The 144,179-nt window shown below is 44.6% G+C and overlaps 4 protein-coding genes and 2 long non-coding RNA genes across 35 annotated transcripts; 5 read left to right on the forward strand and 1 right to left on the reverse strand.

Moving 5' to 3' along the window:
- The first annotated feature begins 14,202 nt into the window (after positions 1–14,202).
- On the forward strand, positions 14,203–48,607 carry phf24 (PHD finger protein 24). Of its 2 annotated transcripts, XM_060038256.1 has the most exons (9): positions 14,203–14,840; positions 29,402–29,793; positions 32,444–32,629; positions 40,017–40,095; positions 42,120–42,322; positions 42,930–43,096; positions 46,644–46,673; positions 47,604–47,681; positions 48,327–48,607. In XM_060038256.1, exons 2-9 carry the CDS (start codon positions 29,404–29,406, stop codon positions 48,421–48,423), a joined length of 1,230 nt encoding a protein of 409 aa, XP_059894239.1. In that variant the 5' UTR covers positions 14,203–14,840; positions 29,402–29,403; the 3' UTR covers positions 48,424–48,607. The 2 variants fall into 2 exon arrangements, with proteins under 2 accessions (XP_059894239.1, XP_059894240.1); XM_060038257.1 differs by lacking the exon at positions 46,644–46,673 and having other exon boundaries at positions 14,204–14,840.
- Positions 48,608–57,155: 8,548 nt separating this feature from the next.
- Positions 57,156–68,823, forward strand: prkab1a (protein kinase, AMP-activated, beta 1 non-catalytic subunit, a). The gene is made up of 8 exons (XM_060037986.1): positions 57,156–57,305; positions 58,466–58,641; positions 59,226–59,395; positions 59,608–59,701; positions 60,557–60,671; positions 63,795–63,928; positions 64,328–64,396; positions 65,006–68,823. Exons 2-8 carry the CDS (start codon positions 58,489–58,491, stop codon positions 65,081–65,083), a joined length of 813 nt encoding a protein of 270 aa, XP_059893969.1. The 5' UTR covers positions 57,156–57,305; positions 58,466–58,488; the 3' UTR covers positions 65,084–68,823.
- A 2,017-nt stretch (positions 68,824–70,840) lies between these two features.
- Positions 70,841–76,943, forward strand: LOC132447564 (phospholipase A2-like). Of its 3 annotated transcripts, none has more exons than XM_060038401.1 (5): positions 70,841–70,976; positions 72,253–72,404; positions 73,451–73,598; positions 76,636–76,759; positions 76,854–76,943. In XM_060038401.1, exons 2-5 carry the CDS (start codon positions 72,347–72,349, stop codon positions 76,926–76,928), a joined length of 405 nt encoding a protein of 134 aa, XP_059894384.1. In that variant the 5' UTR covers positions 70,841–70,976; positions 72,253–72,346; the 3' UTR covers positions 76,929–76,943. The 3 variants fall into 3 exon arrangements, with proteins under 3 accessions (XP_059894384.1, XP_059894383.1, XP_059894382.1); XM_060038400.1 differs by lacking the exons at positions 76,636–76,759; positions 76,854–76,943 and adding exons at positions 74,593–74,720; positions 74,815–75,146 and having other exon boundaries at positions 70,852–70,976; positions 72,253–72,395; XM_060038399.1 differs by lacking the exons at positions 70,841–70,976; positions 76,636–76,759; positions 76,854–76,943 and adding exons at positions 74,593–74,720; positions 74,815–75,146 and having other exon boundaries at positions 72,264–72,404.
- Positions 76,944–80,926: 3,983 nt separating this feature from the next.
- Positions 80,927–84,282, reverse strand: ppp1r3c2a (protein phosphatase 1 regulatory subunit 3C2, duplicate a). Of its 3 annotated transcripts, XM_060038606.1 has the most exons (4): positions 83,514–84,282; positions 83,196–83,259; positions 82,358–82,838; positions 80,927–82,315 (listed from the first exon to the last, which is right to left on the reverse strand). In XM_060038606.1, exons 2-4 carry the CDS (start codon positions 83,207–83,209, stop codon positions 81,614–81,616), a joined length of 1,197 nt encoding a protein of 398 aa, XP_059894589.1. In that variant the 5' UTR covers positions 83,210–83,259; positions 83,514–84,282; the 3' UTR covers positions 80,927–81,613. The 3 variants fall into 3 exon arrangements, with proteins under 3 accessions (XP_059894589.1, XP_059894587.1, XP_059894588.1); XM_060038604.1 differs by having other exon boundaries at positions 80,927–82,838; XM_060038605.1 differs by lacking the exon at positions 83,514–84,282 and having other exon boundaries at positions 80,927–82,838; positions 83,196–83,503.
- A 3,854-nt stretch (positions 84,283–88,136) lies between these two features.
- Positions 88,137–93,100, forward strand: LOC132447565 (uncharacterized). 4 transcript variants are annotated; one of them, XR_009523117.1, is made up of 8 exons: positions 88,137–88,309; positions 88,406–88,538; positions 89,947–90,015; positions 90,110–90,198; positions 90,394–90,520; positions 90,937–91,057; positions 91,313–91,386; positions 91,530–93,100. It is a non-coding gene; the product is annotated as an uncharacterized LOC132447565 (long non-coding RNA). The 4 variants fall into 4 exon arrangements; XR_009523119.1 differs by having other exon boundaries at positions 90,947–91,057; XR_009523118.1 differs by lacking the exon at positions 91,313–91,386.
- A 3,393-nt stretch (positions 93,101–96,493) lies between these two features.
- LOC132447586 (uncharacterized) lies at positions 96,494–101,578 on the forward strand. Of its 22 annotated transcripts, none has more exons than XR_009523131.1 (14): positions 96,494–97,043; positions 97,301–97,386; positions 97,625–97,740; positions 98,074–98,384; positions 98,481–98,559; positions 98,633–98,744; positions 99,108–99,195; positions 99,407–99,608; positions 99,829–99,918; positions 100,073–100,109; positions 100,206–100,284; positions 100,358–100,469; positions 100,763–100,854; positions 101,069–101,576. It is a non-coding gene; the product is annotated as an uncharacterized LOC132447586 (long non-coding RNA). The 22 variants fall into 22 exon arrangements; XR_009523133.1 differs by lacking the exon at positions 96,494–97,043 and having other exon boundaries at positions 97,113–97,386; positions 98,074–98,193; positions 98,348–98,384; positions 101,069–101,573; XR_009523147.1 differs by lacking the exon at positions 96,494–97,043 and having other exon boundaries at positions 97,100–97,386; positions 100,391–100,469; positions 100,768–100,854; positions 101,069–101,578.
- The last annotated feature ends 42,601 nt before the right edge of the window (positions 101,579–144,179 follow it).

Here is a 144,179-nt window from a genome sequence, read left to right on the forward strand (position 1 = left end):
AAGCCATTTTTCCATTGACTGGAAGCCTGCTTTATTTATTGTAGGTTACAAAAAATAAAGAAAATGGCGGCATTGTTGTTGTTATCGATTTTGTATCAGTTCTCACCACACAACGACGTCTCATCTTTGCTGCTTAAATGTCGGTATGTAATGGTATGGAGTTATTGAAACTTACTACGTGTAAAAAAGACTAGAAATTGAATGTTTATTTTTAAGCCTCGAAAGTTGCACTGGGTGCCTTTAAGGTTTGTCTGGTGTGTCTCAAGGTTTCGTTTACATGCCTTAATAATGGCTATTTGATTGAGTTGATCTTCTTTCGTCTATTTTGCCAAGGGATTTACTAATACGGGTAATATCTCAACGAGCTATGAGCTAAAAGCTCAATAATATCTGACAATAAACCGACCCTTCCCTCACATAGTAACCCAACAATATTTGGTTCCCCATGGTATGTGATATCAAATCATCACATCCTTCCTAGGCCATCACCATAACAACAGATCCCCTGTGCACTATTAACTAATCAACCGTCGCTGAAGAGCCACCCTTGCCCTTGGAGTCTATTGGAGATATTTAGCCAATATTCACATCTTTTCTTTAATAATGCCTGTGTTTCTGGGGGCTCTGCTCTGTAATTGCCCTGAATGAGCGGAACAAGGTAATTAGATCAGAGGAACGCCGTGTTTGGCAGCAGCTGTCTCCTTTTCATCAACTTTTCAAATGAGCTGTCCTCTGTTATTCTGCTATGAACAAGACCAACTACTCGGCGCAATCTGCTGCCCGAGCGATCCGGGCCCTGGTTGGTCGAGGAGTATAGTTGGCCCTGGTTTCAAGATGATCCATCTTTGTTTGATAACGTTAGGAATGTGTTTGAACACTGTGTGTGTGACTTGGTGTGTGTGTGTGTGTGTGTGTGTGTGTGTGACTTGGTGTGTGTGTGTGTGTGTGTGTGTGTTTGTGGGTCTTGGTGTGTATGTGTGTGTGTGTGTGTGTGTGTGACTTGGTGTCTATGTTTGTTTGTCTGTGTGTGTGTGTGTGTTTCTGTGAGCGTGTGACTTGGTATGAATGTGTATGTCTGTGAGCGCACACAAGCACTTGAGTATATGTTAGATTGTGGGTGTGTGTTTATATGTGTGTGTGCACGCACATGTGAGTGATATAGTGTGTAATAGTGTGTATGTGCGGTCGCCCGATCCTGCAGATTTGCACTTTACAACATCCGCAGAATCCGGCCCTTCCTCACAAGGGAAGCAGCTCAGCTTCTAGTCCAATCACTGGTCATCTCCCGCCTCGACTACTGCAACTCACGCCTGGCTGGACTTCCTGCCTCTGCGATTAAACCTTTGCAGCGCATCCAGAATGCGGCAGCGCGCCTCGTGTTCAACCTACCAAAGTTCTCCCATGTGACCCCCCTCTTCCGGGACCTCCACTGGCTCCCTGTAGTAGCTCGCATCAGATTTAAGACGATGGTACTGGCATACAAGGCAGTCGATGGAACTGCCCCTGCCTACCTCCAAGCATTGCTAAAGCCACACACCCCTGCTCGATCCCTCCGCTCGACTACCTCAGCTGGACGACTGGAATCACCATCGCTAAGAGCTAGCAAAGGTCGATCAGCAAAGTCACAACTTTTCTCGGTTTTGGGGCCTCAGTGGTGGAACGAGCTCCCTGCCGCTCTCAGGACCGCAGAGTCGCTCACTATCTTCCGAAAAGGACTCAAGACTCACCTGTTCAGAGTTCACCTCGACTCTGCATAGCCACCTTTCCTCTTCTGACCACCATTGTCCACTGTATTGTAGTGTATTGTATTGTATTGTATTGTATTGTATTGTATTGTAGCACTTAACTGTGTAGCAACTGCAGCAGCTGCTATCATGTCTGTAATACGGGGAATTGATTAACCTAGCGATTGTGGGACTTGCACTTGGTTCTATGAACATCCTTTCTGTACCGACAGCGATATATTGATGCACTTCTTATGACAAATGTACTTATTGTAAGTCGCTTTGGATAAAAGCGTCTGCTAAATGCCCTAAATGTATGTGTGTCTGTCTGCCTGAGTTTATAATTGTGTGTGTATATTTGTTTCTAATGGATGTGTACAACTGTATTTCTGTGTATATGTGTTTTTGGGATTTGGGGGGGAGAATAAGTGTGAATGTGTGTGAGCGTATGGATTTCTGTGTGTGTGTGTGCGTCCATGAGCACACACAAGCACGTGAGTGTATGTTACAGTGTGTGTGTGTGTGTGTGTATGAATGTGTATGTATGAGACTATCTAATAGTGTGTATTTCTGTCTGTCTGTTTGTCTGAGTTTATTGAGTGAGTATGGATTTGTGTGGGTGGACGTGTCTGAATGTGTCTGAGCGTATTTGTTTGTGTGTGTGTGTGAGTGTGGGTGTACTAAGTTTCCCGATACTTGTCGCGGTGACCCTTTGGGCGCCTCCCTGCAGTTTGTGTGAAACTATGTTCCTTCTTAAGCCTCATTCACAGCAGGAGCGTTTCCATTACAGGGTGGGACGGCATCAAATATTAAACATGACGCTAAACGGCTGCTTGGGCTCCTGCCACAACTCAGAGCCTGTAAACAAGGCACGCTTCTCAACCCTGTGCCTTCCTCACAAAAACTAATGCCTTTTCAATTTATTACCGGAAAACGCCTTACCCAGGGTGCACCCTGATGCAGGTGAGTGGACGCCATCATGGAAGGTTCTGGCGTTGTCACCCTAGATTACGGTGATGGATTCCCTAAACTAAGGGTCATGTAGCTTAGGGTGCCAATTGTTCTTTTAAATACTTTAAATAACAAAAACTTTCATGCCTGTGAAAGGGGAATGATAGTATGGTGGTTTGTAAAGATTATCAGTTTTTCAATTGCCAATGTCAATAGTCTACCTGTAAGCATCCTAGATGCTATCCCCCTAACCCCAACCTGCTCCTTTATGAAACATACTTAATAATCACTAGGAGTCGGACTGTATGAAATTGTCCGACCTTCTGAAAGTCAAACCCAATCTGTTTGAATTGAGGACAGAGGATAATCAATGACTTTGGGTGATTGTACAGTCTGCCCTTCTTGCCCAGGACTCTGCCTCTCCATGCTAATATTTGAAGTAGCTCAAATACAACAGGGGCCACTTGGGTCCGGTCAGAGAAAGGAGATATTCTTTATATATATATATATATATATATATATATATATATATATATATATAGTGGTCATCCAATGAACACCCTTTCGGTGTGATGTCTCCACAGCTGTTTTTAGAGCCTTTCAATCTCTTTCATCCATTCCTGTATATGGTGCTGCTTCTATTTATGTTTGAATCATATATTGAGAAATAAAAAAAATTCCAATCCAATGTCTTTAAATATCATTGAGGCATGCCCTGTTTGACCGAAAGAGAGCAGACCACAAACGGGGATTCATATTCACTTTGAGATTCTTGAATATAAAGTGCAGTATAAATACAATTTATTATTATTATTATTATTATATTCGTGACAAATACAATTTGAATCCAATCTTTTCAAAGAGTGAAGGATAATCATTCTCGCTTCTCCACACATTTAAAAAAAAAAAAAGGTCAGAATCAGAAATGTTATTTGCCAAAGTACAAATGAGCAATGGCACACGTGTGTGTGCAACACACACACACACACACACACACACCGAATCTCCATGGATTTACCTTACCTCAATGTCTCCGCAGGTCTGTTCATTGCCTGCAGAAGAGGTGTTTGGTTGGCGGTCATATACGTGCCATCTCAAAGCTGATTTTTTTTTTTATAAGGTTTAGAAATGGCGAGTAAGGGGGCAAGTATACAACTTCAAATTGTTTATGGTTGGTGAACCAGGGCTGCTCTGTACTGTCCTGTTCAGCTGCATCATGAAGTGCATTTAGAAATGTGATATGTTGGGTATTGTAGGGACCTATTTTTGCATGATGTTTCAGTAACGCTCAATGGCTTATGGTGGCACACAATGATATATTTCTCCTGCGCTGCCCTGGGACGTGCACAATTGCCCTTTGACATTTTTATAGCTGGCTGATTGGTTTTCAGTGTTGAATCTAAGTATTTTCAATTAGCCAATGTGTTTTGTTTTTTCAATAGATATGTTTTCCCAATGGTACGCTGAGATTTCATTTTTTAACTAAGTGTCTTATGTATGAAATAGTGTGTAGTGGGCAGGGGGGAAATGTGTTGCAGAAAGGAGCAAGTGTGTTGCACAATTGCAACTAAAGTGCAAAGTAGCGCTTTTGTTTAAAGTATGGTTACATGTTTTTAAGTTATAGTAACAAAAACTTCAAGTTGTGTTACTTTGGTCTAAGCATGTGTCCGTATTCAAGCAATTGGCAAAAACTGTAACATAAAAATAATTGTAAAGAGCTTGTCTTTCAGTCTCTTTTCAGTCTGTTAGCATGCACAGTGGTATATAAACATAGAATTAAAACTTATTAGTTAGCGTTATTGGAGAAAGCTACTGGCCCTTATTACGCAGTTACTTGTGTTGTAAAAAACAAAGATCCAGTTATGGGAGATGCTAAACACTTGTTCAGAATATAATAAATGTCGTTGGCTCTCTCCAACTGCCCAGTTTCAGAGCGTTTCTAGTCTACACTACGAGAAGGGGTGAGTTGAACATGGCTGATTCACATCTCGACAGAGATAGTGTCCACAATTAACCCGGGCCTAAACGAACGGCAAAACCGCGTGATGCGGAATTCAAGTGGGAGTGTGTGTCTGATCAGTGGGAAGTGAGAATCTTGTTCATCAACTTGTATTAATAACCTCAGCTCCCCCCGACGAAACATTGAGGCGTAGTGGGTCAGAACACACCAGCCCCCCCCACACGCCAGCCGTGATTAAGCAGCGAGTCTTGGGGCTCCAACCTCTCATTGACCCCCCACTGTGAGGTCAGGTGGTCACGTTATCAAGGGGTCACCTTGGGATGAGGGGGGGGGGGGGGGGGGGGGCTAAACCCATCCATCTTCCAGTGTCCATTCTATCCCATGCTGTTCCCGTGGTTACGAGAACAGGCAGGCAGAACAGGTACGTACGCACACACACACACACAGCCTCGGAAATACACACACACACATACACACCCCCAAACACAAACACCCTTGCAAGTAAACCCACTGGCACACACATTTGCAAGCACACACATTCCTTTGTCTCCTCTGAGGGCGTCGAATGTTTAAATGCAAGGCCACACAAACACACACACTCACACTCACACACACACTCACACTCACACTAACACACACACCTGCCTTTGGAAGTGAACTTGGAAGAGGAACTTTCCCAAACTGTTAATATGACATCCGAAAGCCCTAATAATCAGTAACATTTTAAACACCTCTGGTCTCCTAGCGTCACGGATGAAGAGCTTGGCTCAGGCTCCTTCCCGCAGCCCGCGTTGGTATTTCATCAGCAGACAATCGCTAGCTTCTGTTAATCTGTTTCCTCCTAACTCCCTTCTCTCCCTGACTATTTATTCTGTTTCCTCCTAACTCCCTCAACATCCTGACTACTCATTCTATTTCCTCCTAATGTCTTCCATCACCAGACTATTCATTCTGTTCTGACGGTGATTTTATTTCATTAGCTTGATATTGCGTATGTCGACTCGGACATGCAAACTGCTGCTTCCAGCAGACATGAATTATTCAAACTTCCTGAGGTCTGGTGAGAGTTACAGACGGTTTCTATCAGGTTACGAAGCGGCAGGAAGTGACACGTTCTATCAGATCTGGGACGACCATGAGCCTCTGAGGCTCTGAGGGAGGCTGCGACCATCTGACAGAGACCTCCTTCCCATCTCTCCACACTATTCTCTCAGGCCAGCGACCCCGCGTCTCCTCCACACTAGTCTCCTCCACACTAGTCTCCTCCAGACTAGTGTCCTCCACACTAGATTCCTCCAAAGCGAGCCTCCTCCATGCTAGTCTCCTCCATGCTAGTCTCCTCCACCCTTGTCTCCTCCACACTAGTCTCCTCCACGCTTGTCTTCTCCATGCTAGTCTCCTCCACGCTTGTCTTCTCCATGCTAGTCTCCTCCACCCTTGTCTCCTCTATTCTAGACTCCTCCATCCTTGTCTTCTCCATGCTAGACTCCACGCTAACATCTCTGATTGAGAACTCGCTTCTCCTGACGCTGGTCTGTCAAAACAGAGGAGAAACGTTTACTCAAAATCGACAATCCAATAACCGACGGTGATTCGATCAAACACAACACAGTGTGCCCTGGTTATGTTTTGTGGGGATGCATGTTCATAAACATTGTGACAGGATTGGTGCTCCCTCCAGGCTAACGTTGCTGAGAACATGAGAGGGATCTTCTCTTTCACTTTTCAAATGAGACCCAAGATAAGAATATCGGCAGTTAGCAAGGAAAAATCCAGACTCTTTACAGAGTGAAAGCAGTTTTGACTATGTGCATGGTTCACTAAGTGTGTGTGCGTGTATGTGTGCATGTGTGTGGTAATAGTGTTCAGGGTGAACAGGTAAATGCAAAGTGTTTGGCAGCAGTCTATCAGCTTTCAGTGTTAGGACCAAAATCCAATTACCGCTTCATACCTCTGTGTGTGTTTTTGCGTGCGTGTGCTTGTGTGTTACTCCAGGGAGAACGAGAGGAAGTTTTAAAGGGAAGCTGTGTACTCTGTCTGAAACCACTCTGAGATAAAAACCTCAGAGCCCTCCCAACAGTCATAATAACATTGTTGTTATTGTTATGTCCTCCGGTCTGCAGAACCATGTTGCCGATCAGCCAGCAAACACTTCATACTGCTGCATCTTGATCCCCGATGTATCGGCTGCACTTCTTCCGATGGAGTTAGTCATGAGGAGGTGGAAATATGCAGATCTAATTAAGAACAGCTAGGGGGTGTTAACATGCTTTGAGATTATTTCCTTAAAATGAATCACAGGTGTGTGTTTATTTAAAAATCAATTATATAAATAGTATTCATGTTACACAGTAGTATGTAATGCATTAATTAATTATGGAATAATTTGTATCTCAGCATTTAATACAATGTATATAATTAATGCTCATTTAAGTATGTACTTGATAGTGCTCTACATTTTGATGGTTTTATCCTTTTTTTTGAAGAGTGATACAAACAGGAACATAGAGGAGAAGACTTGCAGCAAAGGACCATGGGTAGGGATCAAACCCGGGTCGCTGCGGTGACTGGGCCTTGATGGTACACGCTCTACCCTGTGAACCACCGGGGCGCCCCTAGATTTGTACTTTAATCAACTGTAATGGAGTCTGGTCCCAGGCAGACAGAATAACATTTTGGGGGAAGTAACAGACGTGTTTCGCTCTGGATCCGGTGAGAACATCAACCGTGCTTAGAACTGTAAGCAGGGCAGTGAACGTCAACTTAAGTTTAAGCAAAAACTGACGAGACTCAGAAAGAGCGTAATTCTATTTTGGATGTTGTGCCGTTTTGGTATAACAGGCAGAGTCAGGGGACTTCAAGTTAAATGAAGATCCCTCAAAGTGTAAATCCCTCTCCCTGCGTTCCTGCCACAGAGAGAGCAGCTTGAGTGATTTATTTTGGTTTGGAGATTCTTTTCTTTTTTTTTGCATTTGCCGTTATTGAGTTTTATACTCATTATACCATGCTTTCACTCACTGGACTGAATGAAGTGAACCTTGGAATGCCATTTAATTAAACAAATTGGAATGCAGCTTTCTATAGAAACTGAGGATGTTGACATTGATGTTTCGATGAATTTGAAAAACATACATTCCATGTGATGTCTTTGCAAGCCTGATAAAAAACAAAATCTCTAAATTGAAGTTAACCAAATGGATGTCTTCTTCGGTTGCCCGGCAACGTTCTTGAAGTTGCCTTCAAAGGTTTTTGATTGAGCCCACGCAGCGTGAATCTGCATGGAGAGACGGTTCCTATACTGGAACAGCACTGTGTTGAAAATGCTAAAATACGTTAAGTTATACCAAGCATCTCAGTTTACCCTCTCAGCCGCTAGCATGGTTTTATGGAGATACATTTAGACTGAGGGTTATTTACGTATGTATGCATGTTCATTGTTAACTCCTTTTGTTTATCAAGAAGAAACTGAAGTGAATGTTTCTGCTTTCTGCTGCCATTATATTATCTTGTCTTCCAAGCCCTCCTATTGGTCGCCTGGTGACGGCTCGCTCCGCTGTGTTCCTTCTCAAGGTTTCTTCCCTCTGGGTTTGGGGAGTTTCTCCTTTAGAAGGCTGCGGGTGTTGCATAAAGTGGGCTTGTGAAGCAGTCTGGAACTGTGATGACGGGATATATAAATACAATTGTTATGACATGGCAAACCATATTATGCCCCTTGAAAATAACGAAATTGTTTAAGTTACAAAGGTTTTTAATCGAAAACCGATTTTAAATCAGGCAGGGGTTAGACATTATGCTCAAGGATGCCTACAGGTCAGAGAGCTGACATTGGGGTTCGAAATATTTTGAGAAACAAACAGCCTATACTTAACATCTGTTGTATTAGTGTCAGATAAACCATACCATACTAATAAGTTATAAAATACCTATTTCATCTCTGTTCGACAGGTGAGGCTGTCCTTCAAAATAAAATTCCTCAACTAACAAGGCTTGCCAACCTCTTACATCATCAAAGCGGATTATGGATTACATTCTCTTTCTGTTTGGTGGTTTCAGGGTCTGCCACTTGAGGTATACAAATCCTATTGATGTGTTTTGCTTGTAGTTCTATAGTTCTAGTTCAATAGTTGCATGATAAACATAACACTGGTGTGTTTACCACAAATCACCGCTTGTAATTGTATACCCAATATAAAACATAAAATGTGAATCATGGTTCACCTAACCTGTTTTGACCTTTGTGACCGTTAAACAGCTATTCTGCATCATATTTTAGAACAGCCTATTCATAGATTCAACATAGATGCCTCCATCTCTTTCATGTTTATCCTCCTTTCCCATTCACAACACTTTGTGGAGAATAGACAGCTCTGGCCTTTGAAATCAGAAAGAAGCAATGATTAGCACATCCCTCTTTGAGTGTCTGCGACCTTAGAGAGCATAGCGTATGCAGACGACACCCTTCTGTGTGCAGGAGACACGGACATAAACACGTTCCTGAGCGCTTCACACAGAGGACAACAAAAGAACTCGGCGCTGGCCTCCGTCTCGCTGATGAAGGTCCCTGGGACCGCTCCGAAGTGTCAGGTGAATTTGTAAAGCGTTTCAAAGGGAAGCGAGATCTTTACAAGGACAACAGGATTGTCAAGCCCAAAGGGTTTCTGGGCCTTTGATATAACGGGCAGATCGTGGGTAGGGTAGAGAGTGAAAGCAGATGCTTTAGGTGCTGAACCACTGATTTAAGAGGAGTTCTCTGAGCACTGATTGGAGCAGCACGACCCAGCAGGAGGCTGTCAGGAAGGACTAACAGGGATGGGGAACTGGGTAGCACCTCGACTCTGACTCACTGAGGTGATAACAGGACGAGGAGAGAGGTTTTTCCAAACACTTCTCTTTTCTACAAGGACCTGTCCCCAGGAATTTCCACACCATTATCGACGAGAGGAGGGAGAGAGAGAGAAAGACAGAGTGAGACCTTGGCAAGTCACTTCCTACCCCCTGGTTCTCCCCACCAAATGGTGAAGACCTCATACTAAGTGGGGTTATTAATAACATATGAATACATTTAATTGGCTCTATGACATCTACTTCAGGTCATCTGAGGATTTGTCAACTTTCCACCATCCAATATGTCTATAGCTGTTCATAGAATGATGGATACGATTGACTAGAGACCAGAAAAGACTGACAGACAGATGGCAGAATATTGTTCCCTGAGGGGAAATTAGGCACATAATATTGACAGATTTAGCTGGCTTCAAAACTCTCTTTTTCTAAACACGGTTGCCTTGTATCAAACTTGTTTATCTGTATGCTTTATAGATATGGCCTATATGTGTTATAACGGGGAGACACAGAAGGGGGGCAGGGTAAGGTCGATCTTATAGTTCTTTTAAATTAGTTATGAACAAATTGATAATTTCACCATCATAAATTGTGTTGAATCCTAGTACCTATAAAAATCGGAATACTTATATACAAATCTTTGTTAAATCCTTCCTATAAATTGTACACCTTACTAAGTATTTGCACCAGCTATTTAATGTTTATGTTCACAAAAATAAACATGCTCAGATTAATGTCCCTTTTTGCCCAAAATGAATTGTGCTGGTAATAGTAGGCTTGGAACCAGACGAAATCTTTGAGCTCTGAGTCTTTTATTTGCTCTGGTAAATGAAACATGAACCCCCCTCCTGTCCAGACACATCTCCAGCAGACGTGGCCCGGGTCGGGCCAATCACATCTGTCTATATCAAGGGGGCGGGTTTAATACGATGACTGAACAGAGGACCGCCCTATGGGAGCGCCGCTGAAGCATTTACATAAACAACCAAGATGGCTACCAATGATGTGTCACACGTTTCGATGCTTTGGTTGGTTGTAAGTGAGAGGTTCGGACTAAAGGCCGATATATGCTCTGTTTTAGACGTAACGCGTAAGCACGTAAGATACATAACCCCCCCTTGCGCGGTAAAATATCCCCCCTTACGTGCTTAAGTGCGTCGCCCAAAATTCCTGACTATGCGACTAAAACACTACGGCCCTACGCAGCTCGCAAAGACTGTGATTGGCCAGCTAACCACATCCTTTCAGGAGTCTCACATTTCCGGTTGTTCAGAGTGTGGAAAAAGACCGCTAACCTAAACTTAGCTACTGCTACTCTCGTCGAAAATACTGGAAGTGCATAAATATAAACAAGCCAGCGATTTCCACTTCCACGCCCACAGATTCGTTCGTTGCTCCCCCTACTGTTCTGGTGGAGAATCCCCTTGCAACACGCGCAATCCTTAAGGAACCTTAAAGGAACCGTAAATCAAAACTTGTCTAAAACAAGTCCCTTGTGTAAATTACGTGCTTACGTCTCTGCGTCTAAAACGACCCTAAATCGGCCTTAAGGCGCAGTTGTTGATTAAGGTATGGCCACACTGAACGCGTTACGAGTGTAAGATTACGCGAGTAACGCACCTAACCTGACGCTTGATCATTGTGTGTCACAAAAATGGGTCAACGCGTCTAACGCACCTAGGCAGCTAGATGAGCCCGCCCAGCGGAGGTGTCTTGCTTCACCCTGAAGGGGCTTATTTTCAATAATGACCTGCGACGTTCTATACATTATCCCGCTTATTACACGGTTACTTGCCAAAATGAAAAAATAACTTCACATGGTTAGTCTTTTTACAATTTATTCGTTACCAGCATTCGTAGTGTTGATTACTAGAGAAATAGTCCGCCAAAGACGTTGACGTCGCTTAGTAACCGAAGACGCTGCAGGGTTGACAAGTTACCGGACTACTACCCATGCAAGTTCCACGGCATTGAGAAGACCGGTGTAATAAAGGCCTATAATATTTCTGTTTATGGCATAGATTTCTCCTCAGATTAGGCCGATAAAGCAATGATTAAAACGCTCGATCAAAGGCCCGGCCTGACGATAGTGGTGGGAAATATCGGCCCGACCCGGTCCGTGGGTCGGCTCGGGCTCGGGCAGAGAATCTTAACTCTAGTGCATGACATCCTCCGTAGGCACTCACAGGTGGGTGAGTTTCACCACCACCTCATCGTTTCAGCACACACTGAAACGATGACTTGGTCGTCCATGTTCTGCTTCTGTGCATCCTCCGTCTCTCTGCCAGTAACATCGGGTCAAGCTCAACGCTGATTGGCTATGGCGGCTAGGGTTAGCGTCACGCGTAGGCGCGCGCGTTATTTAGGAGCGTAAAACGCGCCTAACGCGCTGCTTTAGCGCGTGTAACGCATCTACGCGCCTTAACCAATGGTTCCCTATGCAAAAATGCCGATGTTCAACGCCTCTAACGCGCGTAACGCGTTCAGTGCGGCCGTACCTTTAGTCTGGCGATGTCAGGATAGTTAAATGATTTTCTGAGAATCACTTAGTAGATGAACATGTGACCAATGCAGAGTCCGTTTCAGGACTCATGGGCATGTAGAAGCCCACAATTTTTACCAGCCGGGAGCGGGCTTAAAATACTTGGACAGCACACATATTTACATAATAAATACCATTCATGGACATTCACATGTTTACATACTAACTATTATTCACGGGCCATACAGTCTTCACATATTAAATACTATTTATTAAGTTCAAATATTCAATGACACAATTCATGGGCAATATACATATTCCCTTTCGAAAAACTATTCATAAACCATACACATATTTACATCCTAATATACCTAAATATGGGAATATGTAGGTCTTTCTCTCATATTTATATAGTTTTTGCTTTATTTAGATTTTATATAATCTTCTTATTTTATATAATCACAACATTTACAACAATCACTTTACATTTCTTCCCATAAATTATTCAAGTATCATTGTTTACAGATAATAAACCCTGCTCTATTCTCATATTGTGAATCGATCGCTTTTTCTAATAGATTGGTCGCCTGAATCTGCGTAAATCTCTGGGTATGTTTTGGTCGCTGCAGTTTAACATAAAGCAGTGGCATAAAGGAAATAAGTGGCAAATTACTTAAGTATTTACCAGGAACAGTTCAACATTATATTGGTTCACTGACACATCTGCTTTCTTTTGAAATTAAAAAGTTGAGTCTAATCAAAGTTTAGCAGTAAAATACCACGATGGATGGTAGCCTGGGTATACCCATGCTGCCTTGCGCGCGATTTCATTTTGCGCTTCTATGCAGCCTGGATTCCATGGATCCGATTTTTGCCTGAGATAGGGAACCAATCACAGAACGGGGAGGGACGGCAAGGAACTCTATGCGACTCGCCGAAGCTTGTAGTTTAGAACGCAAGTTTATTTTGAAAAAGTAGCAACTTTCGGCGTTAAACTCTTTCATTACCAAGAAGGATGTCTTTGCCCTGCTACCAACAGGCTTTGATTGGCTATGAGCTACGTACAGACTCAAATAATAGACATTCGTGGCGCCCAATAAACGGCTCCGGGCAATCGTAAACTACGCCTCAAATACGAGAAAATGAACGTGTGGTTCCCAGACCTCATCTCAATGTAGATTGAGATGAGGTTAGCCAGGCTAGATGGTTGGGACATATGTGGATGGAATATACAGCAAGTATTTTTTTACGTGGGACAATTAATGTTTTATGTTTTGACTGATTGTTTTGTTTTCTTTAGTTATTAAAAAAAGGGTTTAGCTCAATAAATTGTCCAGTATTTATAGTGCTGCAAATATTAAAACATATTTTGTCAATGCCTTGTTGTATGTGTGTGTGTATGTGTGTGTGTGTGTGTGTGTGTGTGTGTGTGTGTGTGTGTGTGTGTGTGTGTGTGTGTGTGTGTGTGTGTGTGTGTGTGTGTGTGTGCATGTGTGTGTGCGTGTGTACTTGTGCGTGTGTGTGCATGTGTGTGTGCATGTGTGTGTGTGTGTGTGTATGTGTGCATATCTTTGCTTGTGTGTGTGTGTTCGGAGTGTGTGTGCATGCGTGTGTGTCCGTTTGTGTGTGCGTGTGTGTGCTTGTGCATGTGCGTCTGTGAGTGTGTGTGCATGTTTGTGACAGTGCTTTATGACCAGTGCTGAAAGCCCTTTGTAGCCCCTAAGTGCCTCACAGGCCTAATGTCCGCACACATGCTGATTTCTTCCTAATTATTATTATCTTCACAAGAAGATGAAAAAAACGAGCTGGGAAATATTCCCCAAATAGGAAGAAGAATGGCTTTTTGGTTTGACTTATATTTACAATTCCCCTTTTTTTTTTTGCTTATTGCCCTAAAAACGACCTCCGTTCCAGCCAATCAAGAAGCGTTTTACATATGAATTGGTCCTCATTTGTGTGTGTGTGTGTGTGTGTGTGTGTGTGTGTGTGTGTGTGTGTGTGTGTGTGTGTGTGTGTGTGTGTGTGTGTGTGCGTGTGTGTTCGTGTTTACGTGTGCCTGTGTGTATCCTCACGCGTGTGTGTGTGCGTGTATATGTGTGTCCTAATGTGTTTGTGTGTGTGTGTGTGTGTGTGTGTGTGTGTGTGTGTGTGTGTGTGTGTGTGTGTGTGTGTGTGTGTGTGTATGTGTGCGTGTGTGTGTGTGTGTGTATGTGTGTGTGTGTGTGCCCTCATGCAAATCGACCCGAGGGGCGCACGGTGACGTCACCCGGAGCGCATTGGTCGTTGATCGAGTATTTCACCCCACGTCACTCTCATGAGAAGCCGGGACGGACCAATCAAGAGGCATCCGTGTGATATGGAGGAGCCCCACAACTTCTGAAGCTCAATAATCGCGATAGACTCCCGGCGGTGGTGACACCATAATGTGAGCGACCCTGTGCTCTGCAGGAACCGCAGTACGCACCGCTGTGCAGCCGCCAGCCATCAAGCAGCTTTCAGCAGCTTCCCAGAGTGTTCTGCCTGCTTCGGCTGCAAGATCTGCTGCATCCATCCGTGCACGGAGCAGAAGGAACGGACGACGGACTGAGGAAAGATTTCAGCACTGGGAACTGTCCAAAACACCTAACTACTTACCAGCGTCTTGCTCATGCGCTGGACCAAAACCAAAACCCAGGAGATCCCTCATCGTATAAATCTTGAGATCTAAAGAGCTTTGCAGACTAAACCCCCTTCGTAGTGTGTTTGATCATCCGTGCAGTTGGACCCTGGAGTGCAAGAGGCGCACGGACTTCATTCAGGGGAAGTATTGCAATGCTGTGCACGCCGGCGTGAGAGCCGTGAAGACCCCGGGACAACTACTACTACACGACCCATCGTACAGGTGAATATACCCCGCAGCGTGTCCGTGCACACGCTGCTGCTGCACAATGTGTATTGTGCACGATGTTGCACAATGTGTGTCACAAAGCACACCGGGAACTGTGTGGAGGAGGTTTAAATATCTTAGCTTGACTTGTGTGGTGCATGCGGTGTAGTGACTAGACAGTTTTGGCACCACCCTCGATTTAACTCGGTAGATGATCGTTTGTGGATGTCAATGCATGTGTGTGTGTGTGTGTGTGTGTGTGTGTGTGTGTGTGTGTGTGTGTGTGTGTGTGTGTGTGTGTGTGTGTGTGTGTGTGTGTGTGTGTGTGTGTGTGTGTGAGAGAGAGTGTGTGCGTGTGTGCGTGCTTGTGTGCGTGCGTGTGTTAGTGTGTGTGTGTGTGTGTGTGTGTGTGTGTGTGATTGTGCGTGTGTGATGGAGGCGACGGCACTGTGATTGAGGTCAGCGCCAGATGGGCGTGGACCTGCGGCCCTTTTAGACTCAAACTACCCGCTTTAAATGACTGAGTGAATGAATTCATGTTCTGGTGAGCATCTGAAGGAGGATTTCTATGAGGGGCTTTGGCGATGAGAACAAAACACAGTGAAACATTGTTGTCCGTCATTGCATGGCTTGTTTTGTGGCAATTCTTGATTGATATAATACTTCTACAAAAAGAGATGAATTACCTTGATATGAAGGGCCATCTCGAAAACACAGTTTGCAGTGTCCTCGCTCTCATTGTCCCTGAAAAGATGAAAACAAAAAAAGGACCACCAGAGTTTAGGGGTCAAACCCGTTCTGGGCTCTGTTGCGTCACAGAACCCAACAAGTCCCTTATCAGGGCTCCATCTCAGTCAGATCTGAATGCAGGCTGTGCTATTGTCTCTGCCTCACAAGTCCAGAGTGGGAAAGCATTCTGACCCAAAATGACAAGTCAAAGGTGACCATGACTGGACTTTCAAGTTCTCTAACGAACAGCTGCGCTATATAACTGACACCCTCCCATTACGGGAGTTTTTCTACCTGCAACATCTTAAATATGCTGGTCATGTTTGTAGACTGGACGATAGCGAATTACAGGAACTGGTTATATTTGACCTGAGGACGCCAAGAAAGATCTGGGATAGAGAGGCTGCTGGACATGGGTGTTCAGCAGGATAATGATGATGAAGAGCACACAGTTCCTGCGACTGCTGGACCACAGGTTCAAGCAGGAGCGCCCCAAGGCCACTACTGCGTGTAGTGGGAAAATATGATGATGATGATGATGATGATGATGATGATGATGATGATGATGATGATGATGTCCCGCACCCAGACGTCACCTTGATCTGTCTCCTCCGCCCCCGACGGCTCCTGTACGGCTCGTCCATGGCCCCTCCGTTTCTCTCTTTCTCTCTTTCTCTCGTCCTGCCATTTGTCGGCTGGTTTTTGTCTATCTCTTCAAGTATGGCTGGCAGAGACCACTCCGAGCGTAGCTTGCATGCCAATGGGATGACCTCCACTTAGTTTTCCACCCCTTACCACTTTTCAGTGCGTGTGAAAATACACTTTAACCCTCTCTCTCTCTCTCTCTCTCTCTCTCTCTCTCTCTCTCTCTCTCTCTCTCTCTCTCTCTCTCTCTCTCTCTCTCTCTCTCTCTCTCTCTATCTCCGTCTCCTGACACTTTCTCTGTCTCTCTCTCTCTCTCTCTCTCTCTCTCTCTCTCTCTCTCTCTCTCTCTCCCCCTGTGTGGGTTACTTTAGAGTTGTTCCGGCGGCAGAGGGCAATTGTCTCTATGTTTATGGCGTCGTAGTCTGGCCCCGGTGGAATATTTCCCTCCGAAGTGATAAGGATGAGGCTGGCCAGAGGATATAACCCAATCATAGTCCTGCTGTTTGTTATGTCTGCTGATATGAGAGAGAGAGAGAGAGAGAGAGAGAGAGAGAGAGAGAGAGAGAGAGAGAGAGAGAGAGAGAGAGAGAGAGAGAGAGAGAGAGAGAGAGAGAGAGAGAGAGAGAGAGAGAGAGAGAGAGAGAGAGAGAGGTACCATGTGTGTATTTCTGTGCCTGTGTTGGATTGCATGTATGCATGCATGTGTGTGCGTGTATGCGTGTGTGTGAGATTGTGTGTATGTATGTCCTTTCGTCTGCACGTGTGTGAGTGTGTGCGTGTGTGTCTGTGTGTATGTGTGTTTGAGTGTGTTTGTGATTGTATGGTCGTGTATGTGATTGTGCAGTGTGTGTGTGTGTGTGTGTGTGTGTGTGTGTGTGTGTGTGTGTGTGTGTGTGTGTGTGTGTGTGTGAGAGTGTATGTGTGTGTGTAATTGTATGGTTGTGTGTGTGATTGTATGGTTAGATGTGTTGGTGTGAGAGTGTGTGTGTGAGTGAGTGTGAGTGTGTATTTGGCTGTTGTCCCCTAATTATGTGTTGGCCTGCTGCTGCAGAGACCTTTGTGAAGTTGTTAGTAAAATGATTTCCACTTCTCTGCCTCTTTAGTCTCTAATCTCTGTTCTATTTTCTCTGGTTCTCTAGTTTTTGGTTCTCTAGTCTCTAGTCTATGGTTCTCTCATCCCTGTTCTATAGTCTCTGGTTCTCTTGTCTCTAGTCTCTGGTTCTCTAGTCTCTAGTCTCTGGTTCTCTGATCTATAGTCTCTGGTTCTGTAGTCTCTAGTCTATAGTCTCTCTGGTTCTTTAGTCTCTAGTCTCTGGTTCTTTAGTCTCTAGTCTCTGGTCTCTCTGGTTCTTTAGTCTCTAGTCTCTGGTCTCTCTGGTTCTCTAGTCTCTGGTTCTCTAGTCTCTAGTCTCTGGTTCTCTAGTCTCTGGTTCTATAGTCTCTGGTCTCTAGTCTCTAGTCACTGGTCTCTAGTCTCTGGTTCTTTAGTCTCTAATCTCTGGTTCTGTAGTCTCTGGTTCTCTAGTCTCTAGTCTCTGGTTCTCTAGTCTCTGGTTCTCTAGTCTCTGGTTCTCTAGTCTCTAGTCTCTGGTTCTCTAGTCTCTAGTCTCTGCTTCTCTAGTCTCTGCTTCTCTAGTCTCTGGTTCTCTAGTCTCTGCTTCTCTAGTCTGTAGTCTCTGGTTCTCCGTTCTTTCTGGCCAAACTGGGACCAATTCCCATGAAGAGCCATCATATCGTGGTTCTCCCAAACCCACCTTCCCTCTCGCTCGCTCCCCTTCCTTTCTCTCAGTCCCCCCCTCCCCCCCTCTTCCCTTGAAACGAGGGACAGAAAGGGTAGGCTGGTTAAGGATTCCAAACCACACCATGTGACCTCCATCGGCCCAGGGAAGAGACGCCAACTGACACAACTACACAACAACTATACAAAAACTACACAGAAGCTACACAACATCTACACAACAACAGGGGTGGGCAGTTGCTGAGGAGGTAGAAAATAATCGTCTGGCATCCGTAAGGTTGCTTGTTCAATTCCTGGCTCCTCTTAGGGAAGTGTTGTGGGTTCCTTGAGCCAGACACCTAACCCTTACTGCTTACCAACCAGCTGGTGTAAGCCTTATACATGGTTTACATGGCCGTCTGTGTTTGAATGTGTGGATTAATGTGTGCATGATTGGGTGAATGTAAGCCACAAATGATTAAAGCCCCTACAGATCGGAAAAAGCACAGTGTAAACGCAGTTCCATTTATAACCACACAAACACACACCTACTAACAGACTGTAGAGGACAGCCTCACCTTCACCTACCTAGACAGACCCCTATGAACACACACACCCATGCACACACTGTTTGACACAGACGCACGCAAAACTGAATGTGGTAACACAAAACATGTAATGCAGACTGCAGCCTGATAATTGAAAAAATATATATGAAGAGTATATCTCTTTTGAATAATTAGCACGTAAAATAATGAGTATACATCTGAGTGTAGGCTACAAAAGCGACCAACCATTAACATGTGCACAAACGCCCAAAAAATATTTATTTTGATGACTTTGTTTTTGTAAGGAAAGGAAAGTTAAATGGAACTGCATCAGCTTCTCCCCAATGGTGGTCAACATCTCGCGGATTTCACCTGCTATTCATGTTGATATCGCTGCGTTGTCTCTGTTGTAGAGACAACGCAGCGACACCCAAGTCCCATCCTTTGAACCGGCCGCGGAGCCGTCTAATGGCATTTACATGAAAATGAAACCCCCAATATGTGTAGGGTCCGAGAGGGTAAATCGGGGTGCGAAATGAAGTTGGTATATTACCTCAGTCAGTGCAAAATGCTCAGTATGACACATGGTAGATTTACCATGCCCTCTGATATAAGATCTAGATTTCATGGGAATCCTGGAGATCCTCATTGAAACCTCTTCAAGCTTATTTCCTCCGACCGGTGTGACCTTATGGGGGGGGGACTTATCTCCACAGAGGAGGCCTGTCCCCCCCCTGTTGGTCTCTGTCACATCCTGAGGTGACGGTGGGCCCAGGACTGAATACTAATGCACCTGAAGCTGTCCACTCACAAACCCATACTGTTGAACCTCACAGTATTACTTCTGTACGTCACTGTAGTTCTACACCTGATACTGTAGTTCTCCACACAATGCTGAAGTAATACAGTACATTGGTGTGGAACTACATCCGATACAGCATAGTAATATAGTACTTCACCCGATACAGTAATACAACACTATAGTACTACAACCGATACAGTAATACAACACCATAGTAGAATAGTACTACACCCGATACAATCAGACAACCCCATAGTACTGTAGTACTACACCTGATACTGTGGTACTGCAGTACTACGATTGAGTGCTACTTCTGATACTGTACATACTACACCATTGTACTGAAATACTACACCCAAAACTGAATTATAAACCATAATTCCGTAGGGCAACACGGTTATTTTTTACAACAAAACCTCCATACTTATTATTCACGTGTATTGAGAGTGAAGTATCACTCCTGTCTTTCCTGTCTTTATAACGTGGAGCCAGAAACATCAAAGAAGCTGCATGACATATCCATTACACTTTCCAACCCCCCGCTCTCTCTCTCTTTCTCTATGTCTCCCTCTCACTTGCGTTCACTCCCTCCCCCTCCCTTCCCTCTGCCTCTCTCCTCTTTAGGAATGCATGAAATTCATAAAATGATGAGAAAATAAATGTATTTGTTTAATTTCTTCCAACATAAATTGATTCCTTTGTGGGAACTCTTTTATTCAAAACGTAATTGAATAAGGTAGTGAAATCCTAGAAGTCAAAAACCTATGTCATGTTCGAGTTGTGTTAACATTATAAATGCTAGAATGTTTAATATGGCTCTGTTATTACATTTGTCTCATGGTTTATTATAATAGATGTATGATGTTCAATGTGTAAACATGAAGAGAACTACAGGTTTTAAAAAAGCACTCTCTATGTAATGATCGATATTTTATTAAATTCAAATACTTGGTTCATTGAGCATATAACTCAATCTCTCTGAGATGTATTATCAAACCCTTTACCATCTGAGACAAATCTATTGTTATTTCTTTGATCTTTGATTTGGTTTCTGTGTTTGCCTTTGGATCACAGCGCAAACCAATTGAAATATAGATAGAGTTGAATCCCCTTCATCTAATTGAAGAAATCATGAGCATGATTCCTATCCTGGCCTGCTCCTTAATGAGTGATATGAAATCACTGAAGCTTTGGACAAAAGCATTGGGGTGAACTTTGATTCTAACTTGATTCAAGCATCAATTCATACCAACAGCATAGCATTGCATTTCATCAGTTTTGTCAAGTTGCATTGTAGTGGGGGGAATTAAGCACATTTTCACGCAAATTCATCTGAATGCGCCAAATTTGGCACAGATGTAGCTCAGGTCATACTGAAATGATTAAGCTAGGGCGCCGGAGCCAGTGACCCTTGGGACCAAGATGGAGGCCAAATTCCAATATGGCTGCTGCCTGAAAAGGGTTCCGGCCATAACTTTTGAATCACATGAGTAACAAATACAAACTTTATATTGTTTTCAGCTTAATTGGTCATGGAAAACACATAGGAATGTTAATATTTATGACCTGGTGCATCTGGAACCCTTATTCCTCCAATTCCAATATGGCCACCGTCCAAAAAAGCAGCTTTGGCTGTGGTATGGGGCATTGCACCCCATTGTTCGTGCAAATTCATCTACATGCACCAAATTTGGCACCGACGTAGGTGAGGGCATACTGAAATGATTTAGCCAGGGCGCTCGAGCCAATGGTCCCTAAGACCAAGATGGCTTCCAAATCCAATACGGCCGCCGCCTGAAAGGGATTCGTCCATAGCTTTTGAACTAGATGAGATATAAATACAAATTTTTGGACCATAGGAAACCCATTGGAATACTTACAGTTATGATTGGGTATATCAGGACCACCCAAATATCCTAAATTCAATATGGCCGCTGTCCGAAAAAGGGTTTTGGCTACACATTTTTAACCAAATGCGCTACAAATGAGGTGTCTATTTTATGTTTATTGGCCACAGGAAGTCCAAAGGCATGTTTATATTTATGCTTGTGTAAGTCTGTTACCTGTATTCCTTCAAGACTGTGGTTGAATATCCTTTTTTACTACAACTTTGAAGGATATTCTCAGTGTTGATTCATTTCCTTATAAAAGTGAAAAGCTTCCAGGTCATACATTTTTTTTACGAGTGGTCTCTAAATCATTTACACTCGTCTCCGCTAGACTGTCTGAAAGCGGTCTGAACAGAGGAGCTTGAACATGAGATGCTTCACACTCGCACTGACAAACAGAGGCACATGCAAGCACACCTATTTGACAGAAGGCAAATTTGTGATTAAGCTTACAAATCCTTGCAGGTACCAAAAACAAAAATCCATAAAATCATAGAAAAAAAACAGCTTTAGTACAATTGACAGAGAGACAAAGGCATCTATTTATTCAGAAAACCTTCGGATATACACCGGCTATACCCGTGATGCCTATGTGAAATAGTGATACATTATTCCAAAGAGGATTCACCATCCCAAGGTTTATTTATGAAACCTGTTCAAATTACCTCTAGATTTCCATTGAGCAGAAGCTGCTCCCCCTCATGCTGATAGCGGATCTAGGCTAGCTAGGGAAATATAATCTCTCCATCCACTGATTGATAAATAGCATCTGCAGCTGTAGCACCACTAGGCCAGGCTCTATATCCTCTGGTTACGAGCTAGCAGGAGGAGATTTAGCCTTGTGAAGATAGGAAAATACACTTTCCTTCGTCCTCTGTTTGAAAGCTACCATTTGGAGCAAGGCTATACTATGGAAATACACTTGTCTTCATGCTCTGGTTTAGAGCTAACAGATATAACTACGTAGGCTAGGCTAGGGAAATGCAGTTTCCATCCCCTGGTTGATAGCTAGCTGGAGCTAGGCTATGCTACGCTAAGCTCTGTTAGAGTAGGGAAATACATTTTCCTTCATCCTCCATGGGGGAAAACACTTTCCTTCTAGCTTCTGGTTAGTTGCAATTACAATTTACTGAGTATTCCTAAGTGGCATAAATACACACTGCCAATCATACTAAGACTATAATGAATAAGTATTCTGGATTCTCTTTGGTATATTTGCACCTGGAATTGTGTGTTCTATTGGATTGGTTGGCATCTGAAATCATGTACTGTGTAGTCTCTTATTGGTTTGTTAATGTCTGGCGTCACGTAGAATGCGTTTCTGAAGTGGGTTTTGGATTCAGATTGGTTTGGTGGTGTCTGGTGGGTGGGCCAACCCAGTGCCAGGCTTCTCCACTGTGTTATTAAGTGAGGCTTCGAAACAGCGGCACTAACCCACTTGTGTCAGATTAGATTTTCCACCATGGGGCAGGATGAAAGAACCAAACATGATGCCCTTATTAAAATTCATAAGTGAACCTAAAAAAGACACGGTCATCCTTCTGCCTCAAAAAGACAAGGTTCTCCCTGCGTCTTCTTGGAACCAGACGGCGCACTGGTGCGGGCAGCTCTCTGCCTGGATCACACGCTGGCGATATAGGGGCAGACCCTAGATCATGCCCTGTCTCCACCTGTCTCCTTCCCACCTCCATCTGTCTCCTTCCTACGTCTAGTTTAATTTGGATGAAACAGAACCCCAAATCTTAACCTTAACCCAATGCTAATGTTATTTAGTTGTATATTGTATATTCATTATCAAATGTGTAGCATGGTCATACTATATAGAAACACCCTTACAAGAGAAGGGTGATCAACGTAGCGTGAAATAAAGGCTTGACGAAACAAGTGAGAGGGGGTTTGAAGCCGAAGCAGCTGCAGCCCTTCAACATAAATAACCCATGACTAAGCCATTCAGTTGGTTTCTGTTGAGGTAACCACCAGTAGTACTATTCATCACTAGTATTGGCTCCCACCTCACTATGTCTACCTTTCGATTTCCATTGTTGGCAAATCAAACTCTCAACGGTGTACACTGTTGGCGGCGAGAAGGCGCCTGCATTTACCCTAGATCCGTCCTCTCATTTATTATCATCAACGCGTCACGCTCCCAGCACCCAGCTGTGGCGACAGGATTAGACTGATGAATTACGCCAACACGTGCCAAGTCTCAGCACGCCGACTTCAAGTACTCCCTTTACGTTCCTTTCATTGATTATTTTATCCGGTGCACGTTCTTCAATAGAGGCTCGAAACCTACCCCCCCCCCCCACACACACACCCCCAACCCTGCCACTGAACCCAGAACAAGCAGAGGTCGCTACCCTGCCACTGAACCCAGAACAAGATAGGTCGCTCGGCTCCAACGGCAGGCTAATTAGGTCTGCTCTGATCATCTGTCTGTCGTCGCTCGGTTCTTTTGAAGAGCATCCTCCGCGTGAACGTTGCACCGCTGGCTGGGCGAAGGATGGACGCGCTAGACCCTGACTGTTCAGAGGAAGGCACTGATACACACGGGGCAGACGCTTACATCGACTCGTGGCTTTCAGAGGCCTCGTTTGCGAGCCGGTGAAGCGGTAATGTTTGGGTTGTGTAGCATTGAGAGTCATTTTTTTCTTTGAGTGTAACAATCGTCAATCACACCAACCAATCAACCCCAAACAAAATGATGAAACTTTTTGTTGTTGTTCAGCGATACTGAGATAGAAGAAAAAAACATTAGATAACAGAATCCATTTCTAGAGCAATAAAAGATTTCATTTCAGGACAGTTTTCTGATATAGCAATAAAATAAAATAAGAAATCCCTTCATAACATCCCATTGCCTGTAGGAAGATTTACATTGAGCAAGGCAATCAAGACACATGATTATCCTAAGTGAAGACGCTGATTCACATGAATAGTCTGTTAAGCACACCAGAGCATTAGCACATAGCAAGGCGCTCGACAAGGAGGCGTAAGTTACTGGAAGTCGTCCTATTTCCGTCCAGATATACATGATTAAATTACGTGCATACACTTATGCGGTGCATGAATGGGTGCTACTGCATCTCAGAGCAAAACACATGTCCCGTGAGTAGCGTGTAATCAACTGGAGTCCACGACGCCGCTGTCCTCAGTAATTGGATTGGCTGCCTGTCTCTCACTAGGGAGGAGAGAGCGCAAGTGCAGTCGTGACGACGTCACTGTGATGTTATTTCCATTCCCATTCTTAATCCTGAAGCACGTGGGTTTTGTTCGGGAGCGGCGTGTAAAATCGCCAAAACGTTCTTGCCAAGCGACGCAATGTTCTTTTCATTTTGTCCTTGATTATAGTCTGCTAGTCTCGAAGTTATAGAGATATTGACTCAATATTGATAGAGGCATGTATATGAGGGTAATTCATTAATTAGCAAGCTTCATATCTTTGGAACTTTTCGAATTAAACAAATATGATTTGCATTGATTATATTATACCATTCCTACATCTATCATAACTGCATTGGAATCCACAAAAATAGAAAATATAGATTCTGGTCATTCTGTTCATATTTCCTCTCTCCAAGTGCCACGGAAAGCAATTCAACCAGCTGAATGTCATTGTGGTGTTGACTCTGGCCCTTCTGAACCTTCTGGTTGTTATTTCAGAACATATAATGTTTCTGTTTCTTTTTGGGACTTGACAAAAACATATTTCAAAACCTTGCAATATGTAGACAAACCACCCTTATGGTGGCAGAATATGGACAAACACACACACACACACACACACACACACACACACACACACACACACACACACACACACACACACACACACACACACCCACGCAAACACGCATCCACACACACACACACACACACACACACACACACACACACACACACACACACACACACACCCACACACCACACACACACACACACACACACACACACACACTTGAAATTGTAGCATTCATTATTGATAGTACACACTCCTTTGGTGCCTTTGATATCCTCTCAGATTTTGCATGGCAAAGCAAAGACCGTCTGTCTCTTATTTCATTCATTCTATCTGTCCGTCCCGCCGTCATTCTGCCTTCCACTCCTTATCTCATGCCCCTCATACTACTACTACTACACTGCCATCCAGCAAAGACAGTCTGTCTCACATATTATTCATTCTATCTGTCTGTCTGTCTGTCTGTCTGTCTGTCTGTCTGTCTGTCTGTCTGTCTGTCTGTCTGTCTGTCTGTCTGTCTGTCTGTCTGTCTGTCTGTAAGTCTGTCTGTCTGTCTGTCTGTCTGTCTGTCTGTCTGTCTGTCTGTCTGTCTGTCTGTCTGTCTGTCTGTCTGTCTGTCTGTCTGTCTGTCTGTCTGTCTGTCAGTACTCTCCTTAACTCATGTCACTCATACTACTACTACTACACTTACCTCCTTAAAAAAACGACCAGAGAAAACTTTCTCAGACATGACGTAAAATGAAGCTAAACCGCCAACGTTTGCAAATGGGAGGTGCAGTGACATGTATATAAAATACAATGCTGTATAGGGGTGGTGCAGTATGTATGAGTGGCAGTATAACGGTTTTTGAAGGGTACCTGCTTAAGGTCATTATCATGCTTTGGGAACATTGTGAGTTTGAACCTGATTTGTCGTTCGTTTTTCAGTGAGATTCGCCCTTACATTTTCTGTTTCTTCCTTCATTATCACAAAGTGAGGAGGTTTGATGTGTTTAGAATTAAAATCCAATCTGAATATTTCCCTGGTGGAAAGCACTAGACGCAGGAGTTTGACGTCAAATGAGTAATTCATTTGACTCATTAAAATCACTAATTAGAAAAAATTATTGTTGTTGGTGGCGTAATTAGTAGCAATGGACAGATTGCATGACTTTTTCCCTTCTGAATTCTGCACTGCAGAAAACAAACAGGCCTTGCTTTGGCTCATACATCGAGGTACGAGGACCAGTCGGTCTGATGGATAATAATGTCTGTTAGAAAGATACTTGAAGTGAAGTCATGCAGAGAGAGGGGGGAAGATAACCTGGCTCCTCAAAGGCACTTTGAAGAGAGAGAGAGAGAGAGAGAGAGAGAGAGAGAGAGAGAGAGAGAGAGAGAGAGAGAGAGAGAGAGAGAGAGAGAGAGAGAGAGAGAGAGAGTTTCAAAGGGCTCTCTAGTCTGATAAGAAACGAGATGAACTGGTATCGTTGACAAACGGGCTTCAGAGAGAGAGCAGTAAACAGGAGAGGGGGGAGGGATGGAGATAATGACTTTTGAACGGGAAGGGAAGCAGGATGAATATTTGGTGTCATCGGTTGACCTGGATCTCCTGGCTGACTTTCAGAACCTCCTATTGATCCCCACTTCTCCCCAAGGGGGAGAGAGTTTGGAAACTGATTCAGGAGAAGGAAGAGGCTTGAGATGAATCCAGAGGAGATCTGTTTGAGTCTCGGACCTCTAGGAAGAACAGGAACCAAATGGCGGTTCATTCAATCCCTGTTCCTTACTTATTGACGATTGGTGATTGGTGATACATCATTGAGAGTTCTTACACCTTAAGCTCATTGTTTGCTCCGATTGAAATACAGATACTATACGAGAGAAAGACGTAACAATTAAATGAAGAATAAATCAGACATCAAATCTAGAGAACATATATCTCCATAGTAAAGACACAATAAGAATAGTATAAATGTATATGCAAATAGAAATGCTGACATTGTCGAAATTTGTGTTAGACATTAGTGACGTTGATATGCTACATTATTGAAACTATTCATTAAATAGAGGCGTGAAGTTTATTTTCTACCTCTTATCACGCATAGCAGATTCAGGTGTTGAATCTGGTAACAATGTATCAGTAACCATCCATCTTGTTGTCAGGGTCACATCATTAGTTCTATGATTTGCTATTCCGAGCTCGACCAAAATTAATCTATTTCATTCCAACATTGATGTTGTGCTGAAGACGTTTTCTCGTTAGCTCGTACTTAGCGTTGCCTTGGTTACACGATCCATATAAAAGATTTTTAATTATGCCTCTGTGAGTGCAAAATAATTCACCCCAGTCGAACATGTACAATGCTCTAATCAGCTAAGCTCTTAATAATCACAACACTTTTATTTCCCGCGTACAACGACCCAAAAAGGAACTCGTCTTGGTTTTCCGCGTGAAGAAATTAATCATCTGACCCATGGGAACAAATGACTTGACCACATTTTATAATCTCCATCTGCCATCAATAAAGTACATCTTATTTTAATACAAAGGTCAATGTTATCATTGTTAATGAAGAACAAGGTGTGTAGATTTTTATTTTTATACTGAAATAAAAATAAAATTAAGGCTTTGCAATAAATCAATAACCAGCAGGAAATGGTATTTACAAAAGGTAGTCTTTACAAAAGGTAAAAAAAATTAAACGACAGAGAAATCACCTTTGGACTGTCTTTTTTGACCTATTTCACAGCCTAGTGTTTTGGGTGGATCTATCTGTTTTAGTCCTTATTGCACCGTTTTTATTGCACAATACTTTAAGTACTAGAATCCCACCCCTTAAAAATAACCCATATTCCAGAAAAGACTAAAACTAACACTAAGGTTTATAAAAACTAAACTTAAATAAAGCCTTCTCCAAAAATAAAACAAGACCGCTTAAATATCTATATATTTATATATATATATATATATATATATATATATATGCATTACTCAATTTAAATAAATAAAATGAAACTAATCAAATATGCAAAACTGGTCGCCTCCGGCTTGAGCGCCAATAACCAACACTCTTCACACTGGACCACAGCTGACCTTCCCTGGGCCGTAATAATAGGCTGATGAGAGAGGTGCGGGTTGAGTAGGGTTCGGTGTACAGCCAGCGTTGTACAGCCAGCCTTTTTTCAGTTTCGCATTCACACATATGAAAACACACTCACACACAAACATACACACACACACATGCACACACAGATGCATACACAAAATCACACACACGCACACACACGCATGCACATCTGCACAATCACACACGCACATCCACACATATGCACGCACACTTGCTCACACACACACATGCACACTCAAACTTGCTCACTCACACACACGCACACACACACACACACACACACACACACACACACACACACACACACACACACACACACACACACACACACACACACACACACACACACACACACACACACACACAAAGACACAGACCCACACACACACAGGTGCTGTGCAGGTGTGACTACATATTGAGTTTTATTGTTTACACTTGAGATGCTCAAGTAGCAGACCTGGTGAAGGGAGAGTTAGAGGGAGAGAAAGGGAGGGAGAGAGAGAGGGAGGGGGGAGGATGGTAGAGAGTGAGGATGGGAGAGGGAGATCGAGAGGGACGGAGAAAAAGAGCTGGTGGGAGGTAGACAGATTGTGGTGGGGAGGTCAGTAGAGAGAGAGAGAGAGAGAGAGAGAGAGAGAGAGAGAGAGAGAGAGAGAGAGAGAGAGAGAGAGAGAGAGAGAGAGAGAGAGAGAGAGAGAGAGAGAGAGAGAGAGAGAGAGAGAGAGAGAGAGAGAGAGAGAGAGAGAGAGGAAGAGAGAGGGGCAAAGCGATAGAGAAGAAAAAAAATATTTTAAAAGTTTGTGTCCTTTAGTCCTACTATATTGTGCAGAGGCCCCTGAAGGGAATGGGGATAGATGGAGGGAGAGAGATGGTGTGTGTGGGGGGGGGGATAGATAAGATGGGAGATAAAGAAGAGGGTGAGAGAGAGAAGGAGGGAGAGAAGGAGAGGGAGATGTCTATTTCCGTGTCCTTGGAGGATAAAATGTCTTGTTGAGGTCGTAAATACGGTGTTTATGGTGGCCTGTTGAACGTGTTAAAAGAGCTGAAATTGGTGGACGATGCAGATGAGATTTATGACTGGGATCTGAGCAGAATATCAGTACTGATAATGACGACCCTGACACTGGAGAAATATACTTCGTTTATTAACAAACAATATATTAACTAACAAAGCAGGGCCTGGAAGCCAAAAACATTGGCGCATGGAAATGTACTCCTATGTATCTAACATTGAACTATATTTGTTCCATTTAATTTAATTTAATTACATTTTTATTAAGCGCTTTGAGTGTGAGAAAAGCGCTACATAAATTGAATCTATTATTATTATTATTATCCATGCATACTAACTCCCTCCCTCTCTCACTCCCTCTCTCTCCCTCCCCCTCTCACCCCCTCAGCCATGGGAGTGCTGATGTCTAAGAAGCAGCAGGTGGAGAAGGTGCAGAAGTGCAACGCCGTTGTCAATGCCTTCCAGCAGGGCGTGAAGGTGACCGCGCCTCCGGCCATTCACGATCAAGCAGATGACAATGTGGGCGGGGCTACCGACGTGCCAGCTACCCGTGGCGAGGGCGAGGAGGGGGGGGAGGAGGAGGCTGACGCGGCCCCCCCTCCCACCAGGGACGGGTGCAACGTCAACAAGGAGGCGTGGTCTCGGATGAGGGACGGGAAGGGGGTGGAGCCTGAGGACATGCAGAAGAGCCACCAGCTGACCCCGCCCGCGTTCGTCCGACCCAAGAGGGACGCCAACGACGACCAGGCCTTGGAGGTGGAGCTGGGCAAGAGAGACCAGGTAGGGTGGAGGTGGTGATGGAGCCGGACAGAGAGAGATGGGAGGGTGGAGGAGGAGCTAGAGAGGGCAGCTAGCGGGGAGTTTAACTAGAGAGAGCAGGGAGGGTGGAGGTTGAGCTAGAGAGAGCAGCCTGGGTGGAGGCGGAGCTAGAGAGGGCAGCTAGGGTGGGGGCGGAGCCATAGAAAGCAGATAGGGTGGAGGAGGAGCTAGAGAGAGCAGGTAGGGTGGAGGAGGAGCTAGAGAGAGCAGGTAGGGTGGAGGGCGAGCTAGAGAGAGCAGGTAGGGTGGAGGAGGAGCTTGAGAGATCAGCCTGGGTGGAGGAGGAGCTGGAGAGAGCAGGTAGGGTGGAGGAGGAGCTAGAGAGAGCAGGTAGGGTGGAGGAGGAGCTAGAGACAGCATGTAGGATGGAGTAGGAGCTAGAGAGAGCAGGGTGGAGTGGGAACCAGTGAGAACATTTAAGGTGGAGGAGGAACCAAAGAGAGCAGGTGGGGTTGAACCAGGGAGATAATGTGAGAGAGCAGGTTTCCTGTGATTGCAATGCAATACACTTAAAAGTCATGTTTCTATAAGGTCTTCTTCCCCTTCTCCTCTCTGTTCAACGTGCACATGTCTGCCTTTGGGGCCGTAACGCTGCATTAACCACTGGATGAACAGTTTAAGACATTTAAAAGCAGAATAAAAAAATAGGGGCCTTTAATTTTACCAACGCACACACACACACACACACACACACACACACACACTCAGAGCCTCTCCACGCTTGGGGTTAAAAAGATATCCGAGAGATGTCAGAAGAATCACCATGGCAACAGCGGTTGGAACAACGGCTCGGAGTTAGGCGTGTGCGTGACAGCGCGGCGTGTTAGCGCTAGTGCTTTCAAGAGGCTCTGAGAGGGTTTCGCTAAATGCATACCGAGGGGGGGGGAAAGGTGGAGACAGCAGCCTCTCTCGCTGAAGACGGAGCACTTCCATGCCCGCCACGAGTGGTCCGTGAGGGCTCTCTGGGTGAGCGGCGCCATCAGGCCGGGCTGTTCTCTGATACAAGGAAGTAGTGCTTCATATGCATGCTGTGAAAAAGGTTGCAGTCCGCCACCTCAATGCTGTCAACGCAATATAATTGCGGAGAAGGGCGACCGTTTACGTAATTTCCCCAAGTTGGTCACATTAGCGAATGAATAGAAGCCGGGAATGGGCACAGAATGCTTGAAATCCAGGCATCCTCAACTGTCAAACATAACAAATGATTTCAAATATAAAGGTGTAATATACTATGGACAGAGTTGGTTGGGGTTGGTATTGGAGGTTTGGAGTAAAGAGTTGTAGCTAGTAGCGGTTTGCGGTAGCTGCTGTATCCTCAACTGTCAAATATAACTTCCATGTTTCAAAGATAACGGTAAACAATGGACATAGTTGGTTGGGTTGGGTATTGGAGGTTTGGAGTCAAGAGTTGTAGCTCGTAGCCGTTAGCGGTAGCTGCTGCAGTGGGCGGTTGGCTGGCTCCGCGGGGGGCCCCTCGGTTCACAGGTAAACAGACGGAGCCATTGTTCGTGCCTCTGCCGAGCTAGACACCCTACACAGCTCTTGGCATCCATTTTTAATGACGCAATAGCACCACAACAAAGGAGGGGCTATGTGGCAATCGGTGCTAATGAGTTAGGGTTTGTGCGTTTGTTGTTTTGGATCTTATCACTGGCTGGGAGTTACATTGCACACATTGTTTTTAGTTGACAGTTACCACTAGTTCTCTCGGAACTACACATCTCAGCCACTGTAGTGCATAGTTCAGGAACATTGAGTATTATAGCTCACTGACTAACTGCTAATTTATTTGGAACCACGTCCCCAGTGAAACGCCTCGAGGCAGTTGGTCTGTAGTTCTACTACATTGAGATGTAAAGCTGACTGCTTCACTAATTTACAGCCCCTTTGAACTACAATCCCCAGGGACACTCACTCTCACGGCCGTTTGTCTTGTAGTCCTAACACACAGAGTTGGAAAAGCTATCGATGTAGGATTGTTAACCAAGAAGAAGTACCATTACACTATATTTGTCATCAAGTTAATTACTGTTGCCTCTCTGTTGTTAATATTTGATGCATTGCTGTGGCGTAAGCAACTTCTGCAGGGTCATTTAGTTTTAATTAGCAGACAAATTGTGTACAAATGAAACATGTTAACACACTTGTAACTTTTCGACATGAACCAATTAACTAAAGCAGAGCTGCCGAGGGAAGTACTTCATCTCAAAGGGTAACGACTACATTACACGTATTAATTAATATGAATCAATGGCAAAGCAGCCTTTTAATTCACCACTTCACACATCACCTGCTATCCTGCTTGTCATCCCCCTCCTACCCATCTTCCTACCCCACCATCTCCTTCTCCTCCTCTCTCCCCAGCCTTTAAACCCCCTCAATGTAACTTTGAAATATAGAGTTCCTTCTTCATTCTCCTCCTCCTCCTCCCCCTCCTCCCCGCAGCCACCATCACCACCTCAATGGGTATCTGTCAGTTCAGCACCCCGTTAATCTCTTTCTCCCTCTCTCTTTCTCTCTCTCTCTCTCTTAACCCCTCTCCCTCTATTCTCGCTCTCGCTCTGTTGGCCTCTCTCTATCTCTTTCCCCCCCCCTCTCTCTCTCTCCCCAGCCATCCAACGACGAGATGTGTGATGTGTGTGAGGTGTGGACGGCCGACGACCTGTACCCCTGCAGGATCTGCACGCGCGTCTTCCACGACGGCTGCCTGCGGGAGCTGGGCTACCTGCGGGCCGAGGCCCTGCAGGAGATGAGGGACTCTGCCCACACCATCACCGGCTGGAGCTGCTACTACTGCGTAAGAGCACCGCCCTGTTGTAGAAGTGGAGACATATTCTGATTTCGTGAAAACGAAATTGACACCTACTTTAAAGATCCCATTTCATGCTTTTTTAGGGTTAATAATTGCATTTGAATAGACACTATTAGAATAGTGTAACATGCCTGTATGTTAGAGATACCCCTTATTATTTTCAAACTGTTCATTTCTGCAAAACCAATTTCAGCGTAAATGGCCCCCCTCCCGAGTAGCCCCTGGATGTCTGCAAATTCACACACGCCGAGAAGTTGTAAACATTGTGGGTAGCCGGGAGGCGCGACTTTTGCACTTCAGCACCGCCCACTGCACAGTCTGACGTCACACTCTTACGGAAGTAAAGTTTGAGTGCACACAAGCTGTTTCACGCTAGGGACTTTTGCGGGGGGGCGCGAATACTCCCCCTGACTCAGACTTAGATTTTTCTAGCTTAGCAGATGTGAAACATGTATCCATACGTCATATAACAGTCTAAATCAAAAAGGAAAGTCGAAGAAGCATGATTTCAGTCCTTTAATGTTCTTGAGCGTTTTGCTGCTACCTTGCAGTGGCCAAAAGAGTTCTGGCCTTCACTTCTTCAACTTTAAGCCCAAAGAAATATATTCATCCCTGTCCTCGGATAGGCCTAAATATAACAGTGTTAAGAGGGCTGTTCTTAGTGCATGTGAGCAGTATGGAGAAGTATCTAGTTCCTGCAACTGTTTTTGAATACAAGATGTGTTTACATGAACGGCATCATACGCTTACAGCCTCTCCCACTGTTTGTACACGTAAGGGAGGGGGGGGGGGGGGGTGACAAGAGATCTCCGCTTGATATGCACTCGCACACGCAAGTGTCAGCTTTGTGCCTCATCTCCAAAGCAAAGCGACTGTCATGTACGAGTTGACATTGTTGTTGACAACGCCGTGTATCATGATTAATAATAGAAATGCAAGGTCTAGGCAAAGCGGTAAAGCAGGTGCAGCACCGCGATGTATCGGAGACATTTGCATTTGAAGCCTGCTTGATATCGGCTGACGAGCGGTGACGTCTGAGCTTAGCCCGCTTCCGTCAGAGGTTCAGTCAGTCTACACGCAAGACATGTCTCTCATGCATCCAGATTGAATAGCTTCGACCACCTCCTTCAGTTGTTTGGACGACTGTTTGTCCACATCTCTCGTCCGACCGTTCCTGCCTGTTTAGACTGAGGACAACATCCTCTCGGCCTCGTGACCTCACAACTACTCTCACTTGTTATTTGAAGAGAGACTAAAAGGAATCAATCCACATTTGGCACAACATTTAGGGTGGGACTTGAATGGCTGTCTGGCACCGGTCTGTGCCCAAAACTCATTTATATTTAATCTTTAATAACTTTGGAATGGATATAATTGGCAATCAGGGCCCCATAAAATACATCACATCGAATATAAACTAGCCACTGAGGGCCTAACCCTAATGAAGAAAAAATGTGTTCGCACCGTATTACAAGAAATAACATTGACTTAAAACGGTGGCTGTTAGACGAACTACATGGGAGTCCTTTCTGTCTGAGTTTCCCAAACAGACGGCCAGAGCTACTGCTGGGCCCAGCCATCTGCTGTCACACACGTCCACATTCATGCCTGCATCGCATCGCTCTAGGGTGTTGAGTCGCCCCATGCATGCGCACAGAGAAAATGCACGTTTACATTGCGGGCGTAAATTCAGTGAATGCCTTTCCCATATGGAGACATACATGCAACTTCCAGCCCCTCCGTGCTGCAAACCCACGAATGGATGCACGTTCACATGCAGAAGGAGGTGTGTGAACATGCACTCACGTGCACATTTCCCCTTTCATCCGTTCTTCACATAGTGTAGCATATGGACACACACACACACACACACACACAAATGCACTTGAAAATGGCACCTGATAATACACTCTGGTTTGCCTCTGAATGGCTTGTCTCCCCACAGGCCTCAAAGCAGTGAACAAAATCAGAGACACACGGGTATACCGACAAGTAATAGCAAACAAAGAAGGCTGTGAATATCCCGTTCCTTCATTTCATGTAAAACGGAAGAAACGGTAAGTGTATTTCATGTTTGCCACGACGCTTCCCAACAGCGTTCCTAAAGCTCTTCGGGGATTTGGACTGTGCCATCAAACCTGAGTCTCTGGTGACAGGATCCAGGCGAGCTTCTCTCACTCCTCCACAAACACCCAGGATCTCTCTCCAGCTCCATCTCTCCCTCACCCGCTCTCGCCCTCTGTTCCCAGAATGACGTGTTGAAACCCTCTGCCAACCCTGTGTGGGGAGAGACAGAGAGCCGGGAGAGAGGGAGAGAGAAACGGGCAAAGACAGAGAGGGGGAAGAGAGTGAATGATGCTGAGAGAGAGACAGCCACAGAGAGAGAGCGAGAGAGAGACACGGTTTTCTTTTTGACCATGATGCCTTAGAGGAGAAACATAGAAAGGTCCTCGCTCACTCAAGAGCAAGAGAGAGAGAGAGAGGGGAGAGGGAGGGAGAGAGAGTCAGGGAGAGACAGGGAGAGAGACGAGGAGACAGGGAGAACAGAGAAACAAGAGCAGAGAGAGAGAGAGAGAGAGAGAGAGAGAGAGAGAGAGAGAGAGAGAGAGAGAGAGAGAGAGAGAGAGAGAGAGAGAGAGAGAGAGAGAGAGAGAGAGAGAGAGAGAGAGCGCACACAATTCATCTCAAATGGCACAGTATGGCATTCACTGTGGCAGGGTGAGGGGCCAAATCTCATTGCGACCTCACACGCCAGGAACATACTCTGGTGGTATTGTAAGGTGCTGCTGATAAAAGCCCTCCCCAAAGGTCACATATTTATAGGATCCTGTGTTTTCAAAGAAAGCACCGGCCCAACGGGAGAAAGAAGGACGCCCACAAAAAAGACGAGGTCTGATCAGCGGTAACACGACTCTAACACAGTTGACTATTCTTAGCCGCGCCGAGGGGGAACACGTACTTCTCGACGCTCTTTCTCACACAACGGGCTCCTCGGTGAGCAGCACATGTTGTTGTGAGCCAGCGAGGCGGGACTCAGAGTCGGCAGTGGGTCGTGGGTCGTGGGTCGTGGGCACCCGCCCCCCCTACTGCTACAGACTTGGCCGAGGGTGAGGGCGCTGCTGGCACACAGACAAAGGATGCTCTGTGCCGGAGCGTTCAGCGGCTTGAGCACAGACACAGCCCCATATGGCTTAACCCCTTCACCGCCCGGCGGCCCGCCACCGCCTCGGGCCGGGGATGTAGTTGAGGGAGGCATGTAGTGTTTGGTGTTGGGTCAGCTATGGACTATGCAGGAATTTACTATTGGGTCATTTAGAAATCAGTTACACGTTTAGGCTTCTTTGAAGATGCGTAGGGAGTAGGGAATGCAGTGATGTGATGGTTTGGTGTTGTGTAGTTGTGTTTCGTACAAACCATGCCGAATGCTACTGAAAAGGGTCATCAAGCCATTTCAGCTTGATCGAAACAGATTCCTTTACTTTTGTTTTTTCGTTGAAGGCTCATGTTAATCAAGGTTCTTTGTGTAAGAATACCAACTCCTTCTCATTACTGAACCCTTCGGCCGGGTAATGAACTGCAGCCTATGTGAGAGTTCGCTGGGTTGAGGCAATAACTCCTAAACTAATGTTGGTTTTAATAATAGATAAATATAAGGTGTGAACATAAAATGGGAGAATATTATAAAATGTACAAATCAACAGTACATTTTGCCATTATCTGGGTTGAGAAGTCACATTCTTCTACATCTTGTTTACGGCAAAACCAGCCCCCAGTTGATTCTTTATGCATGTAAATGTCCAACAAATAGTGCCTTTAAGGAGCAGGGGTTGCATTGATATATACATCACTGGGATTAAAGGCATACTAAAGGTGCTGTGATGCAGCAAACTATAAACAATATGTATTCAGTTTATGTATATAATCTGGATGCATAATGTTTGTGGCTTCATGGACCGGAGGGAGATACAGAAAGCTGAACTGTAGTATAAAGTTAATGACGTGTAGCATAGGACCGCAGGAACTGCTCAGTGTTGAACCTGCGCCTGTCGCTATACGGCGCGTCTCCCCCACGGGGCCATGGCGTTGAGCCAGCGAGCCGGCTGATCTTCCGCCATGTTCTAAGACCTCTACAACAGATGTGAGCCCTCTCAAGGATGCTCAATGGTCTCCTAGCAACAGCAGGAAGCCATTTCGTCCTGAGTCGTTACAGTACAATGTGTGTCTAATGAGGCGTCTCCGGCGCATTCAGCCGCGTCTTGGTGAACCACGGCATGTTGAGCGGGGTATTGTGTACGGTGCAGTGTGTCTCCCCCTCGCCCTGGACAACCGATGGCATGCGTGGTGGAGCCCTGCGGTACAAGCACACACTGCTCCTTAATGTCCTCAATTTGGATTAAAGTGTTTTTAAAAGAATAAAATAGGATATGATATGAGATTGACTCCTTTCATTTTCAGACGGGAAATGAATCAAGTACATCTTAAGACATATACCCCTGTTTCAAAGTTTGGGGAAACTTAAATATGTCCTTATTTATTTTTTTAATGAATATTCTGGAAACGGCTGATTTTCAATGGAATATCCAAACAGGAATACAGAGGCCCATTTCCAGCAATGATCCTTCCTGTGTTCTACTGGTACCTTGTTTAGCTAATTGTGTTAAAAGGCTAAATGATGATTAGAAACCCTTGTGCAGTTATGTTAGCTTAGCTGAAAACTGTTGAATAAATGTGTTTTTGAATTGAAGTATATATATTTATATGTAGTGTATAGTAATACATCTATATTGTTAAATATATGGAAATGGCTGTTTTTTAATGAGATACAATTATTATTGGAACAAGTGCAAGCACAAGAGCAATAATCATCGTCAACAATGATAATAGGAAGGAAAGAAATCTCGGCCAGGGTGCATGTAATATGAATGAGCCAATCTTCATAGACCTGTGGGGGTTGTAGACATAATCAGGCCTTGGTTGTGCATCTGTGCCACAGCTGGAGGCTGGGGCATGCAGGCCTATCCACAAACACAGATGCTACGTGTTTCAATTTGATTTGAACAATTAAGGTATCTCCCTGACTGGCTTGAGGTGATCTGAAAACCAAATCACTCACCAGTCACTTTGGATAAAACACACTATAAACCTGACACTTCCTGTCTTTCAAACAAAAACACTTCACGTCCCCTGTAGCTTCTACACACCACATCATCAGTACACAGTACGTCACACCGACGCAATGTTTCCAAGCAATTCTCGCTGAGGGCAAACAATCAATAGTGGAACAGCTACAGAGATGTAAGTGCCGCGGATGCAACTTTCTAATAACAAAACAAAATGAAGTGCAGAGAAGCTGCAGCAGGAATACTAAACACGTCTGTTACCAAACCAGTGCTAGATGAGATCTAGAAAATTGTACAAAGGGTGACAAAGAGGTGGCAAGAGTTCCTGACAGGGGGGCAAATATTATACATATATTTTTTATATCTAGTATCATGAAGCCCCTATATCTAGTATAATTGGGCAAAATGCTTCTACACAGCATGGAGCGAGCGTTTCATATTTGGCTTATTAATGGACCTTTCCAATTATACACCTTTGGTTCATTTATTGTTTGTCTCAATGCTTCGAGGGGCTTGAGGACATAGTGGTGGCGGGTTATTTTTTGTGAAGCTCAGTTTGAAGCTCCATCACTTGCGCCAGCAGTGCCTAGCCTGGCTATAGTTTTAGACCAAGCTCAATCGTTAATTGCGCGTTGGTCTTGGGAAGCTGCTGTCATTTTATTCAGCGCAAGAGGTGTGATTAATGGGCCTATAGGTCAAATGACTGTACGCAATTGGCTGCTTGCCGTCGTCATTGTGTTAAACTAGCCAATAGTGCGCCAGGGGGAAAAGCCAGCATGTTGATTGGCTCATGCAAAAACGTATCGAAACTAGAATAGAAATGTATTGCTCTTCTCCAGACCCTTGTGCATGGCAAACTCAAATCGCCGGCAGAATGGGCGGGGTTACCCAGTCTAGCAGTGCCAGCAGCAGCGTGTTAAAGCGTTGGTGTGGCGTCTGGATCGATCGGGATGGCTTAGCTTCTTCAGAGTAATACAAGTAAACATGGGCTATTTACTTGTAAACAGCCCATGATCCGACCAATCACAACCTTCAGACTTCATAGCCATCACGCATGTGTGCCGATGCAGCATTTTATATGTAAATGAATGGTTAGTAGTAATTGTGGAAATGTATGATGACAAAGACTGAGCGCCTGTAGTCTTTTGTAGTGTAACTTTAAAAACAACAGCAGCACCGCAAACCACGGACCCTTGTACTCTCTGCTCCCTGAGCACCGGTGTCCTGTCAGCTCGTTAATTACAGAGAGGAAGCCTGAGTCGTCTGTCGAGTTGCCGGCAAAATCAAAGTGTTGTTTTCTGCCAGCAGTAGGCTGACTCTCAGTCAGCTTTAGTTTCAATTGAACTTATCTCCGGCGAGACTCTGATAAAGTGGTGCTGCTGTTACCAATCTATTGGGAACACTCATTCGTAAAGTAATCCTTGAAAAGAAATAAAGAGAGATCTATTAGAGGGAAAAGACAATAAATGACCACAGAGACAATTTGTCTCTGGTGCAAACAGTTCTTATTCAACTGAGTTAGTCTGATAAATTGTTTATTATTACTCAGTTCTTCAAATGTCTCTAACTGTCTTCAGACTCTCCCCTATATGAGGCCCCTTGGAACATATAAACACATGCAGGATAATCGAGCGAAACAAACACTCATCTCTCTCTCTAATATTAGAATCCAATCCACATTGTGATCCATTACAGAGCCATCAATAGCAGCTCACAGTGAGCCAGCCTAACAGCCCTGAACAGGAGACACCCAGCGGGAAAATTGGTGGAAAAGCGGAGGTGAGGGCGGCGTCTAATCCGCGATGAGTGGTTTCCTGCCGGAGATTAGAGTACGCTCAATTATTGAACGTTAAAGTGAACAAGTCGTCATCTTGCGGGCCTCTGAAGCCACTTCCTCTCGGAGAGAGAGATGTGTGCGGCCCTTTATGTCAAGGGATCACAACCTGCTTTCACTTGACGCCCGCTTAAGTGGCCCGCAGCCGACCAACAATACGGTGTTTAAAAACCATGTATCAAAACAAAGCAATACTAGGTTACTTAGGTACTATGTGTGGCTATAAATATCACAGCAATGATGGATTTGATCACAAAAATACCATTAACATTGTTTTTTAAAACAAACGATAAATTGTTTAATAATCCCTTCTTTTAGTCCACTAGGGGGCCGCGACCCATCAGTTGGGAAGCACTGCTTCACGGGGCTCCCTGTTAAACCCCCCCTCCTACCTCCATGTCCATCTGTCTTTCCCCAGGATAACGTCAACCTCCTGCTGACGGAGGAGGAGATGTACAGCCTAGTGGAGACCTTCAAGCAATGCAAGATCATCCCTGGTGAGTACCACCCACCCAACCCCCCCTTCCACCCGAAGCGGTTTACACCTGCCACATTGTGTACCGGGCTATTTGTCAATGGAGTATAGTCCAAATGCTGGAGTTAAAGATTCAGACTCCGATTTCTTTATTGATCCCGGGGAAAATTTGAATCTGTCAAGAGACCTCTTTATGTGTGTATCGTTGTGGATTAATGGTCGATTGATGTTTTGAGTCTTGTGTTTGAGTCTCTCTCCATTGATGTGTATTGTGTTGAGAATGTGTGTGGAGTGTCCAAGACCTAGGAGGCAATGGTTGCAAGAGATAAAATAAAGAGACGTTTAGCACTGAGTCTAGTGATCAGATTGATTATTCGTTGTATAAGGAGATCTGGGTGCACTGTTCAGCATACCGATGCTTTGAGACACAAAGCTGCCATGGATTGAGGCTCCTACAGCATCCATATTGGCTCACTGCCTTTAGTCTGGCACCCTCTACATGTCACATGGTTGTTCAGGCGGGATGGTGTCGTGGGTAGATTGTCTGGACCCAGCGAGAAGGTTCTGGGCTTGAATCTCTTCAGTCTACCAGTAGGTGTCCTTGATCAAACTGCCTCAAACTTGTACCTGCTGCAGTGCACTGGAAGTTGCTTTCGATGAAGGGGTGTCTGCTGAGTGGCGAATAACAACCGCATCCCGACCACCTGCGACTGTGTTTCTAACGAGGTGCCATTAATGTGCCTTCCAAAATGCTACTTAGAGACGTTCCCACCTGCGTGAGTTCCTGCTTGCCTTGTGATTGGCTCATTTAGATGACAGGTGTGAGTTAAGAGTCTGACTGCTGGAGGGGGGCACGTAATAACACTCACTTTCTGTCTGCCAGGTGCTGCCAGCAGTTTTGGCTACTGACGCTAAGTCTGCCCCCCTGCACCTGCTTACTAGCAGGAGGGAATCATACACTCCATTGCAATGGGTGACATCTTTTCTCAGCTTCAAGGATCACATGGAGTCTCGATAACCCTTTCCAGTGCCGACGATGCTTTTTCAATCAGTGTTCAGAAGTACCTTTAAGAAAACGACGCCACATTTTCCCAGTTGCCCTAGAAAGGGACTAGACTTTCTCGATCACCAATTGATAAATTCAGTTCACAGGGAAATCTTTTGCGGATCTTGCAGGGCTAATAAGGCACTACCATAATGTAGCCCTTATCTGAATCAATGAGTATTGAATGCATTTGTCCCCCAAGAGGCTCGAGCCTCGAGCCAATGTATATTACACTGCTGCCCAGATAGCAGGGCGATCAATGGTCGTTTGGTTTGCTTTTCTTGCCTTTTATAGAAAGAACAATGTGTTAAGGAGGCCCAATATTCAGGTGTGATGTTGCTCAGCCATTACAAGCTGTTACAAGGTCTACCCGTGTTTCACATCACAAGTGGGCGTGTCCACGGATGCATGATAGTGCAACCCGGTATGAAGCGACTTCGTGCTCATGCTCATGAAAATGTATCTGTTGATTCGTGTCCATGATTGTCAGATTGTGCTACACAGAACGAAATGTAAACCCATGCACTCTGAATGGGAGGGATTCTCAGACTTTTTCGTCTTTGTCTTTGTAAGAAATAAATCAAGCAATACACACCTTATTTAATCACGATGTGGGAGGTTGATTAAACATTACACCCCACTTCAGTAAATAACCGTTTGTGACATCACAAGTGGGAGTTTCCCCCGTAAATGAAACCCCTTGCTAACCCCGTCGACCGCGCCCAACTGACGGCCACGCCTACTTGTGATGGGCGACAGTAGCTCAGGAGGTAGAGTGGGTTGCCTGGTGTCCGGAAGATTGCCAGTTCAATCCCTGGCTCCTCCTAGCTGAGTGTCGAGGTGTTCCTGAGCAAAACGCCTAACCCTAACTGCTCCTGATAAGCTGTGTGAATGTGTGGATGAATGGTTGTCAGTCAGCAAAACCCCCTAAATGTAAACAACTATAGGGGCCCTGTAAACCCTAGTGCACTGACGGCGCTTTGTGTGGTCGGGGGTTGCAGAGTCGTGCCTGGTTTCTGACGAGCTGCTGCAGTACCGCCACTTCATGTCAAAGCAGCAGTATGAGAAGGACCTGACGGACGAGCAGGAGGAGGAGGTGCTGGGCCAGTTCGCCGCCATGGACCCCGAGAAGAAGGGCCACATCGAGTGGTCCGACTTCCTGTACTTCGAGTCCATGTCGGTACTCCGGAAGCTCCGCACCGAGGTATTCTGTGGGTGATGTGCATGTGGTGTGATGAGTGTATGTGTGAGTGAGGGCGGCAGTAGCTCAGGAGGTAGAGCGGGTTGGCTGGTAACCGGAAGGTTGCTAGTTCGATCCCCGGCTCCTCCTCGAGCGTCGGGCTGTCTCTGAGGAAGACACCTCATCTTCACCGCTCTTGACGAGCTTGCTGTCGCCCTGCCTGGTCCACTCTGCTGTTGCTGTGTGAATGTGTGAATTAATGGTCGTAAGTCGCTATGGATAAAAGCGTCCCTGAAATGTGTTATGGCTGATGTGTAATGGGGATGAGATGAGCATTGGAGTCATGTAGTTGATTTGATAATGTTGTCCATGGCATGTGTTGAACAAACTTGAGAATGATAAGAAAACGTGTATATACAGGTGATTGTATGAACCATATTGTGGGCCTGACAACATTACTAATTCATTAATATTGTTAGCGATAATTCCCCATTGGAAATGTTTTATAACATTAAGTGAAGTGAAGCCAAAGCCGTGTTTCAGAAGAGGTGATGGCCAGTACAACAAGTCAGGTGAAGGTGCCATGTACAAGTAGGAACACTAAAACCTTCCTGATCTCGTGGCTCCCCAGAACTCGATGGTGCGTCTGCTGAGCTCCAAGGAGAGGGACCGGGCGCGCACCCTGTTCCTGGGCCTGGACCTGGACAAGGACGGCCTGATCACGGGAGGGGAGAGCCGCCAGGCCCAGCCCTCCTGGTTCCACAAGCTCAACAAGGACAGCCAGTCCTGCAACGTCAGGTGAGCCAAGACGGCGCGGGCGGCCTGGGGAACCCTTGCTAGCATCAGACCTCGGTCAGAGGTCTGACTGAGGTCTGATCGATGGCTGCTCTCCTGTTAACCCATTCAGACCGGATCACGCATACGTGTGTATTTACCTTTAAGACCGGAACACGCATCTATGCGTAGTTACCATTGAGACCGGGAAACGCGTCTGTGTCATTTTCAGCAATGCGGTCTTTTTCAAGGCACATGACCAGTTATACTCACTGTGATTGGTTGATATATTCTTGGGGTGAGCGAACGAGATGCTTGGGATTTTTTTTAAATTAATAGCGAAGCATTCTATTGGTCGAAATACACGTGGATCATGTTTTAGTCAGTGGGACGTTTAAACTTTAAATCGCCGAAGCGATCGAATATGGCATCGAACATGGCAGATTCGAGTGAAGGTAGTGACATCGAAGACACTGAATTAGATAACTTAGATGAATATTAGATAACTTGGAAGAAAATATTTTACCATCTGATCGCGTGGTAAGAGAGCAATGGATTCAAGCGATGTTTGGGGAAGAAGAGGATTTGAGCGAGTTTGAAGGCTTCGCGAACGAGTGGAAGAGTGGCAACTTTCACTCGTGGGAAAAGATTCCATTCAATCGCCAACCTGGCATAAAGATCGAGCTGCCAATGCCAGATGTTATAACACCGGTGCAGGTATTCTCCCATATCTTCACGGAAGAAATGTGGATGCGTCTTATAATGCAAACCAACCTCTATGCTGAGCAATGCTAATAATGGATGATTTGGATAATAATATGATACATAAAAAAAAAACAATACAAATGACAATTATAGATTATTCTTACGATAATAATTCATGTCTGATGATAATGATTTGATCCTGATACTAATTACAATACGTTATGTCACAAGTCACTGATAATAATGGATGATTATGGATAATAATATGATGATAATATGATCCATCAAAATAATACAACAAAGAAAATGAACATTAATTAAAATTGAAATTATTAGGTAAAGAAGAAGTAACCCTCTGTTTTGTTTTGTTCTATATCTGTGTTTCAGTGTCTATCACTTGTCACTTTGGTACCTCAAAAGTATGACATAGAAGCAGATCTGTATTGATTTTCAAAATGTTCTTGATGTTTTTGATGTCTATTGATTTTTTAAAAATATGCAGTTGAAGTTTATGGCCAAGCAAGTCAGTCGAGTTGACAGCCAAAGAATTAATCTCTCAAATGCCTTTTACCTCATGTTTTTATCTGCTATAGAGCCTGAGAAATTAAGGTTTTATTAGGCGTTGACAAACTTTGAATATTGTTCTGAAAACCTTCAGGTTTTGAGAGGGGGTTTACAGAAAAGTTCTTAGGCATAAAAAGGCCTTTTTTAGCAGGCGTTTTAGGCCTAAATGGGTTAAAGGAAAGAAAGTAAGAAGCCTTTACTATTCTCTAATAAGATATATTACTCTGAAAATAAAGAGACTGAAAAAGAAAGAACGATGATTAGGTAAAGAAAGAATGAAAGACATAAAGAAAGAGGAAAAAGAAAGAAAGAAAGAAAGAAAGAAAGAAAGAAAGAAAGAAAGAAAGAAAGAAAGAAGGAAAGAAAGAAAGAAAGAAAGAAAGAAAGAAAGAAAGAAAGAAAGAAAGAAAGAAAGAAAGAAATTCAAGGGGTGGGGGGGGTGCAGGAAATAATTGTATACTTTGTGTGACCAGACACTGATCTATTGGGATATTTGACAGCACCTTGTTAAAGGAACGAGAATTTTTTCAGGATAGCAGTACGGATTTCCGGGATATTTAGTGTAAAAGACAGGGAACATATAATTGTATACCCTGCAAACAAAATGGGGCAAGTTTAGAATTGGACAAATTCTCCGTTTTGACCAATGGAAACTCGTTATCTCTATATCCAGGAAGTTCTGTGAAATTGACACCCCATAAACAGAAAGGTGATACCTCAAAAAAAACACAAATCACAAACCGTTTGGCACCAGAGTTGACAACAAAATGTATCTCAAACGCCCAGGGACAGCGCCACAAACCAGCTGAATCACTATGCTTATTATTCTTCAATGCAAATTAAGCCTAATTTAAATTCCATTGCCCCTCTCCTGATGTTCATCGCAATGGTATTAGAAGGTTGGACCGTGAATATTGATTCAGTGTCGGCATCTCTTGAGTATTAATATACTTGGAGTAGTACAATGGTTTGACATTCAAATGTCAGAGTTTTTATGAGATTCTGAGGAGTGCCGATCAGACTAAACAACTTATCGAGATACAAAAGTGGTGTTTCCTGATGTATCCATTAATGTTTGTGACTAAGCATCACAGAAAAGTAAAGACAATACCTGCGACTACGATCTTGCTTATGTACAATACATGGAAATGTAATTAAAGGTAGGAGAGGTGATTTGGAGAGAATAAGCTAGATTTTGAAAGTATCCAACAAATAATTCAGGGCTTCCTCCATACCCACTCCCTCATAACATATTTTCTGTCAAATGTACTTATTGTAAGTTGCTTTGAATAAAAGCGTCTGCTACATGCCCTAAATGTTAATGTAAATAACACATGCCTGGCTCCCCGGCTTTAGCAATAGGTCCGCCTAGCTATGTGGAATGCGCAATAAGTGCACAGGGAGTGTTTTCAGGAAGACAGGTAGGTAGGTAGACAGGAAAAAAAAGCCATCCAGCCATCATCCTCATCCTCCTCCTCCTCCTCCTCATCATCATCATCATCATCATCATCATCATCATCATCATCATCATCATCATCATCATCATAAATTGCCTAACCTAACATCAATTCTGTAAAAACCAGGGCAATAATGATTCCTGATCTACAAAAGGGTTCTGCTTACAGTTAAGCTTCTGTCAGAAGGGCCTGAGAATGGCCCACAGCCCAATGAGGAGCGCCAAGCACTGCTCTCATTGGACGGCTGTTCTCCTGTTAAAGGAGAGAAAGAAAGAAGTCTTCACCGTGCTCTAATGAGAGATATACCTACTTGTAAAGAAAGAAACAGAGATGTATAGGAAAGAACTCTGATTAGGTAAAGAAAGAATGAAAGACAGAAATGAAGAGGAAAAATGAAGAAAGAAAGAAATTCAAAGGGGTGATGGGTGGGACAGGAAATAAGTGTATACTGTGTGACCAGACACTGATCTAATGAGATGTTTCACAGCACCTTGTCAAAGAAGCAAGAGAAAGCTGCAGCCTGGTGTGTATTCCCAGGAGTACCATTCTGTCTCGGTGACTACTAACAAGAGATTACTAGCATTAAATTAGATTTTCTTCGCAGCTGTGATAATGAAATGATGAAAAAAAGAAAAGGAGTACCTCTTAAAGCATCATCTGCTTCTATGTGATGTGCTAGTGTGTGTCTCCATGCTTTGTGTGTTTTTCTTCATCTGTGTGTCTTTGTGTGTATTTTACATTTGATAGTTGTGAAAAATGCTTTTTCATCCCATCCCATCTGCTCCACCATCAAATATAACATCCCTCAATCTCACCTGTTCTCACATGTTCTCATTGGCCAACAGACTCATGCTGAGCTCTGCTCTGAATTGTGGGTGAGTGTGCCTCAGCTTGCCTCCTTATTCCCTCCCTCCAACATGCTAGTTCTCCCCCAGCATCCTCCCCCCTCTCCCCCCACTCCACTCCTCTCACTCCTCAATGTGTGTCTTTCTTATCTTCACAATGAACCCAAAATAATCGGGGATGTTTTTTCCTCCCGGTAGCTGAAGTGGTCTCAGTGTGTGAAGAGCAGAACCGAGTGTGTGTGTGTCAAGAAAAAATGTGGCCATCCACAAAGCGCTGCATGCATTAATGGAAGAGGGACGCCCATGTTTAAGTACGAGGGTCCTTCAACTGATTAGGTCTCGTTACGTCGTGCATGATTGCAATGTTATACGGGACCTCTTGGCGGAGAGGCCGACAGTGCTCTGTTACTGTGTGAGGACTGGACACACCCAGCAGCCTACTACAGACCCTTAAAAAAAGGACACCAACCCTCGTAAGGAAACTTAACACTTGATTTTTCCTTATCAGGAAACTAAACACTCAATTAAAAAAAGGATAGTAAATAGTCACCTACTTTATGAGGACACTGAATACTCAGCTACCTTATAAGGACAATAAATGATAAACACACCATCTACAGACTTATGATTCAAATAGTTTTTTGTATACAGCTGGCATGCGATTATTACTCAGACCTTCGCTCCAGATGGGAAATATGAAATATTCATGTCCTTACGGCCCCAACGTTCATCCCCTGAGAAAAATGGATATTGATTTTGCCGATTTTGCTCTCAGAGACAAAATCCTTTCAGTGCAAAGAGAGGAATGTACTAAACGTTGTTATATTCCAAGTGTGTTTTGTTTATGTTTACCTCTCTCTATATGTGTACCTCTGTGTGTGTGTGTGTGTGTGTGTGTGTGTGTGTGTGTGTGTGTGTGTGTGTGTGTGTGTGTGTGTGTGTGTGTGTGTGTGCGTTTAGTATCAGCCACGTGGGGGCCATGTGTGAGAGCAGCCCGGCCAGCTCAGCTAGCGAGAGGAGCAAGGCTGATGACAGCAGGTCTGTTTTCTACATGAAATCCTGTCTATGTTTTCCCATGTGTGTGTGAGCACATGCACTCATCTGTTATAAGTAGATACATTAGCATAGCCTTCATTAGCTAGTGACGTGTGTATGGTCCGTAGGCCATCATAAGTCGCAACACCAACTTTTCTGTCTAAAATTAACCTCCTGTGAGACATCTCTCAGAGTCCTTACTGTGTTAATGAATGTGTACTAATTCAGATTTAGTTCCACCACCAGGTGTGAGCCATGTCAAGGCAAGCCATTTAAAAATGGGTGGACACTCGCATAACATCCAACCATGTGGACAGAAATGCACACACACATACAAACAGACAGATCAACTGGCAGACAGACAGACCAACAGGCAGATAGACAGGCAGATTTACAGGTAGACAGACAGATCAACAGGCAGACAGACAGACAGACGGATCAACAGGTAGACAGACAGATCAACAGGCAGACAGACAGACGGATCAACAAGCAGACAGAGAGACAGACAGACAGATCAACACGGAGACAGACTGACAGACAGAACAACATAAGAACAGACAGATTGTCAGACGAGACAGGGACAGAGAGACAAACAGCCAGACAGAGCAGAGAGACGGACCCTAACCCCCCCTCCTGTGTGTCCACCAGGTCGGTGACCTGGGCAGACTTCCTGAAGGAGAGCGCCATCTACATCATCGCTGCCCGGCCCAACAGCAGCGCCATGCACATCCGCCTGCCACTATAGTCCCCTCGAGACCCCCCGGGGACCCCCGCCTGAGGGCCCCGGCTCAGAGAGAGAGAGCGAGAGAGAGAGAGCGAGAGAGAGAGAGAGAGAGAGAGAGAGAGAGAGAGAGAGAGAGAGAGAGAGAGAGAGAGAGAGAGAGAGAGAGAGAGAGAGAGAGAGAGAGAGAGAGAGAGAGGGAGATAGAACAAGGAGAGATGGAGAGATGGAGAGAGAGAGAGAGAGAGACACACACACACACACACAGCGACAGAGCGACAGAGAGGGAGAGAGAGAGATTCAAAGGGCTCTCTAGTCTGATAAGAATAGAGATGACTGGTATAAATGGTTTTGTTGACAAATTGGCAACAGAGAGAGAGCAGTCAGCAGTGGAACCGAATCTCTAGAGAGAGAGAGCGGGATAGGGAGAGTGAGAGGGAGAGAGAGAGAGAAGGAGAAAGGGAGCGAGAGGGGAGCGTCCTCTATGTCTATATGTGAAGGGAGGGAGAGAGGGACAGAGAGCGAGCGTCTTCTATGTCTATATATGAGTGAGGAGGTGGCAACCAAACATCACCTCGCCCTCCTGGACCTAAACTAAACTAAACGCTCCAGAGGAAGAAGAACAAGACATCCCATGGAGACACCTTCCTCTGCGTCACCTTGACTTCACTGACCTTCGACCCCCGACCCTTGACGACGTACCTGGCGACCTGTGGACTGCACATCCCGCCCCCTCTCGCCGCCTTCTCCCACACTTCCGACCAATCAGAGACAACAGGACCATACCAAGAGCAGGACCGCTCTACATTTCTGTTGTCAAAAATGGCATCACACACACACAAAAACAAACACACACACACACACACACACACACACACACACACACACACGTGCGTACATACATATGTAAATATACATACACACACAGAGCCATAATTGACACATCCCGAGGGTTTCCCAGGAGGCTGAAATGTCCCTTTAATCGAGGAGCAGGAGATGTCCACCTCCTCCTCCTCCTCCTCCTCCTCCTCCTCCTCCTCTTCCTCCTCCTCTTCCTCCTCCTCCACCCCCTGTGTCTCCTCCGCTAACCACGGATGATCTCAGAACGCCATCCCTCTGTTGTGACAGGCAGTTAGTCGGCAGATTCGTGTTGTCTTCTGATGAAGCGACTCTAATGAGAGTGGGTCATTCGCCTCTGAATCATTAATCCTACTAAACGGAGACGCATGCAAATTCATGACTTATTTTCCTCTTCCTTTAGAGTATTACGTTCTAGACTTATGGGAGGGGGTGGGGTAGACTAGCTAATCCTGCGACGGCCACTGCCACCGTCAGCACATATACCAAACAGGAATGGAAGCTATCTCGCATATACGGTATTATATAACACCCGGTATACAGACGCTGATACATACATACATACAGTACATACATACAAAGTTGACCTTAAATAAATTATTATGCATTACGAAAGCTGTATTTATCCCTGTATTCTCTCTCTTACACGATGTGTTTGTTTCCCTCCTTTTCTTACCTCTTCTGTGCGAAGCGTTAACTGTGAATACAAATGCGAGCTTACACAGTCCTACGATGTGTGTGGGGGAGTCGTGTGTGTGTGTGTATATATATCAAGTACGGTATACTGCCATTTAATACAGTCGTGTTCCTGTGATCTGAAGAATAACCTGGGAAATACTCTGCTACTGTTCTGGTGTTGTTATTTTGCACTTGGGTTGGGGAGGCAGTCGGTCGGAGGAGATTTACAGTACGAGTACAAGTACTATATGGGTGAAACAGTCATTGGAGGAAATGCTTAACAGTTGAAAGAAAACGCATCTGAATTGTTCCGAATCTTTCCCTCATTGCGTTAATCTGCCGTTTTGCTCCTAATTACCATGGACTGATGTGAACCAACAGGATGTGGCAGTGCTGAATAAATGCATGGCATTTACCTTGCTTCCTGCTTGTCTTGACTAACAATCTGTTGTTGTTATTATATTGTATTCCTTTTATTATCAGACCTTCGTGGAATATAACAGCACAACACAAAAGCAACATGAACATGACTGGTTACACCCTAACCCTACACTACTACTACCGGTGTTTCTACTGCTCTTAAGACAGCTCGAACTAAATAAAAAATAAGGGGGATTAACAACATCGAATCATCATACACACAGAGAATCTTATCCATTATAAAACAAGAGGGTCTGCTAAGCAAAATGATTAAAAATTACAAATGTGAAGGCAGAATGTACAACACCTAAAAGCAGAGGTGTGAATCTTGTAAACGCATGTCAATCATGTAGCTGGTGAATGATAAAATAAATCATTGGCATACTACACTACTATAGAGTTTGCTTGGGTGGCCTTGTTAGAATAAAGGGAGCGAGAGAGAGAGAGAGAGAGGGAGATTGATGAAGAACTGTGAAGAGTGATGTTTTCTTCCACACGGATAAGAATGGCTCAGCTCCGATAGCACTTCTCTGTGTTTTTGTGGCATCAGGGTTGCCACGGGAACACAGCCGTGGCAAACTCATTAAAAGGAAAGCACAGAGTGGCAGAAATGTCCTCTGACTCTCCCTCCCTTCGTATTAAACACCTATCAGCTACATAACGCTTAAATAAGGCTGCTTACAGGTCTAGAGGCTATACCAGATACCACAGTTATAGTGACAATTCGATTTGTATTCTGTGGATTTTTCTGCTCTATATAATACCAAGCCGGTGAAAGTCAATGAAATACACATGTTGAAAAAACATTGCTTTCCCATGCATCACACCCATGTGCCAGTGTGACGTAAACAAACAGGTGGCCACCAAAACACATGTTAGGAAGATGATCTATGGTTTTCACCATCTATGGTGTGTGTGTTACCAGAAAGCAAACCGCCAACCTGGTGTGTGATTCGATGACGTTCATTCTATTGGCCTAAAGGTTATCCAGACTGTGTGTGTGTGTGTGTGTGTGTGTGTCGGTGTGTCGGTGCATGTGTACATGTGTGCATATTACCACATTTGTGTGTGTGTTTGTGTGTGTGTATGTGTATTTGTGTGTGTGTGTGTGTGCATCCTTGGGTGCATGAATATGTGTTGGTCTGTGTGTGTGTGTGTGTGTGTGTGTTTGCACAGATGTGAGTGTGTGTGTGTGTGGGTTGACAGCTGCTATGTGATACACATTGCTCCATGGGGATGTGAAGGCTGAGTACAAACACCATCAACGAGGCCAGTCTGCTGGTCTGTCCACCGCGGTTCAGATGGTGCCTTCGACCTGAAACATCAGTTTCAGAATCAGAACCGTCAACCACACATCAGATATCGTCAAGACCCTCGCCTGGTTTCCCCACTGCTGCTGTTATCACAGACCCATTTTCTCCTTCACCTGTCCCCCTAGATCTTCTAAACGGTAGCCTCTTTCTGGGTACTATTACTTTAGAAAGATATACCAGTGATCAGACCTGTGTGGAATATAACAGCGCAACACAAAAGCAACATGAACATGTTATATTGTTATTGATACACTACTACTGCTACTACCGGTTGTTCTACTGCTCTTAAGACAGCTAGGAATAAACAAAATATTAGGATGATAAGGAATATAAAATCACACACACACACACACACACACACACACACACACACACACACACACACACACACACACACACACACACACACTGAGCATCTTATTCTATACAAAAAAGAAGGTTTGCGGAGCCAAGTGATAACAAACAATGGATGTTTTACAAATGTGAATGCAGATTGTACAACACTTAAAAGCAGAGGTTGTGAATCTTGCAAACGAATGTCAATCATGTGGTTGGTGAACGATAAATAAACCTGTGTCTTTGTGTCTCTGTGTGTGGTGTTTAACCTGGAGCTGGGAGTCGCTGCTCCCAGGTTGAAGGCCTTTCAGTAACAACCAAAGTAGGTTAAACACGTAACACTTGGACACACAACAGCCTGGGTGCAGAACAATGAGAATAAACAGTGAGAAACATCAATATAAAAAAGAGGTGGCTGCGGGTGTAACAAAAGGTCCATCGATAAACATATTCAACAAAAACACATTTTGTAAAGAAAGAAAGGTAGATGGATCAATGGACGGATAGCTGGAGAGGAATAGATAGATAGATTGATAGACTGATAGACTTCTACTACTACTACTCTTCGTCCCCTATGGGATATAAGGCTTCAATGAGCACTCTCCATTCCACTCGGTCCCAGGCAGCATGTTGGGCCTCTCCCTATGATAGGTTCATCTGTTTCAGCTCTTGTCTCACAGTTCTGCGCCAGGTGGTTTTTGGCCTTCCAGGTTTTCTTTTGCCTGTTGGGGACCTTTGTGATGCGGTCCTGCTCCATCCTCAACACAAGTCCTAGCCATCTCAGGCGTCTGTGTGTAATCTCCTTGGTGATGCTCCAGCTTCCCGTTTTTTTGTACAGGTCTTTGTTGGAGATCTTATTAGGCCAAAAGATTTGGCATATTCGTCGGAAGCGTCCATTATGGAGCACTTCCATTCTCCTTTGACCGCCAGCTCTCTGAACCATACAGATGACCAGACTTTACATTGCTGTTGAATGGGAGCATTTTAGTTTTAAGGCTGTATTGTTTTGATCTCCAGATGGGACGGAGTTGGGAGAAGGCACCCTGAGCCTTTCCCAGCCTAGCTTTGATGTATTTTGATGCCCTGCTGTCCTTGCTGATTAAATCTTCCACAAACTCAAGTGGTTCCTCATTAACAAGGATGAGTGCTGTGGGGATGGAGTTGACACACATCACTTGTGTTTTGGAAGTGTTGATACTAAGCCCAACTTGTCTGGCAAGTTGTTCAGCCTATCAGTTTTAGCCTGTATGTTGTACTGGTTGGTTGATAGGAGAGCATGATCATCAGCAAAGTCAAGATCGTCCAGCTCGGAGAACAGAGTCCACTGGAAGCCATTGGGTCTGTCGGCTGTGGTGTTGGATGTGATTCAGTCTATGGCGACCAGGAAGAGGATAGGGGAGATGATGCACCCCTGTCTCACTCCGGACTGCACGGAAAAACACTCAGAGAGGTCATCTCCCATGATGACACTACACTCAAAATGTTCATAGAATGTTTTCATGATTGGGATGATCTTTGATGAGGAGAGCAGTATCTTTCATAGGTTGTTTCGGTGGACACTGTCAAAAGCCTTCCTATAGTCCACGAAGTTGATGAAGAGGGGTGTGTTCCATTCTAAGCACTGTTCTATGATGTTACTGAGAGCAAAGATCTGGTCCATACATCCTCTTCCCTTCCTGATGCCTGCTTGCTCCTGTCTAATCCTGATGCCAATGGCTGTCTCCATCCGGTTAAGAAAGACTCTGCAGAACACCTTGCTTGGAACAGATAGAAGGGTCATCCACGGCAGTTGTCGCCGTTCTTAGTGTTGCCTTTCTCGGGAACTTTGACAATAATACCTTTGGACCAGTCTTCAGGGATGGTGTCACTGTTCCAAATGTTTTGGAATAGGTCCGTCAGAACTTGTGTTGATGTTGGAATGTCGGCCTTGAGCATCTCAGCATGAATAGCATCTAAGCCACATGCCTTGCCACTCTTCAGGGTTTGGATGGCAGCTGTAACCTCAGCAGAGTCAGGGGGGTTTGATGTTGATTTCCAGGGTATCCTCTGTTGTTGTGATGCTCGCTGGTTGCTCTGGCTCAGGGAGGTTGAGTACTTCCTAGAGGTTTTGAACTCATCTGGCTGCTTGTTCACTCTCCGATGTATCCCAAACATGCATAGTTTGGTTTGTACATTTGCCACAGAGTCGCTTTGTGATTTTGTACACTGTGCCCAGCTTTCCATAGGCTGCAGTTTTCTCGGCTTCACTTGCCAGGTGTTCAACAAAGACCCTTTTGTCTCTTCTAGCACTCCTCTTCACCGCTCTGTCCTTGTTTTTATAGGACATCTTGGTTTTCTCGAGGAGTCGTTGGGACTTGGTTTTCAGCATCTTTGCCTTCAGCTGCTTCCTCTCTTCAACTTTCTGCCAAGTATTAGCTGATATCCATTCTTTGGCCCCTCTCTGTTTGAAGCCCAGGACCTTTAGTGCTGTTTCAGAGTATATGGTCTTGATAGTATTCCATTTGCTGTTTATGGTGGGTTCTACTTCCATTTCAGAGGAAGCCTCTGGCGTGCTGAAGCAGTTTCTGTGTTCCAACACAAACTCTTTGCTTTTCTTTGGACACTGGAGTTTTGCAATGTCTAGTTTCTTCTGCCGGTGGCTTTTTGGGATTGACTTCTTCAACTAGAGTTTAATGGTGGCGGCGATTAGGTGATGGTCGCTATAGGCATCTGCACCCCGGTAACTCTAACATCTTGCAGTGACCTGCGCCATTTAGCATTAATGATGATGTGGTCAATTTGGTTGATTGTCCTACCATCAGGTGACTGCCATGTGAGCTTATGGATGTTCTTGTGGGGGAAGATGGTACCGCCGATGACCAGGTTGTTGTTCATGCAGAAAACAAACAACAAGGCGTTCACCATTGTAGTTCCTTTCACCACATCCAGGCCTGCCCTTTGCCTTCTCGTTGTTGGAATTGTCGGCTCCCACTTTGGCATTCATGTCACCAGTTAGGAGAAGAACGTCGCATTTGGGTACCTTTGAAACCGCCATTAGCAGTTGTTCATTCCAGTTTTCTTTGACCTCCTCCTCAGCCTTGTCGGTTGGTGCATAGCGCTGTAAGATGGTGAGTTTACAGTACTTTGAGTTGAGGTGTACTTGGATCAGCCTTTCACTTACTGGTTCCCACTCCAGCAAGGTTTTGGCCTTCTCCTTGGAGATTAAGATGGCTACACCATGTGTTGGTGTTCTCGTGGCCAGAATGGAGAATGACAGACCCATCATGCAGGACTTGATGACCGGAGCCGGTCCAGTGACTCTCACTTATCCCCAGGATGTCCAGGCGGTATCTTTTCATCTCACTAAGGACTTGTGCTGTCTTGGTGGTCCCAAACATTCGGACGTTCATTGCAGATCTTGGTTTTAGGCCCTAGTAGGCCGTCTTTCACACTCCTGACTTCCTTTCGGCTTTCATCAGATGTGGTCATACTGCCGCCCAAAGAGTTTGGGTGGCTGGGGTCTACAATGGGCCTGATATCAATAGGATTTCTCATTTTAGTTTCTGTAACAATCGTTGTTTTTTTACGGGATGGCGTTGTTAGCCCCACGCCCAACCGCCAACCTGGAGGACCAGGCGCTGCCTTTTGTCTCACTCCTCACCCAGGACCAGTCTGGTATGATTGAACCTGCCAGGAGCCGTAGGCTCCCTCCAGCATCGCTCTCAGGATCATAGAAGCACGCAAGCCTCTCCACCACGGCAAGGTCACAGCAGGTGGGGAGGATAGACAGATATAGACAGTGATATATATATATATATATATATATATATATATATATATATATATATTGTATATATATATACATATATACATAGATAGATAGACAGATAGTAAGACAGACAAATAATGGTCTGATTGTTATTTATATACAACATACATGTGTGTTTGTGTCTTTGGCAACAATCTTTGGCAACAAGATTTAACCAATCTAATCAGTTCAATAAAGAAAGAAGGCGGGAGAGGGAGGGAGTGGGAGAGGGAGAGAGAGAGAGAGAGAGAGAGAGAGAGAGAGAGAGAGAGAGAGAGAGAGAGAGAGAGAGAGAGAGAGAGAGAGAGAGAGAGAGAGAGTGAGAGAGAGAGAGAGAGAGAATAATGGTGAGGAAGACGATGGCAGATTTTTTGCTGGAAAAGCAAACCCAACACCCGGTCTTTTGTTCTCGCAAATCCATTTTGCTGTTGCCACCTCCACACACAACCCCACACACCCCACCCTTCAGCGGAGACCGTGTGCTGGCTTGAGCCCACACACAGGGTCTCTGCTGCTGAGGAGAGCCAAAGACAGCTGTCTGGTCCCCGGGGCGCCTACACACTCTCTCACACACACCGACACACCGACACACACCGACACACACACACACACACACACACACACACACACACACACACACACACACACACACACACACACACACACACACACACACACACACTCACACACACACACACACACACACACACACACACACACACACACACACACACACACACACACACACACACCCTTTTCTGAGTGCACTATTTTAGAGGCTATTTTATTAAATATTTAGAGAGCCAGTGAAAGGTTTGCAGGGTGTTATACAGACACATTCTCCTTGCACATTTCTGCAAGGGATCTTGGGTTAACCAATCCTTCGTTAAACTAGACAAATATCTCAACCCCTTATATTAAATGGATCTTACTCAACGTGGCAACTAAAATAATTAACTAGATTAAATAGCTATACGGTACTAATTATAAAATATGATAAAGGCAACACAATATTAATTTGCTACCATCAGTTCAATCAATGTCTCTGCTCTTTCTCTTTTGCTCGTACATTCTACGGCAGTTTATGAACTACACTCCCATCTAGTGGGCAAGATACAAAAATACAACTTCTCTGTAGCTCTGCATTTCATCCCAATGTTCCATTTTTCACTACAACAATTTGACCAGACTTATGCAATACACACATTGGGTCATTTCTAAGGCATAATGGTTAGAATAAAAAAATAATAAGGTAAACAAATGTTGTGCTCTGAAAACAATTAACGATCACAACTAAATTCTAGATTCATCATTTCCAATATTTGTTGCCTTTCAAATCAAATGCGCATGCGTTTACTATCACACGCATGCGCATTGCCATACAGAATGTTTTGTATTTGCTGATGGCATCTGGAATGCGCATGCGCAGTTCCCTTAACGAATGTTTTGTACTTGCGGCTGGCGTCTGAAATGATAAACTAACGCCGACACGGATCGATATTTCTTATTCTCAGGTGAGGTTGTCATTTGGTGTTTCATTTTCGAAAACAATTTGTAAGAAGACAATTTGTTGGCACAAATGCATACCGTCATATAGCGCATGCCAACATTTACAGTACAGAATATTTAATTGAGTAAATTTGAATTATTATTCTGCAGCCACCAGTCTTCCTCTATGGCTGTCTGCTGGGATCTATGGTTCTCATGGTCTTCCTGGGACCAAAGAACCATAGATCACAACATTCCTGGCCATTGGTTTTCCTCCATGTCTGTCTCCTGGGATCTATGGTGCTCTGGTCTTACTGAGTCCAGTGTCATGGATGTCATTTCCATCTATGCAACATGCTTCACATTTAACAGGATGATGACCCATCGCCTGGTGGTTTATAGTTCGGCTTTGGTCATGTCAGAGGCAATGCATTGAGTTGCATGGTTTAATTGAATAGTATGCATTTGATCAGAATGAATATAAATAATATAATAAATGAATAAATAATAATAAAATAATAATACAATTAATATCATGATCATATGATTATTAGGGTGTATTATGATTCAATGATGTTGTCACATTTATAATCAATGTGTCTTGATGTGCAAGAGAACATTTTCCATCGAGGTCATAGGTCATGTTAGATGTACGTTTTTTGTATGTATATTTTTTATATCGTTATTGCTTTAAGGATTTTTTTTGTATTGGTATTTTTTCTTATTTTATTGGGTACAACCTGGAATAAGTATTATTTATATATCTTGAGCAGAGAATAATGTGTAGGCCACTAAAGAAAGTCTCAGTTAATGAACCTCATCTCTCTGAGGGTTAACAATGGTAAAGGGTAAATAGACTGCATTTAAATAGCGCTTTTCTAACATTGCCTAACATTCACCCATTCATGCACTCATTCACACATGACGGCGGTGTCAACCATGCAAGGCGACAGGCAGTTCGTCGGGAGCAGTCAGGGTGAGGTGCCTTGCTCAGGGACACTTCGACAGGAGCCGGGGCTCAAACTAGCGACCTCCTGGTTGCTAGTTTGGTTGCTCTACCTCCTGAGCCACATCCCGCCCCCATCATGATTAATGATGAATGATTGATGATGATTTATTATGTTCTAAATGGGAAACTGATCGCATGTATCCCACGCACTAACGACAAGGGTTTTTCTCTGGGCAGTGACCTGAGCCTACAGGAGGAGGATGGGGAACACGAGCAGCGACCGAGCCGTGGGGGGTCACGGGGGGGAGAAGACCCACCGGCGGGACAGCAGGGGGGCCAAGGACGGGGACCGGCCCAAGATTCTGATGGACAGCCCGGAGGACGCGGACATATTTCACGGGGAAGACATCAAAGTAAGCGGACCGATTGAGGATCGGATACCTGAACAACACGACTTGTGTTGTGTTGCAATCCTAAGTGTTGAAGGTTTACACTTGTTCTGCATTACCTTAAGAAGTAGTCAATGTGGGTTGCGTCACGTCGGTTTTATTTGTATAGTGACCTCGATGATCTTAAAAAGGCATCACATGCCTACCTTTTACACCCCTCCTAACCCTAGTCAAATCGAACTTTATTTACAGAGCACTCTTTGTGCGAAACGGCAACACATATTGCTTAGCAAGGGGAAAAAAATAATGGATTGATTTAAAACAGAAAATAACCATATGAATCCCAGATTTTTATTTTTTTACTGCACAACCAGAAATATACTGCGTCTTCTAGAAACAAAGGAACCTCTGATATACTGTGTCGTCTAGAGACAGTAAAAAAAGGAGTACCTTATATACAGTGTTTTCATGTGTTTTCGCTACCTTTATATAGAGTGTTTTCATGTGTCTTCTCTACCTTATATACAGTGTCTTCCTGCGTCTTCTCTAGGCCCACTCGAGGCAGAGGAGTACCTTTTAGATACAGTGTCTTCCTATTTCTTCTCCAGGCCCCGCTAGAGAAGGAAGAGTACCTGGCCTGGCAGCAGGACCTGGAGGCAGACGATAAAGGTCTGACTGTGGACCGGCCCACCGTGTTTCGCTGGACGGGGGACGGGAAAGAGGTCTTCCTCTCTGGCTCCTTCAACAACTGGACCAACAAGATCCCCCTGATCAGGAGGTGAGAAGCGACAGCACAACAATAAAGATCCATTTAAAATTGCTTCATGGCATTTCTTGAGTAAAACTTGTAGTAGATACTTTTGTACTTTGAATGTGTAGGTTTTGTATATTGAGGCCTTGCAACCATATCAAAATAAGTGACTTATCGTTAACTCCTTATCCAAGTGTTTCTTATCCTCAGAACCACTTTTGTGTTGTTCTGTTTTCCAGTCAAAACAACTTTGTGGCCATCGTGGATCTGCCAGAAGGGGAACACCAGTATAAGTTCTATGTGGACGGCCAGTGGACCCATGACCCCGCTGAGGTACACAAACACCCCCGCTACGGATACACAAACAAAACTCAAACAGAAGTCGCATGCTAACTCAGCGTTCAAGTCCCAAGTGTTTCTGGACTAGGGCTGCGCCGACCATCAACCGTCCATCATTTATGGTCAACAGAGGTATCTTCAATCTCAAAATTCACAGGACAATCATATAAGAAGAATCCTGAACAATTCAACATCACAATTCACCCAATGTTCCTTCAGTTTTGATATCATTTCATTCTTAGAGACAAACGTAAAGAGAAATCGTTCTTTACTCTAATCTCTACTGATGGTACTGATACTATAGTCTAAAACGTAATGAAAAGTCTTTCTTTACTCTAGTGATGGTACTGATACTATAGTCTAAAACGTAATGAAAAGTCTTTCTTTACTATAGTCTCTAGTGATGGTACTGATACTATAGTCTAAAACGTAATGAAAAGTCTTTCTTTACTATAGTCTCTAGTGATGATACTGACACTATAGTCTAAAACGTAATGAAAAGTCTTTCTTTACTATGGTCTCGAGTGATGGTACTGATACTATATTCCAAAACGTAATGAAAAGTCTTCCTTTACTATAGTCTCGAGTGATGATACTGACACTATAGTCTAAAACGTAATGAAAAGTCTTCCTTTACTATAGTCTCTAGTGATGATACTGATACTATAGTCTAAAACGTAATGAAAAGTCTTCCTTTACTATAGTCTCGAGTGATGGTACTGACACTATAGTCTAAAACGTAATGAAAAGTCTTTCTTTACTATAGTCTCTAGTGATGGTCAGTTGGCGGTTGGTTCGCGGCTGCTGTTAATAATGTTTTGGTTTTGACGTTCTCTTGCTCCAACCCAGCCGGTGGTGACCGACCCGCTGGGGACGGTCAACAACCTGATCCAGGTGAAGAACACGGACTTCGAAGTGTTCGACGCGCTCATGGTGGACTCCCAGAAATGCTCAGACATGTCAGGTGAGGCCCTCGCTCAATGGTTAATGGTTAATGGACTGCCTTTATGATGCGCTTTACCAACCAGTGGCCACCCCAAAGCGCTTTACAATATTGCCGAATATTCAACCATTCAGACACAAATTCACACACTGACGGCGGCGTCAGCCACACAAGGCGACAGGCAGCTTGTTATTAGCAGTTAGGGTGAGGCGTCTCGCTCAGGGGACACCTCGACACTCGTACAATAATAGCGACTAAATACAAAAGCCCCAGCTTGGTGAACAGGAAATCTTAATAATAAGGGCTTATAAGTGATTACTGTTAATCACAGAACTGGCTGTGATTAATCACATATTTCAAATAGTCGAGTTGACTTGTCTTTCTCTGTGTGTATGGAGGTTACATAATTGATGCATGTATGTATGTATGTGGTGCTGTGAAGAAAAGCCTGCCGAACTGTTAATGGGAAACAAAAGAGCAGATTGGTGACTCATTTATTATAGGGCATAGTTGTTCCTAGTGGTGTGCCTTGAGGCAGGACGAGGTGTGCTCTGCAATGAGTGGGTTTTAATACATAAACCTGCACTAGGTTACTAACATAATTGCTAATATTTATGATTTGTTTTATTACAGATTAATTTAGCCAATAACTTAATAAAAGTTATTGCTTCATCTAAATACTTTCAGTATCTGTCAACCTGAATCCATGAGATACCCTTTTGGTAAGCTGTGAATTATTGCAGAACATTTTATGCATGATACCCTTAAGTTCATGTGTGATGTTTTTCATAGTCAACCCTTCAACTGTAAATCGGTGTGCTTTGAGTGTTTGGGATTGTTGTATGCTAAGCCCCAGAAAGGTTGAGTAACAGATCAATAATTAAACCACTGAAAGTGATAAAAAGTGATAAAAAATAAAACTTTGAAAGTGTCTCTTTTCATAAACTAAACATGAGATGTGTGACACGTTAACCAAGCTACTTTTCTTTTGACCACTTGATACTTTCAGTTGAAGACTTATAACAAAGTGTGTTTTGGCAGACCACTTCTTTAGCTTTGTATACGTTTTCTGCATGATGATTAACGAGCCGTCGCATTGTTTCCTCTCCAGTCTCTGCTTGAGATTACAATGCTGCTGACTGAAGTGTATGAAACGTGACTTAATTCCTTCCTTAAGGGTCGGTCACACCCCATCCAAAGTCAATGGGGCGGAGGATTTCCGTTTGCATCAGTCCAGTGGGACCCACGCTTAAAGTGCTCCTTGATTACCTCTCGTTAAGCAGTGAGCCCATCAGCAGCTTTCGGACGCGGCCTTGCCAATGTTTTCCTAGGGAGTTGAGCGTTGAAGCCCGACCTAGCGCAGATGCTGCCCCCCGGGCCTAGCTCACGGCCTGGGTTCGCCACATTATTTCATCTTTGACCCAGGTTGGAGATTAACAGAAATTGTTATCAGTTAAGAGCAATAAACTTTGGTCTTACATCTACATTTATATTTATATTTAGGGAATTTAGCCAAAGCTTTTATCCAAAGCGACTTACAGTAAGTACATTTGTCAGGAAAAGGTGAAACAATATTTTGCTGTTGGTACAGTTACGATGTTCATAGAACCAAGTGCCAGCACTTACAATTGCTAGGTTAACCCATTCCCCGTATACAACAAAGTTAGGTAGGATAAGATGCTACACAACTAAGTTCCTTAACTAAGTACGACATACAATAAGTGTGTACATTAAGTGCAAGGACGTACAACATACAATAGGTCTGATGGTTGGGTATTTCTGAGCTCCCAACCTTGCATCCAGCAATGCTAGACATGCGTTGACCATTTTATGGTTTTCAGTTAATGGTGAGCGTTAATGTTAAACGCCCTCTTTTATAATACATGATTAAGTAATGCACATTTGAATGTTCTGTGACCTACTAATACACATGCTCAATGCACAAGAAAAAGTCACACCTGCTGCAGTTTTTGCTCACAAGCATCTTGGATGATCTGAAAGGAAGCTAAACAGATCATTTAGACTCGCTAGCATTCTGGCCAGCGGCCTTGCTAGCGGTCGTGCTAGCTGCTCACAGCTAAAGTGAAAGGGTTCACACTGGGTCTTTAACCTATGGTGATCTGACTCTCAATTAGCATATTAGCACACTGGAGGACAAAATACTTATTAAACATGTTTGTATGCTCTATGGACAGCACACAAATGCAATTTCCATTTTCTAAGTTATTTCAATCAAAACTCATGCAACCTTGCTTTGTATTCAACTATGTAACCATGTCTGTGTGCTATGTGAGCAGAACGTACTACGTGAAATTTAAATGAATGATGTCAATCTCAATAATAACGTACTACGTGAAATTTAAATGAATGATGTCAATCTCAATAATAAGTGTATCTCTCTGATGGATCTCTGTAATCTGCACATGGATGCCAACTTTTTCAATGTGTCGGTTTTAAGAAATTAGGGCCTTCATGGACAGGACAGTGAAGAGGGACAGGTAAGTGGATCTGAAAAGAGAGGGAATGACAGGTAGCAAAGGACCCTCGCAAGGTGGGAATCTGACGTAGGTCGCTGCACGACGTAGGTGCGTGGTTAGCGCACTAGCAGGTCGAGCTACCTCATCTGCCAACATTTCGTGTGTAAACGTGATCACTGGCAGCATCCAGACATGAACGGGTTCGGAAAGACCTAGACCGGAGGAGCAGAAAGTTACACAACGTAACCTCCCTGAAACCAAATGTTCCCAGAGGAGTCTGGCGGCGGCCTGTTGTGACACATTAACCCTGCTGGAGTAAGGGCTCTACAGATGGTTAAGCTGACGGCTCTGCAGGTACCTCTGGAGCTCAGGAGTCGGGGTAATGAGAGAGAGGGAGGTTGAGGTGCACTTTAGCCAAACACCCTCCTCCTTCACTCCTTATTACAACACGACGAAGGTTTAACTGTGTGTGTGTGCGCGTGTGTGTGTGTGGATGCATGTGTGCATGTGTGTTTGCGCGCATGTGTTTGTGTGTGTCTATGTGCGCACACGTGCATTAGTGGACAAATAGGAAGAGCCGATTTGTTTTCAAGTGCTTCAAGCACCAGGTGTTTCTAACAGCACCATATAGACTTCATTTCCCATGGGTCTTTGCGTCTCTCTCCAGACCTCTCCAGCTCCCCCCCAGGGCCGTACCACCAGGACGCCTACACTCCCAAACAGGAGGAGAAGTTTAAATCCCCCCCGATCCTACCTCCACACCTGCTGCAGGTCATCCTGAACAAAGACACCGGCATCTCGGTGAGTGGACAGGGGAGACGACAGAACAATCCACTGACCATTTCAAAACCAGTGGGAAGGTCCACCCAGCGCTATGAGGGGACAGCCTACCAGTTGGTACAGGCAGTCCACTGGACAGGCTGGTGGATGATCTGTCCCTGAATGGACGTTAAACAAGGTGACTGAGTCTGAAACAGATTGTAAGGGCTTGTGACGGGTGACTTCCCACTCATGCTATCACAAGAGGCTTTATTAGTCCTCACAAGCTGTTTTAATGTCAATCCACTTGTAGTATCACAAGTATCATGTCTGTCATACCTCTGGGAGGACAGACCGACTTCTGATGTCACAAGTGGACCTTTTTTTGAATGGAAGGTGCCCATTAGTCATGTTTTTAACAGTTTTCTCCTGTCGCCCCAGTGTGACCCTGCATTGCTTCCAGAGCCAAACCATGTGATGCTCAACCACCTCTACGCCCTCTCCATAAAGGTAACTCCATCAGACACCATATACAATCTTAAGTTTACACAAGGACACAATGACCTCCTCCCAGCAAGGAGAAGCCCTTATCCTGAAATATTAATTTGCAGTCTAAACATACGCTAGACGCACCATCATAACAAGCACAAGTGTGGACACAAACTGACCAAAGAATTGCACACACATAATGTTGCATTTCTTTTTAATTTGTTGTTGAGTATTTTAGCTTTTAAATCTATTTGTTTCCTCTTTAACAATGGGCTTCCAGCTCATTCTGTTTGTGTTCAGGAATTGTTACTGACTACAGTTAAAATATAAAAAAAAAACTGTTAAAAGACTAGATCGCTAACCCATATGTCAAAGTGTAAAGGTCTACAGCTAGCTAACCCTATGCCAATGTCCAAGTGTTAAGGACTACAGCTCACTAACCCTATGCTCATGACCAAGTGCTAAGTACTACAGCTAGCTAACCCTAGGCTAATCCCCAAGTGTTAAGGACTACAGCTAGCTAACGCTAGGCTAATGTCCAAGTGTTAAGGACTACAGCTAGCTAACCCTATGCTAATGTCCAAGTGTTAAGGACTACAGCATCTTCCACTGTGTGTATTTCTCCATAAGGATGGTGTGATGGTTCTCAGCGCGACGCACCGCTACAAGAAGAAGTATGTCACCACGTTGCTCTACAAGCCCATCTGACTAATCGGGACTTGTATCTGGGTAACCGAAGACACACACCTGTAAACGTGTACAAACACACTGCACCACGCAGCAGACCCACAGAGATTCTGATCCGCTGAATCCTTGCCCAAGGCATCCTATTTCTATTAAGTCTATACAATGCAGAGTTTCCTTATCAATCCACTTCTTCATCTCAGAGGAGCGATGTAGAAGGAGAGGAGGTCACTGGCCAATCACAAAGCTTCAAAACCCTGAAACAAAAGAAACCATGGGAACAGTTTTGTTTATGAGATATAGTTATTTTCTAGGGCAGCGTCTAATTGACCAGCATAGTTTATTCTGAATAAAATTACAACTAATTGTATTTAGTTCTAAGTTGCAGCTTGAGTCCTATAACGTCGTATAAGACCGTGTTGCCATACAGAACAGGATCTTCACGAGAAGGCATTCTAGCTTTGGTTTCACCTCCTCACCTCCTGTTGTTCTCCTCCTGCACACGCTCCAGCCTGTGAACCCATTAATTACTCTGTATACAGCCCAGAGGGAGCGTACATGCAATCCAAATATGGGAAGGTTGGCTATGGATTCAAAGTCTATTTGTTTTGTTTGAGCACTGAAGCGGAGGTTGGTTCAAGTCCTTCCCTCTCTGATGTTGTGGCAGGTCATACTGAGGTAACCCACGCCTCGCCAAGGAAACGATTGAATTCACACAACTTTAGATTGAAGATTCAACCGTTGAATCAAGCAATATATTATTTTATTTATCGACCTCTGGACAGGAGGAAGTCATAAAAATGATCCAAGCAAGTTTTTTTTACGGGAAGGTATTCTTTTACCCTCCACTCTGTCTCTGTTAATCGTTAATTCAGGTCAGTTTATGACGTTTTCGATTGCAGATGAGCTGTACTTAGTCGCTGACACACAATCGCTGCCCCTCTTTTCTTTTTGCCTTGCTGTATATCCATTGTTCTTTAAGCTGGTAGACCCGCTGAGGTGATGAGGCCGGAGTGCGGCTGTCAGGACTGAACTGACGTATGTGCGTGTGAAATGTGGTAGGAGGACGATGTCTGGACTTGGCTGGACCTTAATGAGGATGTAATTCTCCATACAGGCTGTGAAGACAGAGAGAAGTTAATTCCTTTTAATGAAATTTCTTCTCATGGAGACTGACATTGATAAAATTTTGTATTCTCTATCCATGACGTATTTTGAGAATGTATTTTGTTGCACTGCACTGTGTTTATATGTATATCTTTTTGTTATTTTTTTTCAAAAAGGTCATACAAACATATCACGCCACAAAGTGAAGTGTTATGTATCAAACACCTTTCTCACAAACACTGTCTCAGAGGGCATCTTCGGTCCACATCGGAGGACAAACCGTAGCCTAATAAAGTGCAAGGAACCGAAAAATCCCAGGAGACAAACCTTGATGAGGTACCCAGAGGAGTGAGGAGTTCAGACAGATGAAACAATATCAAAACAACAATGTTAGGAAAGCAATGTCACAGCTGTCACCATGGGTTTCCATCTCTGCGATGGTGAATAAGACACGCGGAGCAAACCGTCGCGCTACTACAAACATCGTCGGTTTCCTCTCAACACGACGAAGGAAGTGGTCTAAGCTAGTGCGATGAGCAGTTGCACTGCTATCGACGTTATGCTGCATGCAGACTGAGTTTGCATTGACTCGAAGCAGTCCCAATTAGTGAACGCTTGAATAGCTGTCCTCGATACTTTCTGTGTTTTAATCTACCGCCTCATATCAAATGTGTTTTTCACTACTCTTGTTCCGTGTTGGCACAGACGCTAATGCAGTCCTCAGACAAGTCCTGACTGAAGGAGAAATTCCGCTCGCTTATTCTCTTGGTACGGGTTGAAGAGTGCATTTCCCTAAATCACCTGGCACTTATTCAATATGAACCCATTACACAACATATGATTATCCTTAACGACTATCTGTTGTAGCTGTAGGTGTTTGAACTAAATATTTACCCTACCTTTTTTTGGCTATCATATTTCTTGGCCTATTTATTTCCTGTGTGGTTGAGGAAGGGGCCCTTTTGGGCGGCAGTAGTCCTTGAAAGTAGTCGATAAAGGAGAGAGCTACTCTTCCTGTGTGTTTCCTGGTTGGTGTTCAGGGGCCCTTGACATCCAGGAGCCAACTGATCGTAATTCACGCATGATTATATGAAAATAGATGACACGGAGGAAGAAGGCAAATGCATCGTGTGCTGTGTTGAAACCAGTGCGCATTCACGATTTTGACAAAAATCCATAAAATATGTTGGGGTTTTTTTAGAGGGGAACTATTCTCTAGCCTTTATCCTGTTGATGAGCCATTTCACAATCTCTCCTTTTGTGAAATCACGATGTTGCTGTGTTCCAACCGTCTGGCTGGAAGGAGCTGATTGGACTGTATCAACGCCAGCCCTAGGCAGAGGTGTATATGGCAATCATACACCTGAGTGGACACTCCTACTAGTGATGTCACAAAATAAGTAACCAGGCTCCATCAGGGGCAATTCTGGGGCCCTTGGACCAGCATATCACAGTGTGTGACAGACTGGAGCTGTCACAGAGATGTTAGAGAATCGAGCTGTCATTTTACTGTCCGTTTGTTGTGTGTGTGTGTGTGTGTGTGTGTGTGTGTGTGTGTGTGCGTGTGCGTGTGCATTTCAATCAAAGTATGAACGACTGACGTTTAGAGATGAAGAAGGTTGTATTGGCCAAATTGCGCAAGGTAGTGTTTGCACTGAAGTCTCACGGACAGTCCTGACTGAAAATAATCATACAGAAAAAGTGTTTTAATGTCTCTTACTGTTTGAATTCTGCATATGTTTCACTGGAAGTCTGGATTAAATATGCATTGATCTTTAGCCGTACACAACCTTACCTTATCCAAGTTTTGGATGTAACAGTAATAACACAAGTTTTGCTTTAATGTTATGGTATTTAACATGTGTCCATCATCAACGTTATGCTGTGTTTTTGGTTTGAAACTGAATATCTGATAAGGATTGATTCATGTCTTGAATTTAACATAAAGAAATTGGTTTTGTTAAAATGTTTTATTTATTTCAATGTCGATTTCGTGATTTTCGAGGTTGGTCCCAATGTCGTCTATCTTGACTAAATAAATCTAGATTAGTGTTTAATTCAATATTTACTAAAGAACCATTTGTTTCTTTTCCTTGTTTCCAAATATTTAGATTTTTACTACACTAATAAAATATTAACAGGGAATTGAACAAAAAAATCTTTCTTTTTCTGTGTCCTAGTTTTAGAGGAGAAAACTGATCTCTCTTGACTGTGGGAAGGAGAAGTCCTTGGAGACTTTTATTATGAAAAATGCATATCAGCACAAAAGGTTTGGTCGAGAGAAGGTTGCTACAAAGTAGCAATCAATCAAAATGCTAACTGTGAAAATGTATCCCATATTAGATAGATACATCCCTAAAATTCCTCCTCGCTTATCCAAAAACACAAACACACGCGCTCTTATATTGGTACAAAGAAAACAGTAAATCACTTAAAAAGTACATTGTATCAGCTTGATCCAGATCCGTTATTTGTCACTCTTAAGTCAGCGTTAATTTAACGATGTCAATTCCTGCATTCTAGATGTTTTCCATTGATTTGCTGACTTTAGTCACAGCCTGTGTTTTTCGTCCTGTGGTAACAGGATACAGGATACGTGGGATTCTATTGTTGTTGTGTTCATTTGTGTTGGCTAAATAAACACACTGGGACCATAAGCAACATTGGTAGTTTTCTTTTCAATGTTTCGTACTTCTTCTTGCAGTAATAATTGTGTACCAATAGGGTGCTGGCACTCTTTTCTCAGCCACTGCATGTGTATTTACTGTTTACATACGTGGTGGTCCACGAAAGGTCTTCATGACAATTTACTTGCACACCTCAGGTCAAGATTGGGAACCACTGATCTAGGGGAAAAGAAAGGCCATTCTTTATCAAACCCTTCTCACTGATGCCCTCTCCTGGTCAGGAGCGGTATGAATGAAAAGCCTTGTCGTGTACCGTTTTTACTGGTGATTGAAACAGTTGAAGGTGGGACTACCTGGGAAACAATATATCGCTGTCAGTACAGTAAGGACGTTCACAGAACCAATAAGTGCCAAGGACTATCAATCACTAGGTTAACCCGTTCCCCATATACAACAACGATAGCTAGGATAAGATGAACACAACTAGTATGATAAGTGCGTAGCTGATAGAAACATCACAAAAGGCCCTGGTTTTATATTGGCTGTGCTGTTTATATTGAGTAAGCCCGAGCAATACCAGACCTTGTGTGTGTATACATGGGTACATGGGTCACACAGACATTGTGCACATGTTGATATCTGACGGCATGCAAACACACATCCATAAATCGGACCCTTAAAGGCACCCAGTGCAACTTTATGTAAACATTCAATGAAAAATAAACATTCAATTTCTAGTCTTTTTTACACGCAGTAAGTTTCAATAACTCCATACCATTACATATCGACATTCAAGGAGCAAAGATGAGACGTCGTTGTGTGGTGAGAACTGATAGAAAATCGTAAACAACAACAATCGCCGGTGGGGAGAAGCCATTTTTCCATTGACTGGAAGCCTGCTTTATTTATTGTAGGTTACAAAAAATAAAGAAAATGGCGGCATTGTTGTTGTTATCGATTTTGTATCAGTTCTCACCACACAACAACGTCTCATCTTTGCTGCTTAAATGTCGGTATGTAATGGTATGGAGTTATTGAAACTTACTACGTGTAAAAAAGACTAGAAATTGAATGTTTATTTTTAAGCCTCGAAAGTTGCACTGGGTGCCTTTAAAACTTGAAATTGAAGATCCATAAAAAAAATAGATCAGAGCTTTCACGCATTCTCATGTTTCTCTCGTACGTCACTGAACCACACCAGGGGAACCGGTGCAGACAAGTGGACCCTGCTGCTCTCAAGACCGCGAAATCCTGTAGTAAACAGCCGTGGCATGCGTGCCTCTCTGTGTTCTCCGAAGAGACTGGAAGCTAGCCAACAGAATATTTGTCGTGTTTTAGCACGTCTGTGTGAATTTGGTTCAGGTAGTCTCTCTTGTTCGGATCCCAGCGCTCATGTCGTCCGTTGAATAGTAATACAGCCGAGGAGTTAAGGACACAGGTCTGTCACATGACTCACTGTACACCTTGTTCCCCTGGAGGCCAGGCTGGGCAAACCCTGTACTATGGTTGGGGAAACCTTTTGTAACTGGGAGTGAGAATGCCTTCTAAATGTGAGCTGGGTGGGGAAATGGAAATCAGAACTAAAATTATGCATCGAGTTGTCACGGTTTCCCCAACGATTCCAGAAGGTTCCTCCGCCCAACTAACGAATATGGCCACTAGTGGAACTCACTTGGTCAGAGTTCATGTATGTCACACTTAGTTATAGTACTTAGTTGTGTAGCATCTTATCCTAGCTATCTTTGTTGTATACGGGCATGGGTTAACCTAGCGATTGTTAGTGCTTGGCACTTGCTTCTATGAATACCTTTACTGTACCGACAGCAATATGTTGTTTCTCCTTCTTCTGACAAATGTACTCATTGTAAGTGTGCTAAATGCCCTAAATGTAAATCTTAATGTAGCTGAACACAGTCTCATGTAGCTGTTGTATAATGGCTGCTTTAAGCGTGAGTGTGATCGGTCTCTGGGGCTGGGTGAGGCTGCACACCTGGTGCGCATTGAGTAATCAGTGTACACAGGTTAAACCAGCCATCTCCTGAATGTCAAAATTGAGCTCCATTGTCATGTATCATTGTCTGCAGTCTTTACAATAAACCGGATTTCAAAAGGCCCCACCCTGCGTCGTTGACCGCAGGGGACAAGCTGAAGCCACCTAGTAGCAGTGTGTCGTCTCCTTTGTGGTGCGTAACAATGTCGATTAAAGTAGCCAATTGCTCTTTGTTTGGAAACTTAAGTACAGGCCAATTATACCTCTGTGTATACACCTGAAGGCATAGGTACGCAGTGAGTCTTTCAAATCACTGCCCCACAGAGTAATGTAGGCCAAACTCAAGTATTACGCATCGTGGCGACGGGAGGCTTCATCCATCCCGCTACATTTCCATGTGCATTTTGGTTTTACTAGTTTTAGACTAGTTGAGGAGATGTGTACGTGGTTGACGTATGGCATTCAGCAGACACTTCTGTCCAACTTCCGCTGAATTCAGATGCATGTCGGTCAGAAGCAGGTCAGGGTTTGAGGGCATCTTGATCTCAGATGGACTACAGACTCTGGACACGGGCTATCAAACCCTGGATCTTTAGTCAGAGAATGAGCACACAAACCATTATCTTGAGCCCAGATAGATACTTCTTACTTTGGATAGAAATATCGGCTGAAGACTACACTTGAATATGTAGTCTAGGATAATGGGTAAGGGTAAAAAGTCAAAAGTGCTTGTCTTCGTACACAGATGCAACGTGAGTCATGTTGAGAAATTTTCTCAACATGACTCACTGGGAGTGTGGGATTTTCCTTGTGCTTGTACACATGTTGGAAACAGTTACGTGAATTCCACTGACAGACATCGGTGCATGTGTCAAGCTTTGTTTGGACTGGACGTCCTACTCCAAAACCTCACAGGGTCGCTTAAAATCAGCCAAGCTTTGTTAATTATTCACTTGCATCTCGGCAGCACTGCTTTTTCAAGTCCCTCACACGCATATCAAGTGAAATTGCGACCATATTTCTAGAATATCAACATTCCACTCGCAAGTATTGAAGCATTTGATATGAAATGTACTCCCATGTGAAAGTGCTTAATCACCCTTGTACATGGTTTGGTTTCCTCATCAATCAGTTGGCCTGGCTGTGTGCCATCTACAGCCTACATACCCAGATACCACACCATGCAGTACAATTAACTATTACGTACGTCAACCAACCCAGTGCCAATAGTTGTACATTGCGTGTAATGATGTACTGACTTTTTTAATAGGACTGACAATGACGCATTAATGGCGTGTGTGTGTGTGTGTTTGCATCTGTACAGCACGAACTGTAAGTTTGTGTGTGTACAGACTGTAGGTTTTATGTATATATTCCATTCGCCCCCCCCCCTGCTCTCCCAATCCCCCCTCCCACGTGCACATATGCTACTCTCCCAATCATCGCATGTTTACCGTGGAGATTTCAAGGTCTCTCCGCAGGCTATAAAGGCATGGGACGGGGTCCCTGGGTATCTCTCCGGCCCTCCCCTCTCTCTCCGTCGCTCTCCCTCTCTCGCCCAGCATGAAGCTCCCTCAGCTGTTGGTCCTGGTGGTGGCGGGCCTGTCCTACGGTGAGTCAGGTCCGGTGGCGTGCTTCTTCTATTATAGTAACCTGGGTTTATTTATGTGGATGGGTGAGATCAGGGCGGCAGTAGTTCAGGTAGAGGTAGAGCGGGATGATTGGTAATCACCCCCAAGTCTTTAAGTGTAAGTCAGACTAATGTCTTTGTAGTATGATAGACATCAAACTGAAATGTTACCCTTCAGCATTCCACTTCAAAGTGTTGCTGTAAAATAAACACAAAAAGTTCAAGTGGCTGTTGGTCATCGCTGACGAGGGCTGTTCCTCACTTGACTCATCAACCAGCCGTGCTTTCACCCAGAAACCTTTTGTCTCCCAGCTCTACATATGTGACTGTTCACACAAGTGAAGGCGTGTGCATACAATCGGCTTGTTTATACAACCGACAAACGCATATCAGAGGTGTGTGTTTAGCTGTTAGAGTGTGTCGCTGTGTTTGTATATATTTATATTTAGGCCTGCCTGTGTGTGTGTGTGTGTGTGTGTGTGTGTGTGTGTGTGTGTGTGTGTGTGTGTGTGTGTGTGTGTGTGTGCATGGATCTGTGTGTATAAATGTATGATTAATGTATATCTGTGTGTTTATGTGTCTATTAGTTAATGTCTATCTTTATATGATTTATATCTTTATGTGTGTATCGATCATGTATATCTTTGTGTGTGTGTGTGAGAGAGTGACAATCTATTATTAAATCTTTGTGTGTATCTATCACGTATATCTCTATGTGTGTGTGTGTATCTGTCATGTAAATCGGTATGTGTGTGTGTGTGTGTATCATGTATATCTTTATGTGTGTGTGTATCTATCATGTCAATCGTTATGTGTGTGTGTGTGTGTGTGTGTGTATCATGTATATCTTTATGTGTGTGTGGATCTATCATGTAAATCGTTATGTGTGTGTGTGTGTATCATGCATATCTTTATGTGTGTGTGTATCTATCATGTAAATCGTTATGTATGTGTGTGTGTGTGTGTGTGTGTGTGTGTGTGTGTGTGTGTGTGTGTGTGTGTGTGTATCATGTATATCTTTATGTGTGTGTCTGCAGCCCGTGGCTCTGACCTGAGATCTCTTCACCAGTTCCGGGCCATGATAATGTGTGTGATGCCTGACAGCTGGCCGATGATGGACTACACTGACTACGGCTGCTACTGCGGCCTGGGGGGTTCCGGGGCCCCAGTAGATGACTTGGACAGGTCAGACACACACACACACACACACACACACACACACACATGGACACGCCGAAGCGCAAACGCACACGCATGCACAAATGCACTGATAGACACATTAATGAACTGAAAGACACGCACACACACACGCACACACGTATGCCCACAAAATATCATCATCGATTTATTCCAACCAAACACGTTAACATTAACTTGGGATGTCCATGACATCGTACGACTCCTCGCCATAAGGAGGTCGGTGAAATCCCCATCGTCTACTTAAAAAAAAAAAAAGCCTATCCCCTACCTCTCTCCTCATGACTCATCTATCTAAATAAATCCCAGTAGATAAAATAGTCGGTTACAGATGTCGATAGGACTGTGAGGATGCTGCAGTTATGGCTATATGCTACGATGTACTCGTATGTCCTTAATGATGTGCACCTCATAACCACAGGTTCCCTTTAACCAGCCTTGTGTTGTGTGTGTGTGTTTGTGTGATGAGATGTAGTGAATAAACTGCAGACAATTCTATGCTCAGAATCTAGGTTTTACAACTCGTAAACATCAAGTGGTTGTGAAGATGCTCTGGATAAATCACTACATCAGATCAAACTTTATTTATAGATTGCTTTCCTGCAAGGCAGTAATCAAAAGAGCTTAGCGTGGGAAGGAAGTGAGAGGAAATTGGTTTAAAGAATCTGAATGAGGTCATAGAACAATCAGAGGGATATTCCAGAGTAGCATTTCCTCTAAATGAAATTGGGACTTAGTGTTACAGTTAAGTGTTACACACTAATGTGTATTTAACTTAAATGTGATGTAACATTTCCAATCAATGTCGCTAGGATTCATTGTATTACAACTACTACTGTAAATGTAACTTACATTTGCCAAAAAATTAGCATCGCCTACATTTTGTGTAACATTTCCATCAAATGTAAATGTTGCATACATTTTGTGTATAATTCCGCCTCCATGTTACGCATAAGGATACTCGTGCTGTGTTGGTGTGTAGGTGCTGCCAGGTCCATGACCAGTGCTACAGTAACTCCATGCAGCACGATGGATGCTGGCCCATCTTCGACAACCCTTACACTGAACACTACTTCTACGACTGTAAAAACCATGAGGTCACCTGCAGCGGTCAGTACACGCACACGCGCACGCATGTTATTAGTTTGTTATTATTCTTTCTCTCACTCACTCACCCTTCTCTCTTTCTTTCTGTGGTCAACAGCAAGAAACGACAGGTGTGAGAGGTTCATCTGTGAGTGTGACAGGAAGGCCGCAGAGTGTTTTGCCCGCTCCACATGGAACCCAGAGCACGAGCACCTGCCTGGGAAACATTGTAAATAAAGGCCCCTGCTTTCTGAAGGCCGGCTACACCATCAACCCTATACAGCCTGCTGCTTGGCACGCTGTGTCGAAGCTAGCTGTAAATAAAACACCATGTCGGAAAAAACTGTGAATTAATTAAATGTGTATTATGGGTTTATATTTGTGCTGTAGGATGCTACATCCAAAGTCAGTTAAGTTAAAATTTGAGTAAAGGAGTATTGTTAAATTTGATTCATACCAAAAACTATGAATGTGTGGCTGGTATTAAAGCTTTCTTTCTCTTTTCATTTTAATTTCGGTATTTGTTCATTCAAAACGTAAGTGCTGCTCACTCACAGGAGCAGGAGTACCTAATTGAATGGCATCTAGCCATGTTCCCACGGCATCAACACACCCTCCTCCAAAAGAAACTCGCTCTCACACTCTCATTCTTACTCTCTGTCTCTCTCTCAATCTCTGTTTCTGTCACTCTCTGTCTCTCACGCTGTCTCTTTCTCTTTCTCTCTCACGCTTAGTCTCTGTCTCTTTGTCTCTCTGACTGTCTGTGTTGTATTTCTGTTGAAGCGAGACACATAAATACCTTCAGAAGTTCTACCGTTTGGGTATTCTGTTGAAGGACGTAAACCACATAAAGGATCCAGTTTGCTTGTAAGAAATTGGAATCAATGAAAGGCCGTAGCGTGTTATTGACTCAAGCGATTAGTGCCGTTTCAACACATACAACTTCAAAGACACCGCGATCAAATTATATTATTAAATCGAGACTCCCAAAGAGTCTGTTTGCACAGCCAGACCCTCAAAGTGTATCGTGATGCCTCCCCTCTCTGGTACGTTAAGAGTGTGATGGCTCCCCTCTCTCCCCATCTATCTTAATCAATCACAGTAGATAAAAGTATGTTAAAGAGTTGACGCCGGTCAAATTCAGATAGGGCTCAGTGAGGAGGCTGCAGTTAGGACTGCAGCTTGCTGTGTGCTCATGTGTCCTACATGTTGTACACCTCGCACCTCATAACAGATTCCCTTTAACCAGCCTTGTGTTGTGTTATAGTATAGTGAATAAGTTGCAGACAATTCTATACTCAGAATCAGGTTTAACAACTTATAAACATGAATTGGTTGAAAAGATGCTCTGGATCAATCACTTCTTGTCTATTTCTTGTATTGTACGTTTTTAAATGGACCTTGAGTCTAATAATAAAAGGATGATGAGAATGATGAAGACTACATCAGTTCAAACTTTATTTATAGATTGCTTTTCCTGCAAAGCAGCAATTCAAAGAGCTTGCTGTGTGAAGAAAGTGAAAGGAAATTGGTTTAAAGAATCAGAATGACTGAGGGCATAGAACAATCTTAGGGAAATTCCCGTAAATGTAAATTTACTTTTAGAGTACCATTTCCTCGAAATGAAAATGTGTCCTATTTAGTTTTACAGTTTAGTATTATACAGTAAATATGAATTTAATGTAACCGTTCCACTCAATATCACTACGATTTAGTGTATTATAACTACTCCCTCATTTGAACCTACATTTAGTCAAATATTTTAACTTAATGTAAATGTAACTTACATTTACTGTAACATTAATGGAAAATTTACCAAAAAGTTGGCGTCACCTACATTTCGTGTAACGTTTCGATCCAATGTAAATGTTGCATACATTCAGCGTAACATTCCCCCTCGTTAGGATGCTGTTGGGACTCGTGCTGTGTTGGTGTGTAGGTGCTGCCAGGTCCATGACCAGTGCTACAGTAACTCCACGCAGCACGATGAATGCTGGCCCATCTTCGACAACCCACCGAACACTACTTCTACGACTGTAAAAACCATGAGGTCACCTGCAGCGGTCAGTACACGCACACGCGCACACATATTATTAGTTTGTTATTATTCTTTCTCTCACTCACTCACCCTTCTCTCTTTCTTTCTGTGGTCAACAGCAAGAAACAACAAGTGTGAGAGGTTCATCTGTGAGTGTGACAGGAAGGTCGAGTGTTTTGCCCGCTCCAAATTGATTAAAGGTTTTCTAACACTTATCTTTTGTTTCTTATCTCGTTTCTTTTTCACTTCAGTATTTGCTAATTCAAAACATATGTGCCGTTCACTCAGAGGAGCAGGAGTACATCACTGAATGGCATCTAGCCATCTCTGTTCCCAAAGCAACAACACACCCTCCTCCCACAGATTTTACTGCTCTCTGACTCTCTCTGACTCACTCTGTGTATCACTCTCTGCCCCTGTCTCAATCTGTCTCTCACTCTCATTGTTTCTCTGTCTCACTCTCTGTCTTTGTCTCTCTCCCTCACACTCTGTCTCTCTCTCTGTTGTATTTCTGTTGAGGCGATGCACATACATATCTAACAAAGTTCTACTGTTTGGATCTTTTTGTAGAAGGACGTGAGCATAGAGGATCTAATTAGCTTGTAAGACAAGGGAAGCCATGAAAGGCCTTAGCGTGTTATTGACTTAGGCGATTAGTGCCGTTTCAACACATACAACTTCACGCTGCGCACAAATGATATTTTTAAATCGAGATTCCCAAAGAGTCTGTTTGCACAGCCTGACCCTCAAAGTGGAACATGATGCCTGCCCTCACTAGCACGTTAAGAGTGTGCACGTGATGCCTCCCCTCTCTGGCACGTTACGGGTGTGCACGTGATGCCTCCCCTCTCTGGCACGTTACGGGTGTGCACATGATGCCTCCCCTCTCTGGCACGTTAAGGGTGTGCACGTGATGCCTCCCCTCTCTGGCACGTTAAGGGTGTGCACGTGATTGCTCCTCTCCCCTGGCACGTGAAGAGTGCACGTGATTGCTCCTCTCCCCTGGCACGTGAAAAGTGCACGTGATTCCTCCTCTCACCTGACACGTGAAGAGAGTGCACGTGATGCCTCCTCTCCCCTGGCACCTGAAGGATGTGCACGTGATGCCCCTGTCCACCTGACCACATGACCAGGTGAACAGACCTCCTCCCGTTGAAAGGTCAATAACGTGAACGAGAACTCTTCCACTAGTCCCCTGACGCCTCAACACGTGCTGAAGAGTGTGCGTGAGCGAGAAAAGAGGGTGTACGGCATCAGGCCGGCGAGGAGCATGCAAGTGGGGATTGCAAGTGTTAACCCACCCTGAGTGTTAAGTGTTAACCCACCCCACACCCGGAGAATGTGTCCGTGTTATGTTCATAACACGACCACACTCTTCTTCTTCTTTTTCTTGGGGCGGCCTGTTGCTCAGAGGGCAGAGCGGGTTGGTTGGCAACCGGAAAGTGGCTAGTTCGATCCATGGCTCCTCTTCCGCGTGCCGAGGTGTCCCTGAGCAAGAAACAACCCCCTAACTGCTCCCGACGAGCGGGCTGTGGTGTTGCATGGCTGACACCGCCGTCGTTGTGTGGGAATGTGTGCATGAACAGGTGAATGTAAGGCAATATTGTGAAGCGCTTTGAATGCGGCCACTGGTTAGAAAAGTGCTATATAAATACAGTCCATTTACCAATAAGGTGGGGGTCAGGGAAGGGACTGCCCCCCAAGCACAAGCCTTGGATTTCCCATGGGCTCCGGTGTTGTGTGAGAGCACTGGGGAAGCGGTAGATGGGAAGCCAGATATTCCGGCCTGGTGCCAAGCTCAGGGAATGAGAGAGAGGAACCGGTCCAAATCAAATGTCAGCTGATTCATAACACCGAGGCGTTGGGAGGCACAATAATCACCATTCACACACCTGGGCTCCTCCCCCGCTGCTGTCAATCAAACCAGAGGAGGATCTGAGGACCACACCCATGGCGTGTGTGTACACGACACACCGCGCGGCTGCTGCTGTTGCTGTTGTCGCTATGGTTACCAGCTGTGGTTCCCGTGTGGACATTACCTGGGGGGTTTTGATCCACAACAACACAGTGGGACATGGAGAAAAGCTAGGAGGGGGGGAGGTGTGGGAAGAAAAGGCTTCTCTGGAGAGAGCAGCCAGACAACAGGCCTCTCTGGAGAGAGCAGCCAGACAACAGGCCTCTCTGGAGAGAGCAGCCAGACAACAGGCCTCTCTGGAGAGAGCAGCCAGACAACAGGCCTCTCTGGAGAGAGCAGCCAGACAACAGGCCTCTCTGGAGAGAACAGCCAGACAACGCTCCTCTGGAGAGACCAGCAGGACAACAGGCCTCTCTGGAGAGACCAGCCAGACAACAGGCTCCTCTGGAGAGACCAGCAGGACAACAGGCCTCTCTGGAGAGAACAGCCAGACAACAGGCCTCTCTGGAGAGAACAGCCAAACAACAGGCCTCTCTGGAGAGAACAGCCAGACAACAGGCCTCTCTGGAGAGAACAGCCAGACAACAGGCCTCTCTGGAGAGAGCAGCCAGACAACAGGCTCCCCTGGACAGACCAGCCAGACAAAAGGCCTCTCTGGAGAGACCAGCCAGACAACAGGCCTCTCTGGAGAGAGCAGCCAGACAACAGGCCTCTCTGGAGAGACCAGCCAGACAACAGGCCTCTCTGGAGAGAACAGCCAGACAACAGGCCTCTCTGGAGAGAACAGCCAGACAACAGGCTCCCCTGGACAGACCAGCCAGACAAAAGGCCTCTCTGGAGAGACCAGCCAGACAACAGGCCTCTCTGGAGAGAGCAGCCAGACAACAGGCCTCTCTGGAGAGACCAGCCAGACAACAAGCCTCTCTGGAGAGACCAGCCAGACAACAGGCCTCTCTGGAGAGACCAGCCAGACAACAGGCTCCTCTGGAGAGACCAGCCAGACAACAAGCCTCCCAGGAAAGACCAGCCGGACAACAGGCCCCTCTGGAGAGAGTAGACCATGCGTCCTCGCGGGACCCTATCAATCAAACGGGTCATGGGGCCTCTGAGAAACAAAAAGATCCTTTAAGTCTGCAATTTTACTCTTACTGAAGTAAATATTTGATTTAGAATTCTACTCTTTACTCAATTACATTTACCATTGTGCAATCATTAAAATTAGTATTTGGATAAACTCATATCTTCGTTGACTGTCATACAAGCGTACACGTTAGCGACGCGCCCTCCCTAGGTTGCAACATCGTTGCGAATCCATAGCTGAGGAGACGAGTCGACCGTTGCGACTGAGGACTAGAAACTCCATGGATGCGGACGCGCAGGAAGATATTTTCGGCGGGAAAGGGGGGGGGGGGGGGGGGGGGGAGTACGGTCAGTACTCTACCCACCACTGGTTACGTCACATGAGGTCATTTATCGGGCCTCGCTCTTCCTTCTCTTATTGCAGGACGTTCTTGTGATGTGTTGGTGCTCTTTGTTGCAGGCTGTTTTATTTCAGTCAAACGGAATTTTTCAATTTGGCCTGAACCATCACAAATGTGTCTTCACAGGCTACCATTGTGCAAACTCTAACAGTTATAATAATAATGGAACGGGATAGTTTTGTGGAACCTTCCCCAGTTTCAAGCTTTGGGTTATGAACCCTGTTTTTCCGCAATCGGTAGGCCTCATAGAGCAAGACGCCCCCTATCCGCCACCTGCTCCTTAATGACATACATGGAGACCACTTTAGGGTCAGTAACCGCACATTACTCCCTCCCCCGTGAACGCAATCAGATCAACTCACACACATACATAGCACGTACGCACACACACGCGTCAGCTTTACGTGTGCATAAGGAACAAGGAAGCATCAGTCGAAAGAAATACTCCAAAATTGCATTCCCTCACTGGAAGATTTCTGAGTCCCCACTTCAGGACTATTCAGAGGAAGATAGATGTCTAGAGTCACAGCATCGACACATCTCGGGAGAAGATAGATCTCTAGGGTCCCCAAATCCAAACGTCTCAGGAGTAGATAGACCTATACTAATACTACTACTACTACTACTTCTGCTACTACTACAAGCATACTGCTACCACTAGTACTACCAATACTACTACTACTTCCTTCCCCAGCTAACTATTGCTACAATTTGTTTACTTAAGACTTCTGAACTATGAAATATGTACATTTTAATGAAGAAAACAAGAGAATAAACCACACTCGCACAACAGTGATTTAAAGAACAATAAATTATTTATTATAGATATATCGATATAAATACATATATAAAACATGACAACAAATGTTCACATATTGCAGGAAGTTGGTCTCTGTCTAATTAGCTACCTTATGTAGAGGTACCGTGGACTATATCATATACGTCATTGTAAACAATATATTTCTGTCTCACAAAGCCACAAACACTTGCAAACTCATCTTCCATCCAGGACTTTTTTCCCTTGTATTTCTGTTTGTCTGTTTACAATTAATATGGTAAGACATTGCATTTGAATAACATCTGCTTCATTTTTAGAGTTGCAAGCTGTTTGCAGCTTAAATGTACCAGAATTTGTTTCCAATCACAAATGAATCACACACTTTACATTTTAAGACGCTGAATTTAAATGACTACGCCTACGATGTTGTTTGTGTCACATCATAACTTTCTCCTTCCCTTCACTTTTTCCCACACCACGTTAGTGCCCACTCCGTTTTCTTGACCGTTGATGCGGTGATATGCTTCATTCAAATAACTCATCCCTACAAAGTTTGTGGCGTCGCAAATAGTTCACAACTTTTTCCGATCCGTTTTGGTTCCACCTCATTCACGTTTGCTGACACTTTATGCGTTTTGAATTTAAATGACCCAAAGCCTCCGACATGTAACCCCAAGGGGCCTTACAAAAAATAAAAACAGTTTTTTATAGCGAGTGGCAAGCAGGGCGGTCGAACGAAGTCCAATTGCCTGCAGTTCCACTCCAACTGGACCGGTGGTTGATGTAGTTCTTCATAGCAAGGGTGGGCGAGGAGGAGGACGAGGACGAGGACGAGGTGGGCAACAGCGCTGAGCCAGGCTTGGCAGTCCGCGAGTGCATCTGCTTGGAGTCCTCGCTCTCCATGCACACCACCCTGTAATTCTTCCCCGCGTTGTTGTCCCAGTAGACCTTGGCCCCGCCCTCTCCTTGGACCCGCACATAGAGGCAGAACTCCACTCCCTCACGGGGGTCGAGCAGCACCCGGGGCAGCGGCCCGTGGAAGGCGAACACGTCCGTCTGCGTGTTCCCGCAGTTCTGCAGCAGCAGGGTGCAGGGCACGTCCCGGTGGCTCCTCCACGAGTCGAAGGTCAGGCGCACGTGCACGGCCCGCTCCTCGCCGCCGCCGCCGCTGCACGCCACGCGCACCGTGCCCATCAGGCCGCGTTCGGTCACGCTGCAGCTCTCCAGCTGAACCCGGGCGTCCTTCAGGCCCGAGGAGTAGTCCGGGGCGGGCAACGCGGAGGCCAGTTTCAGCTGGTACTGCCGGCGCTTCCCCGTGGCGGCGTTGAGCGGCGGGGACCCCGGGGCGGGCGACGGCGCCGGGAGCTGAGCCTTCGCCGCCGGTACTTGTTGCTTCGCCGCCGGGACCTGAGGCTTCGCCGCCGGGACCTGAGGCTTCGCCGCCGGGACCTGAGGCTTCGCCGCCGGGACCTGAGGCTTCGCCGCCAAAGGAGAGCAGGGCAGCTGGTTGTTTTTGAACTGGTGGCGGCTCCTCGACAGAGTTCCAAAGACAGTGTTCTGGGCGGGCTCGGGCACAAAGAGTCGCACCTCGGCGAGGGCGAGTCCCCAAGCGTCGGCGAACATCACCCGCTTCCGGACGGCGCCTCCGCCGCGGCGACGCAGGCAGCTCCTCAGGGAGCTCCGCGGCTCCGAGGTCAGCGAGGAGTCGGGCGAGGAGGACGGGGTGGAGTTGGGGGAGGACGAGCGGGAGGAGAAGGGAGAGCCGGTCCGGTCGGGCCGCTGCGGGTCCTTGGAGGGCTCGCGCAGGGCTTTGAGGGGCCGGAGGGTAGACATGGTGAGCAGGTGGTAAAGGGGCTGGCTCTGGGAGAGGCAGAGCTGCATGGCCAGGTCCATGGGCTGTTGGGGGGTAGGACCAAATACGGGGAGGACTCTGGGGAGAGGGAGGGAGAGAAAGGGGTGAGTGGAGGTTCAGCTGGCCTGGGCGCTACACTTGATACGCACGCATGCCACGCTTTGCTAGAAAAACGACTTTAAGCCTTTTATCTTTTCATTAATTTGCATTATTTTCAGCTTGCATAGTGGTTGGATTACTGTGCATGCATTGGTAAATGTTTACACTGTTTTCTTCACTTATAATTTCCATCAGTATTGCTTGTTATACCTCTCTGTATACAAAGGTAAATATATGGCGTGTGTTATCATGCGGCATAATCTGTTTAAATAATCACAGCAAAAAAACTTGGAACTAACAAGCATAGCAATAATTCAAGTCGTGAAAATGTCTCACCTGCTACAGTTCATTTTGGTGCGTCTGTGTGTGCAGTTAGCAGTTGGCTGTAAAATCACGATGTCTGTTAGAAGAAAAACAGGGTTACTATGCAATCATGATCTCAGGTAATTTCCAGGCCTGTGGAATATCTGTGATATCATACAACCAATGTTCATGGGAAATAAGGAAAATAACACATTATAAATATTTGTTAAGGATACTTTTAAGGTTATTGCTAGTTATCCCCCAAAATATTTTCTTTCTATTCCACCATATCCACTCTGAAGTTGTATATTACTATGAAAAATATTAAGATGATAATAAATTTAAACTTACCAAATATTGAATCCCATTGTAGTAATAAGAAAGAAGGGTTTGTGTGTACTGTCTCTTGTGTATGCTCACTCTACCACCTGAAACTATATATGTAGGAGAGCCCAAGCCCCGCCCACGCTAGTCAAGCAAGAAGGGAAGATTAGAATGATTCATCAACAACATTGCGATCAAATGTGCAATGATGCCCTGTTTAAATTCTCCCTCACGAACACTGATTTAAAACACAATTTCTCATGTGCACGGATTCAGCACTGATTTCCTTTGGCATTGCTGTTTACTTAAAGTGCAGCAGTATTACTTTCTAGTAACAGTTGCAGTAGTAGTGGTAACATTACATCTCATTCCTAGAGCAGTTGTACTTTGTTTACTGTTTCGTCGACTGCGATCCCTTTTCATACGCTTATTTCTGTTTTTCATTTCTCTCTCTATACTTTATCTTTTCCATCATGCTCTTGCACTCTTCCTTGTTGAATAGAAGCTTCTGGATCTCCAGGACGTCTGATCAAACCCTGTCAACAGAGTGACCACAGCGGCACCAGAAACATACCTTGTCAGTCCTTTAGCGGCCGTTTTATCCCTAGCCAGTCACAGTGAATTCAGATCCAAATGCATTGCATTTTTGCACTTTAATATACTGTAAAGGTACAGGACAGCTTTATAATTTATACTGTTTTAACCATTTGTTTTGTTTGCCCTGTTTGTTCTATTTTTTGTCTTTACTTTTGCATTGCTAGCTATTTTTGTTCTCATTTGCATTTTTATTGTAACGTAACTTATCCTGTGTTTTCAACTGCTGCTGGGCTTTCGTATCAAAGGAATTGATGGATAAAGTTATATTAAGTTAGTTATCTATCTATAAGGAGCATGTAGGGGTGGGGGTATATTTCTCTAGAGAGCCTGCAGGTAAGGCTGAGGATATGGTGGGGGGGGGCACAAGAGAGAGGGCGGAGTGATGAGCGAGCGTGGATCAGGCGTCACACTTTCTCTGCGGGGGTTGATCGAGGACATGACTGCATTCCAGCTGTGGCGGCTCAGCGTGTTTAGGCTGGTCCTCCGTGTGTGCACACACTGGGCGCTGCCTCCCTGCATTCTTTAGTGCGAGTCTAGTCAAACCTAGGGGAGGGTGTGTGAATGTGGCTTTGTTATGTGCCTGTGTGTATGTGTTAATCTACGTGTGTCTGTGTATGCATTGATGAGGGTGTGTGAGTGGGACTGCGTGTACGTGTGTGTGTGTGTGTGTGTGTGTGTGTGTGTGTGTGTGTGTGTGTGTGTGTGTGTGTGTGTGTGTGTGTGTGTGTGTGTGTGTGTGTGTGTGTGTGTGTGTGTGTGTGTGTGTGTGTGCGTGCGCGCGCGTGTGTGTGTGTGTGTGTGTGTGTGTGTGAGTCTGTGTATGCGTTGATGAGAGTGTGGAAGTGGGACTGCTTGGGTGTGGAAGTGTGTGCATGGGGTGAGTGTGAGTAAAAAAAATGATTGAAATGGACAGATGTTTGGGAGTGCAGTCATGGATACATGACTGTTTGAGTGCATCATACTGATACAGTACAGACCAGGTCTCTATCATACTGATACAGTACAGACCAGGTCTCTAACATACTGATACAGTACAGACCAGGTCTCTATCATACTGATACAGTACAGACCAGGTCTCTATCATACTGATACAGTACAGACCAGGTCTCTAACATACTGATACAGTACAGACCAGGTCTCTATCATACTGATACAGTACAGACCAGGTCTCTAACATACTGATACAGTACAGACCAGGTCTCTATCATACTGATACAGTACAGACCAGGTCTCTAACATACTGATACAGTACAGACCAGGTCTCTACTGATACAGTACAGACCAGGTCTCTATCATACTGATACAGTACAGACCAGGTCTCTATCATACTGATACAGTACAGACCAGGTCTCTAACATACTGATACAGTACAGACCAGGTCTCTAACATACTGATACAGTACAGACCAGGTCTCTATCATACTGATACAGTACAGACCAGGTCTCTAACATACTGATACAGTACAGACCAGGTCTCTATCATACTGATACAGTACAGACCAGGTCTCTATCATACTGATACAGTACAGACCAGGTCTCTACTGATACAGTACAGACCAGGTCTCTATCATACTGATACAGTACAGACCAGGTCTCTATCATACTGATACAGTACAGACCAGGTCTCTATCATACTGATACAGTACAGACCAGGTCTCTACTGATACAGTACAGACCAGGTCTCTATCATACTGATACAGTACAGACCAGGTCTCTACTGATACAGTACAGACCAGGTCTCTATCATACTGATACAGTACAGACCAGGTCTCTATCATACTGATACAGTACAGACCAGGTCTCTATCATACTGATACAGTACAGACCAGGTCTCTATCATACTGATACAGTACAGACCAGGTCTCTATCATACTGATACAGTACAGACCAGGTCTCTACTGATACAGTACAGACCAGGTCGTGGGTCTATCTGCCACAGCAGAGATCCAGGTGTTCTCTATCTGTGAACTCATGGAGCCATGAGGCATGCTGATTCAGCCGTACACTCAGTCAACCATGTCTGTCTGGCTTCTCACACGTCATTGTGTGTGTGTGTGTGTGTGTGTGTGTGTGTGTGTGTGTGTGTGTGTGTGTGTGTGTGTGTGTGTGTGTGTGTGTAAGTATGTGACCGTTTGTCTCCCAGGGAAGTCATTCTTGAGTTTGTCTGTCTGTCTGCCTCTCCGTCATGTCTGTCTGAGAGATATGGGTTTGATGTGCGAAGGCCTAGTTACAACCTGCATAATCAGGAACACACCTAAGGAGACAAACTAAATATAGGGGAAAATTTTGAGAGCATTTTGATTAATGCTGCATTACTATATATAAAAAAAAAATTGCAAGATTAATGGAATAATAATCATGTAGTTGTTTTGGGGGAACACGTACCTTTCTATTTTTTAATCTCTTTTAACAGGACCCACGTCCCACAAATACGGGGGACATATTATGGAGATACACAGTGCACGCACACGTATGCTAATTAACAAATTATTCGTTCGTCGTCACCCGTCTCTGGACAGAGGGAGGTCTGTTTAGTTACACAGTGCGACGCGATGTTTGTTCTTCGGCACACGGGATAAAACCAACTCATTAAACCCGAAGTTATACTCTGACAAACATCACAGAACGACTCTTCTAATAACTATTAACTTTGATGTCGGACGTAGTTAGCGGGTGTGTGACGAGCCGTTACTCCGGTGTTGCGCCAAAAGGTGATCAGCTGCCAGAAAGTGATTTCAGCCGCGGGAGCGCGCACATCCTGTTAAAGCTAGGCCCAATCTCAATACTTCCCCTTACCCCTTATCTTCCCCCTTACCCTTGAAGTTGCGCGTTCATGTGAGAGCTAGTGGTGTCTCAATACCCAATTTGATCAAGATTAAGGGATAAGATTGAGTGCTATGTACCCCTTATTTTTAAGATGATTTGAGAGCTCACTTGCTCCTCCAAGGGCTATCCCAGAGCACATAGCGAAACCGGGAATTTTCAAAAAAACATGGCTGCTTGAAGCGAGGAATATTTTACAGCTATCTACACAACTTTTGATATGTTTATAATGACTCGGTTTGATCTGAAATGTGCTACACGAACGATGCATAGTATTGTAGGTCTTAACTGAAGCTTTCAAACGGTAGTTTTAGGATACAATTAGCGCGTATACCACCACTCCATTGGCTTATATGGTAGCTTGCCAGCTAGATGCTACAGGCCTGCAGCGGATTCGAATTGTATCCGAATCCGTTCGGTTCGTTTACCACAGTTCGGAGCATTCTGGAGATCCGCGGATTTCGGTTTCATGAAGGCATTGCCTTATGTAGCGTATTTTGCCTACTGTAGCCTACGTCCGATACAAAAGGGTGTTTAGGACCCAGCGGAATGCATTCTCTCCAGTGCTGCCCGAGCCAATTAGACTTTTCCCGCCCCTCCCTTCAGCCTGTCAGCGTTCAAAACAAACTGGGCTTTAAACTTCGTTGCGCTCGTCGCCAGAGTTCTAAGCCTCGTCGGCCGTTATCCCTTACATGTTACACTCAGTGCACCATGTTTTCAAATGCATTTAGGGGAACATTTATTGCACAAAAAAGCCTTGCAAGTTGTCTGATTGCAGTCAATTAACACATTGCAAATAGCCTGTGGGTCTCATTCATTTTTGTGTTTCTCCCCCAAACCCTCCGTCAAAAAAAAGTCTGCCTTTTTACTATCACGGACATGATCCTAATCCGAACCGTATCCGAAACCGAGGCCCAAAACGGTTATCTGAACCGAACCGTGGACACACTGATCCGTTTCACCAAGACACACCCTCAACTCTTCAACGATGGCGGCAGCATCTAAGATATATATATCGCTCTTCTTCTCTGGCTTTTATTGGCGTTTCGGCGCTCTGGTGACGGGGCAGCCAGCTGGCGACGATGAATGATGACGTACCCGAAACCGAGTGGCGTCTCATTTCATAGGGGAAAGATCTCAGCCCTTGGCCCTTACACTTGCAAGTGCTAGGGTTAAGACAAAGACAAAGACAAAGCAAAAGGGGCAAGGGGAAGAATCGAGATTCGGCCATATCGCCTTGAAACGTGTATGCGTCAGCAAAGTATGATCAGTCACACTAGTCAATAGCACTACAGGACTATTGTCCGTGAGTCAATTATCCTTCTTAAGCCTATATCCTTCAAGTTCATTCTTCGACAGAGTGAATTCAATTCTCTAGCACCACACAAGTGGCTGCTGGCCGAGGTAAACTTTTTTTTTTACGCAGCAACCATCACATTTATATTCATTTAGATTTTGTACAGTCTGAGATATTATTACTAATGTAATCATTTTTTTCAGACAATTGAGTGCTACCTCAGAGCCATACTGAATGTGAAAGAAAAGGAAAATAATATATATCCTCAACCATTATCCTGCCGGAGTCATAGTTTTTGGAGCACGGTCTGCCATGGCCAATCACTCATTACGCAAGGTAAAAATGCTAAAATTGTATCAAAGTGTAGCAGTATAGAAATAGGGTTGCCTTGTTGTAGTTAATTGCATTAGCTGACCACTAGGGCGGCATTATATAAGTACGGCCCTCCTTCTCGCGCTCTCACTGAGGCATCATTTCCGGGTCAGGTGTTTACCTGTGCAGGTAATGCTCTGTGCCCCTGCTGCGGCGACTGCTTCATTTATCACTCTCCTCATGCTTAAAGCCGGTGTGTTTTCACTGCGGAGCAGCGACTCTGTGCTCCGTTTAGTCCCTGGTCTTCTCTAGTGGTGGTAAGTGTCCCCTCTCTCTGTGTTACACCGAATGCTATCCTGTAGCTAATGCTAGTGTGCTCACAGGTAGATGACTGCTGCCGTGTGGGTCTCTCTCTCACTCCCTCTCCCTGTGCAGGTTTGACCTTGAAAACAGGTATGCTACCTTAAATCTAGCCTCCAAAGGCCTTAATAAATGTAGCTTAGCCATACAAATTTTATGTTTATTGACGGGGAACGCTCCTCAGCTGGCCGAAGTCTACAGGTGGCGATTCATGTGACTCCTCCATCAGCTGATTGGGGCCACTGCTGTTTTGTCTCTGCTGCTAATCACAGTTTCTCTGCTGCTAATCAGTTTCTCTGCTGCTACATACGACGTTGTCCCCTGCCTTATCTCTGGCAGCCACTTATTCCTGGCTGCTCTGTGCTGCTTGGTGCTGTTGCTGACTTTTTGCTACAGCCGGCTTGCATGGTGGACTGCCGACACCACACTTTTAACCTGTTTATCCCTTTCATTTTAGCCGAATGATTGTGAGGAGTTAATCCCTTGGTTTTGTATTCCTGCTTTGTTGTATATTGTTTTGTACATTTTGGGTTAATTATTTCCATTGTAACTTCCTTTTTGTTTCCTTCCCAGTGGCTGCAGGCTGGTGGTGGTGCTGGTGACGTGGGTGGTGGTGTCCCTTCTTGTGTGCTGTCCTTCCTTAGATTTGGTGATACCACAGTGTGACTGCCACGTGTGTCTGGGTGAACCCTCTTCCTTTAATTTAGTTTTGTTGAGTCCCCTTCCCCCTCACCTGCTCTTTCCCCACCAGTAGGCCTCAGCCCCTGATTAGGTTATTTCTTTGTTTATTTGGGGTGAATGTTAATTTTTATGATAACATATACTTTATTAAATAAAGTGTTTTTGTAAACTGGGAACCACGTGTCGTGCCTGTCGAGTGGAACGAACCTGTGTCTTTGATCAATGTAAAATAATATATAATAATTCCTTGGGTGCAAGTCCCAAGGTGGCGTTGTCGAGCAACCTAAGATTCACATTGAGACCCTCCACGCCGCCACAAAAGCTAACATTATTAAACATTTAGAAGATGTAAAGCTCTCTAAAATAGGTTTGTTAATAATTGCTGTTACAGCTTAACTTTGACAACTACGATGGAGTCATAGGATTCATGAATGTTGCAAACAACCACTGGAAATTCCTGGTAAAAACCTTAATGAACATATTACAAAATATATCCTCATTAATAATACTCTGCCAATAGTGAAATTCTAATGAAATGTAATTTCTCCTTCTAGTATCCCTACAAGTTGAACCAAAACGTGTTTGTCATGGATCCCTTGGGTCATGAGGACAAAGAGTCAGGCGTTGCTGCGGAACGGTTTCGGTAGGGTCCGCTAATAATAATGTAGATTCGATTTTAATAAATGTTATCAGTTAATTTTGTATTATTTTTTATTTAACATTAAGAATGATGTAATGTAACAACGTTTTTTTTTGTTTTGTAGCAAAGTAGGCCCTCATTGAATTAAAATTACAATCAGGATAAAATATGTTTTGAATCTTTCAACCATCACTACAGCCAGTTCTTCAGGAGGCGGCAGAACCGCTAACAGAAGACTGATTGGGTGGATGTAAAGTGGCAGCAAGCCACAATCAAGCACAGCATTCAAAAGGATGGTTGTAGCTGTGGTGTTTTCGTCATGAAGGTAATGTCTTCATCCCCTGATAAATAGTTTGAATATCAAAACGTATGTTTGTTTAGGCTTGATTGTTGTAAAAACATGACTGCTATGGGGTTGTGCTGAGTGCAGAACACAGACAAGGAAAATGGATGAAGTTAAACTGATTTTATTGTTAGAGAAATCCTGGGCAGTGAAGTGGAAATGGCTGGCACGGGCTGTAGCAGGGGTAAGATGTGTCTGGGCAGGGGTAGCTGAGTGGCAGATGTCTGGCTGGACCTCTGAGCATCATAACAAAAGTATGAGCTTGGTAGAACATGAACCTAACATGACACTTGGACAAACTATCAAACTAAGAGGGAAGGAACGCCATAATAATAATAATGGCATCCTTAATTTTTTTCACCTAAAAGTTTCTACTTTGTATTTCTATGATAAAACAGATGGCTACAGACATGGTGGAGGCTTTTCCCGTTGTCCCCCAGGGAATAGAAATACCCACATCACTAAAAGACTTAAAAGACCGGAGGATCACCATGGCAAAAACCATACTGCAGTGCTCTGGTTTGTAGAATGAACAATGATAATAAAAATTGGTACTGTAGAGTAACTTTTTCAAAGAAACAGTTATTATCATTAGTCTTATTAATTATCCATTTTATTTTATTCGTTACTCTGGCTCATGCCCCATCCATCAACATGGAGGGAGCAGGATAAATGGCATGTGATGGGGAGTTGGCGTATATTTGTGTTTATATCCATTATTTACCCCACCTTTAATCAACAGTGAAAGTAATTTGTAAAATCACTATATTTTAGTCTTCAGTGAAACAGACCATTGTTCCAGTTGCGGCCAGGAGAATCCCACTGGACAGAAGGGTAACACAAAATGGGTAATTTAAGTTAAACTTTTGATAGCACTGTAAAATCGCCCCTTCAATGGATACGGCTTTGGCTAACATTTGATATCACATATACAATTAGCATTTTTTTTTCAAGAAAGCCTAATCTAATGTGATTTAAAAATATATTTCAGGTTGAATGCACTAAATGCAAGAGGTGGTACCATCCGACCTGCATGGCCATGTCGGATGAAGAATGGGAAAAAGAGGAAGTAGCATTGAAATCGAACTGTGGCCTTAACTGATTTACCGTACAAGGTGTCTACGTTACATATCTAACTTTGAATGTGCCTGGTATGTGTGTAATGTATAAAGTGAACATAGAATAGATGGAATTCCTTCCAATTCCTGGTTGTAAAATTAATTTTAGTTTAATCACTTTGCTTTAGCAACTCGCAATTAATGCTAAACTACCTGAAAGGTTGTATGTTTCATGCCAAAATAAATATTTGCATGCTTGATCTAAATTAAGAGCAGCAAATTTGGAAGAAAAATAAGGCAAAATAAAAAATGAGAAATGCATGTAAATGATGCTCACTGTTATTATTCTGTCTAAGAATCTTGAAAAAGTGTTTTAAAGGGAAGCAAGAAGCTGTGAAATCTTCAATGTGAGTTTATGAACACATCGGTTTGGTGTTTATCTTTAAAAACAAGGGAGGTATTACAAAATATTATTTTTTTGTGCTAATCCACAATGTTTTTAAATTTTGAAAGCATGTCTCGTGTTCAAGGTTCATGGTTTTTTTATTAAATTTCCCAAGAGGGCAAATTAGTTCACAGCGAAGGAGGTAGTGGCTAAAAACACACGACAGAACAAGTCATCAATGTGTTGTCTTTTTAGTGGACTCTGCATTAATATGTGGTTCATCCGAGTCCCTTGATATTGCTCGATTAACAAATACATTTCTTTTTAACAGGGAACTATGTAGCCAATCAAATGTCTTCCTCGTTTTCAGCAAATCACATGAGCGCTGTACTTGTCTCTGTATTTTATATTTTCTAAAGTTCAGAGATTTTTCCCTGTAATTATACCAAAAGTTTTGATTCCTACAAAAACTGATTATAAGTGTTATGAAATAAAAAGCTGTATATATTATACCATTTTAACTACAAGATTCGGCTTGAGATTATTTTCTGGCAGGTGATACTCATGATTATTATCAACACATTTTAAAGCATATAAAAAATGTCAGTATCATTTTCTGCCAGGAAAACTCCAATGCGTCATATTTTTGCTTTAAAACGTATGACGGCTGATAAAATAGACAGGATTTGTTCTTATCTACCCCATATAGCCGACATGAATGTTATAGTGTCAGTTTGGAGCAGAAATATCATTGTAACTACAAGATTCGGCTTCAGATCATTTTCTGGCAGGAGGGAAACGACTGAAATGTCTTATATTTGCCCATGTAAAGGTGTTTCAGCTGGTAATGGACACTGGATGGAATATAATCTATTTTATGTGATACTCATGAATGTTATCAACTCATTTTAAGGCAAATAAAACATTTCATGTCATATTTTCGCTTTAAAACGTATTACAGCTGATAAAAGAAACTGGATTTGTTCTTATCTACCCCACATAGCCCACATGAATGTTAGTGTCAGTTTGAACCCTAATCTATTTAATGTGATAGGACTTACTCATGAATGTTATCAATTCATTTTGAGAAGAAAAAAACTTCTTCTTGAAAAATCTATAAACTGGGAAAATAATACGTGTTTGTCTGTATGGTGTGAGGTCATTTAAGATCAAACACGGAGCTCAAATAGCCTCATACTGTTACCAGGGGGCGCCGGACCTGCGTTGAGTTTTACTAATTAACTCCCCTGCCGCAGCTCGCCTGCCATGTGGTTTTCTTAATCAGTTAATTGGTTGCATCTGGTGCGTTTCACTTAAGAGGGAACCGGACCGTACGTTTTTGTCCCCCACTGTTTGACAGTTTAGCGTCTCCCAAACGCGGTATGTTGTGTTCCCAGAAACCCCAACGTGTGTGTACCGTTTTGTTGAGGTTAAAGACTTTTTGAAGTAAAGAGGAGCATCTCATCTGAACCTGATGTGAGTAGAATTGTTTGGCAAAGCACAACTTACGTGACTTGTAGCCTATGTTGAATATAATTCACTGATAATGTGTGAAGGAAATCGGGGATTGTGGCGGATTAACTCATTTGAAATTTAAGTAATGATTCTACCTGAAGGTAAGATTTTAGAGACTATACTTTCAAACTTGTCAAAGTAAGAGGTAAATCATTCTTGACTAATGACAGTCAAATAATTAGTATAACTTGTATCAAAAAGCTGGATTAGTTAATTATCTTAATCATTATTTAAAGGTTGGATGATCCCAAAAGCCCTGAATTTGTATTGTCATTAATTTTTCTGATTTAATGGAGATGGTAGATGTTGAACTGTGGGATAGTGCCCAAGTTTGGGGACCATGAGTAAACTGTTCCTTCCTTCAAAGGTCTATCATGGATATTTAACTGCAGTTCTGTGAGTATCCCAACTTAACCATCAAGATGAACTGCAAACTGTAAGTCATAAGTTTCTCACTACTCTTGGGCACATTGATGTATTTGGCTTCCTGGTGAGTTAACCCGTTACCTGAAGGTTGATCTCAGTAATAAGGATGTTTTATTGGTTCATGGGTTACTTAGGTGTTTGGTTTATGTTTTATGGGTTTTAATGATTTGTTAAAATGGTTACAGGCTCCAAGTTATTGTTGTAAGCTGGAGTAATGGGTTGGGTTCTGATGTCTTCAGTCTTCTTTCCAGCTACTCTCCTGAGCTCTGCATCTTCATCACATGAGTTGCTTTACTGATGAGGATGTGGTCTGAGTGAGCGGAGGTGCATACTGGGATACAGAGCTGTCTGAATTCTACAGGTCTGTAGACACGCCCCCTCAGGGGAAACCGAGTGTTTGAGAAACCGTCGTGACGTCAGTTGCATGGACTAGAATGTTCTTTAAGATGGAGACGGGGATTCAGAAGGAGAAACGCCAGGGGGAGATGAGGGGGCTCCTCATCTCAACAGCTAAAACACAACTTCAGTCTGACACAGAACCATGGAACACATTCAACAGTCCCCTCCAGACATCGTGACTCCTCAGGAACAGTTTCATTTCCAAGAAGGTCTTAATTGGGGCCATTCCAAGATGGATCCTGCTCCTCAAGAGCCACCCCCATCCACTGGGTAGTCTTCTTAACAGATGACCTCCTTCCTGTCCTCAGGCTGACTAAAGCTGCACCGTTTGCATCTGTGAAGGCCCCTTCATTCAGGAAACCACTGGACTACAAAGACATGACTTCAGAGACGTTGAATCAACCTGGGACACATTTTGGAGACGCCAAGCATAATCCATCAACAATGTGGGACGCCACTGAAAAATGTTGCACATAATTTACTTCTCTGGAGACATTGGTTGTTCTGGGTGCCCTGGCAGGAGAGCTGGGGTTGGATGATGGAACGTTATTTGGCATGATGTTTTTACCCTATATGATTGTTTGGCCTTTTGTGGCTCAGGTGTGTGTGTGTGTGTGTGTGTGTGTGTGTGTGTGTGTGTGTGTGTGTGTGTCATGAGATGGATGATTTTTGAGCATCGCAGGGTTCTACTGTGTGTCTCCCACTCACACCTGGCATGGGGTTCTACGTGTGTGTCCTGGGTTCTATGTGTGTCTGGCTTGCTTTGACAGTGATAATACGGGGATCTGTGTGATTTGCTTGGGATATTGGAATGGTCAACTAAATCATACCTGATGGACGGCCACACGTTTACTTACGGGCCTCCAGTAGACATGAAGAGCCCAGAGCGATGCTGCAGAGCGATATCCAACACACTGGGCAGGAAGGAGGGTATCCAACTCGAGTGTAAAAGGATGCAAGCGGTGTGTTCAGATCAGTGACTTCAAACTAGGACTACACCAATCAGGATCAATGGAGGATGGACACCTAAAGGAATTCCAAAAGGAGAGTGACGTTGGAAAGGGACCTAAATGGATATTCAAGATAACCTTCAGACCTGTAATGAGACGGCTCTTCCTACCTGGCTGGATTGATGGAGAGCCCTGTGGATCTTGTCTTGCTCTCAGTTGCACGTCTTCTCAGGCTGAACTGTATTTGTTTCGGACAGGACTAGCTGAACGATTGGTTCCCTTAAATCAGAACCAATCTGGGAACTCCAGCTAGTGCGCTCTTCGAGCTGAAGTTGTACTCTTCAGCTGAGGAGGTGAGGAAACCTTCACTGGGGCTTCAAGGTGTAAAGAGGAGGATGTTTCAAAGTGTTCGATGGTACTCTGATGAAGACCGTTGTTTTGTTCCACTGGCTGAGAGGAAGAACCCTCACAGCTTCCTCTTGGCCTTTCTCCTCTGATAATCCTGGGGCCATCTTGAAGGATATTCCAGCTCATGTAACTAATGTCAAGACAGATTCTCAAACACTTGGTTTCTCCTGAGGGGCGTGTCTATAGAACTGAAGACTTTAGAAAGCACTGTATCCCAGCATGCATCTCTGCTCACTCAGACCACACCCCCATGAGTAGGATGCAACATTCTTGTGATGGAGATGTAGAGTTTTATAAGTAACGAGGGAGCAGACAAAGGTGATCAGAACACAATGGCATGTCAAGTCTGTAAATCTTTAAACCATGAAGATGGTTGGATAGTTCAGGAATTGGGCTTCTTTTTATTATGGGCGGTCCTTTCACTCAGATGCCCACTTCTCACTGGACCTGTACATGTGTTGGCTGGCATGATTTGCTGTTGGTGATGAGGCGGTCAGGGTGACGTTGCAGGGCTATGGTCGGCTCTCTGTGAGCTCAACGTTTAGATTTGCTCTGTATGGTTTGTACCCTGAATAATCTAGATAATTGTAAAATGTAGACACGGTTTTGATTTGAATGATTTTAGGTTTAAAGTTGTTGTGGGTCGTACATGGTAGTTTGGTTCTTCGTACGGTTTTGAGTGATATAACTTGTACACACTGGGTGCATAATAATGTAAAGATACACTGATTAGTAGTAATGACCAACAGCAACAAACTGATCTCCTCAAGGTAAGTCTGTTGGCTGTGTTTTAATGAAGATCATTGGACTGGACTTCACGATCTTCCTCCGTTCAGCTCAAGGTGAGGCGCTGGTTCTGTTTTTTCTTTGGTTGGTTCCGGCCGGAATGTTCGGATTCCGGTCGGACGGTTTGTGCTTCCCGCCGTGGAAGGTTCTGAGTGCGGTCACTTGATTTAGTCCCGATGGTTAGCATAGAACGTTGTAGTCTTGACAACCATAAGAAACCACCTGGCAGTTAGTTGGACGGGAGTCCCCTGAGGGAATCTGGCAGAACGTTCTGGATTGTATTCGCGTAACCTCGAGCTGTTGCCAACGGCAACTATTTTTCAATCGTTTCCATTGGGAATTGTGGCCCCTTATCTTAAACAACTTAAGTTTGATATTAAATACATACTGACGCGTACGTCGTACAATATGTTGATCATTTCCGATGGTTGCGCCGTACTTTAACCACGCTGACGTGACGGGACTCTCGCTGCGTACAAAACGGCGTCCTACTTGCGCGCCCATTTTTTATATCGGTGACGGATGAAAATCATTTCAAGGTGGCATTTCAAAGGAACCCAGCACCTGAATATGGCTGAGTATATTTGATTTAATATCGCTACTGCTTAGTGTTCTTTGTTACTTCAGCTTTTGTACGTTCTAAATATCTGCAGTCATTAATTGCCACAGAAGTTAAACCCTACCAAATGGAATGACGTTAAACAGCAACTTTGGTGCAGAGTTACCAACTGGATAATATCAAAGCTAAAATAATGGCCGTCCTTCCCAGATGTTACAGTAGAAGATGCTCTAGAACTGTACAAGGTTTAAAAGGTAACATGTAGTTTGTCCCAAGGTGTCTGCCTCCTCACCCAGAGCAAGACCTCCACCTCCTCACCCAGAGCCAGACCTCCAACTCCCGTCAGAAGTCCTCCAGAACAGGTCAGTGCTCTGGTGTGTGAGTATGCTCAGGTCAGTTTCAATGCATGGCCTGAACCACTTCTTTAAACTTGTGGACTGCTCTCTCTTCATTCCCAAAAACAGGATGCTCATGTCTGGCCTCTAAAGTCTTTTCTAGCCTTGAGTTATAAAATAATAGTTCAATTAACTTTAACTCGGTTTCGGATGAGTCAATTAAGTTCATTGTTGGGCAAATGCTGATGTAAATCTGCTGCTCTAGCTGAAAGGTGAGGCTGAGAGGCTGGGGACCGGAGGCTTGTGGTGCCAGGATGGACCAGAGACTGAGGCTGGAGACCAGGGGCCTGCAGCACCGGGCCTGCAGCACCGGACCAGAGGGTAACCATCACCAAGCTCATCTGAAACACTAAAATCCACGGTAGTTTAGGTCTGATTTTGATCATCTTATGACTTTAAATCTGTGCCAAGATGTGATTTGAGTTAATTCATACAGGGGTTATGTAAGAGTCATGCGAGCCATTATTGTTACTAGTGCTGCTACGAGCGTAGTGGATGAATTGCTGAAAGCGAGAATCGGCAGACGTGGTCTAATTTAAGTGTTTAAATATGTTTTAAATGTGTCTTCACTTTTACAAGTGAACTTCAGATGCAGGTGGTGGGGTGTGTTGCGTCCCTTGGTGATTTACTGCTGAGACCAGTGTTTGTAACCAGACCAGGAATCTATGTCTGGGGGAGCCCTGCTGAAGGAGCTGATGGAGGAGTCGTGCTGAAGGCCCTGCCTGGTGGAGGAGCTGGTGGAGGTCCTGCCTGGTGAATGACGTCTGTCGTGGGGTAGATGGAGCTTGACTCTGAAGTGATCTTCACACTCACTGCCATTTCTCGTAGAATTCTGCTACCACAAACTACCGGCGTTTGTACCATATATACCAGACGACTACATCTGTTTTACCACATGTTGAAGCAAGACTTCCGCTGTTTGTTCCAGACCAGGAATCTGTCTGAGGAGAGCTACTGTATTCCTCGTAAGTTTGTATTTAATTACATGGTTGACTTAAAGGGAAAAATACAGATGTTCCTTTGACATGCGTTAATCAACTACCGCTGTGTTTTCTTACTAGAACGTGTTTCTGGAGCGGAGGCGAGCTGGTAGGGGAGCCGTGAATCTGGAGGATGACCATCACTCTACCAACAAGGATTGTAAGTTTGTATTAACCTAACAAAGTGGAAATAAAGGGCTTAAAAATAAGACAAACTACATGTTTGTTACCAGACGTTGGGGCCAGACTCGCGCTGTTTGTTCCAGACCAGGACTCTGGCTGAGGTGAGCTGATGGAGGAGCCAAGACTCTGGAGGACGACATCACTCTACCAACCAGGATCCTTGTAAGTTTGCATAAAATTAACAGAGTGGACTTGTTGTAACGCAGGATTAGTTTGTCCAGTAAAAGTTACAGCATACTACTGTGGTTGTTTACCAGACAAACTACAGCTGCTACTTTGTTACGCGCCATTAGAGCCCAACTACTCCTGTGTTTGTGACCTTACATTAGAGCCCAACTACTACTGTGTTTGTTACCTGATATTAGAGACAAACTACTACTATGTTTGTTACCTTACATTAGAGAAACTACTACTGTGTTTGTTACCTTACATTAGAGACAAACTACTGTGTTTGTTACCTTTCATTAGAGACAAATGACTACTGTTTGTTACCTTACATTAGAGACGAATTACGTTTGTAACCAGACGAGGAATCTGGAGGACTGATGGAGAAGCCGTACATCTGGAAGGCAAATCCTGAGGACAACCAGGACTCTACCATCAAGGATTCCTCGTAAGTTTGCATTATCTGGACATAGTGGACTGGGTTGGGGGTTCAACTCTCAAACCAATGTTGCCGGGTTCAAGTCCTCAGAATACAGTGATGCGTCCTTGAGCAAGGCGCCCTAAAGCCTGCCTGCTCCTTAATGACTTGTCTTTTGTTCAGATAATGTTACATCTTTTGAATATTGAACCTAATCAATGTCCTTGTTTGGTCCGGGCAGACACACCTGAGCTGAACCTCACCTGATCCTGTTTGGTCGCGGGTAGACACAGCTGAGCTGAACCCGCCCTGATCCTGACATCCTGCTGGTCCCGTCTCCTCAGTTGATCTGCGCCTCGTACTCCAGAAGACCTGCTGAGCTCAGCAATCTGAGGCTGATGTATCAATGACCTCCAGTGGGAATGATCTTCTTGACCCCACATGTAACGTGTGCTTCCACACGGCTTTCCCTCACGTCTGTCACTAACCTCACTACTTCACTACTCTCTTCTTCTTCATTCTCTGTTGTTCGTACCTTTACACGGAAGGCGCGTCTTCCTGCCCTCAGAGGGTTCAGCGTTCGGGTTGAGTCAGGGTTTAGAGTCAGGGACAGAGCTGGTCAGGGAGGACTGCTTTTACACAAACCTCTTCACTTCCTTTCAGAATGGTGGTGACATTTTGAAAAGTGCTGAAGGCCCTGCCTGGTGGAGGAGCTGGTGGAGGTCCTGCCTGGTGAATGACGTCTGTCGTGGGGTAGATGGAGCTTGACTCTGAAGTGATCTTCGCACTCACTGCCATTTCTCGTAGAATTCTGCTACCACAAACTACCGGCGTTTGTACCATATATACCAGACGACTACATCTGTTTTACCACATGTTGAAGCAAGACTTCCGCTGTTTGTTCCAGACCAGGAATCTGTCTGAGGAGAGCTGCTGTATTCCTCGTAAGTTTGTATTTAATTACATGGTTGACTTAAAGGGAAAAATACAGCTGTTCCTTTGACATGCGTTAACCAACTACCGCTGTGTTTTCTTACTAGAACGTGTTTCTGGAGCGGAGGCGAGCTGGTAGGGGAGCCGTGAATCTGGAGGATTACCATCACTCTACCAACAAGGATTGTAAGTTTGTATTAACCTAACAAAGTGGAAATAAAGGGCTTAAAAATAAGACAAACTAAATGTTTGTTACCAGACGTTGGGGCCAGACTCGCGCTGTTTGTTCCAGACCAGGACTCTGGCTGAGGTGAGCTGATGGAGGAGCCAAGACTCTGGAGGACGACATCACTCTACCAACCAGGATCCTCGTAAGTTTGCATAAAATTAACAGAGTGGACTTGTTGTAACGCACGATTAGTTTGTCCAGTAAAAGTTACAGCATACTACTGTGGTTGTTTACCAGACAAACTACAGCTGCTACTTTGTTACGCGCCATTAGAGCCCAACTACTCCTGTGTTTGTGACCTTACATTAGTGCCCAACTACTACTGTGTTTGTTACCTTACATTAGAGACAAACTACTGTGTTTGTTACCTTTCATTAGAGACAAATTACTACTGTTTGTTACCTTACATTAGAGACATATTACGTTTGTAACCAGACGAGGAATCTGGAGGACTGATGGAGAAGCCGTACATCTGGAAGGCAAATCCTGAGGACAACCAGGACTCTACCATCAAGGATTCCTCGTAAGTTTGCATTATCTGGACATAGTGGACCAGGTAGGGGGTTGGGGGTTGAACTCTCAAACCAATGTTGCAGGGTTCAAGTCCTCAGAATACAGTGATGCGTCCTTGAGCAAGGCGCCCTAAAGCCTGCCTGCTCCTTAATGACTTATCTTTTGTTCAGATAATGTTACATCTTTTGAATATTGAACCTAATCAATGTCCTTGTTTGGTCCGGGCAGACACACCTGAGCTGAACCTCACCTGATCCTGACATCCTGCTGGTCCCGTCTCCTCAGTTCATCTGCGCCTCGTCCTCCAGAAGACCTGCTGAGCTCAGCAATCTGAGGCTGATGTATCAATGACCTCCAGTGGGAATGATCTTCTTGACCCCACATGTAACGTGTGCTTCCACACGCCTTTCCCTCACGTCTGTCACTAACCTCACTACTTCACTACTCTCTACTGCTTCCTCTTCTTCCTTCTCTGTTGTTCGTACCTTTACACGGAAGGCGCGTCTTCCTGCCCTCAGAGGGTTCAGCGTTAGGGTTGAGTCAGGGTTTAGAGTCAGGGACAGAGCTGGTCAGGGAGGACTGCTATTACACAAACCTCTTCACTTCCTTTCGGAATGGTGGTGACATTTTGAAAAGATTCATTTGGGAAAATGTTTTCCTCTGCTTTCCTTTACAAAATTGTACTAAACTTCTGTAAAGCATTTTTGTTTATATATTAAAATCCCACATTGACTTCTACATGTTTGGTACGGTTCATTTAATTGTCCTTTAACTTGGTTAATGTCAAGCTAAACTCCTGCAATACATTTAATATATATGATTGTTATTCAGCAATGTTCACATAATCTATTTTGTAAAAATATGAAACCTCCATATTACTACAAAATTCAAGCCTATTCATGTAGTATTTAACAATGCATACTGCCCTGCAGGCCATTCTCTGCTACTACAACACGTTCAATCCACCAACCCGTCTCACATCAATGTACTATAGCTACGTTGGTTCAAACGGAAAATGTAGTTTGGTGTGAGACTGTTGTCGAGCAGAGGGAGCTGTCATACACCTTAATTATACAGGAATGTCTGTGTATTTACATTTTAAAATGTTCATGGGCTGGTCTTGTTTGTCTGCTAATAACTCTGCTAATAAGTAGCCTAGATAGTCCTTCTGGTAAGAGAAACGGTTTAAAAACATAACATTTTCATCACCAAGTGAATTAACCTATCCTATCCCCAGTCAGATATGTGTGTGTAAAGTCTGTCTCACTTGTATTCATTTTACCCTGAAACAACTTGAAGGGAACTTTAGACATTTGGGGATAAGCAGCACAGCAGTCGGGTAGCTATTTTAAGCTATATTAAACTATTTTGTTTATTTTATATTATATTATGAAAATAATTTTGGCATTTTCATTTTCCTAAGCCCCGGATGTTTATGAAACCTAGAAACATCCCTGCCGTCGACGGCGTTCCCATCGACGGGCCGGACGTCAGGTGGCGGAGGACGGGGTCCGACGGATGGCAGGGGGCCACAAAGGGCCTCCAACGCCTCCCACTCCAGCTCATACTTAGCCAGTATCCTGTGTACTTATACTCATACTGAGCCAGTAACCTGTGTACTTATACTCATACTGAGCCAGTAACCTGTGTACTTATACTTATACTGAGCCAGTATCCTGTGTACATATACTCGTACTGAGCCAGTATCCTGTGTACTGATACTCATACTGAGCCAGTATCCTGTGTACTGATACTCATACTGAGCCAATATCCTGTGTACTGATACTCATACTGAGCCAGTATCCTGGGTACTTATACTCATACTTAGGCAGTGTCCTGTGCACTTATACTCAGTGGAATCACAAGGCTGTTTTATTCAGGGCTAAAGCGCCGGATATTATTTAATTAGCCCCGAATATAATTTTTGGGTAAAATGAATAAAATAAAAGAAGAATAATATTTTTATATATATATATATATAGTCCCACTTGCATTCATTTACTCTGAAATAACTTGAATAGAACTTAAAATGTTTGGGGATAAGCAGCAAAGTCCGGAAGCTATTTAAAGCTATAATAAACCGCGTATTTTTGTTTATTTAGGTAAAGCATTCAGAAAAAATTTGCATGCACAATAAGGCCCCTGGTGTTAATACAGCGGACATAGTCCTGTAGTGCTATTGACTAGTATGACTGATCAGACGTCGATCCCCGTACAACGTTGATGTCTTGTCACCTTAAAATACATATGTGTTAATACAGCGGACAATTATCCTGTAGTGCTATTGACTAGTATGACTGATCAGACTTTGCTGCCGCAGTCACGTTTCAAGGCGATATAGCCTAGCTTTAACAGGCTGTGCGCGCTCCCGCGGCTGAAATCACTTTCTTGCAGCTGATCACTTTTTGGCACAACACCGGCAGTTCAACAGGAAGAAGAAGTCGGAGGTATGAGCGAGCGAGACCGGTACCGTGTTCCAATATCCTTATGGCGCATTTCCACTGCAGGGTGCGGAACGGATCGGATCGCAAAGGTGCGGGTCGGATCGCGTTTCCACCGCCAAAAGTGGGCGTGACCCGGACTTTGCCGTACCCGTTCCGACCCCATTCTAGGGACTCCTCCGTTGCGGTACCCAAAACGAGACCAGACGCCTGAAAGGGTACCCTGGAATTACTATCCCTACTTATGCCGCGTTTCCACTGCAGGGTGCGGAACGGATCGGATCGCAAAGGTGCGGTAGGGAGGGGGCGGTATAGCCCAGCTCAGTTCCGAGGTCGCGTTTCCACTGCCGACAGTACCCTTTGTGGTAGGCCGGATGTCGATCGCCGCGGCAGCTACGTAAACATCGTAAACAACGTCTTCCTCCCCAAGAATGCAGACGAATGTCTCCACCTCCTTGTTCGCCCAAGCAAGCGTTTTACGCGACATGTTAATTGTAAAGAATAATACCTCGAGGCTACTGTTTGTTTGTTTTTATCCCCGCGTCACCCGGAAGTGATGATTCTGTCGACCAATCAACGGAGGGGGTGTGTAGCTAGAATTTCCCGGAACCCTTTCAGGCTTCTCGTCTCGTTTTCGGTACCCCAACGGAGGAGTCCCGAGAACGAGGCTGGAACGGGTACGGCAAAGTCCGGGTCGCGCCCACTTTTGGCGGTGGAAACGCGAGCCGATCCGCTCCGATCCGTTCCGCACCCTGCAGTGGAAACGCGCCATAACTAGCCTAAGTTTGAGTACGTAGGGCGTTCCGATTCAGATCGGGCGAAAATAAGTGTACTGAAAGGACCCGGATGGTGTACTCAAAACTGTCAAATCGCGAAGTGCGTGGCGATGTACACTTTCTGTACTCAACGGCAGCCATCTTAGCCATGTAGGGGAAGAGGGCGGAGTCAGGCTGAGCCAAAGTCGGCACAATTTCCACATAGCCTGCATTAATTGAGTCATTTTGTAGTTTTTATAGCTTTTTATAGCTGCTAGGCGTAAAGAGTTCCCCGTTCAAAGCGGGATGTTTATTGCGGGGGAGGAGCCGTGGCGGCAGTCGTGATCGTAATTTCCGGTTATTGCACCACGGAGTATTCGATTTGGAACAGCACTAGTCTCGCAAAGCCAGACCAAACTACAGCAAGTAGAATGGTCTGGAACCACGCTACCTCGAGCCGTCTATCCGTGGGGAAACTGGGCGGGCCTGTTTTTATTTCTTTAAACTAATCACAATCGTCTAGGGTGGGGCTAAGCCCGGGAAGCAGCAGCGGTGTCCATGCAAAATAGTGCCTGGGGGAAATGCCAGCAACCGGAAGGGGAGGAGTAGCAGTGAAATCCGACGCTAGGCAATAGACGCTGTCCACTTGCGTTCAGCCAGACGAGAAAAGCACTGACAACTGAAAATGAGCGCACTTAGTGAGTGCGGATAGTGTACTTTGTTTAAGTGTACTCATGGAAGTATGGATATCGGAACGGGTGTTCCAATATCCATACTATCCGTACTTACTAGCCTAAGTTTGAGTACGCAGGGCGTTCCGATTCAATTCGGGCGAAAATAACTGTACTGAATGGTGTACTCAAAACGGTCAAATCGCGAAGTGCGTGGCGACTGGCGATGTACACTTTTCGTACTCAACGGCAGCCATCTTAGCTACCTAGTGGAAGAGGGCGGAGCCAGGCTGAGCCAAAGCCATTTTCCACATAGCCTGCATTAATTGAGTCATTTTGTAATTTTTATAGTTTTTATAGCTGCTAGGCGTAAAGAGTTCACCGTTCAAAGCGGGATGTTTATTGTGGGGGAGGAGCGGCGGCGGCAGTCGTGATCGTAATTTTCGGTTAGTGCTCCACAGAGTATTCAATTTGGAACAGCACTGACATCTGAAAATTAGCGCGCTTAGTGAGTGCGGATAGTGTACTTCGTTTAAGTGTACTCATGGAAGTATGGATAATAATAATAATAATAAATACAATTTATATAGCGCTTAATATGGTACTCTAAGACGCTTTACATATTGCCCTATCAAAACTATGTAAGACAGACTAGGAAGACTGGATATCGGAACACGGCGGGTTTGGACTGCCAATGGTCGTTGTGTATCCAATTAGTAGGCTTGCTTGTTGTTTGCAGGCCTATACATATTGTTGACGTCGTATCACTGTTTTAAATGTTCATCTTCTCATTCAACAACATCGATGGCGAATGAAGTAATTAGTCTTGTGTCCAAAGGTTTGTATGAATTGATGTGATTATACACACACATTATTGAATACATTTATAATGGAGCCTTTATACTCAATCTAAAACCATCAAATACGTTTAACCAATTCCATTGCTGAGTGTAACCCTCATAATGTCTACGTTTTACTTTTTTAGATGCAATGCTCCCATCAGCTATACTGACGTACAAGGACCCATTCATCACCGAGATGACGTCAGCAGGTAACCGAATTAAATAGACGGTTGACAGCATGATGCAGTAAGTCTCATCGCTATGTCAATGTTACGGAATACATTTTTATAGTTCAGAGCTGTCTCGTAACCCATCTGGAAATAAGTGATTCATAAGTGACTTATCTATAAACAGACATAGGCCTAGACTGATCAGCACAGCCGTCAACGCTGTGTCCATGTGACGCTCATGCCGTCAAATCCTTCGTCCTGCTTTGCATCAATTGTTCTCAAATCATATCTGAGTTGGCCTTTGCTCAATCCCATCGTACTATAGCTACAGAGTTACACATAGAGGACCATAAATATCAATACAGAGATGACTTATATAATCACCTATGAACCTGAAAGATGGGGCCTTATTTTAAGAACCAGAGCAAAGTGCAGAAAGAAAATGGCTGTTTTCTAAAATAAACTTGTTTTATACTCTCATTAAGTCATGCTTTTATTATGCAACCTCGAGAAACTTGGCATTCAGGCTCAAGGTGCAAACACCAAAACCTGACATGCCTCTACTCTAACTGATGTCTGGCAGTTGTAAACATGTCATCACTTTAAAGGATGTTTGAGCGGTTATTTTCAGCCGTCTGTCATCATCTGTTTAATATTTTAGTGTGTTTTGATGACCACTGTTGTGTTTCTTAACTCCTGGATTATTCATTAATTATCTTGGCATGAATCATTCTCCCAGGCCTTTGTCTGCGTCCAACGGTACAAAATCTGCCAAAGCCGGTGCGATGTGCAACCGACACGTTTAGCCGTTTGAAAACTGGGACACAGTTTGTGGTTTCTGTTGTGCGTTATATTGTTGCCCATCTTGGCACCTGTCCCCTACCTGACCGCCACAGGAAGTTCTCTGGTGTAGCTTTCCCCCCTCCGGGTTTGGCCCTTTGAAAATAACGAGTGACTTGACTGGAGCTGACACGCACACATTGACGTTATCGCTAACAATTGAAAGGCTTTTATTGGAAGAATGTCCTTCATTTAAATAAGAGCCGGCTGTCTTTTGACAGAGGGGCTCGGGCCTACGCTCTAAACTGGAAAGCTTTTTAAATACAGTTAGCAGCCAGACATCTATTCAATGGCCCTTTTCTATGCACAGCGTTGTAGCATTCATTTAAATACATTTGATGTATTTTGAATATGAGCTTTAGAGCTATAATGGGCTCAAAGTCAAAGCCTCTCCCAGGAAGGACAACTCCTATCTCCGTCCTCTGCAGCACCACCTGTTCTCCCTTGTAGCCTGTATAGGAGAGCAGATTGGGGTGAACGCCACCCGGTGCCAGTGTGAAGCCGACGGTGTAAACGCATTACTGACGCAGCGGGATCCAGACATAGCACCCTGTCAGAACCCGACGCATATTAGCACTGCTCCTGCTGCCCTGACGCGGTGGGGTTCAGCCGATGGGCGCCATCTAGTGGTGGAGAAGAGAACTATTCTCGAATATATGACGAGACAATAAAAATGTCAAGAAATGAATGTCAATTATCCAAATATGCGTTGTGGTTAGCCACGTTTCATGATTTGTAAGTGTGTATGCATGCGTTTGATGCACGTTTGTTTATAAGATAAGTCTATTAATCATAGGTGCATAGCCAACCCCTCCCACCCCTCCTACATATTGTATGTTGTACATCATGGCGCTTATTGTATGTCGTACTTAGTTATATAACTGTATCATCTTATCCTAGCTATCTTGGTTGTATACAGGGAATTGGTTAACCTAACAATTTTAAGGGCTTTGCACTTTGTTCTATGAAAATCCTTACTGTACCGACAGCTGTATATTTATTGTACTTATAGCAATTCACTTTGGACGAAAGCACCTGCTAAATGCCCTAAATGTAAATCTAATCATGTGTGGTAAAACGTGATCTCACTTTTCAACCCAGGCCTTTCTATATCGTGCAGAGCCATTGTGTCGAAAACAAGTCCCGTTAGAATAATAGTGTGTTGCTGAACGTAAAGCGGATTATGCGGTCGGTTAACATTTCCATCAGAGGTGAAGTAATGATGCACTGAGGCTTGGAGATCAATCGACGAGTCATCTGTATTTTATTGGTACTCTGTACTAGACACCTTTCATAGTTGGCATTCACTAAAAACCGGTCCCTGGTACCACACAAGGACAGGGTGTGGGAATGACGCAGATCGGAGGCCATCACCCAGGCAGTTAAACGGGCAGAATCAGGGGCGTGACCATTAGGTGACACATGTCCCCCAAAATACATTGGATTGCCCCCCCGGGTGCCACTTATTTTTTTTATCTGCATGTTATGTGTACATATGCATTTTTTTTTTCAAAGAAATCCATGCAAATATGTATGTACACAAAAGAAAAAAAAGTAGGAGGTGAATAGGTCACACTATTTCACTTTACTTCTCCGTAACAAATCATTCAATGTTATGACATTTGCTTGATCCACAGTTATGCTTTTGCAATGGCAAAAATGAATCACAACAATTAAACGTGATCAATGAATGACGGCTGCAGTGTGTAAACAATTAAAAAAGTAAATGTAGTAATTCAAGGAGCCTAATTTAAAATACTTACTTTGGGACATCTTTGCTGAATCTATTCATACTTTGCAGTCACATGACTACCATGGCTACCTGGAGGGCAACAAACGCAGACAAAATGGCGACGAACAGCGGCCAACCAGGGGAATTGCAGCCTTGCAGATTCCCAATAGGCCTACTACAATCAATCAACTATTTAGACCATAAATGTTCAAATTAGATATCAAGAAAAGATAAACATACCCGGAACTTGCGATCCATACACAGCACCCGCTGATGTGTTCATTGCTTTGAATTAGGCAACGTCTCGACCAGACCAGATATTTACATTTATCTTATAGAGAATCCGTCACTTTATAGGCCTACCGCACAAAAAATGAAAGCCTACAAAAGTACGGATAGCAAACTTTTTTTCAAGAGTGGATAGGTTAACAACGTTGTCATATGGGAGGTGAAAAACAGGAATATCTTCATAATCAAACCAAATGTGAGTGACTATCTAGCTATCCGCAAAACAATCAACAAATAGCTTTTTTCTGAATCAAATAACTTTTAGCTCTTTTCTTGGCCAAGTAATGCGATAGCGTCCACACAAGTTACATTTTCTCAAGCATTTCTGAAGTTCCAGCGCAGCGGAGCTTTTTGCTACACTCTGAAATAAAACTGCTTAGAATCGTTTAGTGACGCCTCTGCCATTGTTGCCACCAGATTGGGCCAAATTTCCCGCCCAATCTGGCAACACTGGCAATCCCCATGACGGCAGAGGGAGGGTTATTTTCATTTTGAAATAATCGTAATTATAATGTACAACTAAACAATATATATATTACTGGCAAATTGTAATTAAATAGACAACAATACAGTTTTTCTCCTTTTCGGATGGGGTAACAATATACCCCCGGATTCACTCCTCGGCGGTTAGTACATCCAATCGCACAGCAACTATCTGTCGTATCATTTTCACCTCAAAATACCAACTTTCGTTTCGTATAGTAAAACTGGCGACGTCCTGGCAGATCCTTGATTAGGTAACTAAGTTGCTAGAGAACGTTGTTCTTGCCCGCCAGCCAGTCGTCTTGAAGCCATGCGCAAAGAATGAATTGCTATAGCAGGTAATTTCCTTTCGTGGATTTTCATTGAATCAAATGTAAAGATCTATAATTCTGATTGAACCCAGGGTATTTTTCAGCATGAACACACATAATGTAAGCCTTCCAGACACTTTTTTTCCTTGGTCAATGTGTAGGCCTATAGAACGGCCCGGATCAACGCTAACACCCCAAATGGCTTCCATGTTATTAGCTAGGGGAACAGCAAACACTTCCAAATCAGCATTTTTTTAACCCCTAATATTGCTCAAAATTGCATCAAACCTCTGCAGTAGCATGAATAGGGTCCCTACAAATAAAACAAAGCATCACCAACTTAGTTAGCGTACTGGGAGTTCATTAAAAAAATACTGGCTACTGTAAATAATGTAATAGAGGGGCCAACGAATTTAACCTAACAATCTCCCCTCTTGATACTTGGCTGTTTTAAATTTGTTGGCGCTTCCATTATTTTATTTACAGTAGCCGGTGATCGACTTGTGTGGACTTCCTGGAAACATGGTCCTACAGGTAAGGCACAACTTGTAAGACAGTCTTTTTAAATAAACTCCCGGTATGCTGTCTTAGCTGTTGATGCTTTGTTTTATGTGTAGGGACCCTAGTCATGCTACTGCAAAGGTTTGGTGCTATTTTGAGCAATATTAGTGGTTAAAAAATGCAGATTTGGAAGCGTTCGCTGTGCCCCTAGCCAATAAAATGTAAGCCATTTGGGCTGTTAGGGTTGCTCCGGGCATCTCTATACTGATTGATCAACGAAAAAAAGTTTCTGTAGGACTTATTTTATGCGTGTTCATGCCGAAAAAGACCCTGGGTTAAATGTTCGCCGGGATTCAACTTTAAATAGGGTAATTTTTTTTTAACTTTGGTGAAATCCTTTAAATTGGTCACCAACGGTACTGAGGGAGAATTGGGGAAGACCTTAATTGATAACCATTCCCTTCTTTTGAAAAAAAGCAACACAGCCTTTACTCTCAATCCATGAGATACTCTCAATCTCAAACCGGGTCTGTTCGTTTGCCTGCAGTGTCGCTGATGTCCACTGGGTGGCAGAGAAGAACCATCCAAAAAAAATCCCAAGTCTCATTTTGTATATGGTCGGGTCATTGAGAAATCATAAACACAGCACAAAAGTCATACAACACTAACCTCTTCAAAACTGGCCCTGGGACAGCAGTGGCCTGGAGGAAGCAAGCGTACATGTGTGTCACTGTGTGTCTTTATGTCTGTCTCGATCAATCCAATGGAAACCCGGGGAAATACTTTATTTTCTTTCCACCAAGGCAAGCACTTTAGTGACCTTGGGCAGAATGCGGCAGATGATGTATGTTTGCAAAACCCTCTTAACAACTCGATATCTGCAGACTGTAGCTTTGTACAACCCCCCCCCCCCCCCCCTTTGGTTCTTATTGAATACAATCAGGGGAGGAGTTAAAGAAATAATAATAAATAATTTGATTAGTGCATCTTCACTGTACCTGTGTTTCTGTTTTATTTCCCTTAGCATAGTTAGGCCATGCTAATGTATTGTCTGAACTTAGATTCATAACAATTTGCCTAATTAATCCACACCCGTCTCAAACCAGTATGAATATCTTTCAGAGATGGATGAAACTCAACATAAATACTGGCACGAAAATCCCCATGCAAAGGCAACAGCTACCAGACTGCTATATGTAGAATATATATTTTAACATTTATACGCGCACGCACGCACGCACGCAAGCATGCACGCAAGCACGCACCCCTGTACACAGAAGCACATAATAATAATAATAATAATAATACATTTAATTTAGAGGCGCCTTTCAAGACACCCAAGGTCACCTTACAGAGCATATAGTCATCATTCAAAACTATGTAAAACAGACTAGGAATAAAAGGAAAACAGAGGTAAAACATGAAGAAGAATAATAATTAATAACACTCAAAGACGCCTAAAGTGAAGGGGGGACCTCACTAACCACCACCAATAGACATAGACAAATACAAACGGAAAACCTACAACAACATGGCAGTAAGCTTTAAAAGGCCGGTAATGATGAACGTTTAAAGGGTTTCCCATTGGTATTAGTGTAATCGTATAGTGCTACAGAACCCCTTCATAAAATGTCGTCCTTTTAACAAAAACAATCACCCTGCTGTTTGTTTACTGTGGATTTGCTGCGTTGCCCTGGGTTACGATCCCTGAGTGGAACAACGTTTTGTTGGCGGTGCGTTCACATCAAACCCAATGTGGGACCTTTTGCGTGACCTTCGCGTGTCACAACAAGGACATGAGTGGCGCCGCAAGCAAGGCCGTCGCATGTTTTCGCCGTTATCCTGTGGTGCAAAAACGCTCGCAAGTGAACAATGGTTGTCTTATTTTTCTCCTCTTTCCTTTTCTCTTTATCAAGAATGATCGAAACTCCAATTCTTATAAATGACATAATTGGATCCCAATCAAACAAAAGCAATCGGACAAAGCACCACGATAAAACACGATCAACATGAACGTGATGATTGAAAAATTGAATGAACCCACGTATGAGGGATTCCAGCATTGCTTCTAAGTGACTAAAGTTTAAAATCATTGGTATTTTCTTGTTGAAGTTTATAACAGGGCTGTCAGATCAACTAATGCTGTTAAGCCCCTCTTGCGCCCTATTGTGCCCAACACTGGCAGACTATTGCCTTGGTCTTCTAATATCTGGTGTGGTCGCGATAGCGACCACACCAGACGTTTTTCACGACAACTCTCCCACGCTTCCCCTCCTCCGGACCCCCCCCCCCCCCCCCCCCCCCGAGTCTAGACTCGTATGGAGGGAAGGAGAAATAGACTTCAAGTGATTTCTGTAGAACTTTGTCCACGGCTGCCCACAATCCGTTGCGTTTTCTTTGTTCCGACGGCGTGAATAAGTTCATGGCTGAGCTGAGAGACGCGACATCGGCCCCTTGGCCGTCTCATCTCGAGGCGACGGCGGCGGCTAGCGCCTCGGGATGGCTAAGTAAGCTCCACGCGCCAAAAACACAGAATCAGACGTCTTTCTGATGCTGTCGGATTTCCTCCCGCTATTCTCTATCTGCCGGTGTCCTATGATCACCTCTCTCTCTCTCTCTCTCTCTCTCTCTCTCTCTCTCTCTCTCTCTCTCTCTCTCTCTCTCTCTCTCTCTCTCTCTCTCTCTCTCTCTCTCTCTCTCTCTCTCTCTCTCTCTCTCTCTATTTAATCTTTCAGTCTCTTTCCCCCCTCAATTCATATCTTGGTGTCTCTTGTCTCGACTCTCTCTCGCTGTGTCTCCCTCTCCGTCTCTCTTATATCATATCGTTCTCTCTCTCCTCTCTCTCGCCCGTGGCCGGTCGTATTCATCCCGACTAGAGAGACGCAGCTTCTCAGCATTCATTTTTAAAACATGCCTATATTGGGTGATGTGTTTAGCATACTGCATGCGGTCTATTTCCGTTTCTTATAGTATTTTTCTGTTGTATGAAGTTACCCTAAGTTCTTCTTAAAGGTGATATCATACCACAAGGTGTGAGTGAGACAAGACGTTACAAGCCGTTTGGAATCGGCTTGTGACGAGTGAGCGTGTCCACCTAGATGGCTTTACCTGGTGGTTTAATATAATATGTCACATTTAAGTCTTTAATTAATGTTTCCAGTCATTTAGTCAAATCTTTGGTGGCTACTTTCATTGTAAAGTGCTTTGGAATGGCTTTTGAAAGGTGCTTTTCAAATGCAGTTATTATTGATGTGATGATAGACCTGGCTGAGGACTGTGGTGTGTGTGTGTTTGTGTGTGTGGGGGGGGGGGTGGTGTTTAAGGGTAGGTTAAACGGAGAAGGAACTACCATATGGGTTGCAAGTACAGTCGCCTGGGTGCATATTTGTTCACATATATAACTTATAATCATATAATATTCATCGAGTTCATATAGCACATTTCCAGGCAGTTGAAGCACCTAACTGTGGGTCTGTTTGTGTGGTGGGGGGTATATTCTGAGTATAAATTGAGCTGTCCATATGTTTTTATTAGATGGTAAGTCGCTTTAAACGGAAGTGTCTGCTGGAAGATTTAATTATGCACTGCATATAAGTTTTCTTTTAGCTTGTTATGGGAGCAAATTGTAGATAAATGTGAAGTGTCTACATATGTGATGCATACATGCATAATTAAACACACACACACACACACACACACACACACACACACACACACACACACACACACACACACACACACACACACACACACACACACACACACACACACACACACACACAGGCTATGCTCATTTTGGTATGATATTTCCCAGTCATTTTAATTATCAGTGCATCTTGTATTGACTGTCAGGGCACGGCCGTGTCTACAGCTGTTTGCGGGTTCGTCTCCACCACACACACACACACACACACACACACACACACACACACACACAGTCGACAGCACTGACATTCACTTACTTGTTTTTCCTGGGTGTCACGCATTTCAGTGTGTTCGTGATGGCACGGTGTAGCTAGCACAACCAGCTGTTTAATGGGAAATTAAAAAGGTTCTGTGGCCGCTTGGTGCATTGTCATTCACAATTTCTATCTTTCTAACTGTGTTTCTTTCTTTCTTTCTGCTTTTGTGTGTGTGTGTGTGTGTCTGTCTGTGTTTTTGTGTTTGTTTGGTCTGTATGTGTGTGTGTCTGCCTGCCTGTCTGTCTGTATGTCTTCTTTCTATCTTTCTAACTTTAATAATCTTCTTTGTTTCATTCTTTATTTCTTCTATTCTTCCCTCCTGCCTTCCTTTAAAAGGTTCCCTCCTAAGAGCCCATGAAAGGGCCGTCTAATACTCTTCTCTTACCTCCTGTTAAAAGAAGGATAATTATATTCTTCAATAGATATGAACCGTGGTTTGTATTACACAATAAAAGTTAAAGAACCGGGGGTAGAGGGATCCTGCTCCCGTCACCGGTCATGTAGAAAGCCCAAGTCAGCCTTCCCTGCTCTGTGTGATGAACCGGGTTCGTTCTCCGACCCGTCTCCCTTCCCTTGTTCTCTTTGTTCTCCGTTCTCCGGGTGACTCCCATCATCTCAACTCGGCGCCTGGCGGACGCAGGAAAAGATCTGCCAACGTTTCAGTTCACCATGAATATTTGATTGTCAAAGAATTGCCCCGGGGGAATGGACTGCGTCCAAGGTTAGGTTTTGATTTGCGATTAAACTATCAAGAAATCAATTTCATCTGCTTTGAATAATTTAAGGTTTAATAGAATGAGAAATGGAGAGAGGGCCGTCGCTCAGAGACAGTTTGGAATGGGAGAGTGTGTGTGTGTGTCTGTGTGTGTGCGGAGGCTCTTTTGTGTGTGAGTGACTGTGTGTGGCAAATGTATATGTGTATGCATGGGAAAATGCACTTGTAAGTGTGTGTGTGTGTGTGTGTGTGCGATTGTTTGCATGTGCACGCATGCGCCTGCAAGCACATGTGTGTGTTTGTGTGATTGCATGCATTCAAATGTGCATGAATGATAGAGGGTGAGCCTAGAGGCATGTGTGTGTCAGCAGAAATGCGTTGAGGTATGTGCGTCTGCGTCTGTGTGTGTGTAAATATGCCACTCATGAGTGAGTCCTACTACTGTGTTGCATTGTGGGTAGGGAGCCGGTGACGTCCCACCAGCATTCAGATATTAATAAGTTGTCTCAATCCGTTGGTCGTTGTCAACAGCCTGTCAATCAAACATTTTGGAGCTGCTCATAGATGAAGCTGTACAGTATCATGTAGCGGCCATTTCTCCTCTTCAGTGGGAAGGAGGGATTTATTGGGACATCTTCACTCAACAGACGCCATCTTTTAACTGGTTGTTGTCAGTGACCATCCTCTGGTAAACAGCTTTTGAATCATCTTTATACACATCTAACTGTTGTTATGCTGTAGAGGAGAGAGAGAGGAAAAAGGACATAAATAATTAAAGATAGATAGAAAGAACAGTGCACGGATAGAAAGAGGAAAGAGTGAATGATGGATAAGAAAAGGTCATACTTTATTGATCCCACGCAGGGCATTTCTGTGCCACAGCAGCAATGTACGAGACCGCAGTAGAACGACTGAAAGCAACACCACAAAAGGTATATAGAAAACGTGTCTATAAACACAATACAAAGCCACAGACGGATGGAGCGAATGGTGGGCAGCAGCAGTGGCTCCACAGTGTGATTAAAAGCCGGGGCTGGGGGACAGACAGAGTTGTTCCCGTGGTCCGGTGTTCTATTGAGCGGAGGTGGGGATCTGAAGCCCCAAGGCCCCCGGACCACATCAGGTTATAGACCAGCTCTCTCTCTCCCAGCTGCCCCCCTCTGCTGGATCGCCCCATGTCTCTGCCGAGCTCTCAGCGCTCTGGATCCATGGCTGGCTCTGCACAGAAAGACAGCCTGAAAGTTAGAGCGGGGCTATGTTTCAGATTTCCTTAAGGGTAGGTTGGGCACAGACCTCGGGCACTCAGCGGCCATGATGGCTCGTCGGCAAGGGGACCTTCTAGAAACGTTGGGGGTACAATAAAAAATACATGGAGACCCTTGAGAGCGGGTATCCGACGCAGGGCGAATGATAATGTGTTGAAATTCTTCAAGGTTTTCCCTCTCAAAGCACCAATATGTACACTTGGTGGTTAAGCTTTATTACAAGCGTTTTTAACATGCATCCATTTGTGACGTTACAAGCGCCTGAGGGATAGATCAGAGACCACCATGTTCTGTACATCTGCCTGGACAGCCCCACACTTCCACTTGTGATGTCACAAGTGGATCGATTGTTAAACAACGTTTGATTGCTAGTCACAGCACACCTGGAAGTAAAATAGTATTTCTCTAAGGGAAGGATTCGTGTTCACTTTTTCATGCTCTTATGTTTTTTCAGAATGGAGAAATATTGAGGCTGAATTCTTCATTGAGTGGAAAAATCACTCGAGAATCAATTTTGAACCGGATGAACACAGTTATCTTTTGAATGTAATTCCACGTGTGTGTGTGTGAATGGGTGTGTATGACAGTAAAGTGTGTGCGCGTCTCATCAGTAATCTGTACCGGTTGCTATAAAACCATGAGCCGTACCTCCTCTCCCCCGAGCTACGGCGCCGCGGCAACAATGAGTGTCTGAGTAGTCAGTTTACCGACTCCACCGCCTGCAGGGGACAAACCCACAACTCAACCGCAGTTCATCTGAATGAGCCGCTCTCAGTCTCGGGGTGATACTGCACAACACCGCTGCCTCAGCACGTCACCTGTTGGCTCCAGTCAACAGTTTGGAGCTGATTGCGTGGGAGGTGAAAGCGACGGTTCAAACACGGTGGTGGGCGGGAGGGGAGTGACACTCTGTCTTGTAGGGGAGGTGGGGGGGTGGGGGGGCGAGGGGGAGGGGGGGGCAAGGGAGCTGGGGGTGGAGTGTGTTGACACTCTGTCTTGTACGAGTACAGAAACGGCGCAAAGTGTAGTTTGAGATCGTGTATGGGGGGGCCGGGCTGGGTGCGTTTGGGGGGGGGGGGGGGGGTGTTGACACATGATCAAACAGACTGATTTGTTGAATATTTACTCTGCACCTGACTCTTATTACGGGGGCACCCTGGGGTGCCCCCCCCCCCCCCCCCCCCGTGGTGGTGTGAGGGTGGGGTTTTCATTAGAGGCCTCGGTACCAGCAGCGACGGAGGAGGCGGCGGTCGGGCGGAGGTTAATGACGGATGGCGTGCCCCCCCCCCCCCCCCCGCCAAAAAAACAACGTACCGTATCCAAGCTCCTGGCTTCCCCTCGATTGAGGTCTCACTGCGGCGCGGAATTTAATTGGGAAAGCTTTCAATCGCGTTAGGGAGCCGGTGAGATGCCGCGGAGACGCTCTGAGTGACTGGGATGAGGAACAGTGCGGCGGCGGCACAGCTGTTGTTCCATTAGAGGACCCCCAGGAGGGGGGGGGGATGACGACGACAGAGAGAGAGAGAGAGAGAGGGGGAGAGAGAGAGACCCCTCACAACATCCTGCTCAGAGACTTTCCCGCTCGCCAACGGAGCTTTCCTCGTCGCTAGGGAGCATGCGCTCACGAGTGATGGCAGATGATTTGCGCCACACGCCAGCCACATATCAAACGCTATCTATCTTGTTTATTTTCTCTAAGGTGTTTTATTTTCAGGTTTAAGGGATTTAAGGGTACATACCTGGTATAAACCGCTCTGAGGGCTTGCACATCGTGACGTCACGTCATAAAGACCGCCTCCGTTTGGGGAACACAGCAGCATACAGATGTTACTGGTGGTTGTGGTGTTTCGGTCAGCGTTTGGTAGTTAAGACGCGGTCCAGTTGGAAAGCACTGAAGCGTCTCTCATGCGAGACACGTCCGACTAAGCTTAGATTGACCTGGGTTACGATAGCTATATTGGTACGGTAGTTTATTTAGGTGTTTTCTCTTGAAAAATGTTCAACCCAAGATCCCATGAGGCCAACACACACTTGTGTTCCTCCCATGTTTCTCTCTTTCTTAGACGTTGTGCTGAGAGCTTTAATCAGGTGTTGCGTTAAATGAGACGTCATCAGTCGTCAGGTAGAAAAGACGTCTATACAGGTGAGTTAAACACCTCACGGCGACGAGCACGAAAAAAAAGCAGAAAAACTGTCATCCAAAGAAGGATCGTGAAGACTTTGTTTCCCCTGTGGTTTGTGTTTTTCCCTCCGTCTCTAACTGACAGGCAGGGTTCACAGGCAGGCGGCAGTTACCTCGAAGGAGCGTAAATAAAGGGAGAAACAAGGATACAGGCGAGGCACGTAATGCATGCTATCAAACGCAATAAGAGACATACTCATTTCCCTTCTCTTTTCCCCCCGTCTTTCGCGTTCCCCTCGGGGGGTTCCCTGTGTGTGTTCTGTGGCCTATGAGGAGGGAGATGCAGGCGTTTGTGTGTGTTAAGTTTCGAACTCTAATTGAATCCTTTGTTCCTTCACATTGGGCCCCCCGGGGTCGGTTAACGATTCGTACGGAGAGGGCGGGAATCTGCCGTCAATTAAATATATCTTCATGGCACATGTCTCAACATAGATTTGGTTTGTGATATGTTTTTTTTTCTTGTGTATGCACACATGCATGCACGCATAAGCATGCGCATACACACACGTACACATACACTTACGCATGCACATACACATACACATCCATATACAGACACATACTCATACACACAAACACAGATACACATGCATACACATACACATGCACACACACATACACATACACGCGCATACACATACACACACACACATGCATACAAACACACGCATACACACACACTCACACACATACACCTGCGGAGGTTTGTTGCTCTCTGGGCTACTTATCTTGATTTCGCATGAAAGGAGATTAGAACGTAAGAGATCATTTTAAGAATTATATCTCACTCTGGCGACGTGACCTAAAACTCACCGGCCTATCCCAAAACATGAAAAAATTATCTTTGATGTAAAAGGTTACTCAATAATATGGGTAAACTTTCAATCCATTTCATTATATCTATCTTTATTTTGAATTTTGCTTCCCAAAGCCATACTTTTTAAATCTTAACTGAAGACAGTCTCATTTAATACGATAGCAAAATGGTTTTATTTTTTATCAAAGATGCCCTATTTTAATATGGCATTAAAATAATATTATTATTAATATTATATTATTAATATCTGTATAAAAAGATCCATCCTTTTGCCTATTTGAATACCGCGTCTTTACATCCCTTCTGGTGCATATTAATTCCCGGCAGAGTGTTTGTTTTAGTTGCCACGCAGAGAAAATGTCACACAGCGAATACGCCGTCTTTCTCTTGTCAACAGTGATAATGTGTTCTCCCTCGCTCTGTCATCGCCCACGACAACAATATCACACTTTTAGACAAATATCCGCCTCCTCCTTCCATCTAAAGCACCCCTGTTTGGTTTGGGGGATTTTGTGAACTTTTGGTCCAAAAAACTCAGCGTTGTTGGGGTGTGTATTTACAGGCTAGGGCTTTTGTGATGGGTTCTGTCCCGTGGGCGATCACCTTCCTCACACTAGAGGGGAAGATCCATTTAGATCAGAGACAGGCAGACCTGAGCCCAAGAGCTCTCTCTCTCTCTCTCTCTCTCTCTCTCTCTCTCTCTCTCTCTCTCTCTCTCTCTCTCCTCTCGCCCTCTCGCCCTCTCTCTCTCTCTCTCTCTCTCTCTCTCTCTCTCTCTCTCTCTCGCCCTCTCTCTCTCTCTCTTGCTCTCTCTCTCTCTCTCACCCACTCGCTCTCTCAAGCTCATTCCCGCTCTCGCTCCCGCTCTCTCTCTGTCCCTCTCTCTCGCTCCCACTCTCACTTCCGCTCTCTCTCTCTCACTCTCGCTCCCACACTCTCTCTCAGTCTCGCTCCCACTCCCTCTCCCACTCTCACTCCCGCTCCCGCTCTCCCCCCCCCCCTATCGAGCCTTGTTGCCCCTCGGAGTGCCCTGGTATGCATGGAGAGGTGGGAGATTGCTGGCTCCTGAGCTATAATGATCCGTACAATTTTAGCAAAGTAATGTTGTTAAAGGTTTGAAAGTTCCTGTAGCTACTCTGCAAGCAGACGTCAGGGATCGTAGCCATGAGGGAACGCCTCCTGTGTAGTCTGGCTGTGTGTTACATGTGTTGCGAGTTCCCCTGCTTTGTGTCGTGTGTGTTTCTGGCTGTGTGGTGTGTGTGTGTGTGTGTTCCTGGCTGTATGGTGTGTTCAGGTGTGTGTGTGTGTGTGTGTGTGTGTGTGTGTGTGTGTGTGTGTGTGTGTGTGTGTGTGTGTGTGTGTGTGTGTGTGTGTGTGTGTGTGTGTGTGTGTGTGTGTGTGTGTGTGTGTGTGTTCCCGGCTGTATGGTGTGTGTGTTCCTGGCTGTATGGTGTGTTCAGGGCTGTGTGTGTGTGTGTGTTCCCGGCTGTATGGTGTGTGTGTTCCTGGCTGTATGGTGTGTTCAGGGCTGTGTGTGTGTGTGTGTGTGTGTTCCCGGCTGTATGGTGTGTGTGTTCCTGGCTGTATGGTGTGTTCAGGGCTGTGTGTTCCCGGCCATGTGTTGTGTGAGTTGTGTGTTCCCCGCTGTGTTATGTGTGTGTTCCTAGTTGTGTGTTGTGTGTATTGCATTTCACCGGCTGTGTGTTGTGTGTGCTCCTAGTGGCGTGTTGCGTGTCACCGGCTGTGTGTAAACACATGTTGTTCAGGCCTCTTCACATGTGTGTCGTCATCTCCACTTGGCGGCCGTTTGTTCAGGAGAGAGAGAGAGAGTACAGTTTAAGAATGTATTCAAAAGAAAGTGATTGCGTGTGTGTGAAACTCAGACAGCGGCCTCTATGTGGCTCACAGGGGTGAAGCGAGAGAGGGAGATTTTGCCCCCCCTTCTCTCCCCTCCGAATCTTTCGGTTCCTCCTCCCTGTGGGGGGGGGGTGCTGGGGGGGTAGGAGGGATTAGCGTCTATAATGGGGTTTTGGTGGATAACCAGGGATTTCAGATGGTGACCGATACAGCGCCAGGGAAAGTGTGTGTGTGTGCGGGGGGGAGGTGTGTGTGTGTGTGTGTGTGTGTGTGTGTGTGTGTGTGTGTGTGTGTGTGTGTGTGTGTGTGTGTGTGTGTGTGTGTGTGTGTGTGTGTGTGTGTGTGTGTGTGTGTGTGTGTGTGTGTGTGTGTGGAGGCGGGGAAGACAGGGAACCCAGGGGTTTACCCCGCCATGTGGACCAGGGGATCACTAGGCTTTAAACTAAGCCACACACACACACACACACACACACACACACACACACAACCCCAGCTGTGCTTGACTCGTACTTATCACAGTAAGAGGGATATGAAAGAGAGATTCAGTTAGGTATAGAAAGGGGGGGATAAGAGAGAGAATCATATCTTTGACAAAGAGAGTGTGGTTGTGAGAGAGACTTATAGATGTAGAGAGACACATGAAGAGAGACGTTGATACAGTACATGAGTGTGTGAGACATACTGTATATATGCAGAGAGAGCGACGGAGAGGTGATCATGTGTAAGTTCTAGTTTTTTACGGACCGATAAGCTATGTATTATGTATGAGGTTTGTGTGTCGACACGGCACAAAGCAAGGCAAGTTTATTCCAGCTACAAGGCATTTCAAAGTGCTGTACATGAAACTTTGAATGCATTTTAAGACAAAATGCAAAAAGACACACTATAATAATATTTAAATGCTAGTATAGTGAGAGCAAAAGTCTCAAATTTAATTTAATGATGTTTTCAAAGAACTCAGTGTTGCAGCAGACCTGCAGTTCTCTGGGAGTGTTTTCCAGATACGTGGTGCATTAGAACTACGCAGCAGAAGACATGCATGGCAGCCGCACTGGGACCAGAACCCATGATATCAACAGACTCACTCATATCTACAGTGGCTGCCAATCAAGAAACAACTTTTTTTGTTTGTACACATGACAAGCTGGTATGCAGATGCTTTCTATAAAAATCTGTCAAATGTGTCTTCGCTAACTCAGAAACTCTTAGGAAATATTGAAATGTAACTATTTTGAGAGTTTAAGACAGAATATTTACATCCTCTAAGGACCCTAGAAAGCTATTTTGGGGGAGGATTTATGTCGTCTCTGACAGTTGGTTTGTATCAGAAAGAGGAAGATGAGACGAGAGAGAGTGGAAGAGGGGACGAGAGAGAGAGAGAAGAGGGAGGGAAAGAGAGTGAGAGAGAGAGGGCAAAGAGAGTGAAAAAAAACCACAGAGAAACAGATCAAAGAGTGAGATTAGAGCGATGAAATACAATGAGCGGGAGGATAAATATAGAGGGAGAGGACAGAGACAGAGGAGAGATGAAGAGAGAGATGAACCTCATATGTGCTGTTGACGAGGCTAAGGGGCGGGGGGTTGTGGGTCGGTCAAGGGTTACAAACCATAGGGGGCGCCGTCAGAGGGGATCCCATTTCAACTCTGACCTCTGATGCGGGAGAGCGAGAAAGGGAGAGAGAAAGAGAGAGAGGGGCAAGAGTTCAACAAACGGGGTCAGGATATCCCAAGATACAAACAACGCTGATATCAGCGAGATGCAGGGGGCGGGGGGAGAGAGAGAGAGGGAGCTGGGAAAAGGTTGTCACATGACCTAAACGATTGCCCTAGGGATGGAGGGCAGAAACCCTGCTCTCTGCAACCTGCCAATAGCTGCCTGGGATTGGCTGCTTTATTCAGCCTTTCTGTTATTGCCGCTCCCTCACCCCTCGTCCAGTCAAAGCACGGCATTAGGTAAGTTACAACGGAGGATAAAGAAGAGATCAGGGATGGAATGAGAACGGGAGGTGGATGGAACAGAGCGTGGAAGGAAATGAGGATAGAAGGGAAGGAGGAAGGAAAGGAAAGAAGGAAAGGAGAATGGAAGGGAATGGAATAGTGAGGAGGGATCGATGGGAGGATGGTAGTCGCGGTCAAAGGGTCGGGGTCAGGCTGTCTCACGTGACCAGAGCTATGGGAGTGTTTCAGAGGTGAGACGGACACTGTGACCCGTGTTTGACCCGGAACAGGTTCCTCGCCCGACTCCTGATCCCGGTGTTCGAACTCTCCGCCCTGTATTGGTTCCCAGAGCAGCTTGTCTCAACACGAGAGATCCTCACATCCTGCTAGAACGCTATAGCATATTTGGTCTGGCATTGGAATAAATCATGAAGCTTTGTGAATAAATAAATAGTGAATAATTGATGAAAATTGAATGAATCCAGATATTATTATTTATTTGGTGAATAAAAAACACAAAATCGACTTCCATTTCCCTCAGAACAGAAAAGGGGAGCAGGGACACATAACGAGACCTTTAACTGAACAAATGGAGGAATATTAAACAAACATGATAATAACGTATTAATCCACTTAACCTTTTCCCCGTTGTGTTTGGGGCTCCTGTTGCGTTCGGCCTGTTCAGCCCCCGAAGGCGACCCGATGGTTTCCATGGTGATCTGTCATGCAGGAAATGGCTCCATTAGCCCGTGAACAACACGTCGCTCCGGTTAGCGACTTATCTCTCTGTAAGATGGATGGGGCCGTCAGCTAATTACAGCACTGCAATCTATAGCGCACCTGCGGATAGGCTAATTCAGCTCATGCGCAGGGACGGCTTTGAGCCGTATCCGAAGCATGCACGCCATTTGAGGGGCAATAATTAGCTTTGGCCGAGTTGTCGATGCACACGTTTCAATCTATATTGTCGTTAGTGGACTCATTCAGCTATTTGTGTTTGGAAAAGTTTGATATGTCTGAAGTGATGGCTCATATTCTGTGAGTCTTGCATACACTTGAGTTTGTATCTTGTGTGCATAGAAGGGGGTTTGTTGTGATGCACTCTGGCCTGTTATTCACCTGACTCTACCTCTCTCCTCTCACCGCTGTGATACCTCCACAGCACTGTTCTGCTCATTAGCTACTGCAGGGGTTTTATCAGAGACTGGCTGAGAGAACTTCAAGAATGAAGGAGTCAAGGAAAGGCGGGAAGGCAGGGAGGAAAGGGAAGGAGGAAAGGAACGAAGCAGGTCTGGAGAGAAGGAAGGAGGAAAGTGGAAGGAAGGAGGTAGTGAAGAAAAGGAGTAAAGAATGTGGGAAGAAAAGGTAAACAGGAAGCAAGGGAAGGAAGAAGGAGGTTAGTGAGGGAGGGAAAGGAGGAAAGGAAAGTGATGGTAAAGAATGAAGGGATGAGGATGGAAGGGAGTTTGCTCGAGGATAGGTATATGGGGATTCTAACACCAGAGAAAGGGGGGGCGGGAGAGAGGAAGGGAAGGAGGCAAGGAGGGGGGAGAGAGGGAGAGATAATTGGGGGGTAGAGGGAGAATGGGGGGAGAGAGGGAAGGATAATGGGGGGTAGAGAGGGATGGAGGGAGGATGAGGGAGGGTGAGATGGAGAGAGGCAGGGAAGGGGGCAGATGGGGAGGGATAATGGGGGGGGAGAGAGAGAGAGAGGGGGGGAGAGAGGGAGGGAGGTGGGGGGGGGTTGGAGGGTGGGAAGGAGCCTGGCAGGGGGGGCGGGGGGTTGGCTAGATCAGTTGGGGTTAGGGTCAGAGGAAGGAGCAGTGGGGATCCATCTAGAACTGAAGGTGATGGAAATAGAAACGCAGTGCGGGGGGGAGAAGGCAGGGGTGATGACGGGGCAGACGAGGAACGGAGGAGACGGAGAGAGGCGAGAGCACACAGCGGCCGGAGGGAGAGAGAACGAGAGACAATGGAGCGCGGGGACGAGGAGGAGGTTTCACCGGAGAGAGAGAGAGGGAGGTGGAGGGTGTTGGGGAGAGGAGGAGACAGATTGAAAAGGGAGAGAGGGAGGGCGACCAAGCGAGGGAGAAAGAATAAAGGAGAATTTGTTGCAAAATAATGAAGGAACGTAAAGAGAGGACGCGGGGTGTGAGGCGATGAGACGGGGAGAAAATAAACACAACGGAGAGTCGGGGATGGATTGGAAAATAAAGAAAGAGAGGGCTGGGAAATCAAAGTGTGTGAGAGAGAGCGTGGAGAGAGAGGGACGGCGGAGCGAGGGAACGGCAAACAGAAAGAAAGTAATAACAAACGAAGGGGGCGGCGAGTGGAGGGGACGGGGATGAAGGGATGAACGAGGATGAATAGTGGTCCGATCCGACACACAGACGGACGTGTCGTGGAGATGGATGTGTGGACGTGCGGGGCCGGCGGGGCCCAGCTGCCGGCGCTAATAAAATGTGTCTACAAGACTCATTCGATACAAGATGGAGGGTCCTGGTTTAAACACATCCGACCCGCTGTGCGTTTCCCGCTAGCCGCGCCGCGTCTATAGCCGCTGCGGCCGCTATGTCGGGTTTGTCCTCGCCGCACCCCTTCGGCTTTTTTTGATTTTCTTTTTTGATTCTCATTTCCTTCTACTCTCAAAACAAATGTGGTGCTACCGCTCCCCTTCCACCTGTGGATCAGCGAGGAGTCACAACTCGTATACGATGTGTTTCCCGTTGGTTTGTTTTGGTTTACTGGAAACAAGAGTTTGCCAAACAACCACGATCCTTTGCCCTGTCTGCGCCTGTCTTTCCGTTTCTCCCTCTCTGCCTCTCCCTCTCTCTCTCACGCACTCTGTCTCATATCCCCATATGGAGGCCGGTGTCTTGAGTTTTTAACACACCCGCTACACACACACACACACACACACACACACACACACACACACACACACACACACACACACACACACACACACACACACACACACACACACACACACACACACACACACACACACACACACACACACACACGTACACACACACACACACACACGTACACAAGTACATAAATACATACGCTCTTTTGAATACATTTTCACACAGAAATACATTTGCATTCTCTCTCTCTCTCTCTCTCTCTCTCTCTCTCTCTCTCTCTCTCTCTCTCTCTCTCCGAACTCCTTGAGCAGGTTTCGCCTGCCTATCTATCTAGATGTATATCACATTGCCCTATGTAAAACATCTCTTGTTACTCTGTGTATGAGTGTGTGTGTTTGTGTCACTTTGTGTTTGGCCTTGCAAGGCCTCAAAAAAAGTATCTGCTGCCAGAATAATTGATTCAACAAATTGCTGCCTGTGTTTCATTCCCAGGAAGAGACACGGCGCGGCGCCCGGAGAGACGCCGGGCGCCCGGAGATTAATCAGGAGACAAAGTTCCATCTTTATGGAAATTAAACTGTTTCAGCTCGGATGCTAGCCTCACTCTGCGTCTCTGCCATCGCCTAACCTCCTCCACGACATACGATATGGCTACTATAGCGGTGGGCTCCTGCACCCTGAGCACCCATGCAGCACCCATTAGTGATGCCAGCTCAAGCCGCTCACTCTCTCGCCCCCCCGGTGTGTTTCAGGGCCACGCGGTTCAGAACACGTGAACCCTGGGAAAACAGCTGCAGCTCGTGAGACCGATGGCATAGCTGTGCGGTGAGGGGGGGGGGGACACAGTGGTGTTGGTATCTCACTCAGCCAGCCCCGAAACCCTCCAGGCATCTCTCTCTCTCTCGCTCTCGCTCTCACGCTCTCGCTCTCCCTCCCTCCCTCCCTGGAGTTAGTACGAGGACATCCTGTAGAAAGAAAACCGTTTCTAAAGCTTGCTACTGTATTTTTCCTAGGCTAGCTAACATTTTTTAAGCTAGATAACTGATTTGAATCTGGCTGATGGTTTTAAAGCTGGCTATAGGTTTTTAATGAAAGCTAAGACTTTTAAATGTAGCTGATGGTTTTAAAGCTAGCCATAGGTATTTAAAGAACATAAAGGGTGTTTAATGTGGTTTTAAAGCTAGCTATAGGTTTTTAAAGAAGGCTTAGGGTGTTTAATGTGGTTTTTAAAGCTAGCTATACGTTTTTCAAGAAAGCTTAGGGTGTTTAATGTGGTTTTAAAGCTAGCTATAGGTTTTTAAAGGAAAGCCAGGTGTTTAATGTAGCTGATGGTTTTAAAGCTAGCTTAACGTTCTTAAGCTACCAGAAGGGTACTCTAATTTGTGTGGGGATGAAAATTAAGAGTGAGATGAAGGTGGAAATGGAGATGATTAGGCAAGGGTGATGATGATGATGATGATGATGATGGCAAAGAAAATGATGAAGACGATGGAGGCAATAGTATAGATGAGTGAATATCCAAAGAATGACATCAGAGGCCGGCAGGGAGAGCTAAAACCAACATATTGGGGGTGGCTCGCTGGTTTGACAGATTGATCTGTTGGGGCTCTGAAGACACGGTTCGACAGCCCCGGTCATTCACCAACAGCGGCTCAGAATGGATGACAGGGGGGAAGGGGGGCAGACCCAGGATCGATACACATTGGAACAGATTGAGGTATTTTCTCTACAAACAAACCATCAAGCTTTATTGAACAGTGACACCATATATAGAAATGTTCTGGGATAAATGGTAGATATAAACACACGCACACACGCACGCACGCATAAACACACACACACACACACACACACACACACACACACACACACACACACACACACACACACTATAGAGGATGTTTGGGGGTTGCGTATGGTTCAGGAGGTAGAGCGGGTTGGCTGGTAACCAGTAGGTTGCTAGTTCGATCTTGCTTCCTCCTAGAGTGTCGAGGTGTCCCTGAGCAAGAAACCTCACCCTTACTGCTCCCAACCAGCTGGCTGTCGCCTTGCATGGCTGACACCGCCTTCTGTGTTTGAATATGTGTGTGAGTGGGTGAATGTAAGGCAATATTGTTAAGCGCTTTGAATGGCCCCTGGTTAGAAAAGTGCTATATAAATGCAGTCAATTTACCATTTACCATGATGGTTCCTCTTCAAAATATTTTTTGTTGCATCTACATTCGAATAATGTTTGAAGCTTTGAATTATCTTCAGACATATTTTAACATCACAATGCTTTTTGAAATGAATAATCTATCTAACCACCACTGTGATGCTGAACTCGCAGAGAACCACTTTTTAATTATGTAAGCGGTGCTCTGTGCAAAGACCAGGCAGATGTATGCTTTGCATACATTACGCTTTTATCCACTTATGTGATTGGCCTCTGAAGAGTTCGCTCTCTATCTCGCTCCCTTTCTCATTCTCTTCATCTCTATTACTCTTAAAGGCCTACGTGCAAGTTAACCGGAAGTTTTGATTAATGGGTACATAAAGCACTCAAAATATGTGGATCATTTATAAAATGTCTCCAAAATAGTGTTAATGTCCAGTTTTTGGCATTTTTGGCAGTAACAGGTGTTTTCTAACGCCATTCGGCGATGACGTCACGTTGGGGAGACGTGGTGGAAGGTAGCCTCAGCCTAGTACTAGAACTATGGCGTCTAAGAGGTGGCAAGAACCACAAATAACATGTATGATGGCCCACAACCCTCAACTCCAATTAGCTAGCCTGGCTCGCTCTTGCGCATCTGTGTTCGCGCTCGTGCATGATTGCGCATCCAGGTACTTGGAATGGGTGGAGTCAGAGTCAGCCTTGAAGGAGAGGGGGTAGGACCATTCGAGTGGTGTATTTTCAAAATCTGCTGGCGTTTCGTAAATCCCATACCCAACCTTTAAGTCTTTCTTGTGTTAGGCGCACATGGCTAATTAGAATACGCGCACAGGATTGGCTGGCTCCACAAGACAAATAATATAACATATTTAATTATCTTTCTATCTATCTATCTATCTATCAACGCATTTGTCTAGTTTAAATGTGATGCATATTGTGTATGTCCAGTCAGACTTGTTGTCTCCCTTGTTCTGTGTGATCTTGTAGGCTATACTGTGTGAGCCGAATCACCTAAATGAATTCCCGACGATTTGTATCCTTTGATAAAGACTTGACTAGGCTATCTATCTATCTATCTAGGCTATTAATCAACAATTATTCGCGATAGTGGGGAATAGCACCCTCTACCTTCGGTCTCAGGGGCTATTTCCCACTATCACCTCGCCTTCGGCGAATAATTGTTATTAATATGTAATTGTAATTGTTTTTGTATATACTACACGTGAACACTCCAAAAAATAAACAAGACAACACTTTTTGCCAGGATTTACTTGTTTTTATTAGCGGTTTATTTGTTGTTATTAGCGGACATTTTGCGATGAAAACAATATCGAGTTTGAGATGTCAATCATGGGATATTGCCCAATATCCCGAGATAGCCAACCAATGAAATTGCGCCATCTGAGGAGGTTCACGTGTAGCATTTACTTACTAGACATAACATCTATGTATTTATCTAGGTATCTGTATAATATGATGAACACTGTCTTACTAGTCTCTACTCTCAAGGGTCTCAATGCGGCTTTGGTCCGTGTCTCCCCAATGTGACGTCATGCAATGCATTCTGGGGGAAATGAGAATCAATAGCAAACCGCTAAAATATTACCTACTTTTTCGTATTACATTCCGTTCTGTGATACCTAACAACATTAAGTACAATAAATAACAGTTTAAATCTTTATTACCAACAAGCAAATTGAACAAATTCGTTGGAAATTTGCTCTCTCCCTCTCTCTGTACGACTCCCATTCTCTCCGTCCCTGACTTTCAGTTCATCTCGACAACATTAGAATCGCATGTTCCCCATGGTCCCAGAAGATAGCATTCTGGGATATCCATCTGCAGACTTAAACCCTTGGCAGTGTGATTGGAAGGTTGTGGGGGCCGTCCCAAATACCTTCCAGCGGACCAGGGTGTCCCTTCATCATGACAACAGGCAGGGTTCCCAAGGGACGTGGTCAGAGAGGAGGGGGAGAAGAGAGATTGTCTTGTTATATCAATTGAAAAGCAAAGCAGACCACGGCCACTAGACCACTAAGGTTAGGATCCAATATACACACAGGTCTTGGCTGCTTTCCAAAATGATTTCCTACCTTTAAATTGTTCACTTTCTCCCCTCAAGGAGATGAGCAGTAGCAGTTGGTGGTTCGGGCAGAGGACTGGAGCAGTGGGCATCCACTGTTGATTATCTGGGCCAATCACAAACCTAGCTTTGGGCGTACGCCAATGATGTAGTTATAAGATCTCCAAAGCACTGCCTATGTAGGAGACATTGATGTTTCCTCAGTCTGAAGAGGCTTATGGTACGAACACACCAAACGCGTACCATACGCAGCTCATACGCCCCTAACGCAGCTAAAATGTTGCTTGACCATTTTGTGTCAAAAATGGTCCTACGTACGCAGCTACGCGCCTGTGGCTGCGCTGGATTTAGGAGTCCGAGGAAGGAAACCCAAACGCCGCCGTGTTTGGGTGCATGATAGAGCTTGGATCGGGTTAGATTAAATAATCTCGGATATAAATAACAATAATCGGGTTAAATAACTTCACATGGTGTGTCTGGTGTGTTTCCAGCATTCGTTGTGTTGATCAGCAGAGAAATAGTCCGCCAAGACGTTGAGGTTGCTTAGCAACCAGAGACTCTGTCCATGCAAGTGAACGGAGCGTTCACTCTTCGTCATAACTATCAAACCAAACATCCTTCACATTCACCGAGTGAACATTATGAAAGTAAAATGCACATTTCTCGCTAAAAATGTTTCCATAAACGCATTTAATGGCGTAACTATGTTACTATTTCCACCCAGAATAAAGAAAGATGTCGGCCGTATGCTTCTGTGCAAGCGTCACTACTCTCTGCCAGTGACGTCGGGTCAAGCTCCACGCTGATTGGCTATTGCGGCTAAGTATCACTCGTATGAGCGTAAAAAGTTAAATTTTTTGAACTCCTCGCGTACGCGCGTATATGTACGCGCGTATATGTACGCGCGTATATGTACGCGCCTCATACGCCCCTAACGCGAGTAAAATGTTGCTTTTACGCATGTAACGCATGTACGCGCCTCATACGCGCATAAACCAATGGTTCCCTATGGAAAAATTGCCGATTTTATACGCGTGTTACGCGGGTAACGCGTTTGGTGTGGCCGTACCATTAGGCTTAGACGCTTTATTTAGTTGGCTGTTTTTAGCCGATTCTATCAAATCACTATAAACTTGGAACGATGGGGGCACTGGTTATGGTAAAAACTAAATCGCTATTTTAAACCACTTAAAAGGCTAAAAGTAGCCCGACACTTCTTTGGTAGTATAATAAGGGTCTTAACATATAAAACGAGGCATTGTTATTTTATTTCCCACTTAACATATAAAACGAGGCTATGTGGAAAATGCGCCGACTTTGGCTCAGCCTGGCTCCGCCCTCTTCCGCTACGTAGCTAAGATGGCAGCCGTTGAGTACGAAAAGTGTACGGCGATCCACACTTCGCGATTTGACCGTTTTGAGTACGCCATCCAGGTCCTTTCAGTACACTTATTTTCGCCCGGTCTGAATCGGAACGCCCTACGTACTCAAACTTAGGCTAGTAAGTACGTAGGCTAGTAAGTACGATAGTATGGATATTGGAACACGGCACATCAGTAGTTCACCCGTCAACGCCATTTTGTTTTTAAGACTCGTTAGGTAGATTGACAAACACAGAGATTGTGACATCCGTCAGCAACACGCAAGCTCTGTGTTCGCCAATCTACTTATCGAGTCTTAAAAAGCACTTTTAAGTGGTTCAAAATAGCGATTTAGTTTTTACCATAACCAGTGCCCCCATCGTTACAAGTTTATAGCGTTTTGATAGAATTGGCTAAAAACAGCCAACTGAAGAAAGCTTCTGGATGCGTTTTTTGTGCTCCAAAACAAACGTTTCAACTCGTTATCATACAAAACATATCCCAAATCCATTTTACACCGGAATTACCCTTTAAGGGCATTTCGCAGACGCTTCTACCCAAAGCGACAACGGTTAAAACACACATTGAGACACCAACGGCGGAGTCAACCATGCAAGGTGACAGCCAGCTCGTCAGGAGCAGTTAGAGTTAAGTGTCTTGCTCAGAGACACATTCAATTTATTAGATTAGATTAGATTCAACTTTATTGTCATTGCAAGTAAGGACAACCAGTACAACAAATTGCAGTTTAACATCTAACCAGTAGTGCAATCATTAAAAGGTGCTTTCCCTTAAAAACAAATACGTAAGTCACACAGTGCAGATGATCATCATTTAAGTCCATTATTAATGTGCATCAAGTTCTGAGGAATCAGACAGTCACAGACACCTTCGGAGGAGCCGGGGATTGAACTAGCAACCTTCTGGTTACAAGTCAACATGCCTTTTGAGCTAAGACGACTACTTTGTTGTGAAACTTTAAGATAATAGTGTTTGCCTAATGAATACATGCTACGTAGTTCACTCACTTGATATGATGCTGGTTTCTTGGCACCTGGTTTGTACGGATCAGATTTGGTTTCTTTAGAGGCTGTTCGAACGTTCTGGTATATGGACGGAGCTATTGCAAACCAAAAGAATAACAGTGATGACAAGTGCATGTGAAAACTCTTTAAGAAGTCGGGCAAGGGAGGATGTCAACCAAACGTGCTGGATTTGATACGAGTAAAGGTTGAGGATGAATACGTCGTCTGAAACAACCTTGGAGGTTTTCCAGCAGATATAATCCACTCAGGGAGTCTTAGTTCAGCTGGCGGTTTGATAACCGGCGATCAAAGAGAAAAGGAGCTGTTCTTGCTTCTTTAACCGCCTTCAGACATCTCTTCTATAGCTTAACCTCCTCGACCGAGGTAATGGTTTGGATGCAGAAAACGAAACCGTTCGAAATAGGGAGCCCTTTGGATTCAGGGAGAGCTGGAACCAAACATAAATAACCACTGGAAACACTCCTATTCTGAAGAACGTCTTTTTAAAGCATCAAACCGACTCCTTTATTCCTTATGCAAAACCAAAAAGACACTTTATGACTGTAAAATTGTTCAACTTGAAGGGAAAGAGCCAGGCTGAGGCAGGCTGCCTGCAGTCATTCTAATTTAGCGATGGCGGTTTGAATAATGCTGTATTATTAAAGTCGCAATCTCTGTCGCGTTATTACAATCACAATGTGAGAATGGTTCATTTCTCTTAGCTCGCGTTTCTCATCTGGGTTCCTCTCGTCTGTGTAACAATGTGTTCTCTCTAACCTTCTGGAAGGCTGATAGGCACACACACACACACACACACACACACACACACTGCTGCTGCTGACAATGTGTGTGTGTGTGTGCGCGTATGTGTGTGTTTGTGTGTGTGAGAGAGAAGGAATTTTTGAGTCTGTGTAAGTATGTTTATTCTCTTGAGTGTGCATGTGTGATTTGTGGGAGCTGTGTTTGTGTGGGTGTCTGTTTGTGTATGCATTTACTTTGGCATGTGTGTGTGTGTGTGTGTGGGGGGGGGGGCTGTTTGCGGCCTAATTAGAAAAAAACACATCATGTAGCTCTAATGAACATGGTGCTGGATGGATGGATGAGACTAAGGGGGCTGGAGGCAGTCTCTCTCTCTCTCTCTCTCTGTCTCTGTCTCTTTCTCTCTCTCTCTCTCTCTCTCCCTCTCTCTCTCTCTCTCGTGTCTATCTGATGCCAGCTCCAGGTTGGGAGGGCGTGTGTGTGTGTTTGCTTGTGTCTGTGGATTGTGTCTTTGCTTCACTATTTGAGTGTGTGTGCATGTTAGAGAAGCTGAATGACACAGTCTGGGTGACTGGGCTGATGTGTGGAAGGTTTGTGTCTATCTATGAGAGTGTGGATATTTGTGTGTGTGTGTACGCGTACGTGTCTGTTATTGCGTGTATGTATCTGTGATTGAGTGTGTGAGGAGCTGAACGTGTGTATTTTACTGTCAGCAACATTTCCGCCCACTCCCTCTGTGTAAACACAATATCACACCGGCACTATATTTTGAGAAGGAAGCGACCAGGTATATCCAGGAGGCTCAACTCTTTAATATTTGATATATCTACCCTGATTTGTCCTCGGTCCGAAGCCACTTTAGACTTAGTCTCTGGCTTACTATGTGTGGGGAACCTCAGTACAGCAATGTCAAGAGATTTAGGAAGTAAGCACGGGTGGATTTGCTACAGATGGACAATTGGAACGCAGCCTTCCAGTATGAAATGAACCACTTGTTACTAGGGATGGGGATCAAAACCCGGTTCTATCAAGGAACCGGTTCCACTTTTTTCAAAACCCGAAAATTAATAACGTTTGGGCTTATCGATATCACTATCGAGTTTCGTCGTTTTATTTTTTCTCCCGTAGGTCCTGTAACGCAATTGTGTGATCCTCGAGTCGCGTCACGGCATTTAAATCGAATTCATCCAATCACTGCAGCATGTCCGCCAATGTTTTTGAATGAAATTGTAAGCAAACAGGTATTAAAAGTAAAACAATTGAAGTCTGGCAGTTAACTTCGCTCGCGAGGATGGCTGAACGGACGAATAGGTCTACAGTTTGGCTTAATTTTACCAAGCTCAAAGTGCATCAAATAAAGGCCAAATGCAGTACCTTCGACAGTCTCCGGGTTGAAAAGACTCAGTCTCCTCCTCCTCCTCCTGCTGCACCACAGATTGGCCCGTCTTCATCATCCACTCAAATTACCAGTGGTAAGCGCACACACTGACTTTGTAGCTTGCCCCGGCGGTTAAAAATAGTAATCCAATTGTGAAAACCGTGTTGTAATCGGCAGCATACAAGCTAGTTACCTTGAAAAGTAAATAAAGTTTCAGACGTGCTGCGTGATGATTTGTTCAGGTTGGCTCAGTTAAACGACTATTAGGTTATAATGATGCGTTCAAGTGTAACGTAAAGGAAATTGAGATTTTGGCGAGAAACATGAGTAAATACAGTTGTATAGTGCTCTAATCATTTTAGAATACAATTAAACAACTGATGCCAATATTTATTAAAAAATGACATTTAATTTAAAATAAAATTATTTATTTCCTAAATATTTTCCTAATCACTAAAAACATGATGAAAAGGGACAGTAGACAATACATTAACCAACAATTGTGAAAATGTATATATTTTTTTTAAACCAAAAAAATAGATTTCTTAAATATAGGACATTTCTTCAAATACATTTTATTTCCCACTTTCTTTCTGTCTGAGAAGAACATTTGAAGGACCTTGTAATGATTTGTTTTTAATTATAAGTGAAAATACATTACCATTTCCGTTTCCCATTAATTTAGATGGTGGTCAGCTCAAGCTCACCTCAACTCCAGCCCCCATTGGCCTACTCCAAACTCCCTTCACCCTGGCTGCCAGGAAGATGCCTTCTAATCAAGTGGAGCAGTGTCACAGGATGATCACAAAATGTGTGGTGAAAGGCTTGCACCCTTTTGCAACAGTTGAATCACCGTGGTTTAGGGAAATGACAAAGGCCCTCAATCCACGTTACACCCCTCCTTGCAGGACTGTTCTATCAAACACCCTCATCCCTGCATGGTATGAGGTGGAGAAGCAGAATGTCATTACAGAGCTGGCAATTGTTAGCAAGGTAGCCATTACAAGTGATGGGTGGACTAGCTTAGCGCAACACCACTACATTGTAACCGCCCATTACAGCAGCCAAGGCAAGCTTCACCAAAAAGTCCTCCGGACCAAAGCTGTCTACAGAGCGCAGACCGGGGAAACAGTGGTAGTGGAGATTGGGGAGGTGTTGGAAGAGTTTGGCATTACTCACAAGGTGGTTGTCATGATATGTAGACAACACGTCCAACATGGATGCTGCTGCAAAGAAGCTAGACATCCTCAAACTGGGTTGCTTTGCCCACACCCTTAACTTGGCTGCGCAAAATGTTTACAGCATTGTTACGGTGACCCGGTGGGCAGCAAAACTAAGAGCAGTCATCGTGTGGATGAAACGATCTTCAATGGCGAAGATAGTGCTTAAAAACAAAACCTGCTCCTCCTCAAACTTCCCCAGCACACCATGATACTGGATGTGAAAAACCAGGTGGAACTCCCTGTTTCTGATGGTTGAGAGGTTCCTTGAGCAGTATCCGGCTCTCCAAGCTGCAGTGTAGGACCCACGTATAAGAAAGCCCATGGAGAGGGACCAACTGGATAGGATCCCAGATGAGAACTTTACCAAAGCAGAGGAGTTCATGAAGTTCATGAAGGTCCTGTAAACTTCTACACTGTGTGTATCTAGTGAGAAAACTCTGCCTCCTGTAGACGGATCCTTCTGATACTCATGAAACCAAAGGCCCACTTCACAGTTCAGGAAGGAGACTCTTCGTTTGTGTCCGACATTAAACGGAAGGTTTTGACTGACCTCTCTGGACGTTACCAGGAGGAAAAAATCCAACTGTTCCTCGAAGAGGTGACAGCGATGGACCCAAGGTTTGAAGCCAAAAGTGTCAAGCACAGCACCTGGGAACGTTTGCAGGAGGCAGCTGTAGCAACAAATGCTACAGAAGCAGATGTCCCAATCCCTGAGTCCCATGAGGAAAGCGACACAACCGAGGAGGCTATGTATGAGAATCTTCAGGTTGAAGTCAGTCCACCACCACAACCCAAGAGTGCCTTGGAGGAGCTATTTCTGCCGAGGAGGAACAAGAGCGACAGAACATCCATATGAATAACTCCAACAGCAGCGTTCAGCAGAGAGTACGTGAGCACATCCAGCTCTACAGAAGCCTGCCTATGATTTCTATGGCAGAGGACCCAGTTCTCTGGTGGTGGACAAAGAGAGACACCCTGCCCCTGATAGTGGAACACTCTCACGGCTACCTTACTGTTCAGAGAGGATGTTTTCCACTGCTGGGGACACCATCAGCCAGGAGCGTTTGAGGATCATGCCTGACAAGGCAGACAAAAAAATACCTGTTAAATTATGAGCTGATATTTTATTTCCTTTTGTGTGACACAGCATATTATTTATTTGATTTATATACATTATGACATTTTATTTTTCATCTGGTGCAGCTGATATATTCTTTCTATTGTTAGTTTTATGTCATTGAAGGCTAGAAACGTTTTTGTTATGCTCACTTGTTAAGAAATAAAAGCAATACCAGGTTTGTTAAAAACATATTGTCGCGTCGTCTTTCCCCTAAATAATAGAAAATTATCGACAAAGACTCGGGTAGATAAGTAGTATCGATAAAGGTATCGATATCAATAAATATTAACGATCCCCATCCCTACTTGTTGCCAATGTAGATGAATACAGCAGTTTCTCGAAGAATAATTGTTATAATTATCTAATCTTGTTTATTTGAATTTATTATTATTTGTTTTATTTATCCAATAGAAAATAATGAGAAAACAGACTGAAAATGTAGTAATGACACAAAGTGTAACTCTTGCACACTCCCCCCCTCTACTAAAGATTTTCATGTCAACAGATGATTGTTAAATCATTACTATCGTGGAATGAAGTAACCTAATGACAACTGAGCCTATGGGCATTGGGCAGTTGCATTTGCAGTATAATGAATTTTAGATATTGGGGGTTTGTTGTATGTTGCTGATGCAACAGACTCCTTCTTCAACTCACTTGTGTGAAGCAGCTTACTGTTTTTTTCTGGGGTCCACCAGCCAGTTAACCAACTGCCAACACACATGCAGTAATCTCTTTTTGCCATAGATGTCGCCAAAGAGAACAAAATAGAAATCCTCCAGCTTTCCACTGTCAATTAAATTATTTAAAATAATCACATTTATTTCATTTAAATGTAATTTGGTAAGATTGTATACTTGAGAACGTATTATACTCAACCGATGGACAATGAGAGTTATTATCAAAAACAATAAGTCTAGCTTTTTCTCACAAATTCCGCAAAGTTCAGGACCATGGATAGCGACTCTTCAGGAAGCATGCCCCTATTTGGGTGCGAGTGCTGATTAATCAGCGACAGCTGTAGCCAAACCTGGAAGGGAAGCAGCTGCAATCAATCACCGATTACTCAGCCAACTGTTTCTGGAGGAACAACACACTGTTTATTATGTCGCTTTGAAGCTCCTTCAAGCATTTTTAGCTCCTATTTTTGAGTGTTAATTTCTGGGGTAAAGGATGTGTATGTGTATAACGGGATGACAGTTGTATTATCTTATCAATATTGTTTTACAAAGATTTAAGGTCCTCTTAAAGGGTCGGGTTTTTCGGGTTTGAGTTCACGTTATTGTAAATGCAATGTTTGTACATTACTGAAATATATTCAACACAAACCAACAACCTTTTTGTTACAAAACAGAACGTAGGGAGAACAGTGGGGTATACTACGAACCTCGCTGAACATACGCAGGCTTCCTTGGGTAAGCCTGGATCGACAGAGACGCAACACGCAATCAGAGTTCAATGGTACAACGACACTCACTTAGGATTAGATTAGTCGTGCCATGTTTTCCGCTTTAGGTTCAATGTGCGATTCTGCATATTGTCTATGAAATAGCTATGCCAAATGCAGAATTGTTCACCATTAATCTCAATAGAGTGATGATTTCAAAATGCATTAGAAACGTCCAACCTGCCTTATTCTATAATTAAGGGAATTTACTTTTTATTACTATGTATTTACACTATGTAAGAAATCACTGTTTATAAACAGTCATTTAATTGCTGTGTGTCTTAGGAATAGTTTAGCTTAGAGAAGGTAAATACATTAATACAAATTCTGTTAATGAACATAAATATATATACTTTTTTATATTCTCCATATTAATATGTCCATGTCATTAAGTACCTCTTCAGTGACACCCATTGTGTGTGTGTGTGTGTGTGTGTGTGTGTGTGTGTGTGTGTGTGTGTGTGTGTGTGTGTGTGTGTGTGTGTGTGTGTGTGTCTTGTTATTACAACCAAATTCATAATCAAGGGCAAAACCTTTCACAGAGCTGTCAAATAATCGTACTTTCTGTTTAACCAGTCACGTGTACTTGGACACCAAGGCCCACTCGGTATCGAGTGTACTACATCCACATTTTGAGTAACAACCCCTCCACTGACCTACTTTCAGCTGTTTCCGTCCATCGAAGTATTCTCCTTTCTGTTCCTAGGCAATCAAAAAGCCCCCTCTCTCCCCCCGGTCGTGACTGAACACACCATCACCATTGCTGCTTGTTTCGCTGATAGGTCTGCCACCTCCGAGGCCGTTCCTCGCTGCCGGGGTCAGAAAGCCATCACTGAAAATAAAATGTCAGCCGTGCAAAGAAAACAAAGGTCGGGGGTTGCTTGTGGTCGGGAGTTGGTGGTTCACGGAATGGTCGTCTTTCCTGGCTTTTCTGAGTCAAATCTATGTTCAAAAAAAAAATACTGTGAAAGGGGGGCACGTGAGAAGCGTCGTCTAGATTCATGTGGGAGATGGACGGTGGACCTGGAGGCGGAAACAACACACGAGAAATACGAAGGAAAAAAAATGGAAGCTGTTTGCTTTTAACTTTTTTTTAACAAATAATGGAGCCTCTGCAGAGACGGGCGAGAGACATCTGAGTCCCTGTGGTGGAGAGACATGACCGCTCACAGGAGGGGGCGCATAAATACTGCATCATAAAACAAAATGAATACGTGATGAAATGGCCTGCCTGTCTCTAAGACATTCGTTTGGGTGTGTGTGGGAGCCTGCGTGAGTTTGCTTGAGTTTTTTTGTGTGTGTGTGTGTGTGTATGTGGGAAGCTTCCGACCCCTTCTATCGACATTAATATCAACCCTAAATTGACTTGTTTCATTTAGTCTTTGAGTTTGCTTGGTACCAACATGCAGAGTGGGGCGCGCTCCGCGTCGCTTCGTGATTTCTCACGATGACAATAACCAATATAACCTGGTATACCAGGAATATTCATTAATGTCACATGTGGGATTACACGGCTATCATATATTCAGAGCAGTATCTGCAGTCATGAGCCAATTTTGTGTATTGTAAGACGGTCTGTTATAGTGTGCTGTAGTTTGGTATATAGCAGTGTAGTGTTGTCTTTCCATCGATTCCTAATGAAGCAATGAGCTTGTCTCCAAAAATAATATGTCTCTCGAGATAGGTTGATCTTTTTCTTGTAAAAAAGGAACAATACAAACAAAGGCATGAAATCCAAATAAGGGTAAAATAGCGGTGTTGCTTGATAGGCTTCTAGCTCTATTTTCCCGTGCAGGATGTCACTATACTTTTGACGTCATGACTTTACGAAATCCTTATGGGTCCATTCTAACAACGTTGTGAGTGTGAGTCAGTATATTCTAAAGTAACAGTATAGTGTATTATATTCTAAATGTAAATACAGTATATAGGGGGATAAATAGGGCGATATAGCTCATTCATGTGAACAAAATTCACATGTTATTTATAGGTTACCATGAACAAGCTTATAGATTATGTAAATTATATATGAGCATGGATCTACATGCTCATAAATGGATGCATATTTATCAATGGATGTTGAGATGTATTCATATTTAATCTCGTGGCATGGCCTCCAGGTCACTAAGAAAAGTTCTGCTGGTCATGACTATGAGTGAGTGAGAGAGAGAGAGAGAGAGAATTCCCTCTATTCATTTTGTCTCTTATTTGCTCTTTATTTGTCCCCCAAATTAAATAAGGCTGTCAGGTGTGATTCAAGGGAGGCATCACTCTTGCATACACACAAGCACACACACACACACACACACACACACACACACACACACACACACACACACACACACACACCAGACACACACGCACACACACACCAGATGTCGCGATCGTATAAGCTGCTTCACTCGGGTGTCATTTTCAGCTCGTCAATATTAAAGTTTAATTAGCGTTTTTTTATTTATTTAATTAAAGTATGGATTCGGACAATATCACACCTTGATGAGTCGGGGATGCACTGTCTGTCTATAAACATTTTGATGACATTTCCAGCACCAGAATGGGAATAGGGACAGTGCTGTGATGCGGTAGTTGGACTGCCTGCCAAACAAGTCTGGGTTCGATTCCTGACTGCAGCCCGACCTATTTGTCATCCTTGAGCAAGATGCCCCTGAACCCTGCACCTGCTCCGTTCCCTCTACGACATGGATGGATTAAACGTGTCCGCTAAAGTTCTCAACTGCTGTAAATAGCAGGATACAAAAAAAAGCCTGAAATGCCCTCCCTTTGAGATCCAGGGTTGGGACTCCACAATGTAACAGTGTAGAAAGATCAAGGCCCACTCTCGAACACAGGGGTTCAGCTCCCCTTCTACCAGGGTCAGGACACCTGGGGAGGGTGGGGGGGGGGGGGGCACGGGACTGGAGTTCTACCTGCTGAAGGGTGCAGACGCACGTCCGACACCGTCCGAGGGCAACCACAGCTGTAATTTCCCCCAGGAAGCGGCGGCTAACAATAGCCGTTCTGAATAAATATCTTTGCTGCGTTCCGCGTCCTCCGACCTAGCGCGAGGCGACCCCCCCCCCCCCCCCCCCCCCCCCGACACCAGCTGTTCCTCGGATCCTTCCTGCTTCCGTCCTCACCCTGATTATACAAACACCGGTAGCTGACGCACACGTCTCTGAAGCCCCCCCGCGGGCGCACGTGATCGAGCATGTGACCCGTACGTACGCAAGGCCAACACTAATGCCCTTTCAGAAGCCCTCCGCGGCGGTGTTAGCGCTGACACGAACCGGATGCCCGGTGGACCAGGCTTAGAAGCTAGCTTGTGGAAGCTAGGGTCAGGGTTCCAGCTCACAAACGCGACGCCAGCAGCGAGGTCAGGGTTGGCCCTCTGCTATGCACTCCCTTTGCTCACCCTTTTGAGAAATAGTCTCGCCGTGTTAAAAGGGGAACGGTACTGGCACATTTTTATTCCGTAGAGCCGTGCAGACTTGGCTGAGCAAGGGGCAGCACATTGGCCACGGGGGTTGAGACTGGGGTTGTTTGGAGATGAAAGTGGTATGTTTCTGTACAGTTGCAAAGATATTTGAACAGATATTCATGCTTTGAAACACAGAGGTCTGGGTACTAAAGACTTGATGGAAGCCTTAATACTTATTCATGAACTCTAAATTCATTATGTTAAGGAATCCGTACAGCCTGCTCCTCTGCGGGGAAAAAGCCAACAGCAATCCTTACTGACGCCGTGATCATGTTTTGATTCAGAGTCTGCCCAAAGGGGAAGGGGAGGAGACGGGGAGAGAGAGAGGGAGAGACTCACAACATCCTGCTGAGAGAGAGAGAGAGAGAGAGAGAGAGAGAGAGAGAGAGAGAGAGAGAGCCCACGCAAATCAATGTGTTGCGTGCAGCTCCACAGTGAAATACAATTTAACCCATTTTAAATATCTAAAAATGTAAATGGTCATTGTATGGTATACTCCATTGATGGTGAACAGAGTCTTTCTCTCCGACGAAAAAAAATAAATGCACTCTACCTGGAGGCGTCCTAACTAGGACGCCTCCAGGTAGATGACCTAGCACTAGTGCTAGGACTTTAATATATTTGAGCAATCCTTGATGTTAACTTTACCGTGGTCGAATCCACCAAGCATAAACAAACCCTTATTTGTAACTTGGATCATAATTAATAAGCAAAACACAAACAATGCATTATAATTTACTCACAAAGTAATAATGGTTCCATTTGCATTTTCAGCTTTAGCTCTTGGGCTAATGGGCCTGATATAACGTCATCTTAAATACGTCATTAATACACTCTGCTGTTTATGGAAATAGGAATAAAGGCGGAAACGGCATAAATAATACAGAGGTTTGTGGTGCAGCGGGAGCCATGAGCTAAATATCCTCAAGTGGGTGCATAAACGTCGCCGGGCTCTCCGACGCTGTGAGATGATTGACAGTTTGAGAGCGACTCTCTCAGAGCACTCAAGGAACACTTCCTGGTTGCGCTATTATTCAGCCTCTCTGTCACGCGGCAGCGATCGGCAATGGAAATGCCACGCTCCGACGTATTACACTAAACTCAGAGCAGTCGGCTCAGTCTTTACCGGAGAAAATGGGGGCAATTTGTTCAGTTTTATTTCTACATGTGAAACGTATTAGGGGGAGCTCATTGCGCCGAGATTGAGGTTTAAAGGGCTCCCATTCTTTTCACCTGATGTGATGTGGATTAGCAATTTAAAAAACGATTTAAAAAATCGATCCGTTTGCGGCTTCAAAAGTGAAAGTGTTCAGAAATCAGTTGGTATGTCCACTGGGTGGACTGGTCGGTGGATCTGTCCCACTTGTGAAGCCGCAAATGGGTACAATTTCAAGAGGCTTTTAACGGCCAATCACCATCACACGGAGTGGTAGAGTAGGGCTTAAAGAGCCAGGGAACGGATGTCATAGCTTTGGTCAAAAGTAAAATAAAAATGAGGTTGATATTAGGTTGGGATTAAACGTGGGGGGGGGTCGAATGTCGTATCGATCCGAGCTGATTCAATTTGCGATAGCGGCAGTCATCAGATGACTCCCCCCACGGGGTTATCAATGCATTTGTGATTGTAACGCGATGGGCTCCGGCTGAGTTGTCACCCACGAAGGTCAATCCCCGTCTCATGTCGTCTTTAGACGTTATTTATTTCCCTGGCTAAAATTGAAGCGATATAGCTTGGCTGTCCCCTGTAGGGGAGTTTGTTGTCAGAGATTAGACGCCGCGTTACAATACGCCTCGATCCCCCCTGCTCTCCGCCCTGTCAGGAAGGTTTGATATCATTGTGTGCCCGGTGGTTTGATAGGGATATGGAGCTCCCTTCTGGTACCAGGCGAGGATCAGACGCGGAGCCGTTCCGAGAGACTCCTGTTTGGGGGGGAAATACTGTTGAGCTATCGTTAGCATACAGCCCGGTAGTACCTGAAGCACACATGCATCCTCATATACACATGCATGCTTCACACACATGCATACACATTCTCCCAAACAGACACACACAAACGCACACACACACACACACACACACACACATAACATGTACACAAACACGCATGCACACACGCACATGCATGCCACTTGCACCTACTCGACACATGCACCCTCACTTGCATGCTTCAAGCTCATGCATATACACATTCTCACACACAGACGCACACAGACACACACACACCCACACACAAACACACATCACATGTGCACAAACACTCATGCACCCACGCACGTGCATGCCACTCGCATCTTGTCTTACAATCAGTCATGTACACACACATACACGCACGCAAACAAACACAGATGGAGATGCTGTAAGTGATTCTGTCAGATTGATTCCCTCGGATGGCAGGGAATGGCTGGCTGTGGGAGTGTAACTGTGAGAGTGCACGTGAGAGTGCACATGAGAGCGCACGTGAGAGTGCACGTGAGAGCGCAGGGTAGCCATATGCACTTGATTTAAGAGGAGATGGCCCCTGGAACACATTCAGCTCTCTGATAGAAGCCGTCTCTTACTGTTGTCAGGCAACTGTGACTCATACCAAGACTGGTCGCTGAAGAGATGGGACTGCCCTAAGAGAGGAGTCTCTTCTCTCCCTATCCCTCTGTTTATATCTCCCTCCC

This window comes from Gadus macrocephalus, chromosome 19, assembly GCF_031168955.1.
Source record: "Gadus macrocephalus chromosome 19, ASM3116895v1".
Lineage (NCBI taxonomy): Eukaryota > Metazoa > Chordata > Actinopteri > Gadiformes > Gadidae > Gadus > Gadus macrocephalus.

Excerpts from the sequence above, each read along its gene's own strand:
- phf24 (XM_060038256.1), top strand. The coding sequence starts at position 29,404 with ATGGGAGTGCTGATGTCTAAGAAGCAGCAGGTGGAGAAGGTGCAGAAG. Across the intron at positions 32,630-40,016 it reads GCTGGAGCTGCTACTACTGC|GATAACGTCAACCTCCTGCT; the intron begins GTAAGAGCACCG and ends GTCTTTCCCCAG. Across the intron at positions 42,323-42,929 it reads TCCGGAAGCTCCGCACCGAG|AACTCGATGGTGCGTCTGCT; the intron begins GTATTCTGTGGG and ends GTGGCTCCCCAG.
- prkab1a (XM_060037986.1), top strand. The coding sequence starts at position 58,489 with ATGGGGAACACGAGCAGCGACCGAGCCGTGGGGGGTCACGGGGGGGAG. Across the intron at positions 59,702-60,556 it reads GGACCCATGACCCCGCTGAG|CCGGTGGTGACCGACCCGCT; the intron begins GTACACAAACAC and ends GCTCCAACCCAG. Across the intron at positions 60,672-63,794 it reads GAAATGCTCAGACATGTCAG|ACCTCTCCAGCTCCCCCCCA; the intron begins GTGAGGCCCTCG and ends GTCTCTCTCCAG.
- LOC132447564 (XM_060038399.1), top strand. The coding sequence starts at position 72,347 with ATGAAGCTCCCTCAGCTGTTGGTCCTGGTGGTGGCGGGCCTGTCCTAC. Across the intron at positions 72,405-73,450 it reads CCTGTCCTACGGTGAGTCAG|CCCGTGGCTCTGACCTGAGA; the intron begins GTCCGGTGGCGT and ends GTGTGTCTGCAG. Across the intron at positions 74,721-74,814 it reads CCATGAGGTCACCTGCAGCG|CAAGAAACGACAGGTGTGAG; the intron begins GTCAGTACACGC and ends TGTGGTCAACAG.